Source organism: Monodon monoceros, unplaced genomic scaffold (genome assembly GCF_005190385.1).
Source record: "Monodon monoceros isolate NGI ecotype Baffin Bay Population unplaced genomic scaffold, NGI_Narwhal_1 Super_Scaffold_11, whole genome shotgun sequence".
In the NCBI taxonomy this organism is placed as follows: domain Eukaryota; kingdom Metazoa; phylum Chordata; class Mammalia; order Artiodactyla; family Monodontidae; genus Monodon; species Monodon monoceros.
Genome location: NW_021703767.1, coordinates 14,500,091 through 14,644,269, shown reverse-complemented (window position 1 = coordinate 14,644,269; position 144,179 = coordinate 14,500,091). Strand labels below are relative to the sequence as shown.

At 36.3% G+C, this 144,179-nt stretch overlaps 1 protein-coding gene across 1 annotated transcript; it reads right to left on the bottom strand.

The window, feature by feature from the left end:
* Positions 1–49,440: 49,440 nt before the first annotated feature.
* CLDN8 (claudin 8) lies at positions 49,441–51,543 on the bottom strand. Its single transcript, XM_029213591.1, has one exon. It carries the CDS (start codon positions 51,354–51,356, stop codon positions 50,679–50,681), a length of 678 nt encoding a protein of 225 aa, XP_029069424.1. The 5' UTR covers positions 51,357–51,543; the 3' UTR covers positions 49,441–50,678.
* Positions 51,544–144,179: the final 92,636 nt, after the last annotated feature.

Sequence of the window (144,179 nt, the reverse complement as noted above, 5' to 3'; positions counted from 1 at the left end):
GGGAAAGGAAATAGTTAATCAAGTCCAGGAAGCACAGAGAGTCCCATACAGGATAAATCCAAGGATAAATATGCCAAGACATGTATTAATCAAACTGTCAAAAATTAAATACAAAAAAAGCCCATTAAAAGCAGCAAGGGAAAAACAACAAATAACACACAAGGGAATCCCCATAAGGTTAACAGCTGATCTTTCAGCAGAAACTCTGCAAGCCAGAAGGGAGTGGCAGGACATATAGAAAGTGATGAAGAAGAAAAACCTGCAACCAAGATTACACTACCCAGCAATGATCTCATTCAGATTTGATGGAGAAATTAAAACCTTTACAGACAAGCAAAAGCTGAGAGAGTTCAGCACCACCAAACCAACTTTACAACAAATGCAAAAGGAACTTCTCTAGGCAAGAAACACAAGAGAAGGAAAAGACCTACAATAACGAACCCAAAACAATTTAGAAAATGGGAATAGGAACATACATATTAACAATTACTTTAAATGTAAGTGGACTAAATGCTCCCACCAAAAGACACAGAATGGCTGAATGGATACAAAAACAAGACCCATATATATGCTGTCTACAAGAGACCAACTTCAGACCTAGAGACACATACAGACTGAAAGTAAGGGGATGGAAAAAGTTATTCCGTGCAAATAGAACCCAAAAGAAAGCTGGACTAGCAATTCTCATATCAGACAAAATAGACTTTAAAATAAAGACTATTACAAGAGACAAAGAAGGACACTACATAATGATCAAGGGATCGATCCAAGAAGAAGATATAACAATTGTCAATATTTATGCACCCAACATAGGAGCACCTCAATACATAAGGCAAATACTAACAGCCATAAAAGGGGAAATTGACAGTAACACATTCATAGCAGGGCACTTTAACACCCCACTTTCATCAATGGACAGATCATCCAAAATGAAAATAAATAAGGAAACACAAGCTTTAAATGATACATTAAATAAGATGGACTTAATTGATATTTATAGGACACTCCACCCAAAAACAACAGAATACACATTTTTCTCAAGTGCTCATGGAACAGTCTCCAGGGTAGATCATATCTTGGGTCACAAAACAAGCCTTGGTAAATTTAAGAAAATTAAAATTGTATCAAGTATCTTTTCCGACCACAATGCCATGAGACTAGATATCAATTACAGGAAAAGATCTGTAAAAAATGCAAACACATGGAGGCTAAACAATACACTACTTAATAACCAAGTGATCACTGAAGAAATCAAAGAGGAAATAAAAAAAAACCTAGAAACAAATGACAATGGAGACACGATGACCCAAAACCTATGGGGTGCAGCAAAAACAGTTCTAAGAGGGAAGTTTATAGCAATACAAGCGCACCTTAAGAAATAGGAAAAGTCTCGAATAAACAACCTAACCTTGCATCTAAAGCAATTAGAGAAAGAATAACAACAACAACAAAAAAAACCAAAGTAAGCAGAAAGAAAGAAATCATAAAGATCAGATCAGAAATAAATGAAAAAGAAATGAAGGAAACGATAGCAAAGATCAATAAAACTAAAAGCTGGTTCTTTGAGAAGATAAACAAAATTGATAAACCATTAGCCAGACTCATCAAGAAGAAAAGGGAGAAGACTCAAATCAATAGAATTAGAAATGAAAAAGGAGAAGTACAACTGACACTGCAGAAATAAAAAAGATCATGAGAGGTTGCTACAAGCAACTATATGCCGATAAAATGGACAACCTGGAAGAAATGGACAAATTTTCAGAAATGCACAACCTGCCCAGACTGAATCAGGAAGAAATAGAAAATATGAACAGACCAACCACAAGCACTGAACTTGAAACTGTGACTAAAAATCTTCCAACAAACAAAAGCCCAGGACCAGATAGCTTCACAGGCGAATTCTATCAAACATTTAGAGAAGAGCTAACACGTATCCTTCTCAAACTCTTCCAAAATATAGCAGAGGGTGGAACACACCCAAACTCATTCTGTGAGGCCACCATTGCCTTGATACCAAAACCAGACAAGGATATCACAGAGAAAGAAAACTACAGGCCAATATCACTGATGAACATAGATGCAAAAATCCTCAACAAAATACTAGCAAACAGAATCCAACAGCACATTAAAAGGATCATACACCATGGTCAATGGGGTTTATTCCAGGAATGCAAGGATTCTTCAATATATGCAAATCAATCAATGTGATACACCATATTAAAAAATTGAAGGAGAAAAAATCTATGATCATCTCATTAGATGCAGAGAAAGCTTTCGACAAAATTCAACACCCATTTATGATAAAAACCCTCCGGAAAGTAGGCATAGAGGGAACTTTCCTCAACATAATAAAGGCCATATATGACAAACCCACAGCCAAAATCGTCCTCAATGGTGAAAAACTGAAAGCATTTCCACTAAGATCAGGAACAAGACAACGTTGCCCACTCTCACCACTCCTATTCAACATAGTTTTGGAAATTTTAGCCACAGCAATCAGAGAAGAAAAGGAAATAAAAGGAATCCAAATCAGAAAAGAAGAAGTAAAGCTGTCACTGTTTGCAGATGACATGATACTATACATAGAGAATCCTAAAGATGCTACCAGAAAACTACTAGAGCTAATCAATGAATTCGGTAAAGTTGCAGGATACAAAATTAATGCACAGAAATCTCTGGCATTCCTATACACTAATGATGAAAAATCTGAAAGTGAAATCAAGAAAACCCTCCCATTTACCATTGCAACAAAAAGAATATAATATCTAGGAATAAACCTACCTAAGGAGACAAAAGAACTGTATGTAGAAAATTATAAGACACTGATGAAAGAAATTAAAGATGATACAAATAGATGGAGAGATATACCATGTTCTTGGATTGGAGGAACCAACATTGTGAAAATGACTCTACTACCCAAAGCAATCTACAGATTCAATGCAATCCTTATCAAACTACCACTGGCATTTTTCACAGAACTAGAACAAAAAATTTCACAATTTATATGGAAACACAAAAGACCCTGAATAGCCAAAACAATCTTGAGAAAAAAAACGGAGCAGGAGGAATCAGGCTCCCTGACTTCAGACTATACTAAAAAGCTACAGTAATCAAGACAGTATTGTACTGGCACAAAAACAGAAAGATAGATCAATGGAACAGGATAGAAAGCCCAGAGATAAACCCACGCACATATGGGCACCTTATCTTTGATAAAGGAGGCAGGAATATACAATGGAGAAAGGACAGACTCTTCAATAAGTGGTGCTGGGAAAACTGGACAGGTACATGTAAACGTATGAGATTAGATCACTCCCTAAAACCATACACAAAAATAAGCTCAAAGTGGATTAAAGACCTTAATGTAAGTGCAGAAACTATCAAACTCTTAGAGGAAAACATAGGCAGAATACTCTATGACATAAATCACAACAAGATCCTTTTTGACCCACCTCCTAGAGAAATGGAAATAAAAAAAAAATAAACAAATGGGACCTAATGAAACTTCAAACCTTTTACACAGCAAAGGAAACCATAAACAAGAGCAAAAGACAACCCTCAGAATGGGAGAAAATATGAAAATGAAGCAACAGACAAAGGATTAATTTCCAAAATTTACAAAGAGCTCATGTAGCTCAATAACAGAAAAACAAACAACCCCATCCAAAAATGGGCAGAAGATCTAAATATACATTTCTCCAAAGAAGATATACAGACTGCTAACAAATACATGAAAGAATGCTCAACATCTTTAATCATTAGAGAAATTCAAATCAAAGCTACAGTGAGATATCATCTCACACCAGTCAGAATGGCCATGATAACAAAAATTTAGAAACAATAAATGCTGGAGAGGGTGTGGAGAAAAGGGAACACTCTTGCACTGCTGGTGGGAATGTGAATTGGTACAGTCACTATGGAGTACAGTAGAGAGGCTCCTTAAAAAACTACAAATAGAACTACCATATGACCCAGCAATCCCACTACTGGGCATATACCCTGAGAAAACCATAATTCAAAAATAGTCATGTACCAAAATGTTCATTGCAGCTCTATTTACAATAGCCCGGACATGGAAACAGCCTAAGTGCCCACCATCGGATGAATGGATAAAGAAGATGTGGCACATATATACAATGGAATATTACTCAACCATAACAAGAAACGAAATTGAGCTAGTTGTAATGAGGTGGATAGACCTAGAGTCTGTCATACAGAGTGAAGTAAGTCAGAAAGAGAAAGACAAATACTATATGCTAACACCTATATATGGAATTTAAGAAAAGAAAAAATGTCATGAAGAACCTAGGGGTAAGAAAGGAATAAAGACACAGAGCTACTAGAAAACAGACTTGAGGATATGGGGAGGGGGAAGGGTGAGCTGTGACAAAGCGAGAGAGAGGCATGGACATATATACACTACCAAACATAAGGTAGATAGCTAGTGGGAAGCAGCCGCATAGCACAGGGAGATCAGCTGTGTGCTTTGTGACCGCCTGGATGGGTCGGATAGGGAGGGTGGGAGGGAGGGAGTCGCAAGAGGGAAGAGATATGGGAACATATATATATGTATATGTATATGTATAACTGATTCACTTTTTTATAAAGCAGAAACTAACACACCATTGTAAAGCAATTATACCCCAATAAAGTTAAAACAAACAAACAAAAAAATATAGGATAGAAAAGAATTCATAAGAATTTTCATATGAATTGGGATTAAACCTGAAATTTAGTGCTATCCCTTTGTTAGTTTTCAAGTTTTCAAAGCAAGTAAATTTCAATTGAGGTGGTTTCAAAATCTAAGAGTCAAGTTGGCATTTTTGTTGGTCATATTCCTGCCATGGTTCAGACATGAGGTGGGGAGTAGGCTTAATTTGGGAAGTGTGAACTTTTCCTCTTTTTCTTTCACATTCTACTGCAAGGAATCCATTCCAAGGATGAAAACTATTTGAAAGCAGGCATACCAAGCATGCTCCTGGTGGGAGGCATTACAGTTTCCAAAAGGTCCTCCATTTTATTAAAATATAAGTCAAGAGATGATAGGTGGTCCAACACTATCCAGGTTTTAAAAACCCATTAATTTAATTAGAATATGTGAAAACTATTAAGTTTCCAAGAATGGTGGTCCATCTATGTATGTATGTATGTATGTATGTATCTATCATTTTGGCACGAACCCGTGTCCCCTGCATCAGCAGGCGGACTCTCAACCACTGCACCACCAGGGAAGCCCTATCTATTTATCATCTATCTATCATCTATCTATCCTTGCTGCTGATGTTGTTGCTTTCTTAGTACCATCCTAGACCAAATAAGAACTTCTTCTCTAAGAAGCATGAATCACTGAGGAAACAGATGACTTTGTAGTTCATAGTTTCCTAACACCAACTAAGGATGAAGAGTTTTCTCAGCCCTTTGTTTCAGGTTGTTGAGACACAAGTTTAACCATTCCCACCCTGAACGGATTTGCCAACACTACTCTGACTTATTACTTCTATTTCCTCTTCCTCATTCTACCTAATTTTTACTCCTGTCTTTATTTTGTCCTGGAATTTTCCAACTTCCAAATGTTTGATTTTTTATCAGACAGAACATCTGGTCTGTGTTACAGACAAACACAAGTAAGAGCATATGTTCACTTAGAATATGGAGGCACATCCTAAGTATAAGTATAATATGAGAAACATAAGTAATGCAGGAGCTTTAGTTTTTGTTTTGCTCTCACAGTCAAAGCCAATTGTCAACACCATCTTTACTTTCTCTCCTTTACATTTAAGGGGAGATATTGTTGTCTTCTCTAACTTTTCTGTGAATCTTATCCCATACTTCCTCAGGGACCCTTGGTCCATTGATCATGCCCTACTTTCATTGTACCTATGCCCTCTTTGTCTCTCTGAATTGTCCTTTAGAATACAAACATACTCAATTATCTTCCATATTAAAATTCCATCTTGTCAGATCTGTATTCCCTGCTATATATTCATATACATCTTTTGGTCCACCTTCACATTTTCCCCTTGCTAGAAATGTGACAGAATTCTGGGACATCCTAACTGCTATCTCCAAGGAACACTTCCATATTCTTGCTTAATCATGCTTTCTGTAAAGTTCAAAATAAACCACCATCTTCTAGATGAGGCAGTAAACAGCACATGCTTTGGAGAGAGGTTTGTGTCAGTCATGGCTTGATGGCTTAACCATCAAATTTGGGTATGTTTTGAACTGTTCAAAGTTGCCTGTTCTACAAAAGTAGGACAATAATGATACCAAACTCATAGGGCTTCTTTGAAGATGAAGTTTATGGAATATGTTCAAAGACCTGGCTTTGACAAGCACCCAGGAAATGTTTGCTGTAATGTTTGTTTCTTTTGCCTTTGTTATATCATCCTGCTTACTACTTCTCTACATGCTCATCCTCAGTCTTTTCATTCCATAGGTGCCCTGACCCAGGTTTGTTTTGTCTGGTTTTCTCAGGCTTCCATATATACCTCAATACTCTTTTCTCCCAGCACATGCTTTCTGGGGAGTTTCACCAAGGGCCATAGCTTCTGCTATGTCTTATTGGGCTATAAGTTTCTAATCTTTTATCTTCAGCCCAGGCCTCACTCTGTTTATCACCCAGGTTTCTTTGTTTCTCTCAGCCCTTCAGTCAATAGGAACCTGTGGAGCCTTATGCACCCAAATGCCTCTTCCAACTGCTAAGAGTGCCAACAGCAAAATGATCTCACCTGTCATCCACCTTCAGGTATTGCCTGAAAACAGCCATCTCACCCAAAGCATTCCCCATTCATGGGGACAGCCTATATCCAATGAATGACTGATTAATATAGGACTGTAAAGGTCTAGTCCACTAGTCCCAACTAGAGGTTAACTCTAAGGGGCCATCCCAGCTCCAGAGTTCACTGTGGGGCTAGCTTAGGCTTTCACTGAGTCTGTACTACAACTTGACTTCTTATTTCCAATTCTCTTCCTTCCCTTCTTTCCCTTAGGGGTTGATCCCAAGAGCACTTTATAAAACCCAATGCACACTCTAATCACCACCTCAGAGTCTGCTTCCCTGGGAGCCCAACTATTGATTGACACCTTATTATAATTCATTAAATATGTTTTCTGTTCTAACATCACTATGCCTTAGTTTGCCTTTCAACATTCCTACTTGAATCATTTCAATAATGTTTTACCTAGTCTCCTTGCCTCTGGTATTACTCTTATGTCACTCAACCTCCACTAGGGACCATAAAGACTTTGCTGAATCAAATTCTGACCACCCCACCACCTTGCTTAAATATTTTCATTAGTTCTCTATTTCCTCTAAGATAAAATCAAAATCCCTTAGCACAATACAAAAGAGCAATCCTTGGCTTGACTCCTGCCCAATTTTAACACATATCTTCTAAACATGACTCCATCCCATGTCGTCACAGAGCTTACACTTTGGTGACAGTAGTAAATATTAAACAAGCAATTGCAAGCACAAAAATATGTAATTACAAATTGAGATATAGCTATAGATAAAAAATATAGGGTATAGAAAACATAGGGTATAAAAAGAGTGTAAACAGATGAGACCTTAATTTTAATTACAAGGTGAAGAAAAGGCTCTCTGACAAAATGATATTTAAGACATAACCTGAAGCTTGAGTAGGAATTAGCCAGATCATCAGATGAAGAGTGGGTTAAAGAGCATTCTGGGCATGAGAGACTGTCTGGGTGAAGGCACTGAGGCCAAAGAGAGCTTGGAGCTAATGCAGCTGGAAGACCTTTAGCAAGAGGGAAATGACGGGCAGATGAGGACCTTGAGCAAGAGGGAAATGACGGGCAGATAAGGCTGCAAATATAGGCAAAGTCCAGATATGTAGGGCAAGTGAACCATTTTATAATCTTCTCAGAAGATCAAAGCAAAATCAGTTAAAGATTTTAAGCATCGAACTGACATGATCAAAACTGCATTAAAAAACATACTATTAAGGACCTACTGTATAGCACAGGAAACTCCACTCAATACTCTGTAATGGCCTATATGGAAAAGAATCTAAAAAAGAGTGGACATATGTATATGTATAACTGATTCATTTTGCTGTACACTTGAAACTAAAACAACATTGTAAATCAACTATACTCCAATAAAACTTTTTTTAAAAACATTGTTATTTGGTGGGAATAGACTAGAAAGGTATATAGTTGAACATGAAGAAATCAGTTAGAGGGTTACTGCAATAATCCAAATGAGAGATGATGGAAGTTAAGTTAGAAGTATCAATAATGCAATGTAGAGGACAGGATGGATTGTGCTATGTATAGGAGTTATAACTGACAAGGGTGAGTGATGGACTAGAGGTGGGGAAATGTGTAAGAGATGACTGTCAAATCATTGATATGAGCACCATTGTACTCAGGGATGCATGTACTGAGGTGTGAGACACTGAAGAATCGGCGACCTTGTAGAAACAGGTCAAGAGTTAAGTTTCAGATGTGAAGTTGAGTAACCTGTGAGCCATCCCAGTAAAGAACATAGGAAATCAGATTTTGTGGAGCTCATAGCAATAGTCTGGACTGTACATATATGTAAGAATCCACAACCTCCATCCTGTGCACAAATTGTCTATGATTAGATCACCATCAGTGAGAGGAATCTGACAGTACCGACTGCTGACTTACTCTATCTTCATGTTCTCTTGAGACTTGTTCTGAGGTCTTAGAAAATCTAACTTAGGTTGAGAGGCTTTTGCAAAAATATGTCTGAGTTTTACTTGCAGCATCAGCTTCAAGTAAATAGGAGTGGAGGTAGAACATCAGAATGAAAGAATTAGGATTCACAAAGCATCCTCATTTTGCCTTATTTTTCTCCCCCTTCAAGAGTTTCACTCCTTAAAATGTTCAGATATTCTGCTAACTTACTGTATTCTATTTTGAAAGTTACTGTTATGCCCTGCTTCTTGTCCAGTTCAAGTTTTAACAAGTACTAGTGAATGGAAAAACTTTGAATGGAATGCCTGTTAGATTGATTTGAAATTGTATGTAAGTAAATGTATGAATACACATGCATATACAGAATTTTTTTATTCTTTTATTGACTTTAATATATGCTATCCCCTCTACATAAAGAGCTTTCCCAATTCCCCTCACCCATGTCAACACATACACATTGCCCACTTGAGGATTATTCATTCTCCTTTAGATTTTGATCCAAATTTTGTCACAAGAGAAACTTCTGAATTATCAGAGTATATTACACTCCAATTCCACCCCCATCTCTGCCATTGTTTTAGTCTTTTATAATAATATGCATTTTTCTCCATAACATTTTTCACTAGTTCTAAATAAATATACATTTTTACTTATGTTCACTTAAGTCTGTTTCCCATCTAGAGTATAGATTCTATGCGAACAGAGACCATCTATTTTGTTAACCACTAGAATCACACTGCATAGCAGAGAGGCTGACCCAGAGTCGGGCAGTAGTAAACTGCCCAGGAAATATTGTTTGAATTAATAATGAATTAATTAATAAATACAATGCTTCATTTAGTTAGGTCATCCACTAATTTAAGGATCAGCGTTTAATTATATCTTCCTAAATTATAAATTCACAGTTTGAATACTTTTCTACAGAGTTAAAGACTGGATTTATGTAATGAAATATACTACATAACAATTTAAACATCTCATTTGTTAAAAAAAATAGTGTTCTATTCCAGGAATACATTTGGGGGTAATCTAAAATCCAACTAAGTTAAGTTTAATACCACCAACTAGTCAATCAAATTTATCCTATTATCTTGCATTATTACTCAAATTCCAACTGTTTTAAGGCTACTTACATGCCAATATTTCAAATGGACTTTTCTGTGAAACCAATCAGGTAAATTAGAGTCCACTCTAATGCAAACCTGTGTTAAATGTATGTCTTTTTGCTTCTGCACACAGTTGAGTATATGCTATAAAAATCCTTGAATTTATCTTCCTCCTTCCCTTTTCCTTCTCTCCTTCCTTTTTTCAGTCTCATAGGGCAGCAGAAATAATTGAAGAAGACTTGTAAAAAAGGAAAATAAAACAAGAATCCTTGTGATTAATTAAAAGCAAATGGAATTTTGGGGGACAGGGTACAACAAAAATAGGAAATAGAAGATAAAAATGACATGAAGTTTGTCCACAACATATGTTCCCCGTTTGCTAAGCATTGGCCTTGAATTTGCACTTAAGCCTTTTAGCAGTAATGCAGAGTGTCCAGGCAATAAAAACAAATACATTTCTTCAGGAGTTGCATAACTCTTCTTACTTATGACACCAGAAAGAAATCTCTTTCACTGTGGAATAAAATGAACAACATCCCTGCAGTAAGTATAGTAGACATATTTGACCAAGTGTTCTTCTTCTACAGGAGTCTAAATAAGGTGGCTCAGGTCTTGGAGCTATGGTTCTCAGCCCTGACTTTACATTAGAATCACCTGTAGGAGCTTTGAAACAATATCAGCAAATTGGGTCCCACCACAGACCCATTAAACCAGAATCAGGGGGTACGGCCCTAGTGTCAGCACTTTTGTTTTTGTTGTATTTTGCTATAGTTGCATCACTATTTTGAAAGCACCCCCTGTGATACTAATATGCAGGCTGGGATCAGAAGCACTGCTTTCTAGTTTCTATTCCAGTGGTTCTTGTTTTCGTTTTTTTGGGATTTTTTGTGGTACGCGGGCCTCTCACTGTTGTGGCCCCTCCCGCTGCGGAGCACAGGCTCTGGACACGCAGGCCCAGTGGCCATAGCTCATGGGCCTAGCCGCTCCGTGACATGTGGGACCCTCCTGGACTAGGGCATGAACCTGTGTCCCCTGCATCGGCAGGCGGACTCTCAACCACTGCACCACCAGGGAAGCCCTTGTTTTTGTTTTTTAATTCCAATCATATAAGGGAACTTATTAACCATATCAAGTCCCACATCCAACCAACTAAATCAAAATAGCTCAAGATGGGAGCCAGATATCAGTATTTTTTAAGTGTCTTAGGTGATTTTAGTATGCAGCTAAGACAGAGTCACTGATCTATATGAATGAATGGGTTGTATACCCTCAAGGTAATTTTACATTAATATTAATTCTTTCAGTAGAGCTTTTGGGACTTGAGAGTGAGTTTGAGGTTATACTCCTTGACAAGAACCTGCAGTGTAAATATTTTACATTGCTGGTTAAACTCAGTCTTATGTGAGTAGGTGGTGAACAGCTTTGAAATAAAAATGATGAATGTTTTGCTCTTATCTCTCTGCAATTAGGCAATGTTATTTCTTAAAAACAGGGTAAGGGCATGACATTTACCAATTATAATTGAAAACTCCTCAAGTGGAGTATTAGCACAGTTCTTCTAACTGTAAATTATGTTCAAATACCTTTGAAAAATAAGTTAAAATTTTTATATTATAATACTGTACTACTTCAATTATGTTCAGACATAAATGTGGTACAAACTTTTATGCTTATAGTTCTTACAAGAAGCATGAAACCAAAATAAATTAACAAATTAATTACAAGCAAGACTGAACAATTGGTAAACTTTAAATTATCATTACTTTTATACAGTAGATAATATTAAATTTTGAAACTAAATTCTGGATGTTAGAAATACTAGCAGAAAGCTACACTTCCATAATTTGTCCTCCACTTGTCATTTTTTGTCAGATTTTGAATGTGATGCACCATTACTTGAAACATTCATTTATCATTATCATTTTTTAATTTTAACAATAAAATTATTCTTAATCTGATTAAATATTTTAATAAGTCAAAACACTTGAAAGCATGCCCCTAAGTAAAATATGGCAAATTAAAATGTACTGTTCTTTACTGCCTATTTATATCTATGGTTACTAATGAGCTACACAAAGATCAGATCTGCTTATTATGTTTGATCCAAATATGAAAAAATTTCATCAGGTTCTTTCTTTCATTTGATTTTGCCTGAATGTCTCTGCATATTGTAAGGCTCAATATCCCACTAATTGGCTTTTTGACTACATGTGCACAGTGTACCAGGACCACATTTGACCTTCATTTTGAAAATTATTCCAGTGTAAAATGTCATTTTCATGAAGGCAAATCAATGTCTCTACCACGTGATTTAAAAAACTAAAACCTAGTGTTGAATTTCTTTACACTGAAAATTATCACTGCAAAAAATCCTATATCTGTAAAAATAGTAAAAATAATTCAACCAGTAACTGTATTACTGACCAAATATTCTTACTTTAAAATTTGGACAAGTCAACCTGAAAGAAGTCAGATGCACCTCAAGCACATTACATATTTAACATTTTCAATTAGGTAATCATTTGGGTCAATCACTTCGGTCAGTCATAATTGCAGTTGTCATCTAGATAATCCATCATAACTAAAAACTCTCATTGAGCAGATGTGTCTGCAAATATTTTGGATACCCTCAGGTTCACATGGGTACCAGTTTAAACAATACCAAAGGACCTTTCTAACCCTTGGTTTCCTCTTTTGTATAAATGGGTTAAATGGCATATTAACAAAAATTGGTTAATGTTAAATATAGTAAATAAATTTTCCATATACTAATTTTATAATCAAAAATTGATCAAAATGTATCCATTCAATAATTAATTTTATGACTTTTTTGAGATAAACTTAGTCCATTTTGTCATATTTTATATATAGTTTAGTTTTTTTAAGTAATTTTAAATTTAGAAAAAAATTGAGAATCTAACACAGGGAGTTTTCATACTTCTTACCCAGTTTCATCTGTTACTAACATCATTCACTGGTATGGGATGTTGGTCACAATTAATAAACCAATACTTATACATTATTAGCAACTAAAGTTCATAGTTTATTCAGAGTTTCTTAGTTTTTAGCTATTATTCTTGTTCTGTTCCAAGATCCCATCCAGCATACCACATTACCTTTGGTTGTGATGTTTCCTTAGATCCCTTTTGGCCATGACAGTTTCTCAGACTTTCATTGTATATGATGACTTTAAAAAAATTGAGGAGTACTGTTCAGTTATTTTATAGCAGGGGTCCCCACCCCCTCCCCCATGGACCAGTAGCGGTCCATGGCCTATTAGGAACCGGGCCACATAGCAGGAGGTGAGCGGCGGGCGAGTGAGCGAAGCTCCATCTCATTTACAGCTGCTCCCCATTGCTCGCACTACCGCCTGAGCTCCGCCTGCTGTCAGATCAGCAGTGGCATTATAATCTCATAGGAGCGTGAGCCCTACTGTGAACTGAACACATGAGGGATCTAGACTGCGTGCTCCTTATGAGAATCTAATGCCTGATGATCTGAGGTGGAGCTGAGGCTGTGATGCTAGCACTGGGGAGCGGCTGCAAATACAGATTATCATTAGCAGAGAGGTTTGACTGCACAGAGACCATAATAAATCAGTTGCTTACAGACTCATATCAAAACCCCATCAGTGAGTGGCAAGTGACAAGCTACATCTGGTGGCAGGCTTTATAGTGTCAGGTGAGTTGCTATACTTCAATTGTACAGCTGCATCTGGTGGCAGGCTTTAAGTCAGAATCTGACATTTATCTTAGTCCACATGTGGCTTGCCCATTATTTTATTCACCACTTCCATCCGTGCCTCTTTCCCACACTATGCACTTTTCTCAGTCACAGCTTTGGTAAGCCCGCAAGCTAATCCTAGACAAAATGAGTAAAAAACAAACGTTGCTGGAGAGCTTCTTTGAAAACCGGAAAAGACCCAATGATGAGACAGCAGAAGACTCTAATACTGCCAACAAAAAGAAAGCTGCATTTAAAAGAAAATACTAAGAGTCCTACTTAAATTACCGATTCATTACAACAGGTGATTCACATTCTCCAAGCCAGCTTTGTATAATTTATGGCGACCGGCTATCTAAGAAAGCCATGAAACCTTCAAAACTGCTTTTTCACATAGAGACCAAGCACCCTGCAGCAAAAGACAAGCCTTTGGAGTATTTCAAAAGAAATAAACATGAACACAAAGAACAGAAGCAATTATTGAAGGCCACCACTTTATCAAATGCGTCCGTACTGAGAGCATCGTTCTTAGTGGCTAACCTCATTGCTAAAGCTAAGAAGCCCTTTACTATTGCCGGCTGCTAAGGACATTTGTCATGAACTTTTAGGAGAGGTTGCAATTCAAAAGGTGGCACGTGTTTCTCTTTTGGCTAGCACCATAACTAGACGAATTGATGAAACAGCAGAGGGTATTGAGGCACAATACCTAGAGAAGATTGATGAGTCACCGTGGTACACAATCCAGGTTGATGAGTCTACCAATGTTGACAACAAGGCAACAATGCTTGTTTTCATGCAATATATTTTTCAGGAGCATGTGCTTGAGGATAAGTTATGTGGCACTTTTGTTGCCAGCCAACACCACAGCTGCAGAACTATTCAAGTCTTTGAATGATTACATATCAAGAAAACCGAACTGGTCATTTTGTGTCAGTATATGCACAGATGGAGAGGCTGCCATGACTGGACAGATTTCTGCTTTCACTACTCGAGTCAAAGAGGTCGCTTCTGAATGTGAGTCTATGCACTGTGTCATCCATAGAGAAATGCTGGCTAGCCAAAAAATGTTACCTGAACTTAGCAACATTTTGCAGAATGTGATTAAAATTATCATACACATTAAAGTACATGCCCTTAACTCACGTCTGTTTGCACAGCTCTGTGCAGAGATGGATGCAGAGCACACGTCTTCTCTTATACACAGAAGTGAGATGGCTTTTTAAAGGGAGTTATGAGAGCCACTCCAGAGATTTCTTTTAGAAAAACAGTCATCACTGGCAGCTCATTTCAGTGACACAGAATGGGTAGCAAAACTTGCTTACTTGTGTGACATATTCAACCAGCTCAACGAACAAAATCTGTCACTTCAGGGGAGAACGACAACTGTGTTCAAGTCAGCAGAGAAAGTGGCTGCATTCAAAGCCAAACTGGAATTATGGGGGCAATCAGTGAACACTGGAATTTTTGACATGTTTCAAACATTAGCAGAGACTTTGAAAGAGACTGAGCCAGGGCCCTGTTTCTCCCAGCTGGTGCATGATCACCTATCTCAGCTTTCAAAAAAGTTTGAGCATTACTTCCCAACCACAAAAGACCCCTGAGCTGGGAAGGAATGGGCTCATGACCTGTTTATGAATAAGCCAGGTGAATCAACTTTGTCTGTGCTAGAAGAGGATCAACTGCTTGAGATCGCAAATGACGTTGGTCTTAAAAAGTATGCTTGAGACAACTTCAAATCTCCATACGTTCTGGATTAAAGTCAAGGCTGAATATCCTGAGATGGCCACAAAAACACTAAGCCTGCTTCTGTTTCCAACATCCTATATTATGGTTTTGTTTGCTGCCTGCCTTTTTTGATTTTACTTATTCTTTGCTTTGACGTACAAGTTTCATATAATGCTGATGTACCACAGTCAAATCAGTTAATATTTTCCATCATGCTTTTATTGAATTCCTCAGTACACTTTTCTATAAACTATTCTACTTCTCAAGAAGATTCTTATTTTTTACAAGAAAATTTTAATGCTTTAATTATTAAATAAATATATGATGTGAGATAAGAAATTCATTCTAATTCTTTTTTTCATATTTTTAGCCAGTTATAACTACACCTCTACACCTTTTATTGTTTTCTCCTTTTTTTTTTTTTTGTAACATGTTGCCATTATCACAGACTGTAGTAAGGAGAATAGTGGTCTTCCAAAGATGTCCATAAGTTTAGTTACATGAAAAAGAAGAATTAAGCTTGCAGATGAACTTAGATGATGGCAGATAACATTTTTTTGACTTGTGTGTTCCAGTTTTTATTTTTATTTAATTTTTTTAATTGGAGTATAATTGCTTTACAATATTGTGTTAGTTTCTGCTGTACAATGAAGTGAATCAGCTATATGTATACATATATCCCCTCCCTCTTTGACCATAGCACAGGGAGCTCAGTTCAGTGCTCTGTGATGACCTAGATGGGTGGGATACAGATAATTTTAAGATAGGGGGATTATCCTGGATCACATGAATAGGTCCAAGGTAGTCAAGAGGGTCCTCAAATACTGGAAGCAGAAGAAAAAGCTCCAGAGAGAAGGCAGTATGTGAAGAATAGCCAGACGTTGGTTTTCAAGATGGAGAGTGGAGGTCATATGCTAGGGAGTTCAGCCAGCCTCTAGGAACTGGAAAAATAAAAGAAACAGATTCTCCCCAGAGCCTCTAGAAAGACCTAGCCCTGCCAACACCTTGATGTTGTCCACTGGGACCTGTTTTGGACCTCTGACCTCCAGAACTGTAAGATAATAGATTTGTGATGTGTAAAACTCTGTTTGTGGTAATTTATTACAGCAGCAATGGGAAATGAATACACGTGTATATCATTTCCTAATGCTTGAAGCACCCAGCACCCTGGAACTCTACACTTCTTCATTTGCATGCTCACTCTTGGTGACCTCATCCAGACTGTGGCTTTAAAATAATTTGCAAATTTGTGTCTCCAGTTGCTGTCACTTCCTTGAACTTGGACTCATCTATCTAGCAACCTATTAAACATTTCTCCACATTGGGGTCCAATAGATATCTCAAACATAATTTGTTCAGAGCCAAACTCTTGATTACCCAAACTTTCCCAAATTATTCCTTCCCTGTCTCAGTAAATGCAAACTCTGCAGCCCAGTTTCTCAGACCAAAAAAGTTGAAGGTAACCATAAACTCACCTCTTTGTTTCACATCCGGCATATAATTCATTAGCAATTCTTAATGCTCTATCTTCAAATCCCAAGTCTAACTATTTCTCAACTCCTCTACCACAAATGTCATGGTCCAATCGACCAAACTACTGATGCTGCTTTCAAATTATTCTCACTGCTGTGGTTTTCCCTGTTACTCTTTATTTTTCACAGATTGTGTTTCCTCCTTCTTTGTGAGGCTTTCTATCACACTTAGAATAAAATTCAGCATCCCTATCATATTTAGTACCTAGTTAGTTCTTTGACTTAATCTCCCAAAAGTTTGGCCCCAAAGTCCTCCATGCTCTACCTTCAGATATGTGTGGGGTTCCCTGTCTGTTTTTTTTTAAGATCTCTGCTTAAACGTTATTTATTAAAAGAAGACTTCTCTGACCAGAGACCACCCTACCTAAATTGGAGATCCTTTATGACTGTCACTTTACTCTCTTTCATGTTTTTTAAATCACTTATCAGTACCAGACATTATATAACAAATCTATGAGTTGATTTTTAAAATTGTTTTTCTGCCTATTCTAGGGAAAATCTAAGAGAACAAGGACATATTCTGTTTTATAACTAATATATCTCCGATATTTAGACCACTTCCTGGAACATAGTATGGGTTCAGCAAATATTTATTTTTAATTTATTGAAAACATACTTAAATTGTTTCTGGACTTTCTATTCTGCCTCTTGGATCTCTACAGTTTAATTTGCTACAGGTCTATTTATATTCTTTGTCTTCTTTTGTAATTAGGATGAATTTCTCTTTAGTCTGTTTTCACGTTAATAACATAACATTTTAATTATTGCGATTTTCTTTAAAAAACTTTAAAAATCTCCTGTTTTCTACTTCTTAAATACTTTTGGATTTTTTCCAGATGAACTTTAAAATAGTTTTGTTAAATTAACAACACAAAAGACCATATTGGATTATGAAAGCATTTATGTAAATGGTATTATTACATGGAAAATGACCAACAGTTTCCAATATTAAAGATTCATATCAGTTTCCTAATTTATAACCCTAAGTAATTACTGTGTGTAGCTTACATTTGGGGTGTTTTGATTTTGTTAATTTTATTCCTAATTTTATATTTGTTGCTATTATGATTTAGGTCTTTTATCCATTATAATATTTAACTGTAAAATAAGAAAATTATTAATTTTATACACTTATTTTGTCACCAGCCAAATTCTTGAATTATCCGCTTAGTTCTAATAGTTATCTGCATTTTACAGATAAGGAAATGAAGAAACTAGCGACAGTGAACAATGTTCAGCATCTGAATTCAAGTTCTGATGTGTCTCAGTTCAGATTCTATGCTTCAAAAGCCTCTCCCCCCATTGGACTGTTTGCTTCTGGCCTTCAGGGACTATGTCATTTTGAAATTGTTCCATTCTCTCCCCAGAAAATCTATTATAATACAAAACAGTGGTTCTCAATCAGAGGTTATTCTTCCCCATGGGACATTTGACAATATATGGAGATATTATTTCCTATGTAATCTATTCATTACTTATCATCATTGGCTCAAAATTACCCTATGGGGTTGACATCATCTTCAATTCCATCTTTCAGAAGAGAATACTGAGCATGACACACTAAGGTGCAGTGTCATCCAGCTAATAGGTAAAGCCAAGATTCAGCCTCAAGCAGTGTGGCCTCAGAGCCACATCTGATTACCATATGCCAGCTTAAATTTGTTGCATTTTGTTCAATCCAAGTTAAGGACTTCTTTAACCTTAAAAATGTATGAATTGGGACTTCCCTGGTGGACCAGTGGGTAAGACTTCTCGCTCCCAATGCAGGGGGCCCGGGTTCAAACCCTAGTCAGGGAACTAGATCCCACATCCATGCCATAACTAAGTCCACATGCCGCAACAAAGACCCGGTGCAGACTAAGTAAATAAATAAATAATTTTTAAAAAAAGTATGAATTTATCTTACAAAAACAAATTAAAAATCAGTAACAATTGACACTAATTAATTTAATTAGTTAGTTAATTAACTAATTTAATTGAAGAGAGATGGAAAATCGTCAGTTTCTTCCATAGCTTTTGGGGGGGATGGTTTGTGGGTTTTTTTAAACATCTTTATGGGAGTATAATTGCTTTACAATGGTGTGTTAGTTTCTGCCTTATAACAAAGTGATCAGCTCTATGTATACATATATCCCCATATCTCCTCCCTCTTGTGTCTCCCTCCCATCCTCCCTATCCCACCCCTCTAGGTGGTAGCAAAGCACCCAGCTTATCTCCCTGTGCTATGCGGCTGCTTCCTACTAGCAATCTATTTTACATTTGGTAGTGTATATACGTCAATGCTACTCTCTCACTTCGTCCCAGCTTACCCTTCCCTCTCCCCATGTCCCCAAGTCCATTCTCTATGTCTGCGTCTTTATTCCTGTTCTGCTGCTAGGTTCTTCATAACCTTTTTTTTTTTTTTTTTGATTCCATATATATGTGTTAGCATATGGTATTTGTTTTTCTCTTTCTGATTTACTTTACTCTGTATGACAGACTCTAGGTCTATCTACATCACTACAAATAACTCAATTTCATTTCTTTTTATGACTGAGTAATATTCCATTGTATATATGTGCCACATCTTCTTTATCCATTCATCTGTTGATGGACACTTAGGTTGCTTCCATCTCCTGGCTATTGTAAATAGAGCTGCAATGAATGTTGTGGTACATGACTCTTTTTGAATTATGGTTTTCTCAGGGTATATGGCCAGTAGTGGGATTGCTGGGTCATATGGTAGTTCTATTTTTATTTTTTTTACGGAACCTCCAAACTGTTCCCCATAGTGGCTGTATCAATTTACATTCCCACCAACAGTGCAAGAGGGTTCCCTTTTCTCCACACCCTCTCCAGCATTTATTGTTTGTGGATTTTTTGATGATGGCCATTCTGAGTGGTGTGAGGTAATACCTCATTGTAGTTTTGATTTGCATTTCTCTAATGATTAGTTATGTTGAGCACTGTTTCATGTGTTTGTTGGCTATCTGTATATCTTCTTTGGAGAAATGTCTATAGTTAATTTGACAGTTAATGTTTCACTGTGAAAGATGAGAATATAAAACCAAGTCTCTCTACCATTCAAGTTCAGTGCTTGCTCCTGAACTTTTTTATGGGAATCATAAAAGCTGATGGTGGGGACACTTGAAGCTTTAGGTAATACTATCCAACTATATATTAAGGTAACAAATATTTTGTATTGTTCAGTGGTTAAGAAAAAAGAGCAGACACACCTTCTTCTAGCAGAGAAAATCCATAGGAAGACATGATTCCTAAAACCTTTTATAATGTCACAGGACAGAGAAATTTTAATAAGAGGACAGATAATTGTACCCTGGTCTGGGAACAAAGGCTTCATACACATTATCTAACTTTACAACATTCCCAAGAGAGAGGGAAGGAGCAGGTGTTACATTTGCACCTGGTTGTGGGAAATGTGAGAATATAGAGCAGCTCAGTGACTTGGCCAAAGGCATTCTGTAAATCAGTAACAAAGAGAAAAATAGTTTTAGTTTCCTCTGCTTTTGAGCACTCTTCTTTGAACTAATGTTTCTTTTGTGGGAATATTTGTAGAATGCTTTGCAATTCTAACTCATATTTTCAAGAGTTTTGTTATGCAAGTATTATGCTTCTGTAATGGCTCAAATTAAGTAAATGTAATTAATAAATATGTATCAGTTATCAGCAGTTTATCCACCAGTTTTCAAATGCCCTGCCTTCAAGGAACTTACCATCTATTTAAAGAAACAAGACTAGTGGTGCATATTTAAAAGACCAACTGATTGATACTAACAAGAAAAAAAAAGTTAATATGAACTGAGATACCTCTTCAATCTTGTAATTGATGTGAATTTATTCATCACAACAACCCAGTGAGATAGTTGCCAACTTTATTCACTTTTCACAAATGAGAATAGAGAAACACAGACAGGGTAGATGAAGTGCCCAGGGACATAGCAGGCATCTGAGATAGAAACGCAGACAAGGAGATTACAGAGCACACACTCTTGATCACTTCACTGTATATACAAACTTTAAAAGTTGTCAAATGCTGGAGAAATGAGAGGATAATAGTCATTGAAATCACTGGGAATGCTCCTGAAGATATATTGTTCAAACTGACCCTTTAAAAATGGGTAAATATGCCTCAATCAGTGGTCCTGAAATGGGGAAATACAAGCTTAGGAATATTTTGATAATGTGTTTTTGGGGAAGTGGAATTTGGTTGCTGCAGTGATGAGGAACTTCATTAGCATTTAATAAGTGGAGGTCTGCTAGTCCTCTTGTACAAGCAAGACTTAAAATACAGTAAATCCTTCACAAAGTACACTGCATCTCATGCAGCTTTCTAATGATCTTTTGGTTGGTGACTGAAAACCCCGTGTATGATTATGAACATAAAACTCTATTTTATATTTAAACACAAAGTAATTTTTTTAATGCACAGCGAAAATCCAGGACTGAAGTAAAGAGGGACGGTTGACTTTTGTCTTGTTTGGAACTTATACTAAAATTTATTCATCATTTTAAAAATCACGGCATTCATGGCAATCAGTCGTGGAATTTGAGTCACAAATCTAACATCTGTACCAATGTCTCTAACATCCATATTGTCAGTGAGTCTACATATAAAAGCAAGCAACTGACCAATTTCTTTTTCTTTTAGTGTAGCTGTTCCTATTTGACTACATAATGAAATATGTGTTATTTTAAATAAATTATTCTCATTTAAAGTTTCCCTCATGTTATAGTAGGACATGATGTTTCCAAATGACTATTTTATATTATCTGTGACTTTCATTCCACATTATTCCATAGAACATTACCAAATATTTTATATTAAAGGGAGCTTCAGGTCTGATAGAATGGGGATGCCGTAATTTAGATAAATAGATGAAACATGGCATAGAGAGTAGGTCAGTTTCATTGATTCATTATTTCAACATATTTTCTGAACAACTAATATATGTCAGACCACTCTACTGTGCACTAGTCATGGGAGACTGGACAAGAATGGTAAAGCCCCTACCCTCATAGACTTTGCATTTGTGATAAAAAAAATAAAATGATCCACTACCTAGAAGTAAGGCAAAATAAAAACTGCATGTCCTTTCAATGCCATGAAACCAATACCATTGCTTAACAGAGTCAATCAAATCGTGTTTAATTCTTTAGGGGATTGTACCTATGTCTTACTTGGCATTTATTATTAGTTAGGGCTGAAATTTTGTGATGTTACATGCTAATTTACAGATTTTTTCCTGTAGAGAGGTAAATAATTTCCGGACAGTAAAAGATAACATTTGTCCTCATGTTTCCTTTCTCTTAGGACACTGAAGAGGCTTGTTTTTGACTTAGCAAATTTATTTCAATATATCTTTCCTTAAATGCTCCTGCAACCAGCCCTCCTAACCTAGTAGTTCTCATTAATGAGTAAATACACCTTTGAAACATGTTCATTTCTATATTGATGTAAGGGTGATATTTTTAACTTATTGAAATTTTCTTTTTATACATTTTAGTAAGAATCATATAGTAAAGGAATAAGGTTGGGATAAACATCAGAGGGCCTAAGAAGTAAAGAGTTTAGATTTTTTGAGATCGCAAACTGAGGCCAATTATAAGTTTCTTAAGCAGGTTACTTACTTGACAAGAAAGGTATTAAAATGATCATAAAATCTGAGAAATATGTTTTTATTTTTATTCAATATAAGTCAAGGATTATTTAATTTCAATTAGAGAATCTTCTTGTGCTATTAAGCATAGGATATCAATTTAGCACTTCAATTGATACTCAGCAATTTCTGCTGATACTGGAGACTAATACCCTATAATTTCCTCATAAAAAAATCTAAAATGCTTGAAAGAAAAACGTCATTTTATTTAACATCTAGTTTTTGAGAAAATAGGGGAAATATTTTGAGATTAAGAACTAAGCGGAAATTTAATTTTGAGAAACTAGCAATGTAGGCAGCTGAGAATGCCCGTAGGAAATCTACCATCCCTAGTGGCCTAGAACTGCAGTGTGGGGGTGGGGGGGTGGGGGTAGTGCACAGGGCCTGGGCAAAATCCTGGATTCAGGTTAGACATCCTAGAATAAGGGTAACATTCTCAAAGAACAACAATTTAAGGAGAAAGATTAAATTAGAAAGAATTTCCACCAGTAAGTCCAAAAACAAAGGAAATTTGCTTGTCTCAGATTAGAATTTCAAAAGTAAATTGAGATATTGTAGCTGTGTAAAAGTGCCTAACAAAAACAGTGTAACTTTCCTCTGAAGGAGTCCTCAATGAATTCCCACAGATATCCCCCAAACAGGACTCACAATCACAAATCTCAAAATACACAAGGAAATGTCATAATATGTGAGAACTTGCAGAAGGTAAAAACAGCAGAATCAGACCTCCAAAAATTTGAGATTATCGGGAACAGAATATGAAATAAAAAATATATATATGAGATAAAATGTAGACTCAAAGCAAATTTCAAGAAAATAAAAATAACTGATAAATGGGTATTACAAGAGATTAAAAAGAGTTAGATCTTTAGAATATAAATTTAAAAAATTATTGATATGTAACAAAGAAAAAGAGTTGGGGAATGCAAAAGGAAGTTTGAGTGCTGTGGAAGATAAATTCAAAGTAAGTTTAACTGGACTTACATTTAAATGGAGATAATATATAGAATGAAGGAGACCAAAATCAGAAATAGTGGTTGAGAATTTTCCAGAAAGTCAGATTCTGAAATCAGAATTAGCAAATTGCCAGACTTAGGAAGCACTTTTAATTCCAGTCCGATAAATAAAAAGTTATCCTTCTAGTTGTATTGTGATAAATTGCAGAACACCAGTGACAAAAGAGAAAAATGTTCTTGTGAGTTGAGAAAAAAATGACAACTTACAAGGAAACAATAATTAGCATGATAACTATTTTTTCTTTTCCCTTTTTATTTTTTTTATTTTTCCAGCTTTAATGAAGTATGATTGACAAATAAAAATTGTAAATATGTAAGGTATAAAATGTGATGTTTTGAAATACGTATACATTATGAAATGATTGCATAATCAAGCTAATTAACATATCCGTCACCTTAGTTATCATTTTTTGGTTTGTGTAATGAGAATACTTGATATCTATTCTCCTTGCAAATTTCAAGTATAAAATTTGTTATTAACTATAGTCACCATGCTGTACGTTAGTCTCTAGAATTTATTCATCTTATAACTATAACTTATTCTCTCTGACCAGCATCTCCCCATTTTTCAATCTCCTGCACACCTTCCTAGTAACCACCATTCTGTTCTCTTTTACTATTAGTGCAGGGTTTTTAGATTCCACATATAAGTGAGATCATACAATATTTGTCTTTCTGTGTCTGACTTATTTCACTTAGCATGATAACCTCCAAGTTGTCTTAAATGTCAGGATTTCTTTAAGACTGAACAGTATTTCATCATGTATTATATCACATTCATATATATAATATATCACATTTTCTTTATCAGTTCAACTACCTACAGACACTTGGGTTGTTTCCACATCCTGATTAATACAGATAATGCTGCAATGATCATGGGAGTACAAATATTTCTTTAAGATAGTGACTTTATTTCCTTTGGATATATACCCAAAAGTGGGGCTGCTAGATCATAAGGTAGTTCTATTTTTACTTTTTTGAGGAACTTCCATACTGTTTTTCATAATCAGTGCACTGATTTACATTCCCACCAATAAAGTACAAGGGTTCCCTTTTCTTCACACCCTTGCCAGCAGTTACCTTTTGTCTTTTTGAAAATAACCATTCTAACAAATGTGAGATGAAATCTCACTGCAGTTTTCATTTTCATTTCCCTTATGATTAGTGATGTTGAGCATCTTTTCAGGAGAGAAGTACCTTCACTGGTCAGCCTGGCAAGGGACCTGTGGCTCTCTCAGACTTTTTCTGTGCATGCACCTGCTTCACATCTCCCGTTTCCTCTGGAGGGGGAATTCTCAAAACTGTACTTTCTTTTGGTCCTACAAAGCCAGGCTAGGTGTTGAGAGCCTCCAGTTTATTTTCTCTAGGGGAGTGCCCTGAAATGCTCAAGTTTGTGTACCTTCTCCCAATTCTGCAGAGCTGGACCTGCTTTATGTATGTGCTCCCAAACCTCCTACAAATGCTCACACTCACTTCTGTGGGGACTTGTGTAGGGAACCAGTGACTAGTGGGTGCATGAAGCATGTGGAGCATTGAGGGATGCCTGTGGGCCAGCTGTGGAGTGTGGGGGTCTGCTGGTGCTGCATCTCAAGTAGCTCATGGGAAGGCTTCCTAATGGAGTCCACAAAACTGTTAGTAGAATCTACACCCTTTGATGTGTTCTGAGCCCTGGTTGCCGTGCTCCCAGCCTCTTCCAGCCACTCAGCCATGCCAATCACCTCAGTATACCAGGTAGGGTGAGATAGAAATGGGTCTCCTGGTCAGTATCCCACATGTCTGGGGAAGCCAGGCATTCACTCACTACACTTCCACTTTCCCCTGTAGGAGAAATCACAGGTCGAGAGCTTCTCTCTTGGCCCTGAGATGTCCTCTTTGGGGCAAGGGTCATGTGGGAGAATTTAAACTGTTCTTCTTACCCTCTGCAGTGTGTTTATTCAGTGTGCTGGAGCTTCTCAGCTATACTCCTGGACTCCTACAAAGATGCTCTCATCCATGGGTGTTTGTCAAAATCAGTGCTTTGTGGGGGGATGATGATAGAAAATTCCTATTCTGCCATCTTCTGACCTGATAGCTACCTTTTCAATAGCAACAATAAAGCTAGAAGACAGTGCAATCATATCTTTAATATTAGGGAGAGATTTTGCATGTAAGGGCAAAATTTAATACCCAACTTAAATTTAAAACACGATAAGCTCAATAAGAATATATTGAATTAATTTTATTTTGAAACTAACATCAATATAAAGTGTGATGAGGGGTTTAACAGATATCTAATGTGTTATCTGTTCATTCCTCTGTTATAATATCTAAGGTATTATTAAATAATGCTCCCAAAAGATTATACCTAAATTTACCAGGCATACAAAATTACATCTTACAGTCACCTAAGAAAGTAGAGTCTAGTCTTAAGGCAATTCAAGTTTTGTCCTTTTAAAACAACAGGAGGGCATTATTCCTACAGGCAATTCTGTGTTATGCCTAGAAAATAGCAGAGAGCAACATAAATCAGCTGTGCTTTTTCATATAAAAAATTTTCATATAATTAGATAAATGTAATAATTTGAGAAATGTACAATATTGCATAGAAACACACACACATAAAACCTGAGAGAATTTCTGATTACAAAAGCTTTCACCATACTCAATATTTTATTTATTTATTTATTTTAATAACCATTTTTTAAATTGAATATAGTTAATTTACAGTGTTGTGTCAGCGTTAGGTATACAACAAAGTGAGTCAGCTATACACACACATATATATTCTTTTTCAGATACTTAATATTTTTGATGTGCCAATTGGGATAAGTAAAAATGGCTGAGGGTGGGCTGGTGGGATAAAAAATAAATAAATAGGGCTTCCCTGGTGGCGCAGTGGTTGAGAGTCTGCCTGCTGATGCAGGGGACACGGGTTTGTACCCCGGTCCAGGAAGATCCCACATGCCACAGAGCGGCTGGGCCCGTGAGCCATGGTCGCTGAGCCTGTGCATCCAGAGCCTGTGCTCCGCAGCAGGAGAGGCCACAGCCGTGAGAGGCCCACGTACCGCAAATAAATTAAATCCCTACAAAAATCTCAATGAGGTTTTTGCTTAAAAAAAAAAAAAATTGCTATTGCTCTTTTTATTGTGCTTAACGTGGTGATCCACACAAGGAAAAAACCTTCAAAATTCAATCAAGTGGTGAACTCTAGAGTACAGTATTTTCTAAAGAATATCCAAAACCATTAGCCATAATTTTTTTTTTAATGAAAATCTTAGCTGACTATAAATTTACTAATCAGTGATTTGGGGGAGAAAATATGTAAACACTGTGAATACTTTTTATATTAATCATAACTCTTGCCCAGATGATGTGAAGGGTTATAAAATAAGCTATTTAGGTTCACTAAAATCTTATGAATTGAGTGTGCATAAGTGGTTGCACTGAACCATGTTCTGCTCCACCCTGGGTGCTCTGCTGGTATTAAACATGTGTTTGTAAATAGAAGGGCTAAGAGCTTACGCAATTGCTCAGATATATAACCCATGGATTCAGGGTAATTTCACACTTTACTTCTTCCTTATAATTGAGTATCTAGCAATTAAAGAGCATTTAAAAGTACATGAAAATACAGTGCTCTCTGGTGCATATCAAATGTGAATTCAGAAGCCAGATTATGAAATTATTATTTTTCTTTTTTTAACATCTTTATTGCAGTATAATTGCTTTACAATGGTGTGTTAGTTTCTGCTTTATAACAAAGTGAATCAGCTATACATATACATATATCCTCATATCTCCCCCCTCTTGCATCTCCCTCCCACCCTCCCTATCCCACACCTCTACGTGGTCACAAAGCACCGAGCTGATCTCCCTGTGCTATGCGGCTACTTCCCACTAGCTATCTATTTTACATTTGGTAGTATATATTAGTCAATGTCACTCTCCCACTTCGTCCCATCTTACCCGTCCCTCTCCTCGTGTCCTCAAGTCCATTCTCAACATCTGCAACTTTATTCCTGTCCTGCCCCTAGGTTCTTCAGAACCATTTTTTTTCTTTTTTTAGATTATATATATATATATATATGTGTTAGAAAATGGTATTTGTTTTTCTCTTTCTTATTTGACTCTGTATGAAAGACTCTAGGTCCATCCACCTCATTACAAAACACTCAACTTCATTTCTTTTTATGGCTGAGTAATATTCCATTGTATATATGTGCCACATCTTCTTTATCCATTCATCTGTCGATGGACACTTAGATTGCTTTCATATCCTGGTTATTGTAAATAGAGCTGCAATGAACATTGTGGCACATGACTCCTTTTGAATTATGGTTTTCTCAGGGTATATGCCCAGTAGTGGGATTGCTGGGTCTTATGGTAGTTCTATTTTTAGATTTTTAAGGAACCTTCATACTGTTCTCCGTAATGGCTGCATCAATTTACATTCCCACCAACAGTGCAAGAGGGTTCCCTTTTCTCCACACCCTCTCCAGCATTTACTGTTTGTAGATTTCTTGATGATGGCCATTCTGACTGGTGTGAGATGATACCTCGCTGTAGTTTTGATTTGTATTTCTCTAATGATTAGTGATGTTGAGAATCCTTTCGTGTGTTTTTTGGCAATCTGGATATCTTCTTTGGAGAAATGTCTATTTAGGTCTTCTGCCCATTTCTGGATTGGGTCGTTTGTTTTTTTTGATATTGAGCTGCATATGCTGCTTGTATATTTTGGAGATTAATCATTTGTCAGGTGCTTCATTTGCAAATATTTTCTCCCATTCTGAGGGCTATCTTTTCATCTTGTTTATGGTTTCCTTGGCTGTGCAAAAGCTTTTAAGTCTCATTAGGTCCCATTTGTTTATTTTTCTTCTTATTTCCATTTCTCTAAGAGGTGGGTCAAAAAGGATCTTGCTGTGATTTATGTCATAAAGTGTTCTGCCTATGTTGTCCTCTAACGGTTTTAGACTGTCTGGCCTTACATTTACATCTTTAATCCATTTTGAGTTTATTTTTGTGTATGGTGTTAGGGAGTGTTCTAATTTCATTCTTTTACATGTAGCTGTCCAGTTTTCCCAGCACCACTTATTGAAAAGGCTCTCTTTTCTCCATTGTATATTCTTGCCTCCTTTATCAAAGAAAAGGTGACCAAGTGTGCAGGGGTTTATCTCTGGGCTTTCAATCCTGTTCCATTGCTCTATATTTCTGTTTTTGTGCCAGTACCATACTGTCTTGATTACTGCAGCTTTGTAGTATAGTCTGAAGTCCAGGAGCCTCATTCCTCCAACTCCACTTTTCTTTCTCAAGATTACTTTGGCTATTCGGTGTCTTTTGTGTTTCCATACAAATTGTGAGATTTTTTGTTCTAGTTCAGTGAAAACTGTCATTGGTAGTTTGACAGGGATTGCATTGAATCTGTAGATTGTTTTGGGGAGTATAGTCATTTTCACAATGTTGATTCTTCCAATCCAAGAACATGGTATATCTCTCCATCTGTTTGTATCATCTTTAATTTCTTTCGTCAGGGTCTTCTATTTTTCTGCATACAGGTCTTTTGTCCCCACAGGTAGATTTATTCCTAGGTATTTTATTCCTTTTGTTGCCATGTAAATGGGAATGTTTCCTTAATTTCTGTTTCAGATTGTTCATCATTAGTGTATAGGAATGCAAGAGATTACTGTGCAATAATTTTGTATCCTGCTACTTTACAAAATTCATTGATTAGCTCTAGTAGTTTTCTGGTAGCATCTTTAGGATTCTCTATGTATAGTATCATGTCATCTGCAAACAGTGACAGCTTTACCTCTTCTTTTCTTATTTGGATTACTTTTATTTCTTTTTCTTCTCTGATTGTTGTGGCTAAAACTTACAAAACTATGTTGAATAATAGTGGTGAGAGTGGACAACCTTGTCTTGTTCCTTTTCTTAGAGGAAATGGTTTCAGTTTTTCACCATTGAGAATGATGTTGGCTGTGGGTTTTTAATATATGGCCTTAATTACGTTGAGGTAAGTTCCCTCTATGCCTACTTTCTGGAGGGTTTTTACCATAAATTGGTGATGAATTTTGTCAAAAGCTTTTTCTGCATCTTTTGAGATGATCATATGGTTTTTTTCCTTCAGTTTGTTAATATGGCGTATCACATTGATTGATTTGCATATATTGAAGATTCCTTGAATTCCTGAGATAAATCCCACTTGAGCATGGTGTATGATCCTTTTATTGTGCTGTTGGATTCTGTTTGCTATCATTTTGTTGAGGATTTTTGCATCTATATTCATCAGTGATGTTGGTCTGTAGTTTTCTTTCTTTGTGAAACCTTTGTCTGGTTTTGTTATCAAGGTGATATTGGCCTCATAGAATGAATTTGGGAGTGTGCCTCCCTCTGCTATATTTTGGAGGTAGGAGTTCTATATTTTGAGGAGGATAGGTGTTAGCTCTTCTCTAAATGTTTGATAGAATTCTCCTTTGAAGCCATCTGGTCCTCGGATTTTTCGTTGGAAGATTTTTATCACAGTCTCAATTTCAGTGCTTGTGATTGATCTGTTTATATTTTCTATTTCTTCCTGGTTCAGTCTCGGAATGTTGTGCTTTTCTAAGAATTTGTCCATTTCTTCCAGGTTGTTCATTTGATTGGCACCTAGTTGCTTGTAGTAATCTCTCATGATCCTTTGTATTTATGCAGTGTCAGTTGTTACTTCTTTTTCATTTCTAATTCTATTGATTTAAGTTTTTTCCCTTTTTCTCTTGATGAGTCTGGCTAATGGTTTATCAATTTTGTTTATCTTCTCAAATTACCAGCTGTTAGTTTTATTGATCTTTGCTATCATTTCCTTCATTTCTTTTTCATTTATTTCTGATCTTCTTTATGATTTCTTTCCTTCTGCTAACTTTGTTTTTTTTTTTATTCTTCTTTCTCTGATTGCTTTAGGTGTAGGGTTAGGTTGTTTATTTGAGATGTTTCTTGTTTCTTGAGGTAGGACTGTATTGCTGTAAACTTCCCTCTTAGAACTGCTTTTGCTGCATCCCATAGGTTTTGGGTCATCGTGTTATCATTGTCATTTGTTTCTAGGTAGAATTTTATTTCGTTTTTGATTTCTTCAGTGATCTCTTGATTATTTATTAGTGTATTGTTTAGCCTCCTTGTATTTGAATTTTTTCCATATTTTTACCTGTAATTGATATATAGTCTCATAGCATTGTGGTCAGAAAGGATACTTGATATGATATTAGTTTGCTTAAGTTTACCAAAACTTGATTTGTGACACAATATATCATCTACCCTGTAGAATGTTCCATAAGAACTTGAGAAGAAAGTGTATTCTGTTGTTTTTGCATGGAATGTCCTATAAATATCAATTAAGTCCATCTTGTTTAATGTATCATTGAAGGCTTGTGTTTCCTTATTTATTTTCATTTTGGATGATCTGTCGATTGGTGAAAGTGGGGTATTAAAGTACCCTACTTTGATTGTGTTACAGTCAATTTTCTCTTTTATGGCTGCTAGCATTTACCTTATGTATTGTTGTGTTCCTATGTTGGGTGCATAAGTATTTACAATTGTTATATCTTCTTCTTGGATTGATCCCTTGATCATTATGTAGTGTCCTTCTTTGCCTCTTGTAATAGTCTTTATTTTAAAGTCTATTCTGTCTGATATGAGAATTGCTACTCCAACTTTCTTTTGATTTCTATTTGCATGGAATATCAGTTTCCATCCCCTCAGTTTCATTCTGTATGTTTCCCTAGGTCTTAAGTGGGTCTCTTGTAGACAGCATATATATTGATCTTCTTTTTTCATCCATTCAGCCAGTCTATGTTTTTTGGTTGGAGCATTTAATCCATTTACATTTAAGGTAATTATCGATATGTATGTTCCTATTACCATTTTCTTAATTGTTTTGGGTTTGTTTATGTAAGTCTTTTCCTTCTCTTGTGTTTCCTGCCTAGAGAAGGTCCTTTAGCATTTGTTGTAAAGCTGGTTTGGTGCTGCTGAATTTTCTTAGCTTTTGCTTGTCTGTAAAGGTTTCAATTTGCCCATTGAATCTGAATGAGATCCTTGCTGGGTAGAGTAATCTTGGTTGTAGGTTTTTCTCCTTCATCACTTTAAATATGTCCTGCCAGTCCCTTCTGGCTTGCAGAGTTTCTGCTGAAAGATCAGCTCTTAACCTTATGGAGATTCCCTTGTATATTATTTGCTGCTTTTCCCTCGCTGTTTTTAATATTTTTTCCTTGTATTTAACTTTTGATAGTTTGATTAATATCTGTCTTAGCATGTTTCTCCTTGGATTTATCCTGTATGGGACTCTCTGTGCTTCTTGGACTCAAGTAACTATTTCCTTTCCCATATTAGGGGAGTTTTCAAGTTTAATCTCTTCAAATATTTTCTCAGTCTCTTTCTCTTCTTCTTCTGGGACCCCTATAAGTCAAATGTTGGTGCATTTAATATTGTCCCAGAGGTCTCTGAGACTGTCGTCAATTCTTTTCATTCTTTTTTCTTTATTCTGCTCTGCAGTAGTTATTTCCACTATTTCATCTTCCAGGTCACTTACCTGCTCTTCTGCCTCAGTTATTCTGTTATTGATTTCTTCTATAGAATTTTTAATTTCATTTATTGTGTTGTTCATCATTGTTTTTTGCTCTTTAGTACTTCTAGATCCTTGTTAAATGTTACTTGTATTTTCTCCATTCTATTTCCAAGATTTTGGATCATTTTTAGTATCATTACTCTGATTTTTTTCAGGTACACTGCCTATTTCCTCTTCATTTGTTTGGTCTTATGGGTTTTTACCTTGGTCCTTCATCTGTTATGTGTTTCTCAGTCTTCTCATTTTGCTTAACTTACTGTGTTTGGGGTCTCTTTTTGCAGACTGCAGGTTCATAGTTCCCATTGTTTTTGGTGTCTGCTCCCAGTGGCTAATGTTGATTCACTGGGTTGTATAGGCTTCCTGGTGGAGGGGACTGGTTCCTGTGTTCTGGTGGATAAGTTTGGATCTTGTCTTTCTGGTGGGCAGGACCATGTCCAATAGCATGTTTTGGAGTGTCTGTGTCTTTATTCTCTTGTTAGGCAGCCTCTCTGCTAATGGGTGGGGTTGTGTTCCTGTCTTGCTAGTTGTTTGGCATAGTGTGTCCAGCACTGTAGCTTGCTAGTCATTGAGTGGAGCTGGGTCTTAGTGTTGAGATGGAGATTTCTGGGAGAGTTTTCGCCGTTTGCTATTATGTGGAGCCAGAAGGTTTCTGGTGGACCAATGTCCACCTGTCCAGAGCACCAAAACCCTGTCAGCCACACAACTCAGAAGAAAAGGGAGAAAAAAAAAAGAAAGAAAGAAAGAAAAAACAAAACAAAATAAAATAAAAAGTGATTGAAATAAAAACTGAAAAAAATTATTAAAAATTTAAGAAGTAATAAAAGGAGAAAAAATGAAAAAGAAAGAGAGAAACCAAAACATAAAACGAATCCACCAAAGATAACAAGCACTAAAACGTATACTAAAAAACCCCACAAAAATCAAAAAACAAAATGGACACACAGGATCCTAGGACAAATGGTGAAAGCAAAGCTATACAGACAAAATCACACCAAGAAGCATACACATACACACTCACAAAAAGAGAAAAAGGAAAAAAAATATATATATATATATACAAAAACAAGAAAGAGAACAACCAAATCAATAAATAAATCTACCCATGATAATAAACTCTAAATACTAAACTAAGATAAACATAAAACCAGAAACAAATTAGACACAGAAAGCACACTCTAATCTACAGTTGCTCCCAAAGTCCACTGCCTCAATTTTGGGATGATTCATTGTCTATTCAGGTATTCCACAGATGCAGAGTACATCAAGTTGATTGTGGAGATTTAATCTCCTCCTCCTGAGGCTGCTGGGAAAGATTTCCCTTTCTCTTCTTTGTTCGTACAGCTCCTGCGGTTCAGTTTTGGATTGGCCCCACTTCTGTGTGTAGGTCACCCAAGAGCTTCTGTTATTCACTCAGACAGGATGCGGTTAAAGGAGCACCTGATTAGGGGCCTCTGGTTGACTCAGGCCATGGGGAGGGAGGGATTTGGAACGTGGAGCGAGCCTCCAGCGGCAGAAGCCAGTGTGACGTTGCACCAGCCTGGGGTGCACCGTGTTCTCCCCGGGAAGTTGTCCCTGGATCACGGGACCCTGGCAGTGGCAGGCTGCACAGGCTCTCGGGAGGGGATGTGAGGATAGTAACCTGTGCTCACACACAGGCTTCTTGGTGGCTGCAGCAGCAGCCTTAGTGTCTGATGCCCATCTCTGGGGTCCATGCTGGTAGCTGCAGTTTTCGCCCATCTCTGGAACTCGTTTAGGTGACATTCTGAATCCCCTCTCCTCGTGCACCCCGAGACAATGGTCTCTTGCCTCTTAGGCAGTTCCAGACTTTTTCCCAGACTCCCTCCTGGCTAGCTGTGGCTCACTAGCCCCTTCAGGCTGTTTTCACACAGCCAACCCCAGTCCTCTCCCTGGGATCTGACCTCCAAAGCCCGAGCATCAGCTCCCAGCCCCCACCTGTCCTGGCAGGTGAGCAGACAAGCCTCTCAGGCTGGTGAGTGCTGGTCAGCACCAATCCTCTATGAGGGAATCTCTCCGCTTTGCCCTCTGCACCCCAGTTGTTGCGTTCTCCTCTGTGGCTCCAGTGCTTCTCCCGTCACCACCACCCCCGTCTCTGCCAGTGAAGGGGCTTCCTAGTGTGTGGAAACTTTTCCTCCTTCACAGCACCCTCCCCGAGGTGCAGGTCTAGTCCCTATTCTTCGTCTCTGTTTTTTTCTTTTGCCCTACCCAGGTACGTGGGGAAGTTCTTGCCTTTTGGGAAGTCTGAAGTCTGCTGCCAGCTTTCAGTAGGTGTTCTGTAGGAGATGTTCTACATGTAGATGTATTTCTGATGTATTTGTGGGGAAGAAGGTGATCTCCGCATCTTACTCCTCCACCATCTTGATGGTCTCTCCTATGAAATTATTTTTGACTGTGAGTAAATGAGCCCAACATGAAAAATAATTGGAGACTGACTGAAGGTCTTCTGAGTTCTAAAAATTCACTCCACAAAAAGCCCTTGAGCATTATTTAATAAAGTTAAGTACTATGTGGGTAATAATAGCAATCAATAATTGATCTCCCTAACATTGAAGGTAAAAGTCTTTTATGTTGTTTTTGTTTATTTTTTACAATAACAAAGTATATCTTGATAAAACATTATTATCCAATAAACTTAAGAAGGAAAAAAGAAAAAAATGATAATATTATGATTAAAAAATATTCAAAGTTGGTTTCTTGAGATTTTCAAGGATAAACATGTACCATTTTTCCTCATTACATGCAGCCACTAATCCCAGACTTTGGAGACTCATGTTGTTTTGGTGTTTCATAGTCTAGTTCTCCAGACACATCTCCTCCATGGCTTGCCCTTTACTGCAACCATGACTTACCACAAGAGACCTGAAAAGAAAAAATGGATAAGATTTAGATGAAAATAAGTTAGGCAAAGCCTAGTATACATCCTTTTTTTCTCCACCTAATACTCTATCATGAACATTTATGTCATTACACATTGATGTCCACCTCATCATATTTATAATGGTGCTGTATTCCATTGTATGAATGAGCATAAGAATAATTTAAACATAATTTACGTTATCTACTGATTAAATGTCTTTTTTTTTAACTTACAATAAAGGATAAAGGAAGGCATTTTGTAAACTCTCTGTTTGAAGAAAATTATATTTTCTAGAAATTACACTTGGCTCTATGTAACACATACTCTATTAATGTTGCTTAAACAAGTAAGATGTTTATTATTCTCTCATAAAGACAAAGGGTAGAGTTTGGCAGCTCAGGGCTGGCACAGCTGCTCTGATAATTCCTGGAGGATGGAGGCTCTGTCTAGCTTCCTCCTCACAGCAACCCAGCAGGTGGCACTTGTTCCCAAAGTCCCAGAATGGCTGTGTCACCTCCAGGCAAAAGGGTGAAATGTGCAAAGGAGCAAAGACCCAAGCTCCTGAGTCTGTCTCTATCAGAAGAAAACAAAACTTTTTCTGAAGCCTGACCTAGAATGCTCCCACTTAGTCTCACTGGCCAGATATAGGTTCCATGACAAAACTAGGTCAAGGACGTGTTGGTAGAGGCGTGTTTTAAAAAAGCAGATTTCTACCCTAAACAAAATTGAGACTCTCTTAGCAAAGAAGGAAAAATAGATTCTGGGCATGCAACTCTTAGTATCTATTGCAGAAATATACACATAAGAGTTACATCTTATTCACCAGTTGATTAAGTGCCCAGTGATGTCTTAGGTCTGATCTTGTTACAGCTGTTATGTCTCTAAACAAAATTACTGTTACATATAACTTGTAGTTTAGGTCTATCTATTTGTCAAATATTTTAAATTAGAATTATATGAACATTTCCCATATGTAATAGGAGAGGAGAATGGAGAGAAACATCTATTTCTTATTCCTTTAACAACAGCCAGGCAACATTCTGCCCAAGATTTCTTAGCAAAATAGTTAATTCAGCTTCCTTGTGCTAAAAAGACAAAGGCCTAATTTATGATAATGGTGAAAGTTTCCTTAACTATATCATAAAACAGCTGAGGTTATCCTATTGCTTTGCCAAGGAAGAGTTCAATTCCTGATTACATGTTATGTCATTCATCTTTACAATAGACATATCTCCTGTGCTTCCAATGGCACTGTTTTTCACTCCATCTCAGCCACTCACTTTCATGGTACTCAACCTGCATATTATCATCATATGTGAAAAATGTAAGGAAATACTGATGACTGGGCTCCATCCCCAGAGACATTAATTTAATTCAGCTTTGATTTAAACTCCCCAGGCAATTCTAATGTACAGCCCCAGAGAAGAACAGCCTAGACATTTTTATTCTCATTAACTCCACTCCCTCCATAGCTTAAACTCAAACTTCTCACTCTCTGACCTTCATCATCTCCCTATACTATACAGTAACGTTTTTGACCCCACTGAAATCTACAATTGATTGATTCACCACATTTTCAATACCTCTAACTTTCACCATGTCCACACTTCCTCCCTAAAGCACCTTAGATTCCCTTGCATACACCCTCACTTTCTAACCCCAATTTTCTCTGTTTTACTCTTCTGGCAAAACCTCAGCTTTGATTAAATCCAACTCTCCATGGACTCTGTAGTAAATCCAGGAGGCTAAATATGCCTGAAGAAAAAAATTAAAAGAGACAATCCACTGCTGCAAACTTCAGGCAGGTTCTTATTTCTGCCATACAATCATATTACTCTTTTCTAGTCTATTATTTGTCTATTATTTTCCCACATTCCCGAAGGACTATTGTTTACTTTTCATCAACATCTCTCCTCACTTCTCTAATTTTAGCTGATAGCATTGATTTTAGCTTCAGTGAGTGAAAAAAATGGAGGAAATTCTTCTGCCACTGAATCTATCAACTGATTGCAGCTGAATTTTATTCTAAGCCTGCTCCTATTAATGAAATCCTGTCTACGTCCATCCCCCATGTATCAGATCCTATTTGATATCTCAAACATATAGGTTGAAAGTCATCACTCCAGATGTTGGCCATCTCTTTCCTGCATTATCATCTTCCCCTCTCGATTGTATCATTCCCAATAGGACTGTATTAGTTTCTTATTGCTATTATTACAAAGTACGACACATTCAGTGGCTTAAAAGAATACCAATTTATTATCTTACAGTGTTAGGGACCAGAATTCCAAAATAGATTTGCAGAGCTGTAGAGACTCTAGGGAAGAATTCCTTTTTTTTTTTTTTTTTTTTCTTCCTATTCCACCTAGAATAGCTGCCTAGAGGCTACCTGCATTCTTAGCTCATGGATCTTTTTCTATCTTCAAGTACATAATGTAGCATCCTTGTATCTCAATCTCTTTCTCTTTGTCTCTGTCTCTCTGTCTCTGTCTCTCTCTCCTCCACTTGCAGCACTTCTCCTTCTCTGGCCCTCATGCCTCCCTCTTTCCCTTATATGGACTCCTGTAATTGCACTGGATCTGCCTGTGTAATAATTACATTGGTTCCATGTGTATAATGGGACATCATCTCCCGCATCACAAGATCCTTAATCAGATCTGCAAAATCCTTTTTTTTGCCATGTAAAGTGACATATTTCAAAGGCCTTGGAGATTAGGACACAGACATTTTAGGTGGGCCGTTATTCTGCTTACCATAAATATTCAAACCGACTGCAATACAACCAAATTTTAAAAAAGAAAGAGAAAAACACAACTTTCTCCTGACCACACAATCCCTTCCTACTGCTGTTTCTCACCTCTTTTTTTAAACTAAAAATCGACTCGAGAGTTTCCCCTTCTTGCTACCTTTAATTTATCCCCTCCCATTCTCTTTTCAAACATTTTATTTTATCCTTCACAACTCCCATAAAATATATTCTAAAAGTCACTGGTAATGTTCACATAGTTAAATCCATCATCAGTTCTTAGTTCTCAACCTACTTAACTGATCAGATTTGTCCTAGCTGACAACTTCCTTATTCTTGCAGTGCTTTGTTAGTGTAAGAGGTGCCACTTTCTCTACTGGTTCTTTTCCTATCTCTCTGGTCACCTTTACTCGTTCTCCTTTGTGAGATTTTCCTCATTCCCTCAATTTCTAAACACCACAGTGTTCCAGAGTGACCCTATGGATGGTTTTAATTCTTATATGCTGACAGCACCCAAATATTTTATCCTCAATCTGGCGCTCTCCATAATTTCCCTTGAAAAATCTTATAGGCATCTCAAATTCAGCACTACTAGAACCACATTACCAGTTGCTACAAACAACCACCCCAAACTTCTTATCCCATTCTCAATGGTAACTCTCCTTCTGAGTTCATGAATCCAAAAACCTTGTTTTTTGTTTTAATTTTTATTGGAGTATAGTTGCTTTACAATGTTGTGTTAGTTTCTACCATACAGCAAAGTGAATCAGCTACACATATACATATATCCCCTCTTTTTTGGATTTCCTTGCCAGTTAGGTCACCACAGAGCACTGAGTAGAATTCCCTGTGCTATACAGTGGGTTCTCATTAGTTATCTATTTTATACACAGTATCATTAGTGTATATATGTCAATCCCAATCTCCCAATTCATCCCCCACCTTTGATATCCATACATTTGTCTTCTAAGTCTGTGTCTCTATTTCTGCCTTGTAAATACGATTGTCTATACCAGTTTTTTCAGATTGCACATATATGGGTTAATGTACAATATTTGTTTTTCTATTTCTGACTTAGTTCACCATGTATGACAGTCTGTAGGTCCGTCCACGTCACTACAAATGACCCAATTTTGTTCCTTTCTATGGCTGAGTAATATTCCATTGTATATATGTACCACATCTTCTTTATCCATTCCTCTTGATGCAACTATGCTACAATAAAAATTTTTAAGAAAAAAGGAAGAGATGCACAGAATTGGCTCAGGAAACCTAGTATAATCTGGCTCAAAATACCGCTATAACTGCTATCCAAGACTTGTTGTTTCATTCCCAACTATGATTTTTGTTGCCATGACTATATATGTATTTAAAATATATAGCATGCTTTAACTTATTTCAAACATGGCATAAATTGTATCAACATTTTACAAGTTTATTAAACTCAACATTGTTTTTGAGATTTATAGCTCTACTTTGCTTATTTAAACTGCAATGTAATATTCCATTGGGGGATACATTACCTTGCATTTTGCTAATTGAGTAAGACTAAGCCTCTTTTCTTGTTTCTTGGCCACTTTGATTTCTTCTGTGAATTTCTGGCTCATACCTATTGCCCATTTTTCTGTCAAGATGTTTCTTTTTCTTATGGTTGTGTAGGAGTTCTTGAAGAATTCTGCCTGGAGATCTTTGTGGATTATGTGAGTTGTAATCCTTCCTTAGTATAAGACTTGTCTTTTAACTTTAATTATGGGTTCTTTGAAAAGAAGTTGTAAAATTCATAAGTTTGACTACTCTAAGTAAATATAACTTTTATAGTATGTGAAAAAAAACCCAAAAAACAAAAACCTGGGTTTTTATCCTCATGTTCTCCTTTTATTTCACCTTTCAGATTCTATTTATCAACACATCTGTCAGTTTTGCCTTCAAACGTACCCAGAAACAAATGACTTTTCCCCACCTCCACCACTATCCAAACCATGTCATCTTCTGTCTACACTACGGCAATCTGCTCTCCCAGCTTCTACCCTCATTCCCTGCAGTTACTTCAACACTACAGCCAGGATAATCCTTGAAAACAAAGTCAGATCCTGTCATTTCTCTGATTAATGCTCCAAAGGCATCACTTCTTACTCTGAGTAAGAGCTTACTATAGCTCACTACCTCTACGAACTCATACCTGGCCACTCTCTCCCTTGCCTCTATTGCCAAGTGAAGATGAAAATGAGAATTAGTCAAACTGCATGAGCAGCTTCCCCTTCCAGGTTGAAAAAGGGGAAGCTGCTCTCTCCTCTCCCCTCTGCACAGCGATGCCTCTTTCTGGATATCCACATGGCTCAGACCCACACTTTCTTTAGGTCTTTGCTCAAAAAGTCTTGCCTGACCACTCAAAATAAAGTAAATGCTCTCCCTGACAGGTGCTCCTATTCCTTGATTCTGATTTATTTTTCTCAATAGTTCTCCCAACTTGTTATATTCTATATGTGGAAATAAGTGAAGACTAACCAAAGGAGAAAAGCAAAGTCTAATTATTCAGAGCTTGCTTGTGTTTTGACAGAGACTCAAAGGCAGGCAGAGGAGAAGGAAAGCTTTATAGTGGGAAAAGGGAAGTCTTCAGGTGTGTCCAGAGGGAGGGTTGTTGGCAAGGGGAAAGCAGAGGTAGGCTCACTAGAAGTGGGACATCCTATGTGATCGGTTAGTTTGGTTTTCTCTGGTTGGTCTTAAGTTGGAAGCAGGGACAAAAATTAGGGAAGCTGTCAGTTATTAATCAAATCCTGATCATTTGGGGCCAATTGTTAAAGAAGTTATTGTTTAGCTTCCCGAATTAGTACTAGAGGTAGTAGTTTGACTCCCTACAATTCTGATTTACAGTAGGCTGGCTTCCACAACTATTTATCATAGATTAAGGAGATGGTTTCTTGGGCGGGTTGCTGCAGGTTGTGGGTCAGAGTTCTATTTTTATATATGGCTTGGCCATTGTCATTTGTATACTCATTTTCTGATATATTTGTCTTTATAGATGTCCATTTTCTGTTTCTCTCCACTAAAATGTAAGGTTGGTGATTTATTATATGAGTGACTGGGATTGCTGTTTATGAATTTCCTAATCCCCAGTGTCTTATACATAGTACAAGCTCAATAAATATTTGCTGAATGAATAAATAAAAATAGGGCAGATATGATCTTACCTATTTTCATGAAATGTTAAATGAAGGATAAGTCACATCAGGGAGAAAATGGAGACTGAATTATTTAAAGTAATTTCAGAAGCCGAGATTCAGCAAATACTCTCTCCTCTATTTTGTTTGTATAGATACATTATCTCTTGCTTGTAAATGACTTGGAAATGACCTTTAAAACTACTGAGTATGGAAAAGGAGTTTAATACAGGAATTAGTTATATAATTGCTCAAAGCTACTCAGTTGGCTGGAGAAAACGTTGGAATCCTGGCTTCCTGGATGAGGTTCTGGTCGTCTACATTGGGCCTGATAGATTTTTTGGTGAAAGGCCTTTTGATTTAGTCTTGATTTATAAAAACCCTCTCCATGTGAATAATGCTATCTGTGTTCTAAGTCAAAACTGTTTTTATGTCACAGCTGATTTGAAATTTACAAGAATAGATGGGACCAAGATAGTACCTGAGTACACCTGTTTCTAAGATAAGAAGAAAGAGAAACAGAGAGAGAGAGAGAGAGAGAGAGAGAAAGAAAGAAAGAAAGAAAGAAAGAAAGAAGGAAGGAAAGTTAGTTTTCATCTGAGTCTCCTCATTATTAATGTGATATTTTCTTCTCAGCACTTATTGTGCAGTGAACTGGGGCAAGCATTCTGTGAAAGTATTTCCATTAGAAGTCAGTAGAATATGAAGTAGTATATTGAAGACAAGTATCCACAGACTTGATAAAACCACTGGCACTTACATCAATTAGTGATAATCTACTTTTAAAAGATCCAGGATCAATGAAGCAGAATAAATTGCCCAGAAACAGATAGTGAGATATGTATGCATTTACTACTTGATAAATAATGCATCAGCAAACTATAGAGAATGGATTATTTAACAAATGGGACTGAAAAATTAGCTACTTGGGAAATTAAAAGTTTATATTTGCCTGTTGCATGCTAAAAAGAAAAAGTGAATTCTCTCTATGGAATAAGGATGGCTTAAAAGGGTAAATGAAAAACAAAGTCAAAGGGCAAAATGAAATTAAAAAAAAAAAAACCATTGTGTTGTTATTTAAGGGTAGAAATCAAACATACAATGTATAGTTGTTTAACTGATTTTTTTTTAATTTGGATATTTCCAAAATCCTTTAGTTAAATTTAAAATATAAAACTTTTTTCAAGCTAAATCATTAATTTTTCCATTTTTTTCTCATATTTTTATTATTTTCCTCAGAATTTAATGATCTTTTCTCATCCCTTTCCTCGACAGTCCTGTTTTGATTTTTCTGCCAAGTTATCAACTATCTACTGTTTTTTATATACTTCTATCCTTAAAATATGCTTTTATAAGTTTATTAATTTTTCTCACTATGAAAATATTTGCTCATTAAAAAATGGAAGCACAGAAAATTTTTTTAAAGAAAACAGTAATCACACAGAAGTTTACAGTTTAACCATTTTATTTTCTCTCCAGCCATTTCCTTTTATTTGGGTGTGGTTTCATCTGTTTGTGTGTATGTATGTAAGAAGGAGAGAGAGATAGAGAAACTATTAATCAGGGTTATGGTGAATAAGGAATTCTTTAACTGTTTTTATTCTATTTTCATAACAATATTTAGGTCATTAAGGATTCCTCAACAGCAGGAAGACATACAACTGAGTGAACAGATACACTAACATTTAACCTTTCTCTGTGGGACACTTAGAATGTTTCCAAATTTTCACCATTATAAGTAGTTCTCAAATGAACACAACTTTACAAAACATTTGGGGACATCTCTGATTATTACTAAGCATACATTTCTAGATTATGGAAATTTTTGTCATCTGTCTTTTTTCTTATCTTGGCCTGTGTTGGGGAAATATAATTAAAAACAAAATCTTCCAACCCAGAAAACCTGTCCACAAAGGTAGCAGAGAAAGAAAATAGTTTCATTATCGAATAAGCATTAAACCATAATGTGACATGCATCACAGGCAATCTGCTAAGTGACTGCAAAGACAGAAAGAAATCTTACCTTTCTGTAGAGCCACAAAGACACCACCAAGTGCATACATATTTTCAGGATAAATATTTAAGAATCTTTCAAGTAAAAGGATTTGAGAGTGCCTTCGTCACACATAGTTCATCCTCAATTTACCTGGTAATTAGGGTGACCATCTACGTTAGCTAATTTTCTTTATCCAGAGGAGAAACAAGATTCTCACATCTTTATGGCAGGAGGCTGTTTTGCAACATGGAACAAGATACCCACTAAAGTTAGGCTCCTTTTTGCTGACAGAAACTGGAAGATAGTGATGTTTACATTTCAAAGACAGGGCACCTAGGTCCTAGAGAAAAACATTCTTGGTTCATAGAGCTGACAAAAAGCTCTCTAGTTTTTTAAAGAATTTATATACCTTCCGAAAGAGGAGAAAACACAAGTTTTCTAAAATAAAACTCTAAGGTAAAGGAGAGGAGAGAAAATTTCTTCCTTTATTTTCAACAGGGAGAATTAAAGCTCATATTTAATTTGTATTTTTCCTTGCACCAGCTTTTGTTTAATAAAAAAGTCAAATTCTTTTTATTTCATTTTAAATACAAAACACGTCTTTTAAACTATGCCTTAGTTTCAAGAAGTAAGTCCATTGGAAAGAAACATTTCTCTTCAAGTTCTTTAAACCCCACCTTTTGCCTAGAGTGGATTAAAGATGGCTCCAGAGGCAGGACAGGAATAAAGACGCAGACACAGACGAAGAGAATGGACTTGAGGACACGGGGAGGGGGAAGGGTAAGCTGGGAGGAAGTGAGAGAGTGGCATGGACATATATACACTACCAAACGTAAAATAGATAGCTAGTGGGAAGCAGCCGCATAGCACAGGGAGATCAGCTCGGTGCTTTGTGACCACCTAGAGGAGTGGGATAGGGAGGGTGGGAGGGAGATGCAAGAGGGAAGAGATATGGGGATATATATATATATGTATAAGTGATTCACTTTGTTATAAAGCAGAAACTAACACACCACTGTAAAGTAATTATACTCCATTAAAGATGTTAAAAAAAAAAAAAAAAAAGATGGTTCCAGATTATTTGATGCTCCTCCCAGGGACATCAAATATCTTTGACCAATTACAAATGGTAGAAAAGATGCCAGACCTCCTAAAAGGATTGGTGTTTTTCCACTTGGTTCCTTAGAGCCCTCAGCCACCAGGCTAGATGTCTGACTATCTTGTTAGAAAGACACGAAGAAGACCACATGTACGGGTAGAGGAGCCCATCTGAATCCACATTTCCAGATGTCATTGCCAAGGGTGAGGCAGAGAGCAGAGATGTTGTTGACTCTAGACCCCAGCTACCAGCTGAAGTCAGTGCCCCAGGCCACCTGAGTGCTATCTGATTTCCTAACCCACAAAGTCATGATATATAAAATGGTTGTTTTTTTAAGTCACCAAGTTTGGGGATAGTTTGTTTCACATCAAGAAATTACCAGATTTCTGAGCTCAGTGCAGAATATTTTTTCTCTCTTCATTCTTCTTTGATAAAAGTAAAAGCATTGTATCAAGATTCAGTGTTAGATCACAGTTGGGCTGTAAGTATGGGTGTCTTACTTTCCCTCAGAGGGTTTTTCACCTTTAAAGTTGGAGGGCAGTTTTATTTCTAAAACATTTCTATAATTTAACATCTAATAAATAACAGTTCCTTCTTCAAAGAGGACCTTTGTATTGCTATGGAGAAATATCTACCCACATCTCCACTTTCAAAAACAAAAAGAATGTGTGTGAAATCTGGCCCAATTCAGAAAAAAATAGAGGGAGAAAGATTATTCACTTATGATGCTTGCACAACTACATTCTTACTAGGTTGCATACAAAAAAACAAAGAAAAAATAGTCTTCAACCTTGGGCTTCATTCCTTCCCACCACCCCTCCCACATATCAATTGAAAAATGCAGAAGTAACCCATGAAAGAAGCAACCCTGAGCTACAAAGTTAATGATTTTTGAGGCTAGTGGCTAATAAGGAGGGTGGGGTATCAGGAGAAAAAACAGTTAAGAAAGAGCTGGGTATATGGATGGACTATTTTTTGTTTGTTTATTTTACTTTGTTTTGCTGACTGTATTAATACAGTTTATCCTTTAAAAATTAAAAATAAACAAGAAAAGCGAATTTTTTTTTAACCCATTGGTAAGAAAGGTTGTATACATTCTTTCGTGAATTAGGACAATGCTCAATTCTGTTTTTTGTTTGTTTATTTGCTTTGTTTTTCTTTTTATAAAAGATTCTGTTTCCCATATTTTCATATAAATTTCTTGGAATTTGGAAAGGAGTCAGGAAAAGGGGTGTGGGGCAGAGAGAAGACTTACAATTGAAGGTGATTTGAGGGACAAGGAGGAAGCCCATAAACCTCTTTGTCTATCAAAGACCAAGTGTCCTTCCCGGAATGGAGAAGCAGGGTCAGTTGGTATACATCTATCTCACAGCTGGACTGGGCTGCACTGAGCTGGGGCTGGCACAGGGATGGTGATTGCTTGCAGCTAGAGGTGGTGGCCAGGATAAGCAGTGTCAAGGGATCAACCACACCTGACAATAAAAGAAGACAAGGGCATTGCAGATGAGCAAGGTCTGTAGGGAAGAATTCCTGGATGGCAAAGACATGACATGGAATCTGACAAGGCTAGAATGTGGACACTATGGACCCTGTGGCAGAAGATGAAAAGAAACAAGAAGTCTGAGGCTAGATTTTTAGATGTTCTTTGTTTTGTTTTGTTTCCCATGCTGAATATGTTGAACTTATCCGCAGGACTGGGAAAGCAGCAGTTTAGAACTTGAGGATCAACCTTGACATATTTGTAGTGGTTTCCTGGACATTGATGTTGAGAAGAGTTCCAGAAGATGGCAACTGGAAACCTTCAAACCCTCCTCTCAGTTCTTGTCCAAACAATTCCTTCTGTCTACTGCAAGAGTCATGGCCGACCAAGGCTCCTCTCCTTTCCAACTTCTCCTTCTTGCGGTCTCTTTAATGATTCATTGCTTCCGTATTTCCTCCAGATCAGCCATATGAGTGACACAGCTGCTGGATCTTGGGCTAGCCACAAAATGTCTTTCTTTCTCATTAAGAGGGAAATGTAGTTTTTGTTTGAAAAAGACTTATTGGATTATGGTCTTTGCTCTCTCATTTTCTTTAATTATTAATCCACCATCATCTAGCTTCTAGGTTTGTGGTTGAAATATTTGCCAGAAGTAGTATGTTTTTCTTGTTTTGGCTGTTAGGTAATTTCTTATGATTGGCGAAACCTTGCATACTTTCTTTTTGAGCTTGGAATTTAAGACTTTAATAGTTTTTTTTTTTTTTTAGTTTTCTCAGGCCCTCAATGAGTCTTTGTATAAGTTTGAGACTTCTTTTTTTTTTACCATCAACCTTTTTTTTTTTTTTTTTCTTTAAGTGATTGCCACTGCTTTCATCTATTTTTTATTCCTCTCTCTGAATTTGCCCCTTAGGTCCTTGAACTTGTTCTCCAAGTTCTTTATATTTTTCCTTATGAGTTACATCTTTTTCTCCTTAACTTTTTCTGTGATTGCTCTGTGTTTGGAGCTTTTCTTCTACTTGATCTTCCAAACCTCCAGTTTTTCCCACAGCACTGACCTCCCTCAAGGCTTCCTTCCCTGCAGACTTTTTAAATGTGAAAGTTCTGTTATTTCAGGAAAAAGAAGCTCTTTAATTCTATGATTCAACCTCCCTTTGGCTCTTACAGCTAGAGTTTGTTTGTGTAAGACATCTCTCTTTCCCAGGAGATCATTTCCTCAAAGATCCTCTGCCAGTTGTGGGCACTCAGTTTACACTTCCTTTTTCTGTTTATTGAGTCCCATTTGGTATTAAGTGATTCTAGGATCTCTTTTCTTGTGGAAGTTAAGTTGTTGTAATTAGCAATAGCCCACCGTAGGGTGACAGGGATTCTCATTGTTGGCTGGTGATCTAATGACCTGAAAGTTGCTGTCTCTCTCCTGGGGCCCTGGGATGTACCCTCTCTGCCTCCCTCTCTCTCTCTCTCTCTCTCTCTCTCTCTCTCAATATCCTCACTCTTAGTGACAGTTCTCTCTGAGGCCCCAGGACAAGCAAGAAGATACCCTGTACTTGAGTCTCCCACAGTTTTGCTGGCCCTTATTATCCACCTTGAGACTACACAGGTGTACAAATGCCACCCTCCTTCAAAGACTATTTATGAAGCAGGTAAGGCCCACATTTCTCTTCCTGCCTGTCTCACCCCAGCACAGGGCTTTGGGCCTAGCCTTGGGCCTCTGCACCAGGAATCTCTTGCTTCTCACGACTCTCAGAATTGAACACAGTACTGCTCTTTCCTTCTGGAATCTGGCAGGGCCTGAAGGTTTGCATAAAGCTGGTCTCTTTGCTTTGCCTGTTGGCTGGGTCCCAGCTACTGCTCTGCTTTGCACAGTGGGAGGTGGGATCAGAGTGGGGAGGAAGGGCTTGCAGGGATATTGTTCCAGCAGCTCTTGGAGGCCTTCTCAGGGAAAGGAAGAAGGCCTGGTGAATTTGAAATATGATATGAGTCTAAAAAATAGAATATATTCCAAGGAAAAAGTTAATGGATATCAGGAACTGAGAATCAGTAAATTCTGTAGAAGTTGGGAGGGAGGAGAGAGAGGAGCTTAGGGGTAGCAAAGACTGATGATGAGGTCCACCCTGGGACTCAGGGGGAAAGGGTGCTGGGACCAGTGAGTCATAGGGAGGCTTGGAGCTGGGACAGTGAGATGACATTTATTGTGCAGAAAGTTAACTCTGGGAGAGATGTCTCTGGACAATATTACAGTAGGAAGAGTACAGCCTCTTGGATTAGGGGATATATATATATATATATATATATATATATCATCTTTGATACTCAGTATTCTCATGATTTCTTAAGTAATTCATAGAATTCTTAGAGGATTGATGTGGTAAGAAAAGAAAAGGCCAAGCACCTGGGAGGCTTGCAATGAAGGCTACATTTCTTGCTCTTGTCTCTGGTTAGACTGAAAATTCTTTGAGAACAAAAACTGTCTTGGCCATCCCCATATCCCTAGCACTTCAGGTAATGCAGCTTAATACCAATTTTTGCAGTGTGGGAGGGGGTCATTTTGGATACAGATTCAGCAGAAGTGGTTCAGGGTAGGGGCTGCAGGTGGTACAGTATGAAAGAGGAAAAAGTCCACCTGTAAGCTGAGGGCATAAAACTATACCCCCCACCTCCCTGTGTTCTTTTTGTCACACCACATTTTTTCTCCATAAGACTAGAATATCAAACATCCTTTCTGCACATAATTTGACACCAGTCAAACCATTTCCTTATACCAGTGCATATTTTTCAGGATATTAAAGAAGACATTTGGCATATGAATTATTCTAGTTTTGGACATCCATTTTATAATTGTTATCATACTCGTTATACACTGATGTTACTGTATGATAAAGTTTGCCATGAAGATTATAAGACAGATTTTCCTTCTTGTCTCTTATCATCTTCTAAGGCATTTGGATTTACCTTACAGGCAATGGAGCATTCCTACAAGGATTATGGGCAGAACGTGATGGCGTCTGACTTGCATTCTAGAAAGAACTGAGCTAGGAACATGGAGGATAGCTGGAGGAAGGCGTAACACAAGTCTAGAGGGTAGGAAAGAGAGATGTTAGTAAGGTGGAAAGTTGGAGAAAGATTTCAGAGATACTCAAAAGGTGATGCCACAGAAAACTAGCAATGTTAGAATTCTGCTTTAGGGAAAAGAAGATGAAAAGAATAAACTGAGTTTGGGATATTCAGGAGAGCTTTCTAAGTAAAAAGGATGTTTGATTAAAGGCTGGTGCTTAGAAGATTGGACTTTTTTTTTTTCCCCAAAATGTTTAGTTAGTTTTCCTTTATTTTTGCTCTTATGAATGTTTTGACCCAAAACTGCCTAAGGTAAATTAGTATTAGGCTATTGGAAAATCACCAGTCTCAGAAAAACACTAAAAGTTTTCACAACTAACGGTAGTTAAGCGAGTCATTTTCACATACAAAAATCAGTTTGTAAACTAGACATTGCTGAAGAAAATCTACTTGCCCTGAAGAAAAAGAGCATGGACTGTGAAATCAGACAGTCCTTATTTTTTCTCCTGACTCTATTGGGTAATCAGTAAACTGTTCTGAGGGGCCCTCATTGAACTAATCATATCAATCTCATAAAAGATTTAATGATATAATTCATATAAAGAAGTAGAGGTCCTAGTATATAATCCATGTCCCTAAGACATTACCCACTGTTATTAATTAACACTACTTCTCAGAGGTAGAAACATATTTAGCTATAGAAATTTTTTACATAAATGGCTATTACAAACATAATATTTATAGGATATAGATTTTTGGGGGTAACTTATAGCATTATCTTAATAAATTACAAATATCTGCATCAAATATTAGTATGGGAATCCAATCATTGTAAGGTTGTTAAATGATATATGATACTTTATATTCTCAAAAATTAATGCTGAATCTATCTTTATCTTTAAAATGTGACTTTGATAGTCTTTTTTCAAAACTGCAAAGATGAAAATATCAAGTTTTTAAACTCTACAAGTTAACAAAATAGAAAAAGTGGAGAATAATGAAAGACTATAAACTTAATATAAAAAGGCACAATTTATTAATACAAAAGACATAAAGCAGGTAACATACATAGTCATTTAAGGTAGAAAAATGTAGATACAAACTTTCAAATCCGTTAACTGTTGGATCAAATTTGGGGAAAACACAAGATAGAGTAATTCTATACCTTAGTAAAGTTGAACAAAATTAAAAATTAAAAATTTTATCTTTGAAGGACTTAAATGACAATTTTGACTGAAGTATCCACATAGGAGAAGATACAGTTCACAAGGGACAGCTCAGTTTTGTTTTTTAGTAAGCAAATAAAGACATATTATTTTTCTCTTCTGTTATTTACATTAATGAAAACCCAAAGTCTGTATACAAATAGTTATTAAAATATTCATATACATATATGATTTCTTGTCAAAATGTATCCTTCTCCAGCCACAAAAACTTAAAAAGAGGAAAAAAATTTTTCACCTTCCTGAAGTCTTTAATGTTTCTAAGACTATAGTTTTATCTTTCTTCTCAGTATAGCTCTGGAAAAGCAGTTTGAATGCAAAGCCCCTTGACAAAATAGCTCCCTTTTAAAAGCTGTTCATTTAATATACAAGAAAAGGAAGGCCTCTGGGGAATGAGGATAAAGGAGTTAGGATTTCTAACTCCTGGGCTGAAAAATAGGATCTCAAAAAACCATTTAGTTCCCTTTACACTGCTGATTAAAGCCTTCATTTTAACCTTCATTATAAATCAAGTGCATTCATCACTAAGCTGTTTTTAAACAATTAATATTAACCTTCTTCAATCTTATCCCTGGTTCCCCTGAAAAGCAATAGTTGAATTCTATTTATTCAGTGTAATGAATCAGTGTTTCATTTAAAATAGAACGATATAAGCCTGTCTCTATTTATGCGACATAAAAACGTCACTCTCATCTATATGCATAACGCTATGCCATAAAGAAATCACAGTTGTAAAATAATCGTCTTTAACAATGTCATTTTGAAGTAACTGATAAAAGGAGAAAACAGCACGAACCATTTTAGAAAACAAATGACTGCACTTTCTAGAACAATCAGAGCAATGTGTATAATATCTCATTTGGCTGAAATCGCTTATAGAATCACGAAGAGCTGGTGCACGGTTCCTGTAATTGATAGCAGGCAGTTAAGAACAGCAAATCAGCGTTTTTGGGGGGTTCCATTTTTAGAAAATAGTGGATATTTTTGTCATCTGCATGGCTTTATAGCTAGTTTAAAAATATACACAACTACACATACTGACTTTTGGAGTACACACTCGGTGACTTCTTTTCCATGTGATAGCTTTTCTGGGTCGCTCGGTGGGAAGGTATGGAATATCTGTAGCTACCGCTTTTTTCATTGCAACAAGAAACACAACAGAACAGTGCCCCTCCAGCGATCAGCACCAGTGCCGTGGTCCAGCCTATGTAGAGGGCTTCTCCCAGCTCACGTTTTTGGGCAATATCCACTATTGGGTTGTAGAAGTCTCTGATGATGGAATTGGCAACCCAGCTCACAGGGATGAGCACCACAAGGCCAGTGACAATGAAGACTGCTCCAGCCGTTAGCAGGATGTAACCCTTCACCTTCTCATCGTCCCCGGTGCATCTGGTGCACTTCATGCCAAGGACTGCCGTCATGAAAGCCAGGAAGGACAGCACAGAGGCAGCACACATCAGTCCTCTGGATGCCTGTAGGTCCGGAGAGAGAGCCAGCAGGGAATCGTAGATTTTGCACTGCATTCTGATATTAGCGTGCCTCATGCAATTCATCCACAGTCCTTCCCAGAGGTTTTCAAAAACCACAATGTTGCTTCCAATGAAGGCAGACACTCTCCACTGAGGCATGATGGTGACAGCCACTGTCCCCACCATTCCAACACCACCAAGCACCAGTCCAGCGATTTGCAGGGCATAGGTAGCCATTCTCCTCCAGGATGGATTTTATCTGACAGGACTCCTGAGCCGGTAGGGCTACTCTGAAGCAAGTTTCTCTGAGTCCCAGGGGAGAAGAGTTTTCCTGTAGTAATGAACTCAGAACTCAGTGGTTTTTCAAATAAGAGCTGCTGTGCTACTTCTAACCAGATTAAATGCAGTGTTGGCTGGCTGAGGTGCCCACTCACCCTCACTCCACTGACTACCGCAGGTAAACTTACAAATCAGGTGGGGCAACTTTCTCAGCCAGTAAGAGGGGGATGGTAACTCAGGTGTGTCTAAGCCTGCAAGAGATACTTTGGAACTGCTAGACCTGCACATAAACATTCTTTGTACTTCTCATTTGTCCAAGAAGACAGCAGTATATTTACCTGGAGGCACAATTAGGAATGCTTGCACGATCATCAAGAAATGCATCAATCCCTTGAGATATGAAAGCTGCAACTTGTACTGGCAATGCGGAAACTTTTAGTAAGAGCTGCTGTGACCAAGACACAAAATAAAATCTCTGCCTAAGAACTTTGCTAGGACTGTCACAGTGCCAAAGTGGAAGGAGAGCAGAGGATTGATAGATTGCTCATACCTGAGAAACCACATTCTTTGGGACACATATGATCCAAGTGGTTGATATTTGTCTACAACTTCAAAGCAAGCTTGACTGTAGTGAAATCAGGGAACAGATCATGCCAAAGGACAAAATAAGGCTCAAGTAATTAAATATACAACGTCGTCCTCCTCCACGGCACCGAACACATGTTGTTTTCTTTTGAGCCAGGGAGCCTACTCATTAGTATTTTCCTGATAATCTTGATTTCTAAGGAAAAAAAAAAAATTGCAGAAACAAGAAACAAGAATCCATGCGATTTTCTTCTGGTTTCTTCTTCTGGATTCTTATGTAGCAAGCACTCACAATAGCAATTAAATGATGCAATGGCTTACAGGCTGCTAGCTTATTCTGTGGCTCTATCTTTACTACTCTGTCTTCCTAGACCCAAGCAACTAGAATTCTACAGATGGTGCAAGCATCCTAAGTCTATACAAATGGCGGATATTTCTAAATAAATATTTACAGGACAAGATGACTATGTTCATCGAATCAACTAAATTTGTCAATTAAACTTGTCTTTAATACCATGTCTGCAGGAGGAGGTAGAAACCCCTAATGTAATGCATTTTCAACGGTCTCATCTCAAAATAATAACGATGACAACAGTGGAGCTAGAATATACATGTTGATCTGGGAAAACTCCACTAGCGATTTTCTTCTGGAGGGCACCTTGAATGTACTGTCCTGTCTTTCCATACTTCAAACGCTAATTTCCTTTCATTTTTGCATCATAAAAATGATCTTTTATTTACAATTTTACTTCTTCTCTGCTTCCTTGTACTATCTTAAATCTGAGTATGGAAGAAAGCATCCCCTGCTCACTTGTTAAGCTTTGAAAACTTAATGGTCCAAAACATCTTAGTGGTTTACAGAGGTTAAAACAAAAGTACTTTGAAGGAGGGGAAGAAAAAGATGCCAAAATAAACTGTCTTCTAAAAAAAAAAAAAAAAGTAGGAATGTCTGGTAGGCCCAGTTGTTATTATTTTATTAGACTGGACACGTTGAAATTAAGAAAAAAATAAAAGCTGATATTTACAGTAATTTTCCTCATGTGTTGGCCTCATTTAAGGATGAACCTAGAGCATATCCCTTTTGCTAACAGAAAATATCTAGCATTTTCTCCCTCAGGTTTGTATCAGTTACAGACTTGTGGTGGAGGGGGAAATAAGTTAACCTTGGAAAAGTAATCTGTAATCCATAAAAAGAGAGTTGAAATCAAAACAGCAGACTATTATTATTTTTATCCTGAATTGCCAACCTGGGCAAAGGGAATGACTTGACAGAATTGGAAAATGAAAAAGGAATGACATAACTGGTTGAGATAATGACAAACTAAAACAATATATATATATGTATATTATATATATATATACACACACATATATACACATATATGTGTGTATATATGTGTATATATATTTACATTTGTAGGGAAGCAAATCAAAATCTCTAAATTCATGTGACTTGTTTTTAAGGAGTCCGTTTGAATATTGCAGAATATCTACATAAAAACAGGAAAACTTGTGATAGAAATAGGTATCTACATATTTGAGAGCCTCAGCCTTCACCTAGGAGCTGCCTCCTAGGTGTGGATTGATGTACCCGTTGCCTTCATGCACTATCAAACCTCTCTTCCTTGAAGCATTAAGCTTTATTTACCAAGACCTTATTTCACACAAAAATATTTCCCCCATTTCAAAAATATTGGTACTTTACTCCTGAAATTTTCTTAGCCAAAAGATTACGATCAGAATGAGAAATCAACCTTGGGTTCGCATTAGAATAATTATAGAGTTAGCTGTCCTATCAGGAACTAGCCCAGGGCCTTCAGGCAGGTTTCTTATCACACAGCGATCCAGTTATCCCCATGATATTCTGAAATAACTGTGCCCTAAAGGTCAGAGGAAATGAGAAAGACAGGGAAAAATGGCAATACTAAGTTTTCTAGGGACAGAAAGCCCTAAATTCAGAGCTTAAAAAGTCAAGTTCACTGTTTACTGACTTTTCCGTAATACTATGTCCCTGAGGTGATTAACTTGTCTACAAAATTCAGATAGCAATAATGCTTAGAGAATTAGCTGATTAATAACATTTTTTAATCTTCTTTAATTTAGAACTACAGAGCAACTTACAGAGATTGTTCTATCATTTGTATTCCATTTTTAGGAAGAACCAAAATATTAACAAGAACCCAAGAAAGAAAAGCATGCCCATGTTGACCCACTATGCTCCCCTTGTCTCTAGAGATCTCCCTTTTGTCTACATTATCAAAAGCATGATTTAAGTTTGGCAATTAAATTTACTAAATTAAATTTAGTCCTGACAGCTACATAACACATGCAAATGCTTCTTCTTTATAAATGATAGCACACAATGTCACTGTCAGACTGCCCTTGTTTTTGTCATCCTTACTGTTACAGCAGTTAATCTTTAACCAACAACTCTTTAGTCTGGGGTTACTATTAGTTCTCATCACTACTTGAAATAATCTTTGTTTCTGCTCATCAAGCCATTGCCAATTTCTACTGTTTTCTGAATTTTTTCTTGTATTTATATTTTTTAAAGATTTTTATTTATTTATTTTAATTTTTATTGGAGTATAGTTGATTTACACTATTGTGTTAGCTTCTGCTGTACAACAAAGTGAATCAGTTATATACATGAATATATCCACTCTTTTTTAGATTATTTTCCCATATAGGTCATTCTTTTTTCTCTGTTGTGTTGAGAGCTTTCAACCTGTGTTTATTTTTAATTATTTTTCACGTTAATTAACTGTACTTGGCTGACCATCTTGTCCTGGGAAAAAGAAGATTACATATCAATAGGTCTCTTTGTTTGCTGTTCCCAAAATAATCTTGGGCATTGCCACATGTTCTTGAACTATCATCCTATTTGTCTTTGTGATGTTCTCTGCTCTCAAAGTTCTGTAGCCATTAGCAGTTCTCTGTATTCACCACCTCTCTACGGTTTATATTTGCTCTGCTTAAAAATGAACTCCTTTCTATATAATAATTGCTGTGTCTTAGTTCAGGCTGCTTTAACAAAATACAATAGACTGTGTGGCTTAAACAACAGACATTAATTTTTCACAGTTCTGAAGTCTAGGAAGTCTGAGATCAGGGGGCCAGATTGTGGAGTTCTGGTGAGAGCCCTCTTTGTGCTTTGCAGTTGGCCATCTTCTTGCTGTGCCTTCTCATGGCAGAGAGAGTGAGAGAGCTCTATTCTCTTTCCCTTCTTATAAGGGCACTAATCCTATGATGAGGACCCTACTCTCATGACCTCATCAAACCTAATTACCTCCCAAAGCCCCCACCTCTAAATACCATCACAATGAGGATTAGGGTTCAATATATGAATTTGTGGGGGGACACAAACCTGCAGTCGCTAACATCTAGCTACTAACAAATCCAAGCAATTAAGTTCACGTAATTCTGAAAAGTCTTTTCTTCTTGTCTCAGGAGTCCTTTTTGTTCCAAGGTAATAAAAAAAATAGAGTGAACATAAATAAAAAATACACAATGGGAATAATGATTATTGAAATGATTTTGTCTTTCTCCTACTTTTCATTGCATTTTTAAAAAATTAAAATCTGGGCTTCCCTGGTGGCGCAGTGGTTGAGAGTCCGCCTGCCGATGCAGGGGACACGGGTTCGTGCCCTGGTCCGGGAAGATCCCACATGCTGCGGAGCGGCTGGGCCCATGAGCCATGGCCGCTGAGCCTGCGCATCCGGAGCCTGTGCTCTACAACGGGAGAGGTCACAACAGTGAGACGCCCGTGTACCGCAAAGAATAAATAAATAAATAATAAAATAAAATAAAATCTGACTTGCGGTGAATTCTGACATATTTGGGGAGATAGGTCCACATGTTTTGTTGCATGTAGTGTATGTGATAATCCCACTAAAGGACAGGAAATTCAGGGAGATCTTTTTTTTTCTTTTTTTAAATTAAGCTATATACTGTGGGAATTCTTTTCACTAAATTAATGAGCAATCTCTATAGACTAATTGACATGAAACATCCTCCTTCTAATGATTTGTGAAAATTTCTTTTAAAGCTGCTGAAATTTCCTAGTAATAACAATAGTTACAGAGTATTAAATTATCCCTATGTCACAGGTTACTTACATGCACTACATCTTATATTTAAAACCTCCCTATGAAGTAAGGGTTATTAGCCTCCTTTTATAATTGAATAAATTGAAACTCAATAGAGACTGTGCCTTTTCTAAGGTCACACAGCTTTTGCTTGCTGAATCCATAGAAATAGAACCTAAATTCAGACCTAAATTCCGTGTTTTTTTCCTGTATTGTCTACAATCTCCTGAAGGAAATTAGAGAAAGGAAATCTCTTATATAAACACATATGATCAAAGTTAATGAAAAACAAAATTTGTTCAACACATTTTTTTTCCATGTAGTGCATTATTGAGAACTATTTGCATGGTCAAGCTTTGTGATTTCTTTTTTTTTTTTTCAAATATCTGATTCATTGATATTTGAAATATATATCTTTTGATACTCTATTCAGAGAAGTTTCTCCTGGGGAAGACACACCACAGTTATTCCTTGTTTAGAGTTTCAGAGAGTTCCCCACTCAGAAATCATTATAGGGCACACCTTCGTATCCATCTCTCATTATCATCTTCATCTTGATAGTTTCTTAACTACAGACTAGGTCGTGGTACTTAATGATCTAACCATTGCTGGACACATATTTGGCTAAAATGAGAATTAAACAATTTTAGTGCAATGAAGTGAAGACCTTCATGTATCAGCACCCTCAGCTTATTGTAATACAGGAAAACTTTCTTTTGTGTTTTACGGGACTTGGTGATCAACAGAGGTAGGACATGATACTTTTATTAGTTCACTAAAATTGTTCTTTTCAGTGACTCAGGAGCAACTTTTCTGTCTTTGACAAAAAGCCAAAATGAAAAACATTTGTAAGTTGCGTAAAACTGCATTCCACATGGTTATTTTCGGAATTGCTTGAAAACAATTTTCTTAAACTTTTCATCTCATGTCACAGTTATTTTTATTGAAACGTAAAGAATGATGTGCACCTTTGAACAAGGAAAACAAAGCGGCCACGACAGAATTTATTTATTTATTTGGCTGCACCGTGTCTTAGTTGCGGCACGCGGGATCTTGGTTGAGCACATGGGATCTTTGTTGAGGCATGCAGGCTCTGCATTGCAGCATGCGGGCTTCTCTCTAATTGTGGCATGCGGGTTTTTCTCTTCTCTAGTTGTGGCGTGCAGGCTCCAGGGCACGTGGGCTCTGTAGTTGTGGTGCGTGGGTTCCAGAGCGTGTGGGCTCTGTAGTTTGTGGCACGCAGGCTCTCTAGTTGTGGTGCGTGGGCTTAGTTGCCCCGTGGCATGTGGGATCTTAGTTTCCTGACCAGGGATCGAACCTACGTCCCCTGCATTGTACAGTGGATTCCCACGGGACCACCAGGGAAGTCTCCATGACAGAATTTAGAAACAAAATCATCATCTCCCTTAAGAGAGGAGACAAATTTCTGGCCAAGTGGAGACATTCATTGGGACCAGAAATGGTAACATCTGATAATGAACATCTGATAATGAATAGGGCCAAAAAAGAACATTTCTCATAATTTAATTTTGAATCCACAGCAATTCACATCAAGTTTAACTCAGGTTAACTACAAAAAGGAAAAGAAAAGACAAAGCATGTAAGATAATACCTTCAATATGATTACATATGCTTAACATAATATATTCTTTAAAATATTATGTAATACTATTATGCTAATAAGAACTCTTCGATAAATAATAAGTTATATTAACGATTAAGATTATTAAACTATATAATATATTAATTAATTATATGATTTGACCCTTCCTACTACCTTATTAGAACAGTACTATTATTATATCAGTTTTATTAAGGAAACTCAGACTTAACGAAGTTTAAATAAATGGCCCAAAGTCCCACAACTAACTAGTAGAAAGGCCAATGTAGGAACTCAAGTCTGTCAGAGGTCTGAGGCCGTGCTCTTGAGCCAGTATGTCCTAACAGACCTGCCTCCAAATCAGACTCATTGCTTGCATCATTTTATAGTTTTATGTCTTGCTGTTCTCTGGAATAATGCTCTGCACATTGTGGGTTTTCAATAGCATTTGAAGCAGGGTGGAGAGTAGTAATAAGTTGCCTCCTTTCCCTACAGCAAGAGCCATTGTTCAATATGAGAACCATAAGATGAAAATTTATCATTGAAAAGGCCACACACATGGAAAACACACAAACACACGCGTCCTTATGAGCAAACAGTGAATATGGGAGCCTAAGAAATGACTTTCTCTTGTAAAGTTGGAGTTAACAGGATCGGGTAACGTAATTAACCAGGCAAATAGAGCTAGGCCTGTTACTGGTTAATTTACAAAACAATTAACCTTCCACTTAAAATTCAAATTAAGATTCTGTCTGCCTTAGGCAACCAGTGTTTGCAAATTTTGATAGGGTTAGACATTAACTGTTTTACTTAAAACCAACTTCAGACCACACTGGGTAAGAATATTATTGGAACAAGCAGTGCATGGTATTCTTGAGCCTTAGCTATTAAAAGAAAAAGAAAATATGGCAATATATTACAACATGCTGGACTTCCTAATATCTTTTCAATGAGAATATGAGAAAAATTAAAAGCTGTACAACTTCTATCTCAAATAGATAGAGAATTTGTAATTTTTGCAAAATTTTCAAAATGATGACTCATGAAATATCTTCTGAACATTTCCAACCATCCAACAAATATACTATGTACAAGACACCATGATAGACACTGAGGATCAAGAAATAAATCATAATCTCTGCTTTTTATAGTTTTATATTTGCAGAGCAGTGAGGGGGCAGTGGGAAAAAGAAATGCTGGGTCAATTACAATTGTCATAATAAACCAAGTCTTTAAAAATGATATTAATAACATCTGTTCACGATTATACAGCTTTAAAAATGCCAGATTTGTTTGTTCCAGAATGATAAACAAAAGCACATCCTTTGGTCTTTTAGGTATAGGTCCATTTCAGGGAGTTGCAAGAACACTACCAAATGTTGCTTTTGAGGACCTTTTGATAGAGTGGCTGTGTGTTTTTCTACTCTTATGGTGTTATTGCAATACTGCAGCCTCTGGTCTCCTGAAGAGCAGGAGCCTTGCCCTGCTGTACATTCCCAAATTTCACCCAGCACTCAGACCACGAAAGACACTAGATAATTTAGTGCTGACTTGAGTCAGGGTCAGGAGTTTGGTGTTGATCTGGTCAGTAGATCTCGCCTTGTTCATGGTAAGGCACTCTACCAATGATCCAAACCATTTTTTTGACTTTGAAAAGGCACACCATTAACTGCACAAGCAGGTAGGGAGAACAGCCTGTCTTCACTCCACGCAAAAGCAGCTCCAAGGCATTTGGGGCCTTTAAATGAAATCAAACAACCCCTGAAAAGCACCTCCAGGAGACTGTAAACATTCAGCAGAGGCAAGTCAACTGTCCGGGGTAGTTACACAACTTCCTGGCTCATTCACCCTGCTATTTCTTGTTCTTATCTTCCCTTTTCTCTGACCCTTGCTCCTTTAGGATCTTCTTAAGGATTCCTTCTCCAGGGACTTGTATGTGACTACTGAACTGGCTTCTGGAAGGCTCTCTCAGACAGTTTCAGCTAGCCCTCTGGTCTCTCATACTCCTGAACATTCCACCTCTTTCCTTTGTTACTCAACTGGTTGGTCCTGCCCTGTCAGGCTTCCTTCCAAGTTAAGAGCTTGGAACAGGGAAGAGTGTCTTTGTATACAAGAGCAGGATGGAAAATAGATCCAAAGCAGGTGTGAGTGATCCTCTGCGCACCTCATGCTATAGCTGAGGATTCATTCAAAAGACCCATGAAAGACAGAAGCCATCTCTGTTCTACCTACCCTTGTAGCAAAGTATTGCATAGTGCCTGGCACATAAAAAAAACTCTCCATATTTATTTAATATCACACAGATAGTGCTGAAATCTCTATACCCCAGTTTTTGCTATCTCCTTGGTGACTCTGGGTAACTAGGACACTCTGGCCAAGAAAACTGCCTATTGCTCATGTATGCATTGGTTTATTTTTATTATTGTTTGTTTTTCCCAATAGAATGTAAATGCTATGGGAAAAGTGACTTTGTCTTGTCCCCTGATCTTATATCCAACCACTAGACATTACCTGGTTCATAGTAAGAGCTCAGGAAATATTTGCAATAAATGAATAGTAGCATTTCAGAAAAAAACTCTAAGCACATAGAATTTTGTTAATCTCCTACATGTAAGTTACATCACTTTGTCAGACATTTTCAGGTCAATACCTAAGCAGAGAAGAATCTAAAATACTACTCAGCTCTGGCTCTATCAGCCTTTCACTACACAGTTAGCTCTACCCTTTAAGAGGTGAAAATAACATCCCAGTCGGCCCATGTATTTTGCTTCAGCATTCATCAAGTTTGAGTATTTTCAGCAAAAGACTTCCATTTTCTTATTTGTTCTACCTCCCTTCTCTTTTCTCAGTACACAGATCCCCATTTTTTGGTAGTGCTTACTATTATTAATCGAATACTCTTTCAGTTATCTTGGCAAATATTGGTAAATTGGGAATCTAGGTTACCATTTTTGTTAAATATATAATTATAATATACTGGAAAATTATCACTTATTATTCTCTAAATATACTAAAATAATAGAAAAAAGATATAGAATGTTAGGAAGTTAAAAATAATAGAGTACTTATATATTTTTTAACTTTAGAAAGAGCCTGTATGTATATTTCATGCATTTTCTCAAATGGAAAAAGCAAAATTTATTCCCTTCCCTACTATTTAGGAGTGGTTCTGATGTCTCAGGAACTTTACTTTACTTTGCCCACCTTCAAACTGGAATTCTTATGAGTCAATGTTGTTGCGGGAAGGGGCTTCATTTAGGAGTAATAAGCTACTTCAGTAGTAATCTCAATTGCATCAGCCTGCCTTCATCAATTTGCCTTGTTGTGATTTACTCTGAACTCAGAACGGGAAGGGAAAGAACTTCCACTACAAATGAGTGTATGATCAGTCCATAAGTGAGCTATTACTGGGGACTTCTTTGGCTTCCAATGAACAGACTAACTTAGCTATAAAACTTGAAACAGTGATTTTGTTTGAAAATAATTAGAAATGTGCATGGATTACTGTTTAAGTGTGTGTGTTTCCCTTATTTTTCAGTCGAAATTTGTCTCAAATTTTACACTGTTTTGAGCAAAGATTTTTAGAATTAGCGAAACAAAAAAACTTTTAAAGTATGCTTTTGGTACCTCAAATTGTGGACAGTTGTTCTCCTGGGGATTGTAACATAGGAGTGCTTATATGTGTATGAGTGGGGTTATAAAGGAAAGACTTTCAGATTCTGTAGATTCTATGTTGTTTGAATTCTGTACATGAGAATATGTCCACGTAGTACAAAATAATAAATAAATAAAGTTTTTCATGTAACATTTATCTAAATATAAATATGGTTCTTATGGTTCCCTTGAGATTCAGATTCCATTTAAATAACATGTATTGATCATCTAACACATGCTAGAAACATTACATATACTATTGTAATTGAATTAGTCTATTCTTTAATTTGGAGATAGTAAACCCCCTTTGGCATTTAAAAAAAAAAAAAAATCCCTGGTGGTACAAGTTTCATAAAGGAAGGGGCATTCTCCTTACAAAGCAATTCACAGCTGACTCTCTGGGGTTGTGATGGGAACACCCAGAGTAGAAGAGAATAGACTTACAGTGAATTGACTTATTCAGTGAATACACTTATTCCTACAGTGAAAAGATCGGAAGAAAAAGGCAGCAGTCCAACTGGATTTTGACATCCCCAAGCTTTACTCTCACAGACCATTTTCTCACTTTACATCTTTTTTTTTTTTTTTTTTTTCCATATGTGGTCCTCTCACTGTTGTGGCCTCTCCCGTTGCGGAGCACAGGCTCTGGACGCAGGCTCAGCAGCCATGGCTCATGGGCCCAGCCACTCCGCGGCGTGTGGGATCTTCCCGGACCGGGGCACGAACCCGCGTCCCCTGCATCGGCAGGCGGACTCTCAACCACTGCGCCACCAGGGAAGCCCTCACTTTACATCTTGACACATGTAACTCATCTACCTATTTGCCATGTTCTGTGGCCACACTCTACCAACCTTCACTCTAGGTTTGAAATCCCAATTACAATGATTGCTTTGTGTCAGGCACTGGTCACCATGGAAAATGTTAAATCAGTCAACAAAGTTCAATTCAGGAAAACCTCTCAAGTCCATTTTCCATCTAAGGAGAAAATTTCCTGCTATAAACAGTCCCAGTAATTAACAGCTTGACTCAAATGTCATTTTAAGTCCTTCATTTGTTTATCCCCTCATTAATTCATCAAATATTGATTACCCAGTGACTACAAGACCGATGTTGCTCTAAGAACTGAAGATTAACTAGGCACAAGGCACAGTCCCTGCCTCAAGGAACTTATGGGCTAATTAGGAGAGAACACTTGCTGCAAACATGACTCCCATTTGGAACCACCATTTCCGTTGATTGTAATATCATAGGATTTATGACATAGTGTCCCAAACACAAATGCCTGCTGGGACCAGGATGGGGACCAAAAAAAATAATAAAAAAATGAAGCAGGGCAGGTAAGGACAGTGCATGCTCCCCTAATGCAGCAAAAGCTGCTCAAATCCAACTGATGTTCGCCACAAGGGAGTGCACCCTTGTGTTATGAGAACTTTCCATTCTTAACAAGAAGACAGAAATCTGGGCTTTTAAATGAAATTCTCCAATTTTTAACATTGCCAAAAGTGTGATTGCTGAACAAAACATGTGGAACAACTTTGGTACAATGTTTGTCAGTTTCTAACCATGGTTTCAAGACACCGTGACCTCCAGGTATCAATTGCCATCAAGAAAGCTGACCTCACCCATGTTTCAGTTTCTTTGTCAACACCAGGAGTGCAGAAACTGCTGGCTGCCTCCGTGGAATGTTTTAAGAATTACTGGCCCTGTGAAGGACTTAGATCTCCTTAGATAAAAGTACTATACAAATAAACATTGTGATCACCAGTATTATGTTTCACCCTGAAGAGTTGCACTAGTTGTCCCAAACTATGGTAATTCAGTTCTGCATGTTGCACAAACATAGTAGAGGAGAAAGTACTTAGAGCTGTTTAGTATCCACCTCTAGATTTTCCCTTGAATAACACACATTTTTTTTTCCTTTTTGTAAACTACCAAGAGCATTTGAAAGGCTCCAAAGGAAAATATAAATCTGCTTTCAAAATCAGTCTTTGGGGTTTCCCTGGTGGTGCAGTGGTTAAGAATCCACCTGCCAATGCAGGGGACACGAGTTCAAGCCCTAGTCTGGGAAGATTCCACATGCCGTGGAGCAACTAAGCCTGTGCGCCACAACTACTGAGCCCTTGTGCCACAACTACTGAAGCCCATGTGCCACAACTACTGAAGGCCACACGCCTAGAGCCCGTGCTCTGCAACAAGAGAAGCCACCACAGTAAGAAGCCTGCGCACAGCAATGAAGAGTAGCCCCTGGTCGCCTCAACTAGAAAAAGCCTGCACACAGCCACGAAGACCTCACGCAGCCAAAAATAAATAAATAAATAAATAAATAAATAAAATTAATTTAAAAAAATCAGTCTTCATCTTAAATGGTAAGCTCAATAATTTACGAGCTGCTCATATTATTTGTTCCCATGTTAAAGAAACTGTGAGGACTGGAAGTGCTATTAAAATATCAGAAAAGAAGAGTGGCTGGTATGTGCCCAAATTCTCTTACAGAACACAAGATACCAAGCTTTTCCATGCCCAAAAGGGCACTGGTTAGCCTGGTGGAGAGATGAGTGGAGGAAAACCCTTCTGCTAATCTTTCCTTTGCTTAACAATCCCTGAAACAAAGAGGAGAATATAGCAAAGGATGCTTCTGTAGATTCATTATTTCCCTAAGAGAAATTCTGTTTTGATAGCATTGTTGGTCAGACAAAACCAATATTTACCTGTGCCAATGTATTGCATGCTTGCCTTGTTTCTCTGGTTTTACTGGTGCTTAGGAAACAGAGGCCAATGTCCCATGTTGGTTAGCCTGGTATCTTGAGATATGCTCATTCCTCAGGTTCATCTTCATTGTGCGCCTTTGAATATTGCATAACAGCCCATGACAGAGACATATTCCAAAGAGATCCAGATTGCCTAGTGTTGAATAAGAAAAAATTAGCATATGTTGGATAAATGATGCAATTTAATCAGATTCATCATTCAGTGATTTTTTGAAAGTGTTCTCTCAATTATTATGTATGAGGGCAATAAATTAATCTAGATCTCCTTTCCCCCAAGAAATGTTGATAGACAGGTTTGGGTAAAATCTGGCTAATAGCACATCTGGCTCCAAGGGGTTGCTGAAGCCTCTGCCTTGATAAAACAATTTTGTCCATCACCCAAGTTGTACTATAAGTGTAAATAGAAGATGTTAGCTCTTGGGCTAGACAAACACAGGCTCCCGAAGCATTTCAATTAAGATCACTGTATAGGGGACTCCCCTGGTGGCACAGTGGATAAGACTCCACATTCCCAATGCAGGGGGCCCAGGCTCGATCCCTGGTCAGGGAACTAGATCCCACATGCATGTCACAACTAAGAGTTCACATGCCACAAATAAGGAGCCAGAAAGCCACAACTAAAGAGCCCACAAGCTGCAACTAAGGAGCCCTCCTACTGCAGCTAAGAAGCCTGCCTGCTGCAACTAAGACCTGACATAACCAAAAAAAAAAATCACTGTGTAACACTGCTTCCCAATAATATACCAAATTGAGAAATAAAGGCTCTTCTGCAAGCTAAATAAATAATAAACCTTGGGAAGATATTGGTCCTATAAGAATATATACGGCTACTTTTACCTTATTATAAAATTATATTAGATGTTAATAACCCATAAAAAAACCTCAGCTAGGCACGAAAGAAAAAAGAAAGAAAAGAAACAGAAACAGAAAATCAAGCTCTTCTAGTGTCATGTGCTTAAGGTATAAAATACCCAGTCTTGGAAGTGATTTAAGAACTATTTTTAAACATTGATATCAAGGTATGAAAATTAAGATAATTCAAAATTCACATGGAAAATTTGAAGCAGAGCAAATAGAAAGAAATATCTTCTGTTTTTTCCTATAATAATACTGCATAATATGGTAAGATTGCTATATACAATAATGGGCTTAGGATCTGATGTATTCCAAATAGCGTTATTCTCACAGGACTGATTTATTTCACAGTACCCATTCAGTCATGATGACCATTAAAGAACAATATGAACTCACAGATAAAATAGTACATTGGGATTCAACAGGCTGAGCTTCATATACTCATCCCTGACTTTCTTAGCAGTGTTGGAAAAGTAATGAAGAATTACATTTTCATTCCCAAAACACAGACCTATTGGGTTAAAAGTTCATTAAAATACGAGGTATCCTTAAAAAAATACTCTCATTATTCTTAAAAAAAAAGACAAGAAGATTATTAAAGTACATGACAATTAATATTCAAATTTATGTTTCCTCTGTAAAATTGCACCTTGGATAACACCTTGATTTGTATCCATTGCTGTGGGTGTAGAATTTATTAGTCTCAGCTCTAGGGAAAAAGGCTGCTGCCTACTGAAAAACAGTGGTGTCTTCCTGGAGCCCAAGGGCATTTCCTTAAGAAAGTCTACTGCTATTGTGGCCATTCATGTTTCTAAATGATATGAAATGAAAACTGAGATGCCATGGTCTTCTCTCTAGTACTTAAATAAACAAAGAAAGGGCCATACATATATGAGGCTGAGTAGCAAATGTGTTTTGTGTAGGGAGGGTCAAGTCAACTGTAGAGTGGGGGTGAAGGGTATGGGGGGATCAGTAAAATATAGCACTTATCATTATTGAAACCTATGATTTGCCAGGTGTTTTAAAAGGAATATAGTATTAATCCTGTGCCATACCTCCAAGATAGATATTATTCTCTTCACTGTCCAGGTTAAGGAACTGAGTCTCACAGAGATTAAGAGCAATACATGGCAGAGTTGGAACACCATCTTGAGTCTTTCTTCCTCCAAAGTCCATAATCTGTCTACTTCACCATGCTTGGTCTTCAATCCTTGTTCATTATAAAAAAGCAACCTACATGGAAATTCTTTTTAAGGAATATAATACATTCAACTAACTCACTACCTAAGGATTAAGAATAAAATAATAAAATTATTTTCGATAATATTTAAAAATCTCTAAAATGTATTTGTCTTAGAGTTTTTAGAGTTTTAGATTATAGTCAGATTTGGAAGAAAGAAAGTTAAAAAAAAATCTGTTGGTAAAGTAAAATACTAAAAAGATGTAAACATTGAGAGAAATGGGCAGAAAATGAGAGACTCTGACAATGGAGATCACAAAAATATAGACAAAAGAGAGGAAGTGAGACAGAGGTAGAGGGAAGAGAACAGGGAGGCATACATAGACCTGAAGAAGGCAGGTATGGAGTTGACCCAACACCTTCCAGCCATGCTCTGCATGTCTCCCTGTACTGAAGAGGCTGGAGAATGAAAAGTTATTTTTTACATATTCCTTTTCAGGTAATTCTGGATGCTACTTAGGCTCCAAAAATTAGATAAACTTCTGTGAAACTCGTTTGGGCTTTGAGTTAAACACAAAAAGAGAGTGGATGGTTGCAGCATATCCACCTTGTTGGCATTGATAGTGACAGGGGAGATATATTTCTGTGGTGGTGACTAGTTAACATGGAAAGAAGCTTCCAGATGCTTTAAGTTTTACATCATGGCAAGAGCGGCTTCTCCCTTGGTGGCTCAGATTTGCTTTGCGGCTCTGGGGATCATTCCTAAACTCCTAGGCTAAAGTCTATTTGTTCACTCTTCCAGCCAAATCTATGAGCTGTCTATCTCTTTGGAAATACTCCCCTCTAGATTCTAACTAGAGGGGATTTATGAGTGCCAATCATGAATTCTGAGTGTTGTTGAACGGGGCTGTGAGCTTGTTTTCCACTCAGTTTTGAAATGTTGACAGATTAATTTCTGTTCACAGGGCTCTTTAACCTTTAAAATTTCAGTTGGTCCACTTTAAACATGATAATGCTTTGGGCTTCCCTGGTGGTGCAGTGGTTAAGAATCCGCTTGCCAATGCAGGGAACATGGGTTCGATCCCTGGTCTGGGAAGATCCCACATGCCACGGAGCAACTAATCCTATGTGCCACAACTACTGAGCCTGCGCTCTAGAGCCCGCGAGCCACAACTACTGAGCCCGCATGTCACAACTACTGAAGCCCACGCACCTAGAGGCCGTGCTCCACAACAAGAGAAGCCACTGCAATGAGAAGCCCGCGCGCCGCAGCAAAGAGTAGCTCCTGCTTGCCGCAACTAGAGAAAGCCCGCACGCAGCAACAAAGACCCAACCCAGCCAAAAATAAATAAATAAAAATAAATAAATTTATTAAAAAAATAACATGATAATGCTCATACCCTGTTAGTGGAAAAATTCATTAGGATCCATCAGTGAGATTCACACGTTAGTCACATAAAATCAAGTCAGTGTGCCAAAGATTCCTGATTCCTGGTGGACATTTAAACATGTTTAATAGCCTTAATTTTGTTTTTAAAGATCAATTACAAAATCAACTGGTGGTTTTACTGGGAATAGAGTATCAGAAAGGGGCATGATTGAGAATAGAATGCCAATTTAAATGCAGAGTCAGTTAAGATATGTGGGAAAAAGCTAAGTGCAATCAGAGGCAGAAACAATGAGTTTCTGCCAGTGATGGAGGAAAGAAGAATGACTTTCACCAATATGTCAAGAAATAGAGCTACTCAAGAGGAAATAGGAATAGGTCCATAATAAATTACTGGATAAAATGAATACAGCATGTGAGACATATATATATATATATATATATATATATATATATGTATATACAAAGTAATAACTACAGGTCCATTAAAAGAAAAATAAACAAAGAAAGCTAAGAAATGCACTGAGATTGACTGACTGAGCAGAGCTGTTCTCTCCAAGTGAGATAGAAAAGGAGGATTTTGAGCAAATGTTCATACAGACACTCAAATGCCTCAAGGTATTGTCAGCATGTTCTTCCCTCATGCATTGTCCTTAAAAAAAAAAATTAGTATTTACGTGTCCCAAGTCACAGGTTTCTTAGAGGAAGTGACAATTGCAGGAGCTCAGTTACTTCATGAAAGGGAATCCAAGTAGATCTCAAATGGAAAAAATCAAAATCATGCTGAAGCCACTACATTTTTTTGCATCTATAACGTGATAATGGCTTCTGATATGGAAGAGGATTTACCTCTGGGAACATTAAACAGTAACAGAATGAGCAAAAGCAAAATTCCACCCTTGGACTGTTACAGAGATTTCCTGTAAAAGTCAGTAGGCCTGGAAAGGGGGTTAATAGGTCATAGAATTTGGCTTTATGGCTTTTTTGGTATGTGAATACATTTAGTTGGAGAGAAAGACTGCTGGTTGGGGGGGAGGGTGAGGAATGAGGAAGGGAACATGCTGTTTGCAAAAGGGCACACCTCTCAGCTTAGGACTTCTCATGACTATGTGGCTTTTCCCGAAGCTATTTTCTTGGGCACAATCTTAATTAATGCTACCCTTGTGTAAACCAAACAGTATTATGCGCAGTATGATCTAACACAAAAATTTAACTCACTTTTCCCAAGAAGATTGTTAATCACGTGATGTTTAAGTTGTCATCTCTCTGTGCAAAAGGGTTATTCTCATTTCCAAGCAGGAAGGAGATTTTCCTAGCAAAGGGACTTCAACCATCTTAGCGCCTTTCTCCCTAATGGGAAACAGATGCATATTGATTCCTGAAGAGAATGTTGAGCAGTAGGTCCAGTTAGGAATGCCATGTAGCAATCCATGGACAACGGCAAAGTTTTTCAGAGATATCAGAAGGGAGAATCGTTTTCCATCTTTATCCCCTAATTAATAAAGACTTGAGCAAACATATAAACCAAGACCAAAATTTAGGAATAAGTGTCCCAAGGGATAGTGATAGAAACCCCTAAGTGATTAAGTGAAGCAAGAACAATGTAAAATTCAGCATAAGGAAGGTTTGTTTAATTACATTAACTATGGATTTTTGCTAGACCCTTAGAAAGAAGGAACTGCAGAAGAATTCCATGTTCTTCTAGGTATCCTTTATGGAGCTGTATTCTATATAAATACGTAAACTATATACAGGTTTTATTGCAGCAGGAATACAGTAAACCACCATCTGACTGGGATGGGCAATAGAGTTCAGGCTCTATGCCATCATGGTCTTGAACTTTGCCCATATCTTTGCGGCAAGTCCAATCTTTGTCTGTTGAGTTATCTCTATTTGCTTTCTAGAAAATAAATGTGTTTTCCTCTAAAATACTCTAAATGTAGGCTGGGAGTGTACAATTTCGTAGTTCCATCATTGTAATCTAAACTATGTTTCTACTATATCTTGTTAAATCTGATGGGTCAAGTTTCTCCCTGGAATCCCCAGTCTTTTTTGATTATGAGAATAACACTTAATTATCTTTTAGAAGAAGAGTATTTTTTAACTTAGGCTTTGCAAAAATGTTATTTGTTACTCAAAAACAAATGCCATTTTACTATTACACTATTACTACGGTTTATGGTCAACAGCTAGTGTTTATTAAGAACTTATTTTGTGCTGATCACTATAGGCCATTGTGTACATTATCATTGCTGATCAACAGACCTCCAGTTGGTATTTTTTATTATTATCCCCATTTACATATGAGGAAACTGAAACCTAGTGAATTTAAGCAACTTGCTTATGGCTACGCTGCTTGTAAAAGTTGCACATGGATTTGAACCCAGCAAATCACCCTTTATGGCCTACTTAGTTCTTCCAGAGGAGGCGATAACTTACAAGTAATTCAGAGGCATTCTTGTTTAATAAACGACTGATATCCTTAACCACACTTTCACATTTTAACAGATAGATATATAGACGTCATTTCACACAGATATATTTTAGGCTTAAAGAGGAACATAAATATCCCATTTCATCCTCATAACTTCTATTAGGGTAGATATGGTAGGTTTTATCATCTAAAATTAATGAAGGGGGAATTGAAACTGAAAGATATTGTATAATTTGCTTCAAATCACACAGCCAATAATTGACAAAGTTTTTATCTTCTAACCTTAGATTTATTTTTTTCCAACATACATGGTTCACCCAAAGTGTAGTCTGCCTGTCAAATTATGTTCACCTACCTTAATCCCAAAGTGCTAACCTCGAAAGAGATTTTTAAATCATGAAACACTTTAGAATAATTAGCTAGTATGTATAAACTAGTGAGCACTAACCACCTGCGGGAAGGAGTTTGAGACATTTGTCTTAAAAAAGGAAATGATCAAGTCATTTATTATCAATTTGGCCCCTATGATGACAGGAGAATTTAAAAAACAGAATGTTTCAAATGTTTATTCAAGTCACAAAGATTGATCTGTGTACATTCCATCGCATTTGTCAAGAGAGATTATGACCTGACTTTTGCAAATCAGTGTCATTGATAAAATGGAAGAAGAAATCAATATGAAAACTATTCTTCATGTTTATGCCATCAAACATCAAAAGTTCATGGTTTTACCTTTCCAAATAAGCTTGCAAATGTGGCTAGAAGTCCAAGGTGGTATGTTGGGGGTGAACATGGGGAGGAGACAGGATATTTGTGTGCTGGGAAATGACAGGGAGTATCTTCCGGAATTGTCAGCTTTCTCCGAGACTTGGGAAAAATCAAATTAAGTGACTTAACTAATGATTTCAAATACCAGTTAATATATTGCAACAAATAGATGACATGATAGAAAATGAAAAATATTCCATTAATTAAAACATATTAACACATGAGATTTTTAAGAGATTTCATGACAGCAACTGAGGGCTTACATATGAATTCATCTTCAGTCTTTCAAAGGCATGACTTTGTGTTTTTATATTATCACTAGAGAAGCTGAGAAGCACTGATTTAGGGGGAAAAGGAGGACAATTTAAAGTAGAATATTGAGCTTTGTGCGTGTGTGTGTGTGTTTGTGTATGTGTGTGTGTTTGTGTGTGTGTGTGTGTGTGTGTGTGTGTGTGCTTTCCTAAAGAAGTTGGTGGAGCAGGGCATGGAAATTGCAGGGAGACTAATAATGTTCTCAGGTAGAAACATTTTGATGTTGCAGCGCCCTCTGAGACCCATGTTTGTAGGACTTCCAATAACTTCAAACTGTTTTGCCTTTTTAGCTAATATTATAAGAATCTGAAGACACTGCATTTAAACGTGGAAGGAAAAAAAAAAATGCTCACCAATGATTTATTTATGAAGTTCAGATTTTCAGAACCCAACTAGTCAGAGCAGGTGGCAAATAGAAGCTTTGCTCATTTCACACTGCTCAACATCCAAAGCTCAGTGAAGTCATGGCTTTTGAAAAGCGGCACAATTATTTTGTGGACTCAAAGCCTCAACTCCAGAAAAGACTGACAGTCTCTAATGCATACACACCTAAAAGCATGTCTGAATTACGAAGAATCTGTGCCACTCTATTTCTAAAGACACCAAGCAGAGAGCCAGTTTTGACCAACTAGATGACAAGTACCATAGAATATTTGGGATATATAAATAAAGTACAAAATTCTCCTGAAACTTAAGACAATGTTTTCTCCCCAGGTAGCTGCATAAGAGTGTGAACTAAGAATGCCACCTGCCATGTTAGTAAACAAAGGAGGTTGCAGCCATCAAGCCACCACATTACAGCCACCTCTCAAGGTGAGCCCTGAGGCAACTCACGATGGAAACAAAGAATGCCTGCCATCTAGCAGTCAACTGCTGCAGCCACCCCAGGGTGCACCCTGAGGAGACTCAGGATGAGAAAGCACAGGATACTGGCCACAGATAGCTGAGGTGCACATCAAAGGAATTATTTCAATGAGCCCAGACATGCATCTTCCCATACATAGAAAAGTGCTAATTTCATTAACTTGAGACTACAGGTTTTCTTTTACTAACAGTAACTTTTGGACATTTTGACTACCTGCTTTTGTGGCAAAAACTCCTATATATCCTAGCTTTCCCTTCTTCTTTGGAGCAGTCTCTCAGAAGTATCTGAGATGCTGTGTCCCAGGATTAAGTCCTCAGGTTTGTCCATCTAATAAAAAATAACTGTCAACTTTTAGGGTGTGCATTTTGACAAGAGCACAGTAACTTTTATGAAACTGCTGGTCTGGAAAATGAGAATCTCTGCCAGTGATGTACCCTTCAGCTGAAGTGATCTAGACCCTGGCTGAATGCACCTCAAGGTGCTCCATAATGACTCCAGTAAATATGAGTAGAATCTCTGACATGATCAGTAAATAAAAGTGAGTAAACGGGGTTTCCAAGTTTTTATATAAATGAAGATGACTGTAGATTTGTTTTGAGGCTGACAATACTTTTAATTTTTAAAATCTCTAACTGACCAAATAAAAAGGTAGTTACATGATCTATACAAACAAGATTTTCTGATCATGTGACTCACAGCTGACCTTAACATAGCTACTTTTTCATTTGTGCCCTGACGCTGTCTCTGCCAAGAATATAAGAACTAAATTATGAAGCCCCTATTGCATGGCAAACACTTTCCCAAAAACACTTTTGTTCAACTAATTACCACATCTATACTGAAAGGTAAACAGTATAATTTTCACTTGAAAGGTGAGAAAACTGAGACTAAGGTTAAGTAGCCTAAGTTAAAACTGTAGGAAAGAGGTGATTTCAATAGTCTTTTGACTCCTAATTCAGAGTCGTCTTTTTCTGTGTCTCTTCAATGAAATGGAACTCAAATCTATGCTACTTAAAATACGAGTTCAGGAACAAATCTCTCTCGTTCACAGTCCAGCATCACTTTGTTCAATTAAAACTGCAACTAATAGTTGTATTTAGTATATCATTTTGTACAACACCTACTATATGAGTGCTTAATAAATGCACCTGGTTATAAAAATTTATCATATGAAAGTATAAAATACATAGTTTATGCATTATTTTATGTAAATTATAAGGTTTGAAATATCCTCACATACAAATACCTAGCAGCTAACTGTTGGTGCTTACATATTCTCTCGAACGAGGGAAAATGAGATGTTGCTATGAAGAAATTTTCACAGATGATTGCATACTATTTGAGTGAACTAATGCTTATTTTCTGTGCTCCCAATTAAGCATAATTTATCAAAGCTCCCTTAACTACAAAGATAAATACTGAAACTAACTTCCTTAATTATAACTAGCTGATTCTAAAAAAATCTTAAGTTACGTGCATATGCATACGTCTTTATTTAATACATATAAAATTTGTGCCAAGGAGTGTACGCTTATTATCTCTCTTGTTGCAGCTAATGAAACAATAATAACAATAATAATAATAAATGTATATAGTCAGAAGGGAGATGTTAGTTCTGAAAGAACATTTTTCAAGATCACATACTAAACATGTGTTCAGAAAATAGCTTCAGAGAAAATATAATGGTGGTTAAATATTCATAATCTCTTCCTGTCTACTCTAATTCCTTTCATTTTTTTCTGTAATTAAGTAGTGATGTTTACCCTGCTTAATTATTACAAAGCTTTTACTAAATGGAAGCACTTACTTTTAAGCCACGTTAAGAAGAGGTATTTTCATACTTACAATGTATTATGTAACAAATCATTAAATGTATTTTATTCCTCACCCTATTTTTTGTTCAGAATAGTAATTCATTTTTCAAACTATAACCTATAAAGATGACTTTGAAGGAAAGAAAACCTAAAGGAAAATTTCGAATTAAAGATTGTTATAAAAATTAATATATGTATTTTGTTTAAGTAGAATCATCAAATTTGTTATAGAATACTGTAATGTCAGTAGGAGGCACTCTCAGTGTTTAAATGCTTGATAGGTATCCTACTAAGAGTTTATTCATTTGCTTTATTCTCTTAACTGCTACCTCAGAGAAGACAAATTCATATTTTCCTTTGAGTGATTCTAGAGTCACTGATTGGCAAAAATGTGCAAATTCACAGTTTTTTACACATTCATTTATAACATCTCTTAACCCTACTAGATCCTTCCAAATATGGAAAAGTATATACATATTACCTTATGTAAATAATTTTAAACTAAAACAAGTAGACTTCAACAGTGAATATCTTAATTACGATTTTCAACTTGCTACACTTGTCCTCAACAAGTAGACTATTGCATTCGATAGAAGTATAGCGAACATTTATTGTCCTTTGTACTTTGAGGTAAAATTAAAAGTATATAAGTAAATAAACAACATTTACTTACTTATTGAACTCATCCTTGCTCAAAAATATGCTGTTTGCTGGCCTATTTAAAATACCATACTTCTTTGGGTAACCCCAAATATTTGCTTGTAAGTAAACCTATAAATCTGGGATGGAAAATACGTCTCATCGTGGTGGCACTTTTTCTTTCTATACTCATAGTTTATTGACTTGAGTCACTGATTTGACTTACTGACCCCAGATTTGGCCTTAGAATTCTTTTCAAAATAATTCTCTGAGCAGCAGTTGCTATTGTGTTCTAAAATCTAATTGCCATCACTGATCTAAACTGCCCAAAGCTAAGATGGCTGAGACCTGCCTTTCACAGATAGCAAGGCCAACCACAGGATAAGTTACAGGAAGTGCCTGAGTCATGCTCTTTGACGAGGAGCCCTTGCAGACTGTGGAGCAAGACTCAGCGGATACCAAATGAGGAATTAATTGGGGTATGCCCAAGAGTTCCAGAGGTTAGCCCTGAAATGCAAATTGAATTATATTTAATGAAGAAATAAAGCGATTTATTTGTTAGTCTTAACACTGCCCTCAGCATCCTCAACATCGCCATCCCTACAATTGGTACCAGTATTTCTGGTCATAATACTGGTACCAGTATTTCTGGTCATAATTGTTGTTTATGTAAAAAAGCCTATTCTCTTTTTAGCATACTTATCATTTTGCATTCGTGAATTATCAAAAATATTACAAAGGAATAGCTATCAGTTACCTCTACTTATTTGGATGGTTTTTATTTTTAACCTATGTCTAGTCTGATCTATTTCCTCATATTTGTATTTTAGAAGATATTGTGCTTAGTGTACAGAGAATCACAACTCTCACCTCCCAGGGTTAAAGGATCCATCTGTTCACAGAAAGTTCAAACGCAGGGCGGGGACTGGCCCATGGAGACTAAACCAATCTTAAGGAACAGTGTGTTTATAAGTTTAGGTCACCTGGTCCAGTTTCCTTTGCCATATTTAAGCATACTAAAACCAAATAAAGAAGAAGTCAAGAGCATTGATCCATTTTTATTTAATAGTTGCTAAAAATTAAGTTAGCCAAGTTATGCTTCTATCAGCTTGTTTCCAGAGCCCATTATGATAAATCACATCTTTAAAGTCATAAATTACACTCTGAAGTTGTATAAGAAGTAAAGTAGGATAGTTGGATTCTAAACATGATTCTAACTTATAATCTATGACTATTTGACTTGGTTTCTCATAATATTCACTTTAAAAATTAAAATAAAAATTCAGTTTGCCCCTTGATAAAACATTTCATTTTGAAGGATTAAGGGTATATGGACATCATTTCATGAGCGAGGGCACTTTGTTTTTCTACTTAATACTGAAGTCTCCCACAAGAATCTCTCTTTTTTTCCTTTTTTAAGCCAGGTACTTAATGATGTCCTCTTAATTATTTATCCTTGTCAATTCATATCAAAACAACATAGCTTCAAGGATTTTTCCTTGATTTGAGAGCATGATTAAATAGAGTCAATTCATAAGCCACCAGCCTGTTGAGCGGCCTTTCACATCCTGACACCTAATTCATGTCAAACAACTGCTTCTGATCTGGAATGTGGTTTTGGTGCATTGAATCAACCAACTTTGCTCAAGGGAAACAAATGAACAAGGTTACTGAAAAATGCATCAGCCTTCTGGTCCTTTGCATGGGTGTGTTTTTCTGAGCACATTCATTTTGCCAGGTCAGAGGCCAAGTTTAATAACTGGGTGTTGTGGAAAGAGCATACATCTGAAAAATAAGCCTGAGCTCTTGCCTTATTTCTCATTTAATAAAAATGTACTATGTTCCAAAAAGCTCTGTCTGGATTGAGCACTGATGGCACAAGGTGACCTGGAGGAAACACATGAGCATCCACTTAGTGTTTCAAATGAGATTATTTTATTTCCTTTATTCTCTCAGTAAACCTATGATGTAATGGGATGCCCTGGTTTGCACTGGATCCCAGTTATACTGACATTTTAATGTCTAGCAGTGGGAAAATTGCCTTTTTAAATTTACTAGGATGGGAGTCGTGTTTTAAATATTAAAAATGTTTTCCTGAAAGTGGAGTCTTTCTTTTTTTTGTTGTTTTTTCTTTTCTTTTCTTTTTTTTTTGTGGTACGTGGGCCTCTCACTGTTGTGGTCTCTCCCGTTGCGGAGCACAGGTTCTAGACTCGAAAGCTCAGCGGCCATGGCTCAGGGGCCCAGCCGCTCCGTGGCATGTGGGATCTTCCTAGACCGGGGCACAAACCCGTGTCCCCTGCATCAGCAAGCAGACTCTCAACCACTGCACCACCAGGGAAGCCCAAAAGTGGAGTCTTGAATTTACCTTTGAGAGTAGACTGCTCCTTTGTTTTGGAGGGGGGAGGAGGCAATAAAACTTTAATGGGAATTTAAGTTTAAGTAAAAACTCTATTGTGAAGTTGACATTCCAGAAACAAAGGAGTGAAACTGCTCAGCATAATGATGAGTTATCTTTTTAACGCACGAGGTTGTGTTTTCCAACATTGTGTTTCTTCTGTGGAAAACCATTTTGTTTATGTCGACAGTGTTGAAGATCTAACTTGGAATAGAAGATGAATGCTCAGGGTGAACCTCTGTGGGAAGGAGAACTGGAAGATTCCTGGAGGGCAGGGCATGTGGATTCTGGGACCTGCTATTTTGTTTATTGCTTTGCGATTCCTATGTGATATCCAAACACACACACACACACACACACACACACACACACACACACACACTGTTCTTAGTTGTTTAGAGGTGATATGAAATACTGCATATGTCTGTACTTAGAGGTGTGTGTGTATGTGTGAGTACTATGGGCCTGCTTCTTTTTGAAGGAAGTTGACTAGAGATTATGGAGGTATCCTTAAGAAAAGCTGAACTCCATTCTGAAGCTACCCAAGGAGGGAGAGATATTTGGTATGCACTAGAAGTTCTAGAGTCCAGTAGGGCTCCCAGATCATGAAAATGTAGGCTTGAAAGAGGTATATGACTGCCTAAAGCTTTATGAAGCCTTATAAATATAGAAATTAAGTTTTAGAGGCAAGAACATAACTAGTAAGTGACACAGAAATAGTGTTCTTATTTCAAATCCCAATTGTTAGTTCTGATTTGGGTTATGATGGGCTAGCTTGCAGTAGAACAATCTTCCCTTTAAAAACAACTTGATCAGCTGGGTTAAGAAAAAAAAAAAATCGGTTTGAAGATATCTGAGAGCTACCGCGAGGCAGCCAGGACTTGATTGGCCGATATTCCAGAGAGAAGACGTCTTCATTAGAGTGAGCCAAATATTCTACATCGTGCTTCCCTCAAGATATTTGTCAGTTCATAAGAGGGGTGGAAAGGCTGAGAAGTACAAGTTGAAGCTAGTACTAAAAGGTGAAAATACTGAGTAGAGCTTTTGATAGTCTTTGGGATTGGAGAATCCAAATGGTATTCACTGGACAATTACATTGCAAAAATGTAGTAGGCCATTCTCTCATATGAATTTAGGTGTAAAAATGTTAAACCAAATATTAACAAATTAAATTTTGCAATGTTTTAAAAAGATAACATATCATAGACAAAATGTGTTTATTCTAGAAAGAAAAATATTGTTTAACATTAAAAAATAATCCCCTAAATTATCCATATGCAGAAAAAAAAAGAGGCAGTCTAGGATATTCTCAATAGATATGGTAAAAGCATGCTACTAGACTCAGTCTTCATTTATAAACAAACATTGTAAACTGAAATAAAAAGGGATTTTCTTAATTTGATAGAGTGTATCTACAAAAAATAGCTACAACAAACCTTTTGTTCAGTAATGACATATAGAAATCCTTCTCCCTCAAGACTGAGAATGGATCAAAGAAGTTAGAGTCAGCTCTACTATTTAATTTTGTACTTGAGGTCCTATCCACAACAATAATTCAAGGAGAAAAAAATGTATGAGAATTGAGCAGAAATAAATAACACAAACTTTATTCAAAGTAATATGACTATATGCATAGGTAATCCAAAAATCCTATAGATAAACTATTGCAATTAATATACATGAACTCAGCAAGGTCACTGAATACAATGAATACAAAGTCAATGTATTTCTTTATACCAGAAATAGTTTTAAAAAAATTATATACAAAAATAGAGTTTACAGTTGCATTTAAACAAATATCTGGCTATAAATTAAATTAAAGAAGATTTGAATAAATGGAGGTGTTCACTACATGTGTTAATTGGAAGATGCAACACTTTAAAAAGCCAATTCTTCCTAAATGATTTATAGATACAGTACCATCTCAATCAAAATCTCATCAATATTTTTAAAGAAATTACCAAGCTGATTCTAAAATTTGTAATGGAAATGGAAAAGGCAAAAACAAGATAAGACAGCATAAAGAAGAACCAAGCCACAGAACTTACAAAATAAGATACCAATACCTTTTAAAGAGTTAGAGTACTTAGAGTAGTGTGGGCATTGTTGCAAAGGTAGATTAAACTGACCAGTGGAAAAGTAGAAACTCCAGAAATAGACTTGCATATGTGGACATTTGATTTATGACAAATATTTTACTGTAGAGTAGTGGAGAAAGAATAATCTTTCAGTAAATTGTTAATACAATTGGATATTCATAAGGAAAAAAATTGGAACTTGACTGCCAACAGCACACAATGCACGAAAGTAAAGCACAGATATGCTCTAGGTTTAGGTGCAGAAGTTAAAACATTAAAACTTCTAGAATACAAGAGGCAGAATACATTCATGACTTTAGAGGTAAGCAACAATTAAGTAGATCCGAGTAAGCACTAACATCAAGAAAGGAAATGAAAAATGGACCATATTATAAATAAGAACTCAAAAAAATACTAGTAAATTGGTGAAAATACAAACCTCAGAGCATAGCAGAAGGTATTTGCAATATATTCAAAAGCGTATGTGAAATATATGTATATATGATATAGTGGGAGATAATTTGAAGAATCCGAAATTTTTTTTAAAATTTTTATTGTAGTATAGTTGATTTACAATGTTGTGTTAGTTTCAGGTGTACAGCAAAGTGAATCAGTTATACATATACATATATTCACTCTGTTTTAGATTCTTTTCCCATATAGGCCATTACAGAATATTGAGTAGAGTTCCCTGTGCTATACAGTAGGTCCTTATTAGTTATCTATTTTTAATTTTTATTGGGGTATGGTTGTTTTAAAATGTTGTGTTAGTTTCTACTGTACAGTGAAGTGGAGTTCCCTGTGCTATACAGCGGGCTCTCATTAGTTATCTATTTTATGCATACTGGTGTGTATATGTCAGTCCCAATTTCCCATTTCATCCCACCCTCCCCTTTACCCCCTTGGTGTCCATACATTTGTTCTCTACATCTGTGTCTCTATTTCTGCCTTGCAAACTGGTTCATCTGTACCACTTTTGTAGATTCCATATATATGGGTTAATACATAATATTTGTTTTTCTCTTTCTGACTTACTTCCCTCAGTATGACAGTCTCTAGGTCCATCCACATCTCTACAGATGACCCAATTTCATTCCTTTTTATGGCTGAGTAATATTCCATTGTATATATGTATCACATCTTTATCCATTTGTCTGTCGATGGACATTTAGGTTGCTTCCATGACATGGCTAAGGTAAATAGTGCTGCAATGAACATTGGGGTGCATGTGTCTTTTTGAATTATGATTTTCATAGGGTGTATGCCCAGTAGTGGGATTGCTGGGTCATATGTTAGTTCTATTTTTAGTTTTTTAAGGAACCTCCATAATGTTCTGCATAGTGGCTGTATCAATTTACATTCCCACCAACGGTGCAGGAGGGTTCCCTTTTCTCCATACCCTCTCCAGCATTTATTGTTTGTAGATTTTCTGATGATACCCATTCTAACTGGTGTGAGGTGATACCTCATTGTACTTTTGATTTGCATTTCTCTAATAATTAGTGATGCTGAGCAGCTTTTCATGTGCTTCTTGGCCATCTGTATGTCTTCTCTGGAGAAATGTCTATTTTGGACTTCTGCCCATTTTTGGACTGGGTTGTTTGGTTTTTTTGATGTTGAGCTGCATGAGCTGTTTATATATTTTGGAGATTAATCCTTTGTCCGCTGATTCTTTTGCAAATATTTTCTTGCATTCTGAGGGTTGTCTTTTTTGTCTTGTTTATAGTTTCCTTTACTGTGCAAAAGCTTTTAAATTTCATTAGGTCCCATTTGTTTAATTTTGTTTTTATTTCCATTACTCTAGGGGGTGGGTCATAAAAGATCTTGCTGTGACTTATGTTAAAGAGAAGAATCAGCAAACTCTTGAATAGACACTTTGCAAAAGAGAATGTATAAAATGGCCAATATACATAAGAAAAAGCTACTCAACCTTGTTAATGTGCGCAGAAATGCAAAGTAAAAATCATACACTTATACCAGCTCATGCATACACAGAAGGATGACTAAAATTAAAAGAAGAAAATCAAGTATTGCTGAGCATGTTATGTGGACAAGTAGAACTTTCATATACTGCTGAGCATGTATAAGTTAACACTGCGAAAGCATATTGCAGTATCTACTAAAGCATGCCTGATATCTCAGAAATTCTACTCATAAGTGTATACCACACAGAGATGTGGATGTATATGCACCTAAAGGTTTGTACAGTAATGTTCATAACAGCACTATTTGCCATAGTCAAAAAATTAAAACAATGTAAATGCCCACAAAACTAGAAACACAAATAAATTTGTTGTACAATCAGTGGTATATTATTCAGCAATGAAAAATCAAACCAGATGCATGAATCTTGCAAACATAATTTTGAGCAAAAGATAGTTAGACATCGAAGACTACATATTTTATATAAAGCTCAAAAATAGGCAAAACTAATTCATGGGAAAAGTCAGGGCTGTGTTGCCTTTGAGAAGAAGAGGTGGTTAGTGACTGGGGGAGTCTCTGGGCTGCTAACAATGTCCTGTTTGCTAATACAAGTGCTGGTTACACAAGTGTGTTCATTTTTTGAAGATTCATCAATCTGCAAAGTTAAGATTTTTCACTTTTCTCTTTCTATATAGTGCTTAAGTAAAGATATTTACTAAAAAAAAAATTAAACCACAATGTGGTGAGTACTATAATGCCTTCCAAGAAGAGGGCAGTCAATACATTCTTGTCAAATGCAAACCTACACAAGGAACACAGACACACTGGGTCTTGTGGGATTAACTCTGCACTAAGGTGTCTGGGAGACACTCAGCTAATGCCTTAGATAGGACTGTGGCAGGGATAAATAGGTATTTTCCAGGCTCAAAGGGAAAAGGACTGTAAATGAAAAGAACAGCATGCACTAAGAAATTTTCCAGGGCTAAAAACTCTGAAAATGTAGCAACTTTCTGCAAATGCTGAATTAATTGCTAAAGTTTTGCTACTTGAAGTCCTTTATTCCATTTGACCAGACTATGAAAGAGAAATGCAGCGAAAGAATATATGCTCTTCATGGGGCTGATTACCCATTTCCTCCCTCCCACTGCTTACCTATTAGGCATGTGGCTACTCATTAGCCCCAGCTAGAGGGCTCCGGAAAAGAAAGGGGGGAAAGTCAAATAAGTTAATTAGGCAGCCACGGGCCAGAGGTTTAGCAGGAGAAGAGGGTTGAAACTAATGGCTAAAATGAGACTGTTATATTTAATGAAACTTAGTGTTGGCTTCCTTATGACTATATGGAGAACTGAGAATCCACTTTAATTTGCTTTTTAATAGTGTCCCACCTGATACAAGCTCTTTTGCACTTAATGCAATGACTAAAAGTTTTAATGTACAGAAGATTCTCAGGAAAATAGCAGCCATTTAACCTTTCAGTATTGATTCTCTGAATAAACACAAAATATGAAAACAAAAACTACTTTAAGAAGTCCATTTTTTAACAACCAACTCTGTGCTGTTACAAAAGGGCAATGGAAAAACGACAGGTGCTTTCTGGGATGTCATTTGCAAATGACATTACAGTATTTTTTAAACTAAATGTTACTTATTTTTATTTTCAAATTATGGGACAGATAACAGTTTCAAAATAACAATATCTTCACTCATTAGAATTGTTCACTGGATCATTCAACTTTAAGCAATGCCTTCCAGAATAGAGAAGATTTCATTAGATTGGAATATGGTTCAAGGATACCCCAAAATATATTTACTACATTTGAAAGTAAATTTATTGGCAAGAGACTTACTCAGCACTGTATATTTTATTTTAATAAATTCTTCAGAAAACAACCATATGATTAAATAGTGCACTTCTCATGCCAACTTGGTCTGCTAACTCATCTTCAGTGAATGTACTTTTCACTAACCATTTGGGGCCTCTGGCATGTTGGAACCCCCATATGAATAGGTAAAAAATGGTGAAATGGTTAAACAGCAACTTTCCAATGAGGCACAGTTGGGAAATATTCACAATAGAGAGGTGGCAGAGGAGGGACGAGAGGGTGTATGAGTGAGCTAAGAGAGAGTAACAACAGAGAAAATAGCACCATTAAATAGAAGCCCTCCATTTCTAGAATCTAACAATATCTGTAAAAAGCCTATAGGAAAAAGTCATATTGTTGTTGACACATTTGCAAAGCATGCACAAAAGCAGACAGTATCCATATGAATCTATGAAGTAGTAAATTGTCATAGTAATATGATGTTTATGTATGGCTGATGGGAACTCTGAAGTCAGAGGTTTAAGCATATTATGACTTAGACCTGAGTCTGAAATATCATTCAGTCTCTGAACCTAGGAGGTTACTGGTTTACTTTGATTTGTTACCAGCAAGTTTCCAAGTGTTCTGTAGAGCTTATCAATGGATGGTCATAAAAAAGTGAGGCAATGATTTGCTTAATTATTTCTTTCAAAATGAATTTTCAGATATGGGATGCACAGTTAATGAACACTACTATTATCTAGGTATGGAGCTATTTGATCTAACAGAGCAATCATTACACTGATTTCTAACTTAGTAGTAAGAACAGAGTGGCACTGGGAGAACGCATTGTATATATCTCATCTGTAATTGCTCCAGTGATGCTATGCTTCCAAAACTACTTTATTATTGCATTACAGATAGGAAGGGTGTAGCTTTAGTTGACCTGTTCTCAAGTGATCCACTCTAGCTGCATTTGTCAAGGTTCTCCAGAGAAACGGCCAGCAGTAGATAGTATAGATATAATCTATATATAGATATATAGAGATAACTTTCTTTTGAGGAATTGGTGGCTTACATGATAGTGGGGGCTGGCAAGTTCAAAATCTACAGAACAGGCCGGCAAGCTGGAGACCCAGGGAAAAGTTGATGCTGCAGCTCAAGTCTGAAAACAGTCTGGATGAAGAATTTCCTCTTCCTCAGGAGACCTTGGTCCTTCTCTCTTCAGGTCTTCAACTGATTGGATGAGGCCCACCCACATTAAGGAGAGTAATCTGCTTAGTCAAAGTCCACTGATTGAAATGTTAATCTCATCTAAAACGTATGTTCACAGAGACATTTAGACTGGTGTTTGACCAAATAACTGGGTACCATGGCCTAGCCAAGTTGACACATAAAATTCACCATCACAGTAGCATTCATCCTTCTCAGTAAGAAGAATCTGATTTGGTCAGATATCATTTTCCAATATGGAGCACTGCACTGGGAAAAGTATTTTTCCCAGTTTTTTTTAAAGTGTTAGAGGCTGTTGGCATCTTTCTCACTCAGTATATATTATTTATCTTTGATTCTTGCACTGAGCCCTGTTACCTTTGATTGTGGGCAAAGAATTAGGTATGGTTTTACTAGATGCTCATGAATCATGACCAATCATGCAGAGAGAACTGCTGAAGGCTGCTTTTCTTAGAAATGCTCCAAGTAAGGCAGACACCTAGAGTTCCAGCAATTCCTCTTCATCATACACCTAAAATATGTGTGTTGATTTACAGGCTATCAGCAATGCATATGCTCTAAAGAGAAATTTGGGATATTATCACTCCCCTTTAAAGGTCCTTATTTCTCTCCTAGGTATACAATGACGTTCCACATTGTTTTAATTTTCATTTATTTGAAAACAAGTGAAAAAAATCTCTGCAAGTGTTTGTATCCTTTTCACCTTGAGCAAATTTTTTATTCATGTGATTTATCCATTCATCTGTTGAAATCTCACAGTTTTCCTTATACATTGGAGTAAGCTTTTTATGTAGTGAAGATATTAACCTCTTTATGCCTTTAGTATATCAAATATAAGCATTTCATGTTTAGATATTTTCCTTTTATTTTAGTAATATTTGTTTTAATCACATGGATATATAAAATTGCTTATTTTCAAATCTATCACTTTTTCTTGAATGATTTCTTCTGTTATTTCAAAACATTCCTTTACACATCTAATAAATATTCTCTTTAAATTTTGGTTACTGTGAGCATACTTAGAAAAAATTAAGTTTTAAGACCATCTTTGGTCTATTTTAGAGAATGGTATCTAGTATGGATCTAACAGCTTTTTTTTTCTCCAGTTACTTCAAGGCAGTTTACTAAATACGTTTTTTAGTATATTTTTGTAAAAATTTATTTTTAAAAATGTATACTTATATGCATGTACAAATATAAGTATATATGTGTGTATGTGTGGGTGTCTATCAACTTACATATATGTATATATAGATAGATATGTACTATAATCTACCTATATCTATTTGTCTATCTGTATATTGAGAAAAAGAGAGAAGGAAAGATATTTCTAGTTGTCTACTCAACGCCAATATTCAGGATGTATGTTAAGGTTGGAAGCATACTAATTTTTAAACGTATGCAATTCCTATTTTGTTCTGGGAAACAATATGTTTAGTTATAAATAGTCATCTCTCCATATTTCCTTGCAATAAGAATAGAAATGTCACCAAGTTCTGGCCAGCAAGATGTAAATAGAAGGCAAGGGATAGGGAACCTGAAACTGCTATTTAAAAGGGACTGTACTTGGCTGGCATCTCTCTGGCTGTTTAACCTTCTCCTTTTCCCCTTCATCCTGTCTAGAATACAGATCGGGTATCTGGAGGTAGAATTGCTTTTCCTAGAGCAGTAGGAAAGCCACACATTGAAGTTGGTGGAACAGAAAGCTGGAAGCACCTGAGTTTTTAATGATATCTTGAAGCAGTTGTACCAGCTCTGGCTTGCCTATCTCTCTTCCATCCTTGGGATGTGAGGTGTTAACTGCTAGTTCAAACTGAAGTCATTTTTCTGTTATCTGTAGCTGAATGCAGGCCTAATGAATGCATTTAGCTCTATTTAGGATTTGTAGAGCTTTCTCTATACTGAAAGTGACAAGTTAGTCATGCTTCTAAAACTTAATCAGTTTTGTTTTTAAAACTACCATAAAATAATATAATATTTTATAAAGATGCTTTAGTTTTAAAGATAAAGGGGATTTAAATAAAACCATGCATAATTTAAAGCCTGATATAGAAAATTTATTGACCCAAACAATGGGCCTATAGTATGATTAAGCTATGGCCTTGACACAAAGAGTTCATGTTCTAGTGGGTTAAACAAGCATGTATGAATAATTAAGATGACCTCTGAGAAGTGTAGTAGATGTAAGTTTCCCAAGTTCAGCACAAGGTTTCCTCAAAATCTGTTTTTCTGTATTTCTTGTTTCATTATAGGCAGACCATTAACTCATCCAAGATTCATATTTCAGAGTCTTCTTTCTTCCTTTCTTTCACAATCGATCCAATTTCTAGACTGCTCTGATTTGTGTCTGTCTCCATTTATAATACCAGAGTTTGTATGCGGCAAACCATAAGGTTTACTGCACCACCCTAAAGCTGGTTTGCCTACCATTTGTCTTTCTCTACTCCTTTCTATTTTTGTGCCTGCTACCAAAGTCATCTTTCTAAAAGTTTTTGATGATGTCATTTTTCAGCTTAAAAATATTTTTAAGTTTCACATCATCTACCAGATACAACCTAACTCTTTAACATGGCCAGTCAGACCCATCACCCAACCTGTGTACCCATCTTACAAGTTCCAGCCACCAAGGACAGCTGGAAGTTTTCTGAAAGTGTCTTGTTCTTTCTGGCCCTCTCCCTATGCCACAGAAAGCCTTCTATTCCTTTCTCTGTATAAATTATAACTTCCCAACTACTCAAGATAACATGCTTTGTGAAAGCTTTCCTTGTCTTCCCTGTTGATGTTAGTTGCTCTGCGTTCTCCTGGCTCACAGGGTTTCCTTCCTATATTCCCTCCCTCTCTCCCTCTCTAGCCATTCTCTTACGCATCCTCCTTCTTCCCTCTCTCTCTGCTTGCCCGTTCCATTCTTTCTTTCTTGCTTCCTTTCTTTCTTTTTCTCCCCTCTCATTTCTTTAATTATGTTTACTCACTATACTGTAATATTTGCTATTATATTTGTACTTCCAAAAAGTCTGTATTACCTGCAGCAGGAGACTCTGTGTTACAAGGGTGCTTTTCTACTGCAGAGTATAGGATCTAATTTCATAACATAAGGAATTACTGTTAAAAGCCTCTTAAAGCCTCCATAAAATATTATTATTATTAAGAATAGTAATAAGTAATATCTATAGTAACATCATCATGTGACAGGCTTTATGTATAAGTAACTATTCAATAGGCATTGGTTTGAGTGTATACACTCATTTGAGTGTTGAATCTGTGTAAATTAAATGCATATATGTGGTAACTCAACTGTATTCTATTTCCTTTATTGTTGAAAACGTGATTAAAATTTATTCTTTAATTTTCCTGAAAATGAGTTTAGTGCACAAAATTAGGGTACATCAAATAAAGCTATTCAGGCCTCACCAGCATTTCCCTAATACGTCCCCACCTCCAACGGCTCAAAACCAGGCCTAGATCTCCACATTGTGAACATCTGAAAATTGTGCCCTTTCTAATCTCTGGGTAATCACAATGGGACAGAAAGCCTTCTCCTTTTTAGTTATCAGCTCCTTCATCCCCACTATGCAGCTTCATACAGGCCTTGATCAAACAATAGATTTTTTCTGCCCACAGTATCCTGGATCTAACTCGTGGAAACAGAAACACTTGCTTATGAGCTATTTTCAGAGCTGTCCCGCTCAAACTCAGAAGGCTAATAACTGCCCCTTGTGGTAAAATGTATACACCTTTAGGAAAGCAAAGGCTTGGCTACCTTCCTGAGGAGGTGAAAAATAACTTTTCATTCCTTCCTAAAGAGATCATGGTCACAAAAACAAAGTATAATGCAGTTTCTCAGTAGGTCACCCTGATATTTTAACCTTTATTTTACTCTCTCTGTTCTATATTTCAACTTTAAATTATGAATCGGTTATTCTGATTACCTGCTCAAACAGCTCTTGGGCCAAGCCATTCAGCTGGAACAGGTTTAGTAGCAAATATGCTTGGGGAAAGGGCAATTCTAAAGGCATGTCGGACAGATTGGGCACCAAACTTTATGATCAAAGCCTTTTTTTCCTGAATCACAAACTCCCAAGTGATATGGAATTAAAAGGTATGGACGAAAAGTTAATTAGGTGTTTCCAATAAAGTCCAAGCTGCGTTCAGGGTCCTGCCATCTAAAACTTCCAGGGACCACATGAAACATCTTTTAAACAGCGTCTATCTTCCCTTCTCAGGTGATGAATTAGTTGGGAACAGTGTACTGTCAAGTAGCGGTTCTCAACCAGAGTCATTTGGCAATGGCTAGAGACATTTTTTAAAATTTATTTTATTGAAAGATAGTTGGAGACATTTTTTTTATTTTCATATCTTGCATGGGGTAAGGGGTTGCTAGAGTCCCTGGTATCTAGTCGGCAGAGGCCAGGACAGTTGCTAAGCATCTTACAACACACAGGAAATACCCTCCCAAAAACAAATGAGTGAGTCAGAAATACCATTAATTCCAGGGTTGAGAGAACTTGGTAGAGAGGATCAGAGGTCCTGGAGTCAATCAGACTTGCTTCATATCTTAAATCTGCTATTAGATTCTCTAAAGCCTAAGAGTCTTCACATATAAAAGAATAATGACTTCTTATCTTAGAGTAGTGTGATAGCTAAACAAGATAATCCATACAAAGCCCTTATCATGCTGTTCCCAGAATAAGCATTCAATATATGTTATTATCATCCCTATTTTTATTACAATTTTCAATGCAAGAGGAATAAGAGCTTTTCAAGTTAAAATGAGAGAAAAATATATTTAGGAATGCTAATAAATATATAAGTTCTATACACAATAAGTTTGTATATAATTATAACCATCCTGCATGAGAAGCGAGATCTTTTTTGCATTGCCACTCATGGGTACAATTATTTGCTTCAGAACTCTCACAATGGAAAATAGTCTCCCAAGTACTTCTTTCTTTGTTTCTTTTTTTTTAACATATGGCTATTTATTTATTTATTTTAATTTTTTATTGGAGTATAGTTGCTTTACAATGTTGTATTAGTTTCTGCTGTACAGCAAAGTGAATCTGTTATACATGTACATATATCCACTCATTTCTAAGTTATATTAAAGTAGTGGCTCAATGTATTTGAAAACTAGTCACTTTAAAGTAGGTACCCAGTATCAGCAAATATTGTTTCTCTTTGGGTCAAGAGTCAGTATTCTTTCTTTTTTTTTTTCCCTTTTCCATTTTTTTAAATCTTATTAATTTTTTAAATAGATCTTTATTGGACTATAACTGGTTCACAATACTGTGTTAGTTTCTGTTGCACAAAAAAGTGAAGCAGCCATATGCATACACAATGTCCCCATATCCCATCTCTCATGAGTCTCTCTCCCATCCTCCCTATCCCATCCCTCTAGGTGATCGCAAAGCACTGGCCAATTCCCCTGTGCTATGCTGCTGCTTCCCACCAGCCAACTATTTTACTTACATTCAGTAGTGAATTATGTCGATGCTACTCTCACGTGGCCCCAGCTTCGCCTTCCCACCCCATGTCCACAAGTCCATTTCCTATGTCTACCTCTTTATTCCTGCCCTGCAAGTAGGTTCATCAGTACCATTTTTTTTTTTTTTAAGATTCCATATATATGCGTTAGCATACGGTAATTGTTTTTCTCTTTCTGACTTAACTTCACTCTGTATGACAGACTTTAGGTCCATCTGCCTCACTACAAATAACTCAGTTTGGTTTCTTTTTATGGCTGAGTAATATTCCATTGTATATATGTGTCACATCTTCTTTATCCATTCACCTGTTGATGGACATTCAGGTTGGTTCCATGTCCTGGCTGGTGTAAATAGTGTTGCACTGAACATTGTGGTACATGCCTCTTTTTGAATTATGGTTTTCTCAGGGTATATGCCCAGTAGTGGGATTGCTGGGTCATATGGTAATTATATTTTTAGTTATTTTAAGGAACACCACATTAACAAATTAAGGAATAAAAACCATATGATCATCTCAATAGATGCAGAGAAAGCTTTTGACAAAATTCAACATCGATTTACGATAAAAATTCTCCAGAATACAGGCATAAAGGGAATCCACCTCAACATAATAAAGGCCATATATGACAAACCTACGGCAAGCATCATACTTAATGGTGAAAAACTGAAAGCATTTCCACTAATATCAGGAACAAGACAAGGATGTCCACTCTTGCCACTCTTATTCAACATAGTTTTGGAAGTCCTAGCCACAGCAATCAGAGAAGAAAAAGAAATAAAAGGAATACAAATTGTAAAAGAAGAAGTAAAACTGTCACTGTTTGCAGATGACATGACACTATACATAGAAAATCCTAAAGATGCCACCAGAAAACTACTAGAACTAATCAATGAATTTGGTAAGGTTGCAGGATACAAAATTAATGTACAGAAATCTGTGGTATTCCTATACACCAACAACAAAATATCAGAAAGAGAAATTAAGGAAACACTTCCATTTACCACTGCAACAAAAATAATAAAATACCTAGGAATAAACCTGCCTAAGGAGGTGAAAGACATGTACTCAGAAAACTATAAAACACTGATGAAAGAAATCAAAGATAACATAAACAGATGGAGAAATATACCATGTTCTTGGATTGGAAAAATCAATATTGTGAAAATGACTATACTACCCAAAGCAATCTACAAATTCAGTGCAATCTCTATCAAACTACCAATGGCATTCTTCACAGAATTAGAACAAAAAATCTCACGATTCGTATGAAAACACAAAAGACCTTAATAGCCAAAGCAATCTTTTTTTTTTTTTTTTGCAGTACATGGGTCTCTCACTGTTGTGGCCTCTCCCATTGTGGAGCACAGGCTCCAGGCGTGCAGGCTCAGCGGCCATGGCTCATGCCCAGCCACTCCACGGCATGTGGGATCTTCCTGGACTGGGACACGAACCCGTGTCCCCTGCATCAGCAGGCAGACTCTCAACCACTGCCCCACCAGGGAAGCCCCAAAGCAATCTTGAGAAAGAAAAATGGAGTTGGAGGAATCAGCCTCCCTGACTTCAAACTATACCAAAAAACTACAGTATCAAGACAGTATGGTACTGGTGCAAAACAGAAATATATATCAATGGTACAGGATAGAATGTCCAGAGATAAACCCACACACATATGGTTACCTAATTTATCACAAAGGAGGCAAGAACATACAGTGGAGAAATGACAGCCTCTTCAATAAGTGGTGCTGGGAAAACTGGACAGCTACACATAAAAGAATTAAATTAGAGCACTACCTAACAACATACAATAAAATAAACTCCAAATGGATTAAAGACTTAAATATAAGACCAGACACTATAAAACTCTTAGAGGAAAACATAGGAAAAACACTCTTTGACATAAACCACAGCAAGATCTTTTTTGACCCACCTCCTAGCGTAACAGAAGTAAAAACAAAAATAAACAAATGGGACTTAACTAAACTTAAGAGTTAGTATTTTTGAAGCCATTTGGAACAACTTTCTCCATTGCCACAGTAGACATTGTCTCTTTTAAGGTATCTTATGTCTGTGCCAAGCTTATAATCCTTAGGTACTCATCAGGGGCTAAGGGTCCTTTCCTCAATACTGGCCCGTCTTTTGTCAAGGGCACCCAGGCATATCACAAAGCCTATCAAGAAGTAGTTCCTTTAATGTCTTTTTTTTTCCTAGTCCTCATTTCTTACAAGAAACTTCTTATGTGCTTTAAAGAAAGTTTCTCTTCATAGTAAGAAAAAATCACTCAGACAGAGTTCTGTGTCTACACCTGTTTAAAAAAAATCTCTCTCCTCTGGAACTTCATTCTAATAAAAACTTCCAAATAAAACAATAACTCTAGAGATAATGTTTGATTAAACATAATAATTTACATTCTCAATAACCAAAGAACTTTATATTTTCACTACGAACTACTAATAAGGTATTAGAAACTTGCTTTGTGTTTGTATAGCTAAAATTCTTATTCTGGTGATTTATAGAATACAAAGGCACAAGCTGTCCTTAAAGCATATTACAGTGTCTGTGTCTGAGGATAGAAAATAGATTACTGTATCTCTCCTCTCTCTCTACCCTTCCCCAACTCCACCCAATGTCAGAATCTGATTAGCTAGAAGATCTTATTGGGTACAGCATTCATTTAAAACACACTCATATAGATTTTGTGCGCTGTATTCACTGTTGACAGGGTGGCAGCAATATCCTACTTCATATTAGTTTATAACTCCTGCAGGTGGAAGTCATGGATCAGATAATTCTTCATTGGAATGAGCCTTGTAGATCAAAGAACACTGAATTAGAATGTGTCTTGTAGGCTACTGAGTTCTAAATTTAGATATAAGGAAAGTGAAGGGAAAGAAATGAGGTGACATAAACAGGCCCCACAGCAAGGTGGTGATAAGTTGATAACTCCATCCCAAGTCTAGGGCCCAAGCAGAGAGAAGACAGGTATGACTAACTGAGGAAACACACACACACACACACACACACACACACACACACACACAAAAGGAAAGAAAGAAAAAAAAGAAAACTATACTATAAACTGGCTTACTTAAGAAAGAGGTCTAATACACACTACTATATATAAAATAGATAAATAACAAGGTCCTACTGTATAACACAGGGAACTATAGTCAATATATTATAATAACTGATATTGGAAGAAATCTACAAAAGAATATCTATCTATCTATGAAACTGAATCACTTTTCTTTATACCTGAAACATTGTAAACCAACTATAGTTCAATAAAAAAAAAAAAGAGGTCTAAGATATGGACCTTGAACAAAGAAGTATAGAGACTGAATCACAAACACATACCTTCTGGGTTATTGACCTAAGTACTGACTTGCTCATTTAAGTTTAAAGAAAGGCCTTAACGGTTATATCCTCTACTCTCTGTCATCCAGTGGTTGGATGTTCTCTACTACATGAAGAAAGAAGATTCAGCCACTATTTTGAATCACTCTGGGAAAAATACATTTGGTCAAATATCTAAAAGTCACCACCACCCCACCTTCTATCTGCTGGTGGAGTTTTCATTTTCAAATGACCTCTTCCCCAGATCTAGTAGATTAATTAGAGATGTTTTCAATATGTAATATAAATACAGAAACTGATCAAAGGTGCTAGAAAGAAAAACAGGACATGCATTTACCTAGTGAATATGCTTAAATATATTTTTATGTAAAAGTGGCAAGTTTCCATTTATTTTCTGCAGTTGTCATCTTCACAAGATTTAGTTGTGTCAATAATGTTTAAGCAGCATTCTATTTCTCTGTTGTCTTAAGTCATAAATACAATTTACAAATATTTTATGTAGAGTTATGCATTAAATGCCCATCAATTTCAAGAACATAAATAATTATTTGTTTTAGTTTTTAGAAGGTAACATTGGAAAATATAATTCTCTATCCTCTGATATAATTGGGGATCTTATGTTTTAAAATACTAAAACAGTATATATATATGTATATGTATATATATACTATACATATAATACAATGTATATATAGTATGTATGTACATATATATGTGTGTGTATATAATACACACACATATATACATAGTACATTGACTGGCTTCCTAGTCTTTTCCCCTCCTAAGTTCAAGTTCTTTCTTAATTAACTAATAGTTTGCAACAATTTGACATTCATTATTCAGAGAGTGGTGGTCAAGTGGCCTGCTTGATTGGTTTAGCTTTGGGGTGCAAGGCTGGGAAAAAGATCTATGAGAATAATGAATTATCTGTTACCACTTTACTGTGGTGAGGGGCAAGAATGGGGAATATTTTTTTAAAATTTTAAGTATTCAGATGATTACAAATAAATGGTAAATATAAATAAATGGTTTAAAGTCATCTTCTTAAAACCAAGTATCTTGCTTGCCTGAAAGAAAATATTTCCAGGTTCATGTCATCTGAGTAAAGCAGATTTTTGACACATAGTGATAAGCAAATTATTCTTAAGTCTGTCCAAATGTGCCATTGAATCATACTTGCTCAGGCATAAATTGTTTTTTTCACCATGAGTTAAAAAGTCAAATGTGGAAATTGATGGCAGGTTTCTAACATAAAGAGCTTATGTAGAGCTAAGATTTTTGGAAAGAGATATAAAAGTATGTGGTTAATTTATTTCATTTACAGGTAGTATTCACTGTTTTAAAGCAACTGAGACTCTCCCATTCTTCAATATTCCTTACTAATTGCACCTGTCATGGCTGAATGAATACTGGTCTTCCTATTGCTTTGGTATCTTGCCCTGATCATATCTCTAAACATTACTAGTATATCCAGTAGAACCCAATGGAGAGAGTTCCCATATCCTAAATAACTAAGTCCTCAACTATACTTTATTGCTGAGGAATATATGAAGGCAGCACAAAAAAAATAATAAAATAAGTTAAACTCCAAACTCACATTTAGAATCCTTATGGCCTAGATTGTTGACTGAATCCCCAGATGCTATGAGAACTCCTCTGACCTAGGTCAGCCTGGTATAAACAACCCAGAGAACAGGTAGACACCCAAGTCTTCTTAGGTCCCTTTTCTCTAAGTCTTCATTCTATCCTTGGTCTATGAAACTTCATCACGCAGCCACTGAAAAGAATATGACATTAAGCAATTAATTTCAACTTCCTCTTTTATAAAATTGTGATCGTGGTACAAACCTCATAGGATTATCTTGTGGAATTAATTAGATATTAAATAAGATATGACAGCATACAGTACTTAATTTATGGTGGTTCTAGTATTTGCCATAAGCAGATGTTTACTAAGTATTTATCTCTTTATTTATTTTAATTTTAGTTACCTAAATTTTCTAACTTGGATTAACATTTTTCTCTTTTTCACCCCAGTACTTTTAGTCCAGTTCCTTTACCACAGCATGTATCACTTTCTTTTATTGGAATAATCTATACAAGTGTCTTGATCTTTCTAATTCTGACTCAGAATACATATATTTGGCCCATATCTGATTTAGTTATATATCCTGATAATACTTTTAGATGTGCTTTGAAGATAGTGCAAATTCAAAAAAAGTTTGAAAATTTAATCTCTAATGAAATTTTCTTATTTCTATGTTTGTTACTTAGTCTTTCTAGTTAAAGATTAAATTTGATGATAACTGTCACAACTCATCAACAAGTATTTTTGAAGGTGCAAAATACAGATATTGGTTACTATGAAGATTAAACAAGTGAAAAAAATAATCCCTAATCTCAAGGATGTTTTAGTAGTGATGGGGATTGAGGGCCTGCAAAGAATGAGAACGTAAGGCAGAATGACATAAAGTGCAGATAAAAACCCAGGCAAAAGTAACTACTCATTTTTAAATGCTTAATCTGCCTTGGACATTCAGTTTCTAACTCTTATAGGAACACTTCCTGGGATATTATTAACTATATTTTACATTAAACAAAAATGAAAGCAAAACCAAAAACAAACAAAAAACACCTAAAGCTTAAAGAGGTTAGGGAATATGCTGAAACTCACATCAGTAACAGGACCAGTATTTTGACCTGGATATTTCTCATTTCAATGCCTCCATAACCACCCATTGTCTTTTTGATAAGGGAGCATATAGAAAGAATTTATTCTGATTGTCTTTGGACAGATATGTCCAACAGATGGCATTTAAAAGATGCCATTGAAATAACTTGGAGTGAGGGCAAGTAGAAAGGAAAAACCATTCTGAAAAAGCTCCACGAATACAAAGAGCGGAAAGATGTGACAATGGAAGATATGCTTTCATGATCTTCTAACTTGTTTTCTATTTTAGTTCAAATTCTAGACACCTCACAAAAACTCTCAAGGACTTTCTAACAGTGATACGTAGGGAAAAGACAGTATATTCTATAAGATTCTTAGGAAAGGACCATGACGCAGGGCAAAGAATTCCTGAAAGGTTCATACCCCCCAAATAAGTGGTTTTCTGTGCTTTGTGTAGAATAAAACATGCATGCCAGTTGGCTCAGGCTGCTCCTAGAAAGCCAAGATCAGATCCAAATAATCTTTTTGCCTCTATAGACTCTTGTGCAAGGTAGATCCTTAACAGATACATGTACATGTATCCACTCTTTTTTAGATTCTTTTCCCATATAGGTCATTACAGAGTATTGAGTAGAGTTCCCTGTGCTATACAGTAGGTTCTTATTGGTGATCTATTTTACATATAGTAATATGTATATCTCAATCCTAATCTCCCAATTTATCCTTCCTTTCCCATTCCCCCCTGGTAACCATAAGTTTCTTTTCTACATCTGTAACTCTATTTCTGTTTTGTAAATAAGTTCATTTGTACCATTTAAAAGACAAATAAAACAAAGGTGAAAAAAGAAATTGTATCTTACAAAGGCAAATTAAATAGACTTATTTAACAACTAAAAAAAAAACACAGAAGTTTGACTTTTGCCTCTATTATTTTTATGTCTATATTGAACTAACAGAATGACCATACTACTGTTTTCTTATTGTCTACTGTGACCATTAGGTGTCATAGGTAGAGAGGATCTGAAATATATTATCGGTTATATATCCTTTTTCTTGTTCACCTCACATACTACTGGGTCTGATACAACGTGTACATATCATATATATATATATATATATATATATATATATATATATATACATATAAAACAAATACTTGTTAATTGAATAAACAAAGAGCCAGGGACAGATGAAAGTAAGGCTTTGAGATGTCAAGAAGAAGCTGTCTAAAGCAAATTTATTTTCCTGAATTCCAAAGTGAGCATGCAAACAACAAATAATTTCTCATGTTTTGCAGACTCAGGTATAATCTGAGCATTACTGGGCATATAGAGTAAGTCTCCTCATTTCCCTGCTCTGCATCTGATGCTCACCTACTTCTTCCATCTTCCAATTATTCCTTTGCAATTGTGCTTAAGACACAACCATGAAAAACTTATAGGTACGTTATGGAATTATTTATTGAGTTTTAAGAAGATAATTCTACCCTATTAGGTTTTGCAGTGAAAACTTGAGAGTCTATAGTCTCTTTAAAAGGCAAGTAATTTAGCAAGGAAAAGACTGATCAATCCCCTTCCTGTCATTTGACAGGAAAAAAACTTTGAATAATTTATTACCAAAGTTTCATAGCAGTATAACAATACACAGATTAAATAAATGGCTTTTTGTAGCTATAGTTGCCCTTCTCATTAGAAATAAGTAACCAAGAACTTTTAAACCTGGCCTAAAACTAGTGTTGTCCCAGATACTTTAACTTCTTAAATAAAGTTAGGTGTCTACTGGCTCTGCTTTAGACACTCTGTCTTAGGTATTGAACACAGGCAGAGGGGGAAAAGTATTATTAGCGATTAAATGACCCCAGAGATCTCAGGCAATGAAGATCTAGGATAGCCAGAATATAGGAAGCATTTTGAGATGTTAGATTTTGGGTCAGGTATGTCAATGAAGACACTGTCCACTTTAGGACACGATACATAATAGTCTATCTGCTCTGCTTACTGCATGTGCTTAGTAAAGATAGAGGGATAAAAAGTTGAGTGGGTGAATGAATTAAATTTTAGATGATAGGTTTTTCTTCAGAAAGATCACCATCATGGCAGTTCTACATAGATTTAACACAGAATAACATGATTCACAACTTCTTTCAGGTTTTATTTAATACTTTATAAGAATGGTGTTAGAATTCCTATTCACAATTTGAACATTTAGGAGACTATTGTTTTTTAAAGATCACATTCCTGGGGCCTTGGGCAGAATGTGACCTATTTGCACAATCAGTGGAAACTTGCAGTGGCTTAAGGAAATTTCTTAATGAAATCAACTCCCTCATCAACTAAAAGTCTAAAAGGAGAATTAACAGATCAACTTAAGTTCAATTCCATGGACAGATAGAATTTTTATTTAAAATTATTCCTTAAAGTGTTTTTATTATATAAATAGTTCAAGAAGGCATTTGCACTGAAATAAATTCACACACACTGATAAAGACAGATAAATTAATATCTCTACCTTCCCATCTCCCACTTCAAATCCCTCACTTCCCAGAAATAAACAGTCTTCCGGTTTGCTGTGTATCCTTCCAGAAAAATTTCTATTCATTTTCATATATTTATGAAGATTTTAAAAATTATAAATATTTGGGGTTTTCTTCTCTACCTCCTCCTTTTTCACATGCAATGTGTATTGTTTACGCTTTTCTACCACTTTTTAAAAATTAACAGTATCTCCTGAAGACCATTCCTTGTCAATATGCATGGACCTCACACATTCTCATCATGGAGGTCTGTTATTGTATAGTATGGCTATATTTTAAATTAATTAGTTTATGTCTTTATTCTTTTATGGAGCAGTGGGTTGACAAATTATCTTTTCTAGTTTATGGTATACTATCATCGGTCTCTGCAACCCCTCCCTAGCTGAGTTTTGATGTATCTTCCTCCTGTCCTGATTTCCGAGAATGTACTGGGCTAGTGTTGCTGGATCTTTTCTGTCATGGGGGAAGTGATGATTCTTCCAGGACATTTAGAAATAAGAACAGTGAACGCATAAATCAATGTCCCCTGACCTTTCCCTCTCTCTATTTTTGGCACCAAAAATTCTGCTCTAAGTTTACATTTTCCTACTTATGGACAGAATCATCTTATTCCGCTGGTGTTTCTCAGAGTTTCTACATAACTTCCTCAATGGCATCCCCACCCTTTTATTTTCCCAGTTACATCCCCATGGTTGGTTTTGAGAGAGTTAACAACACATATTTGTTATCTATCTTCTCTCATCTTGCTATCTTAATTTCACCATCAATGATAAATTAGCTGACTTATTATTTGCCTAAAAGGCACTGTTGAATGAAAATCCTTAAAAATGTATTCTGTAAACATGTTCTTATATTCATCAATAGTAGTAATAATAATAATAATAATAATAATAGCTAACATTTATTAAGTGGCTACTTTATGTCTGCTACATTTATAAACTCTTTAAGACATATGTATTGACTCATTAAGCCTTTTCAACCATTCAATGGAGTGTATATGATTGTAATCCCTGTTTTATAGATAAAGAAATTTACCACTAAGAGGCTAAATGAATTGCCAATGGCCATATGGTAGAAGAATTGCAATCCAAGCCCAGACAGTTCAGTTCCAGAGACCATGCTTTAACCATTACTCTATACTACACCAAGGTGTAAGGGCTCTGATCCAAAGGGTCTGAATTTTCAAAATTTTAACAGCTAATGTCAAATTGCCCTTAAAATGGCTCTCTATAAATTTAGCTCCCAGTAAAACCTAACAAGTGGTACTTTTAGTCTTTTATTTTTGTCTATCCAATTTAGAAAAAAAGTGTTCAAGATTTAAAATTTGTGTTTCTGCTGGCAAATATTCAGCTATTCAAATATATTGAATTCTCTAGAGCATTAGCCTGAATTGTTGAAAGTTTGACTTGAAAGGGAATATAGAGATATACTCTAGTCTCTTCTTAATGAGAAACCTGAGTGTCTGAGAGTTTATATGACTTCCATCAATTCCCACTGAGAGTTGGTTACAAGGTTTGAGGGGAGCTCAGATGTTCTGTCTCTCTTTTTTTATTCTATTTCTGCTAATTCGCACTGCCTGCTATAACAGCTTCCCTTGGTAATCACACTTACTTATAGGATCCCATGTTAATTACCATATAGCTGTACCAAGATACTACACTAGGCTTCCAATATTGTACTAAAGCACAAAGAAGACACCTGGAAGGCAGGTTCTAGGATAATAGTACTGTTTTCTAACCTTTAGTGCAATCTTCCTAAAGCATAAAATACTAAGAGAATGGAGAATGGAGGACACCCCTATACATAGAATAAGCCCACATGTTTCTGGCTATCCCTTAAATGTGTTTAACATTTGTATATGTTACAGACTCCATGATTACAAAATCAGTCATAGATTATCTGTAGCATTAACGACAGAGAAGATTCATAAATCTGTGGAACTGGAATGGATGTCTGAATTTATTTAGGGTTAGGCTTATAACTCCATATGACAGATGAGTGTTTGAGGTCTAGAGATGTCAAATGACTTGTCAAAAGTTACACTGCTAGTTATTATCAGACCACGATTTGAATTTAAGTTTTCTAATTATAAATTTCCATCCAACTAAAATTACTCCCTTCAGCTCACTCAACGAAGGTTTATTAAAGTATTATTCATTGCCAAACATTGACCTAGGCATTGAAGATTTGATAGCAATGAAGCCCCTCAACTCATTCAGATGTGGTCAATGTCTCCACAGAATTGATTATCTAGTGGGATAAGGCGATGTGGAAAATGACTTTCACTCAGCTCTTGGTGTTTACTTCTGTGTTGCAGGAGTTCCTTTAAGGTAACACTCTTGGCCTCCCTTTGCCCATCAGGCAGGTAGAGGGAGATTTTCTCATCTGATTGGTGAGTTTAGATAGGAATCTGGCATGCCTTGTTTAGTACTTTCTCTCCTTTCTGTCAGGGAACTTATGTTCTTCTCTGCTCCTCTCCTAGATGTAATGAAACCACCAGTTCATTCACTGCTTATTTCTGGAATGAATATTAGGATGCCACTTACCTTCAGATAGAAGCCCCCTTCTCCAAGAGTAATTATTTTAGTAGTAAAAGTGGTAGTTTACTCTCATTTGCTGACCCTTTTTTCTTAGTTTTCTATTGGTTCAGAAGTTGCTAATGAAAAGGGATGCTATATTTTTGGTCATAGTTAAACCCAAACAAATAAATTCAGATCAATTTCCATGACATCAAAAGTCTGAGGCCCTATCAAAACATGTAGGAGAGGTTCAGAAGATATGGAAGTTGCACTTATAACTAATTTTAGGTCATTCGATTGCTGACTATGATTTGTTTGTTTTTAATAATGGGCCAGCCTTGCATTAGAATCAGTCCTCTTTTACATTAAAATAGCATTATTCATTAGAGAGGAATTTTTTAATAGTATACATCTATCCTGAAACTCACCGAAGAAATTCTTTGCTGACATAGGTATGAGGTGCTGATCCAGAGCATGAGCCTTTGCAGCAGAGTTACAGCAAAGGCCTAAAGTATTTTCTTCTTTAGGAAGAAAAACAAAATCTTCTGCCAGACATACACTATTACATGCACTTATGATTTTATAGATGAAATCTAAAATGACTTATATACGGGATAGACACAGAGGTCACGTAGACAAGTGTCAGTAGACAGAGTCAGTCTGTGATGATTACAAAGCTCTGTTCCCTGTCAAGTTCTGCCAATATTGGGTACTAGAGGGCAACTGGAAAGCTGGAGGAGGAAAAGGCATGCTTCTTCCTGATTTGGTTTTCTGTTCCTGTTAACATCACCCTGGCAATGGTAATTGTTCCAAGTCTCCCTGTTGTACCCCACCTCCCCGTTCCTCCAGAGAGACAAGCACTGCTGAGCAGCAGTGCTCCCTCCTCAGAGGTCTCGTTCCCAACTCCACAAGGCTCTCCAAGCTCCACCAGGGACTAGTGCCCCCTTCAGAGGTCTGAGTCTCACTCACCTGGATCTACTAAGCTCTAACAACTACAACTTCTCTTGGTCCCCCAGTGCTACGTCAGGAGCTGCTTGCTCTTGTTACTTACCCTGTCAGCTTGACATTTCTCTTTGCCTTTTCTGTCCTCTAATACTTGTTTAACCACTTCCCTTTATTAAATTGGCATGGTTTCTGCTTTTCTGCATGGACCCCAAGCTGCTGCCAAAATGCCAGTCTCACCTTGTACATTCAGGACAAGTTGAACACCCAAAGGGTCAAACCTCAACCTTTCTAGGTCCACAGTTTTGGAAGATGAAAATAAATTCAATACCCAAGTAAAATCTAGAACATGTCAGCTTTCCCCTTCATGGGATCAGTTAATCCTGTGAACAGAGTGGTGCTTGGTATCACTTCTAGAAGGAAAATGCTTAAAAAACCACTTGACAAGCATACCCACCACACGATGTTTGTATCTGCAAGCAGAGCCAGGGAAAAAAGCAGAGATCTCAGTAACTGACGTAGTTGCAGAGAGATTAGCTTACAGTAATCATGCAGTCTTAAAAATTGTTTCTCAGATACATTATTTTACAACTAATATTGCCTCCAGAGATGAATAAATCGAGAGAGAGAGAGAGAGAGAGAGAGAGGAAAAACCCTACAGTCAGCTCATCAAATCTACAGGTTCCATATCCATGGATTCAATCAACAAAGGACTGAAAATATTAAAAAAAAAAAAAATCCAGAAAGTTCCAAAAACCAAAACTTGAATTTGTCTCTTTCCAGCAACTGAGAACTACTCTTACATAGCATTTATATTGCATTTACAACTCACTTCATAGCATTTACTTTGTAATAGTAAGCTATATATAGTAAATTATTATAAGCAATCAAGAGATGATTTAAAGTATACAGGAAGAAGTTCATAGATTATATGCAAATACTATTCCATTTTATATAAGGGACTTCAGCATTCTTGGATTTTGGTATCCACAGGGGTCCTGGAACCAAACCCTTGGAGATACTGAGGAATGATTGTACTTGGTCCTGCTTTACATGGAAATATCATGACTTGGAGTGATTTTAGCAACCAAAACTACGCAGGAGTTTTAGAACCTAAGTAAAAATTCCTCACATTGCTTTTTATTGTGTAAAAGATTGCATTATGGGAAGGTAATCTACTCCTGGAGTCTTCCTCTGCTATTTTCCCCTATCTGCCCCTGCAATCAGGTTATATTCTGGTGCCCAGTTACAATAAATGTTTCATTTTTGGAATTCCTTGAGTTTCTAGGTAAGATGATTACATCGATCAGCATGCCCATCTTTTCTTTGTATTTTCCTTTTATTTTTTGCTTTTAAAGGTAAACAGATGATATCTCTGGATCTTCACATGAGGAAAGAATGTATGAATTAGTAATCCTTTTCACCAACTGTTGGAAGCAGTCCAGATCCCAGCCCAAGTGAACCCGAGTTAATATGTTGCTTGAAAAAATATGTCAGACTTTTGTTATTTTACTCTTTTAAAAGGTTAATAATTTGTAGAGATTAAATGACCAACATTAGCTTGTACCTTATTATTACCTTATTATAACATTAATGTCTTCAGTTGTGAAATACAATCCATCAGACATCAGGGGCTGGTGTCCAGTGAAAAGTTTAACAAGCTGGCCTGAGGGCCAGGCAGGTTTTACCTGTGTACTTAGGTGTACATGTTTTACAGGAGGGGTGGAGTCTCTGAGTTAAAATGACTGCAGTTTGCAGCTTCTTCTCAGAAAATTAACTCAGAGGAAATTCAGATCTCTTTTGGGCACTTCTTTTTTTTTTTTTCTTCCCTTCAAACATACACTAGCATTAGTCAAAATGCAGTGTCTTGAGGAAATATGTAAGTTAGGTATAAAGATTTTATTACTAACTCTTGGCAATTTAATAATCAGGGTGTACCAGAGCTAAGTGCATCTCTTGTGATTAAATGGCTTATGGCCACATGTAATTAAAAGCTGCCTGTATCATTAGAAGGTACTGGCTGGGCTTGGGTGGATCTCAGTAAGCACTTTGGGAGGGGAACATAGGGAATGAAGGCATAGTCAAACACCATAAAATATTTTAACACAGGTTTTATCTAGAATGTTTGAATTACCCTATTTTAGAGGTGTAAGGGCATATTAAACTCAACCTTCTCATTTTACTGGTTAGGGAAATTGGAGTCCAGAGAGAATATGTGTTTATATTAGTCACACAATTATATGGTGGCAAAATCAGGAGTACAGAATGGTCTTCTGATTCCACAGTGAGTTCCCTTGTATGATCATGCACTACTACCTTTGTTCCTAACCATCTGTCTGCCCTTGCTTCAGTGACAGGCCACACTGTAATTATTCCCACAAACATGCATACTTTCCCAGAGGTCACCAGATAACCATCCAAATGGCCTTTAGGTTTAGCTTGTTTATCTGTTTGTTGTTAAATTTTTATTTTATGTTGGAGCATAGTTGATTAACAATGTTGTGTTAGTTTCAAGTGTACAGCGAAGTGAGTCAGTTTATACATATACATTATCTATTCTTTTTCAATTTTCCATTTAGGTTATTACAGAATATTGAGCAGAGTTTCCTGTGCTATATGGTAGGACCTTGTTGGTTATCTATTTTAAATATAGTAGTATGCACTCTAGTTTCCATACAGGAGAGTTGAAGGACTATTCACTTAAAAAATTCATTGGTTTTGCATATTAAAGACATGGGCATAAGTGGCTTTGCTAGAATTGTTTTTTGGTTCCATGTTCTCTTGAAGGATGGTAAAATGGTTAGAGGCCTCTAAGGAATGAGACACAAGGAGAGACCTCCATGTGATCAGACACAGATGTTTTAAAATCAACACATTGCCTTTAAAAGTCTTGTTCGTTGATATTCCCTCCTATTTGGGGAGTGATCACAAAAAGCATGATCTTAGCAACTTATTTGAGAACATGTTGCATTGACATTTCTAACATTTCTTACAAGAAAATAATGGATATTACAAATATCTGCAAGTTTTCAGGTATAGAATAAATTTACTAAACAGGTCTTGATGGCATGAAATGTTGTTCTGCAACCACTGGAAACAAGAGATCTTCAGGGCTTGGGGCTCTGGAGTTGAGGTACGCTTATGCTCTTGATAGAACATGGATTACATTGGAATCAAAAGAATGAAATAGTATCCTGTATTTAGATTAGAGATGAAGGATTAGGGCTGCTTTTGTGTCTGGTTTAATTGTCATCACTTAAAAATCCTAAATCACCTAAAATCCTTGTTTCAGTGTGTGCTTCCCGGGAGTACTTCTCCCAGGAACTGTGTATTTGAGTTTCCCTTCCATCGTTTACCTGTGGTTGAGGCTTCGCCTTCACTACGCTTTTACATTCAGGTTGTTTAGAAGCTTTTCAGACTAATGAGTTCATGCTTCTTCAGGAATAAACAGAAGCAACTTCCTTAAAGCCACCACAACTCTTTCTGTCAAATAGACCTGTCAGACCAGGTCAGCGGAATACTGGTGTTTTTATATTATGTTTTTATTAATATTTTATAACAGCACTAGATTTTACCTGAAAGCAACAAGAAATGTATGCCTCAGGCTGGATTGTACTGTTATGTTTAACTCTCCATTACCTATATTTCAAGAGAGACAAGAAAAAAAGGAAAAAAATATTCTAGCTAAATTCTTTCTATCAAGTTTTCTAAGTTATGGAGACGCCATATTTATTTTTATTATCATGTCCAAGTGTTAGACAGATAATTAAAGCAGAGCAAGTGGTAAATACGTATTTTCAAAAGCACTAGAATTATGACTTCAAGATATATACGCAAGTTTAAGAACCATGATACAAAGAAATATATGTATATCTACATACACATAACAAGCACACATATTTATTCACAATTACTCATAAAGTTGACATAGTTATTGCCTTTATCTAGTTCCAGGATAATTGTTAAAGAAGCCATTGGTTTTAGTAGAAAATCAAACTTTATTTGGGACCCACATTTATAAATTTGCAGAAGATGGATTTCTGGGAGTCAGATGTTGTCCACCATGGCAAGGAGGCCCAGAGCAGGAGGAGACTGGTTTCCAGTTTGAGGGCCTCTCTAGTTTATTGGGATGCCCAAGTTAATGGTTCTCATATTGGGGTAGGAAGTTTTTTTTTATTTTGGGGGGGAAGAAAGGATTATACTATCCTCTTCCATTTCCTTCTCTTTCTTTCCCTATTCTTTCCCATTTCTTCTTTTTTCCACCATCCCCCCCACCATTTCTATCCCACCCCTCTCGCTCTCCCTCCTTCTCTCTCTCTCTCTTCTCTACTGCCTCCTCTCTAATCCTCCCTCCTCTCTCCGTCCCTGTCTCCCTCACCCTCTTCTTTCATTGTTGATGGAGGTAATATATGCTGTGCTCCAAGCCAGAAATAAGAGCTTTATTGACTCAAGCTAAGTCTTCTTTTTTTTTATTATGTAATTTGAAATGATCATTTTTTTCAAAAATATTTATTTATTTATTTATTTATTTATTTATTTATTTATTTATTTATGGCTATGTTGGGTCTTAGTTGCAGCATGGGGGATCTTTCATCCTTCATTGCAGTGCACGATCTTCTTTCTAGTTGCAGCGGTCAGGTTCTCTAGTTGTGGCATGCAGGTTCCAGAGCACATGGACTCCATAGTTGCAGCACGTGGGCTTAGTTGCCCCATGGCACATGGCACGTGGGGTCTTAGTTCCCTGACCAGGGATCAAACCCACGTCCTCTGCATTTGAAGGCGGATTCTTAACAACTGGACCACCAGGGAAGTCCTAAGTTAAGTCTTTTTCTTCAAAAAAATTGTTTATTCTCAGCCTACAGTATTATTTCCCTCAAATTTATACAAGATCAGGAGCACAAGTTCTAAGTTCTATATGGTTCTAATCAAAGATTTTACTTCTGTCTGGGATCAAAGTTTGAAATATTTTTCCTCTGTAGGTATAACACCATTTGATTCATTTCCATATACTGTCTCACTCTGTGTTGCAGAATGTAGATTCTATACAGAAAATAGCCTGTAGTGTTGGTGAATTTGAGCATCTCTTTCCTTCTTAACATGATAATGTTGCTGCCATTTGTTGTGCACCATTCCCAGGCACTGTGTCAGGGCATTTTATATACTATCTCACTTAATTTTCAGAAAGGCCCTCATTTCATAGGGGCTCAAAGGATTAAAGAGCAGCTTAAGCTACACAACTTCTGAGTGGCAGATTCAGGATTAAAATTCAAGTTCTTCTGCAAATCACTCTGCTACACTCATGATATGTGAATCATGATGCCACATACAATAAAAAGCACTTAGTATCTCTCTTTGAGTCTGTAGGCTGAAAAGTGACTCATGATTCACATAGCACCCAGTTCTTGTAGTACAAAGAAGAGATACAATGTGTTCCCTGATCCAAGAGAACAGAGTTCAAAAACGTCTACTGCTTATTAAAGATGACTGAGAACACATGCAGATTGATAAGAAAGAGCAGATTATGTGTTAGTATAATTTGTAATCCCCTATTCTCAGTGCCCACACCCCAGATGAGAAATGTTTCATAGTAAAAAGTAATGATGACAATAGTAATTATTTTTATCATAATTACTTTTGAAAGAAAGGATTCTGGACTTAAAATCTTTATTCTTTCTTTCTGAAAAGAATAATTCTGGATTTAGAATATTCTTTAGATAAAGAAACTTTAACATCATTCTTTTAAATAACAGTATCTAAATGTAAATTTGGAAGTCACATATATATTTGTTAATTAAGAGAATTAGTTGTTTTTTGAATTTTTGAAATTTATCTTTTTTATTTTTTTATAAAGCAGGTTCTTATTAGTTATCCATTTTATACATATTAGTGTATACATGTCAATCCCAATCTCCCAATTCATCACACCACCACCACCACCACCCCGCCACTTTCCCCCCTTGGTGTCGATACGTTTGTTATCTACATCTGTGTCTCTATTTCTGCCCTGCAAATTAGTTTGTATTTTTGAATAATATTCCCTTTAAGTGAGAATATTATGTGAGAACCTGGAATGAGGACAGTCAACAACAGTATCATTTACAGTTTTCAGGACTCCAGACAACAAGGCACAGAAAACAAATGTATGATCTGAGCTTCTGTTTTCTTTTGATCTGTCAGTGACCTGACTATAGATCCACAGCTCTGTGATTTACTAAATCTCAACTGTCAGTCACATTAAAATAACAGACAAAAAGAACAAGCACAGGGAGTGTAGAGAGTAGTTGAAGAAATAATTTCATTAGGTCTGAGACAACATCTGATCAAGGATTCTTTCCTTCTGATTCTCTTCTGAAGTGAATCTCAGAACTGTGATTTCAACAGGCACTGGTGTAGGTGGAAATTTTAGCATGGAGAGTACATGCTGTTGCTTATGAATAATTATAGAGTTACATGGTTTTGAAATAGTCTTTCGTGATATTTGGGAATGACAATATCGTTAATTGAACTGTCAGGTGAGCCCGCTATTCATCAAGGGCCTCCTGGAAGATCCGATCCATTTTCCTAAAGTGAATTATGGGTAGCACACTAACTGTATACTGAGAACCCTGATAGGCATTTTGACCAGAACTGAAAGAAAAAGACACAATTAAGAAACTCAGTGGACAAATTTTAAAAATCTATCAATGTTTGCACTGGGCTTAGAAATTATGGAGATTTATTTCTTATCCATCAGAAAATAAGATACATGAGAGAAGGATTCCAAACAATACTGGATAAAAATTATAATTTTAAGATAGCAGACAGAAACAAACATGAAGATCATACAGTTATGAATATAGCATACTTTGATAGCATACCAATTGTAGTAGCTTTATTAACTCATCAAAACTTTATTATAAATTGTTAGTCATCTAAATATAAACTTTTAAGAATATGAATTAAAACAGAAACTTTAATCGGCCTTTAAGTAGATTGTGTGTTAAGTAAATTTCAGGGTAGAATTTTGTTTGGTTTATAGCCCTTAGAATAGTAGATGTACATGTGAATTTGTTGTATTCCTTTCTCTGCTTTGTATAAAGGAAGGAGATAAGATAAGCGTAAAGACTTGAATGCTTTTATTTAGATTGGTAAAATTTTTACAGCTGTATAAAGTCATATTCTAAATCTATAACTAATTTTTTAATAAAAAATAAATGGTCTCCTTTTATTTGAGAGGCAGAAAGTGTTGGTCAGCTATGCAGTGAAAAGTATGGGAAAAGAAGTGATTCATTTGATATTTATAAGTACAAATATAAAAAGACCACTGCTGGGTTCTACAAATTAGCTGCCATTGGAGTTATGGACACAGTGCATAATTTATTAATCATATTTTGTGGCTAACTGAAATTGAAAAGGGCAGACATATATGAATCTTCACATTCTTATTTTTTTTAATTTTTTTTTTTTTTTTGGCTGAGTTAGGTCTTCGTTGCTGTGTGCGGGCTTTCTCTAGTTGCAGCGAGCAGAGGCTACTCTTCGTTGCGGTGTGCCGGCTTCTCATTGCAGTGGCTTCTCTTGTTGCGGAGCACGGGCTCTAGGCACGCAGGCTTCAGTAGTTGTGGCACATGGGCTCAGTAGTTGTGGCTCGCAGGCTCTAGAGTGCAGGCTCAGTAGTTGAGGTGCACGGGCTTAGTTGCTCTGCGGCATGTGGGATCCTCCCAGACCAGGGCTCGAACGCTTGTCCCCTGCATTGGCAGGTGGATTCTTAACCACTGTGCCACCAGGGAAGCCCGAATCTTCACATTCTATGACGTTCTAGAAGGCAGTGTGCTACAGAGGACTGATGCCTGTTTCACTTTGCTATTCAACATTTTTATTGAGTAGCAGCATAGAAGAGGTTTTTGATTATACAAGTCAGAGGGTGGGACCCACTTTATTTCTCAGTACTGTTGTTTTATTTTGCTTTTAATTTTTTAAATTACTTAGGGAATCAAAGCAGAACTGTTTAGTCGAAAAATCACGCTGAGAATCACCAACTACCATTCCTAAAACTCCTGTAAGCCTAGCACAACTTAGATTGTGTTTTTCTAGCATTTTTATTCTATTCATACATATATAGATTGATAACATGGAGAAATGTTTGTTGATACATGTGTTTTATACGTGAAATATGTCACACTTTATGTGGACCTATTAAGTAGAAAAGTACAGAGGTTTCTCATTTGCCCCCTAACCACCCCGCACACACTCATGCTTTATTTTTAATGCCTTTATGAGATCTATATCAGGACCTTTTGACTTTGCTGTAGTCCATATTCACAAATCTTTTATAACTATTGCTTATTTGTTTATCTTTAATTAAGGGAGTCTTTCTTATCCAATATGTTTAATCTAATTTTCTCTATTTTCTCCCAATTTTTTCTCATGGGGGAGCTTATGTTTGCTTTACTTGGGGCAAAGTAAACTATACCTTTTTTTCAAATTTATCTCTTACCCCCATTCTATTTTTCCCCTCTCATTGCATTCTCATATCCTAGTCTCCTCACAGTTCAGGCATTATTCCAATGCCAGTTCTTCCACCAAATATTCTTTCCTTCTTCCATTTAGAGTCCTTCCTCTGATTTATTTTATATTGTACTTAAAATAGTTGAGGCAGTATTATGTTTGTTTCAGTATATGACTTCTCTGAATAGTTCTTGAGAGCAGGATCTATAAATCTTGATATCCCCAAAGAGCCTCATTCAATACCTCAAAGAATAGGTTTTCTATTAAAGTTTGTAAAGAGAAAGAATATGTGCTTAGTCTAGACAACTGAATACTCAGCTGGGACATAGTAATTATTTTCAAATACTTGAACACCTGTCCTATGTTAAAGGAGTTAAACTGGCCTTACATGGTTAATGGATGGTTGCTAAGGACAATTAGATTTTTCTCAATATAAAGAAGACATTTTCAACAAATAGAATTCTCTGAAAGTAGAATGAACTCACAAAGGAGTGATTTGACTGTCCCCAAACATGTTTGCACAGGAGCAATACATTAATATTCTTTCTATAAGTCTTTTCTATACATAGTAGGCCTCCTGAATGAATAAATAAAATGGTAGCCCCATTCGTACACTTCATGAGTTTTAATCTTATTCATTGACTATTGATATTGATGATCCTTCCTCATCTTTCCACTCTCCAGTTAACACCCATCTCCAGGGGCCATTTTATTTGACTTTAAATATAATTTGCTTTTTATATACAAAAAAGTCTTAGGATGGATTTTTTTCTCTTTGTCACCGAAATGGATGATTTTATTTTCAATTTTTAGAAAGCTTTTTAGGAGTTAAATCATTTCGCAGAGTTCAAGATTAAATTTATTCCAAAGTCCAAATCTTATCAACAAAATTAAATACACATATTTTCAGGGAAGTATACATACATTTAATATTTTAGATAATTTTTGTTAAATTGATTTATTTTACAATTTCTCCCCAAATTTCCCTGTGTAAATATCAATCACAGACACTCTAAGAGAAATACCGCTTAATGTGTTAAAAATAGAACAATGCAAAACAAATAAAAGTACTGGGAATTCATAGGCTATTTTCTTTATATTTTTAATTAAGCTACAAACTAAGCAGCAGGAAACTACTGCTTCAAAAATATTATGTATTTTTCCCAGAACACTGACAAAACTTTAGTGAATATGAAATAAAGCAAAATGAAAATCATTATTTCCCAATAGAAATTTACTTATTAACTATGTACCAAGACTGTTTTGGCACTCATCTGTCGATCAGTGGTAAACAAGAGATCATGTGTCTATTGGCTTCTGCAGCATGGTTGTCAAAATGTTAATGAGAATCCACATAAAACAAAGAACCTGGACTTTTCCACTCTTTTGACTACTGCAAAATATTGCAGGACTTGATCCTAAACTCTAAAATAAGCTGAATACTTTGTCTCCACACTGTTGCTCAAAAGAGAGGGTAAGGCATTTAACTATTAAGAGAAAGAATTGCTTCCCCCAAATATGTGCTATCCTCTTAACTGTGCCAGGCCATGTACTGGTGACAACTTCTCATCTGTTTGGGAAATTCCATCTGTAAGACTCACAGAAATCCCAGTGACACTCAACAAGGCCAAAAATGAACTTGTTCCCAGGGGTCAGTGGTTGCTAAGTAACCAAGCCTTCCATGAGATCTCTTTCTTAAAGAGTTTCTACAATATGTAATATCAAAGGATGCCAGTTTCTCAAGATAGTACCTTCCTGATTGACTAAAATTACACATTATACATTCCATTGTCTCTATTGTGAAACCCAGCTGCTGTCAGATGTATAATATTTTTCTACATTTCTGCCCAAACAAGTTTTACTTATTCCTGATTTGCTTTTTTTTCTTCACATGGACTTCATTCCTCTGTTGAAGAATATAGTTATTTTTAGTCTATGCCCACAAAAAGGAATGGTTATGCTTAAAATTTTTATTTGAATAACGTGTATAGTTCTTATAGGCACTGTCCATATTAAATAACACTTTTCACTCCTTATGGTGAAGGCTGAAGGAAATTTTTTTAAAGAGTTTAATTTAAACTAAAGAACTGGCATTTTGTTCTTAAAAATACAAACTATAATTCACACTTACAGCCTCCATTGAACTGGAAACGGCAATGCATTTATTAACAGTGAGGAGTTCAGACAGGGGTCAGTACCAGCTTCTTCAGGTAGGATAAGCTATAGGGTTAGTTTTTAAAATACATTGTCTTCACAGAAGACAATTTGATTTCCCTTCCTTTTCTCTGCTTCTCAGCTAGATTTTTAAAATGGACACCAATTTAAAGTGACGGTAGTCTCCAATTTTTTTTTAATCTGAGTTTTCTCAGAGTTCCTCTCAGTATTTATTCAATAAACGGATGAATTTATTGTATGAATAACTTTTTATGAAACAGTGTTTGTGAAGTGTGTCCCAGGTGAATAAGGTCAGAATCAGGGAGCCATATTTTAAGCAAATTGCTCAGCTCTAGACTGTTCTGGAGTTTTGCACAGAAATTTTCAGTCCTGAGGCAGGCATATAGGAACTAAAATACATAAGGCAGTTGATGGCCTCCATATAAATGCTGGAGAGGGGGTAGAGAAAAAGGAAACCTCTGTACTGTTGGAGGGAATGTAAATTGGAGTGGCCACTACTGAGAACAGCATAGAGGTTCCTTAAAACACTAAAAGTAGAGTTACCAGATGATCGAACAATCTCAGTCCTGGGCATATATCTGGAGAAAATTCTAATTTGAAAAGATACATTCACCCCAATATTCACAGAAGCACTATTTACAATAACCGAGACATGGAAGCAACCTAAATGTCCATTGATGGATGAATGGATAAAGAAGATGTGGTTTATATATACAATGGGATATTACTCAGTAATAAAAAAAATGAAATAATGCCACTTGCAGCAACATGGATGGACCTAGTGATTATCATACTAAGTGAAGTAAGCCAGACAGAGAAAGACAAATATCATGATATCACTTAGGTGTGGGATCTAAAAAAGATGCAAATTAATTTATTTACAAAACAGAAATAAACCCACAGACATAGAAAACAAATTTATCATTACCAAAGTGGAAGGGGTGGGAGGGATAAACTAGGAGTTTGGGATTAACATATATACACTATTACATATAAAATAAGTAAACAACAAGGACCTCCTGCTGTACAGCACAGGGAACTATACTCAATATCTTGTAATAACCTATAATGGAAAAGAATCTGAAAAAGAATATGTAAAAAAAATAAAGTCTTCTCGGCCTGAAACAATACACCAGGCAGTTGGTGGCCAGCTTTCCACGAAATTACTGGCTTCAAGTGATATATAGAAGAGTCTAGGCATTGATGAAGGTGTATTGCTGCATCTCTTTATCATATCATGGTTACCTCTAGTCCTATTTTAGGATTTCTTATAGCAAATTTGAGGGAAAACAAACAAAAAACAGAATGAGTAGTCAGCCAGTTGTAAAGCCCACATACTCCCTTTCCAACTTTGCATTAAATGGCAGAGTATTTTTAATTAATATCATTCACTCTAGTGTGAAGTCTAGAACATCGCATAGTATAATCAGTATTCATAGCATGAGAGTTTACAGCATATTTAAATTTATTTTGGTACAATAATATTCTAAACAATCAAACACTGAGGTTTGCAAAGGCAGAGTTAGCTCAAATCTTCTCATTTGCTTTTATGTTTTACTTTCTTATCCACTCATCACACTGATAGATAACCATCACTCTCTATTCACCCACCACCTTCTGTGAATGATGTCTCTACAGAACTTTCTCCTGCTTTCGTCTCCATCTTGGCAAGAGATGGAGCAGACAACATCAGTAACACAGCAAATATCAAGTTCATATCAGCGGTTGTTTTTAGCAGAAAGTAAGGACCATTGTTATTTGGGTGACATTGTCCTCTGAAGGCTTTGGAGAAGCCTATGCATTACTCTGTTTTTACTTAACTACTAAATAATCTTTCCTTCCATTAATTCCCCTATTTGTAAATATTTTCTATGTGTGGCAAGCTGAATAAAACACAATGCCCACTTCCTAACCACCAGAACCTGTTAATATTACCTAATATGACAAAAGAGATTTTGTAGATGTGGTTAAGCTGAGTGTCTTGAGATGGATTGTCTGGGTGAGCCTGATGTGATCACAGGAGTCCTTATAAGAAGGAGGCAGTATATTAGAGAGAGAGAAAGCAATGTGATGACAGGAGCTGGAGTGATTCTGCCATTAGAGAGGGAATGCCAGCAAATTCTAGAAGCTGGAAGGAGCAGGAGATTGATTTTCTTCCAGAGACTTTAGGAGGAATCAGCCCTGTTGATGCCTTGACTTTAGTTCAGTGAAACTGATTTTGGACTTCTGGCCTCCAGAATTGTAAGAGAATATTATGTCAGAAAAATACAGGTACCGGGTTGGCCAGGAAGTTCATTTGGGTTTTTCTGTAACATCTTACAGAAAAACTCGAACTTTTTGGCCAACCCAATAACTCTAATAGATAGTCTTTATGTAGTTTGAGGAGTTTGTGCTCTGTATCGAAGGCAAGTTTAAGATGCAAGGAATGAACTTTCTACCCATCAGACAATTCAGAGAAATTCCCATGCCTTCTGAAAAAGAAGAAACAAACTCCATTTATCTAATGAGGTAGCAGATTTTTTACAACTCATTAAAAAAGAGTAATGGAACTGTTTCCCAATTTTTCCAAGGTTAAAAATCCTTTACGGTAAACACAGAAGATCAAAGAAAGCTAAATTTTCCAGTAAATAGCCTTTAAACAAAATAATGGAGGTCACTTTCTAGCCTTTCAGGTCGTGATAAAATTTTATCTCCATTTTCCCCACCATATATATATGTAACTGTGTTCTAATTCCACTTGCCGGAGCATTGTTAAATGATGCAAAAGTGATCCCGTGATCTGAAAAAACAAAATGTATGCAAATCCATACTTACATAGCAATTAAATTGTAAATATTGAGTCAAATTATTCTTAAATTTAGCAGTGGTAAACTAAAATGGTTTAACCCAGCTACATTTACATTGTTGGCTTCATAAATCTGAACGGTAGATGAACAAAATTTTAAAAAATAAGAAACAGGAGTAAGGGAAGATAAAGCATTTTGAGTTTTTTTTTTTTGCTTTCAAGAGTCTTGAAACATATTTAGTAGACAACACTAATACATATGGAAAAGAGGATGGGAGACAGAATACTGCCAAGTGTTCAATGTGTGGTCCAGATAGTTATATTTTCTTTTCTTTTTATTTCTTTATTGAAGTATAGTAGATTTAGAATATCATGTTAGTTTCAGGTGTACAGCAAAGTGACTCAGTTATACATACATATGCATATATATCCTTTTTCAGATTCTTTTTCATTATAGGTTATTACAGATATTGAATACAGTTTCTGTGCTATACAGTACATCCTTGTTTCTTACCTATTTTATATACAGTAGTGTGTATTTGTTAATCCCATACTCCTAATTTATCCCTCCTTCCCACCTTTCCCCTTTGGTAACCAAAATTTCATTTTCTATGTCTGTAAGTCTGTTTTTGTTTTGTAAATAAGTTCATTTGTATTATTTTTTAGATTCCACATATAAGTGATACCATATGGTATTTGTCTTTTTATTTCTGCCTTACTTCACTTAACATGATAGTCCCTAGGTCCATCCAAGTTGCTGCAAATGACAATATTTCATTCTTTTTATGGCTGAGTAATATTTCGTTATACATATACGTATATGTATATATATATATATATATATATATATATATATATAATTCAATATAGAGGAATTGAATAAGTTGAAGATATGTCCTACCATCTACATGGGAAGTAAGACTCCTAGAGAGAACAAAAGTGTATATAAAATTAAAATCAATCAGCCCAAAGAGAAGGATGCGCTGTGAGGCAGAAGAGAAATGTGTTTTTTTTTTTTTAATATTTTTTAACTTTTTTTGTTTTTTGGCTGCACTGGGTCTTCATTGTTGCAGTGAGTGAGGGCTACTCTCATTGTGGTGCACAGGCTTTTCATTGTGGTGGCTTCTCTTTTTGTGGAACACGGGCTCTAGGTGCACAGGCTTCAGTAGCTGCAGCACATGGACCCAGTAGTTGTGGCACATGGGCTCTGTAGTTGTGGCTCAGGGGCTCTAGAGCACAGGCTCAGTAGTTGCAGTGCACAGGCTTAGTTGCCCCGTGGCATGTGGGATCTTCCCAGGCCAGGGATAAAACCTGTGTCCCCTGCATTGGCATGTGGATTCCTAACCACTGGACCATCAGAGAAGTCCAAGAAATGGTTTTATTTGCAGTTTAGATTTGGCAGTTCTAGAGTTGAAGATCATAGTCACCAAGTTATTGATAACTTCCAAGTGGCTTCCAGATTAGTCATTACTTAAACAAAGAAGACTATAGGTAATATGGAAGATAAAGAGAAGTCTTTGGAATCCAACTTAAGTGGGTCTTTGAGCAGAGAGCTGCCCTGATTGAGTTTTCCTATCTGTAAATATAGGGAGAATAATATTTTTATAGGTATGCTCATAGGAGATTATCGAATAGCTAGTGGTGTGTTGGCACATTGAAGGGGATCAGCATGGCGATATGAGAAGTTGCTTGTCGGAAGAACCCGTTCCCACTGAGTACATGAAAGAACTGAATTAATTAGTTACATACGTACATGAAAGAGGGAAATAAGTTCAAAGTAATAGTGATGTTCTCCATGCAAGGATCCGTGAAGGGGTGGGAGGAAGTATTTCTTAAGTTTGATTCAAGTGGAAAAAACAATCCTGCACTTTCCATTGTTCAGAACTAAAATTTATGTAAGTCATTTGTGATTAATCTCATAAGGTAGGGTGGACATTGTGACTTGCTGTGTTCACTGATATATTAGAGGACATACCTAGACTTGGTGTGTGTGTGTCTCTTGCTATCTTCCCCTGCCTCTACTAGTAATATTCCAGATAATGAAGATTCTCCACTCCTGGATCCCAAAATGAGAATGATTTGGAACTTGAACAAGGAATAAGTTTGACAGTTGACAAAAACTGTAGAGATAAGAACTGATGGGGAAACAACCAGCTGCTCTGCAGGGCCTGGAGACACAGTAAGTAATGGAAGGGTAGCACGAAGTTTTATAAGTTGTGGGCACACAGCTAGATGGTTGGTAGCTGGAAGGTTTACCACATGTGTCTGGGAAGTTGTCCAGAAGCCAGGTTCTGTTTTGGTTGGGCAAGCCAAGAGCATCACCACAGTTCACACCAGTAGAGTAGAGGGTAGTGGACAAGGTAACAAGAATATAGCAATAACACCCAAGAGAGCAGGAGCTATAGTTTCCAGAACAGCAGTTGTTGGATGACATAGTAGAACCTGAAGTAAATATTTTAGATAAGCAGCAAAGAACAGCTTGTTTAAGTTGACATAAGTATATAAGACCAGATTGATTATATATTTTGGTGGATATGTATCCAGATTCTCCTCCTCCCCATATTTTTGATCAGTTTACATCATAAAATCTCATTAGTTCATTGTGCTGCCTATGAAGATGACTTCCCACCCATCCATAAAATAAGTCCAGTTTGTATCTTCTAAATATCTTCCATTTTAATCTTCCCCTGTTTCTCAGGCTTGAGAATGTATGATGCAATCACCTGTGCATTTTATCTTTGCTTCTGTTCCCACCCCTCAATAATGTGTGGTTAAATACAGTCGATTTGAATGGAAGTTTATTCTAGTCATTATCCACAAGGAACAACGTGGTCAGAAAGGCATAGTCTTCATCACTGAATAAGAGACTTAATGTTACAATACTTGGAGGAAGTGTTGATGTGCTAAACTAGTTCCTACATATCAAACTTACTGGATATGCCAGATGGAAAATCTCATACTATTCTCTGTTTTTAGTACTCAGTTGAGAATCTAATTGTGTGATGCTGTTCTCTGTATATTTGTCCTGACAGGTGATTTAATGTAAGCAACTTAGAATACATTTTAAAGAGTTCTACCCTGACCACTTGATATTTTTCATATTTAAAAGTTGGGTTTGATTTCCAAAGACTTGAGGAAATGTATGTAATATTTCTACATGGTAACATTGATGACATATACTTGCTTTTATTGTAAAAGTGGCATATATTTCTAATAGTGACATTAAACTAAAAGTATAAACATATCAAAAGCCATCAGCTTGTGCACTAGCATACCAGAATTGATAGATGTCTTTACCTGAGATAATTTACTGACACTTTGATCTTCAGGCAGTTAAAGTGAGCAAGAATTAAGAAAAATTATAATATCACATGAAGAAAGACGTCTGAAAAGTTCTTACTTGGACACCATGGAATGAATGATCGCTGTGCCTTATTTAGGATTGTCCCCCAAAGATATAAGTTAACCTTTACAGACATCTATATCCTGGAGTCAGTAGTCTAGCAGAACAAGAAATATCTCTTTTCAAGCTCTTTCACATATGGTCAAAGATGATGTTGGGAATGAAGGGAGGAGAGTAAAGATTCCAAGCGGCCACCTGGCATCTGAGAGTATCATTGATTATTATTTTGGTGGATGCTTTCCTATTGTACAACAGTCCCAGTTTCTTTGGGGAACATGGCTTGAGGGAGCCATGGTGACATCAGTTACCATGAAGTCACTTCCTCTCTGCAGAATCCTCTTTTCCCATCCATGCCCATTTTCCTAGTATTGTCCATTGATAAAAGGCTGATTGTTTATTTTTTATGAGGAAAGATATTGAAAAATTTTTATTGAGCTTTTCAAGTAAGAATGGGGAGATCTCATACAGCCATATAAGCATGCACAAAGGCAAGAAGGGAAAAAAAGAGCAAGGATGGTGGTGCAAGCACACTTACGATTTTTAAAAATATAATATTTATTTATTTTTAAACATCACAAAAAACATGATATTTGGTGCAGGTGGAATGTAAGGTTTCTCTCTTCTGAATTTCACATTTTTGTTTCAGGTAGTAGAAGAAAAACATAGTTGACATCTCACATGAGGAATTTTCAAAGTCAATGTACTACATTCTTCTGCAAAGAAAGTGTCATATCCCATTGGTGTGAGGCCTATTAATGGTAGAAAATAACAGAAGAGATTGGAATCTTCAAGAGTTGAGAGTTTGAGAATCTTCTTGACAATTTGCACATTTCCTCTAAGAACTTTAAACCCTCCAGATAAATAAAATACTCAAACTCTTATATGCTTCCAGAGGAGATTCCTTCTCTTACCTTGATAAGTCCCAATCAAAATATTTTGTTGTTGTTGTTTTTAGTTTTTTTGAATTCCTCATGTTTTAGTTTAAGATTCTCTTCACCTCTTTAGTACTTTGTAAAGTTCAAAAACAAATGATAGAGATTGGTTCAAGATGGCAGAGTAGAAGGATGTGCCCTCATTCCCTCTTGCTAGATCACCGAATCACAGCTAACTGCTGAATAATCATTGACAGGAAGACACTGGAACTCACCAGAAAAGATACCCCACATCCAAAGACAAAGAAGAAGCTGCAATGAGCCAGTATGAGGGGCACAATCAATAAAATCAAATCCTATAACTACTGGGTAGGTGACTCACAAACTGGAGAAAATTATACCACAGAAGCCCACACACTGGAGTGAAGGTTCTGAACCCCACATCAAGCTTCCCAAACTGGGGGTCTGGCAACGGGAGGAGGAATTCCCAGAGAATCAGACTTTGAAGTCTAGTGGGATTTGATTGCAGGACATTGACAGGACTAGAGGAAAGAGAGACTCCACTCTTGGAGGGCACACACAAAGCACTGTGTGCATCAGGACCCAGGGGCAAAGAGCAGTGACCACATAGGATACAGAACCAGACCTACTTGCTAGTGTTGGAGGGTCTTCTGCAGAGATGGGGGGTGGCTGTGGCTCACCATGGGGACAAGGACATTGGCAGCAGAATTTCCGGGAAGTACTCCTTGGCATGAGCCACCCCAGAGTCCATCATTAGCCCCACCAAAGAGCCTGTAGCCTCCAGTGCTGGGTCATCTCAGACCAAACAACCAACAGGGAAGGAGCTCAGACTTACCCATCAGCAGAAAAGCAGATTAAAGTTTTACTGAGCTGCCCACTAGAGCAGCACCCAGCTCTACTCACCACCAGTCCCTCCTATCAGGAAGCTTGCACAAGCCTCTTAGATAAGCTCAGCCACCTGAGGATAAACAGCAGAAGCAAGAAAAACTACAATCCTGCAGCTTGTGGAATAAAAACCACATTCACAGAAAGATAGACAAAATGAAAAGGCAGAGAACTATGTCTCAGATGAAGGTACAAGATAAAACCCCAGAAAAACAATTAAATGAAGTGGAGATAGGCAAACTTAAAGAAAAAGAATTCAGAATATTGATAGTGAAGATGATCAAGTAACTCGGAAAAAGAATGGAGACTAAGATCAAGAAGATGCAAGAAATATTTAACAAGACCCAGAAGAATTAAAGAACAAACACCTAGAAGAATTAAAGAACAAACAAACAGAGATGAACAATACAATAACTGAAATGAAAAATGCACTAGAAGGAATCAATAGCGGAATAACTGAGGCAGAAGAATGGATAAGTGACCTGGAAGACAGAATGGTGGAATTCACTGCTGCAGAACTAAATAAAGAAAAAGAATGAAAAGAAATGAAGACAGCCTAAGAGACCTCTGGGACAACATTAAATGCACCAACATTCACATTACAGGGATCCCAGAAGGATAAGAGAGAGAGAGAGAAAGGACCCAAGAAAATATTTGAAGAGATTATAGTTGAAAACTTCCCTAACATGGGATAGGAAATAGCCACCCAAGTCCAGGAAGTGCAGAGAGTCCCAGGCAGGATAAACCCAAGGAGAAGCACACCAAGACACATAGTAATCAAATTGACAAAAATCAAAGAAAAATTATTAAAAGCACCAAGGGAAAAATGATACAAGGGAACTCCCATAAGGTTAATAGCTGATTTCTCAGCAGAAACTCTACAAGCCAAACGGGAGTAGCATGATATATTTAAAGTGATAACAGGGAAGAACCTACAACCAAGATTATTGTACCTGGCAAGGATCTCATTCAGATTCAATGGAGAAATCAAAGCTTTACAGACAAGCAAAAGCTAAGAGAATTCAGCACCACAAAACCAGCTCTACAACAAATGCTAAAAGAACTTCTCTAAGTGAGAAACACAAGAGAAGAAAAGGATCTACACAAATAAACCCAAAACAATTAAAAAATGATAATAGGAACATACATATTAATAATTACCTTAAATGTGAATGGATTAAAGCTCCAAACAAAAGACACAGGCTCGCTGAATGGGTACAAAAACAAGACTCATATATATGCTGTCCACAAGAGACCCATTTCAGACCTAGGGACACATATGGACTGAAAGTGAGGGGATGGAAAATGATATTCCATGCAAATGGAAATCAAAAGAAAGCTGGAGTAGCAATAGTAATATCAGATAAAATAGACTTTAAAATAAAGAATGTTACAAGAGACAAGGAAGGACACTATATAATGATCAAGGGATCAATCCAAGAAGATATAACAATTATAAATATATATGTACCCAACAAAGGAGCACCTCAATACATAAGGCAAATGCTAACAGCTATAAAAGAGGAAATTGACAGTAACACAACAATAGTGGGAGACTTTAACATCTCACTTACACCAATGGACAGATCATCCAGACAGAAAATTAATAAGGAAACACAAGTTTTAAATGACACAATAGAACTGATAGATTTAATTGATATTTATAGATCATTCCATCTGAAAACAGCAGACTACAGTTTCTTCTCAAGTGCACATGGAACATTCTCCAGCATAGATCACATTTTGTGTCACGAATCAAACCTTGGTAAATTTAAGAAATTTGAAATCATATTAAGCATCTTTTCCAAACACAACACTATGAGATTAGAAATAAATTACAGGGAAAAAAACATAAAAAACACAAACACGTGGAGGCTTAACAATACATTACTAAATAAACAAGAGATCACTGAAGAAATCAAAGAGGAAATCAAAAATACCTAGAGACAAAGGGCAATGAAAACATGATGATCTAAAACCAGTGGGATGCAGGAAAAACAGTTATAAGAGGGAAGTTTATAGCAATACAATCCTACCTCAAGAAACAAGAAAAATCTCAAATAAACAATCTAACCTTACACCTAAAAGAACTAGAGAAAGAACAAACAAAACCCAAAGTTAGTAGAAGGAAAGAAATCACAAAGTTCAGAGAAGAAAAAAATGAAATAGAAACAAAGAAAACAATAGCAAATATCAATAAAACTAAAAGCTGTTTCTGTGAGAAGATATACAAAATTTATAAACCTTTAGGCAGACTCATCAAGAAAAAGAGAGAGAGGGCACAAATCAATAAAATTAGAAATGAAAAAAATGAAATGAAAATGAAAAAAATTAGAAATGAGAAGTTACAATGGACATCGCAAAAATACAAAGCATCATAAGAGACTACTACAATCAACTCTATGTCAATCAAATGGACAACCTGGAAGAAATGGACAAATTATTAGAAAGGTATAACCTTAAGACTGAACCAGAAAGAAATAAAAAAATATGGACAGACAAGTCACAAGTAATGAAATTGAAACTGTAATTAAAAATCTTCAAACAAACAAAAGCCCAGGACCAGATGGCTTTGCAGGTGAATTCTGTCAAACATTTAGAGAAGAGCTAACACCCATCCTTCTCAAACTCTTACAAAGAATTTCAGAGGAAGGAACACTCCCAAACTCATTCTACTAGGCTACAGTCACCCTGATACCAAAACCAGACACAGATACTACAAGAAAAGAAAATTATAGACTGATATCATTGATGAATTTAGATGCAAAAATCCTCAACAAAATACTAGCAAACAGAATGCAACAGCACATTAAAAGGATCATACACCATCATCAAGTGGGATATATCGCAGAGATGCAAGGATTCTTCAATATACAAAAATTAATCAATATGACACACCATATTAAAAAAATGAAGAATGAAAACCATATGATCATCTTAATAGATGCAGAAAAAGTCTCTGACAAAACTCAATACCCATATATAATAAAAACTTTCCAGAAAGTGGGCATAGAGAGAACCTACCTCAACATAATAAAGGCTATATATGACAAACCCACAGCATACATCATTCTCAGTGGTGAAAATCTGAAATCATTTCCTCTAAAATCCAGAACAAGACAAATGTGCCCACTCTCATCACTATTATTCATCATAGTTTTGGAAGTCCTAGCCATCAGAGAAGCAAAAGAAGTAAAAAGAATACAAACTGGAAAAGAAGAAGTAAAACTGACACTGTTTGCAGATGACATGATACTATACATAGAGAATCCTATAAAGATGCCACCAGAAAACTACTAGAGCTAATCAATGAATTTGGTAAAGTTGCAGGATACAAAATTAATGCACAGAAATATCTTGCATTCCTACACACTAACAATGAAAGATCAGAAAGAGGAATTAAGGAAACAATCCCATTCACCACTGCAACAAAAAGAATAAAATACCTAGGAATAAACCTACCTAGGAGGTAAAAGACCTATAGTCAGAAAACAATAAGACACTGATGAAAGAAATTAAAGATGACACAAATAGATGGAAAGATATACCATGTTCTTGGATTGGAAGAATCAATACTGTGAAAATGGCTACACTACCCAAAGCAATCTACAGATTCAAGGCAATCCCTATCTTTTTACCAATGGTATTTTTTTACAGAACTAGAACAAAAAATCTGAAAATTTGTATGGAGACACAAAAGACCCCGAATAGCCAAAGCAATATTGAGGGGAAAAAATGGAACTGGAAAAATCAGACTCCTTGACTTCAGGCTATACTACCAAGCTACAGTAATCAAGACAATATGGTACTGGCACAAAAACAGAAATATAGATCAATGGAGCAGGATAGAAAGCCCAGAGATAAACCCACACACCTATGGTCAACTAATCTATGACAAAGGAGGCAAGGATATACAATAGAGAAAAGACAGTCTCTTCAATAAATGGTACTGGGAAAACTGGACAGCTGCGTGTAAAAGAATGAAATTAGAGCAATCTCTAACACCATACATAAAAATAAACTAAAAATGGATTAAAGACCTAAACGTAAGACCAGACACTATAAAACTCTTAGAGGAAAACATAGGAAGAACACTCTTTGACATAAATCACAGCAAGATCTTTTTCAACCCACCTCCTAGTGTAATGGAAATAAAAACAAAAATAAACAAATGGGACCAAATGAAACTTAAAACCTTTTGCACAGCAAAGGAAACTATAAACAAGATTAAAAGACAACCCTCGGAATGGGAGAAAATATTTGCAAATGAATCAATGGACAAAGGATTAATCTCCAAAATATATAAACAGCTCATGCAGCTCAATATTAAAAAATCAAACAACCCAGTCAAAAATGGGCAGAAGACCTAAATAGACATTTCTTCAAAGAAGATATACAGATGGCCAAGAGGCATATGAAAAGCTGCTCAACATCACTAATTATTAGAGAAATGCATATCAAAACTACAATGAGGTATCACCTCACACCAGTCAGAATGGGCATCATCAGAAAATCTTCAAACAGCAAATGCTAGAGAGGGTGTGGAGAATAGGGAACCCTCTTGCGTTGTTGGTGGGAATGTAAATTGATACAGCCATTATGGAGAACAGTATAGATGTTCCTAAAAATCTAAAAATAGAATTACCACATGACCCAGCAATTCCACTACTAGGCATATACCCAGAGAAAACCATAATACAAAAAGACCCATTTTCCCCAATGTTCATTGCAGTACTATTTACAATAGCCAGGTCTTGGAAGCAACCTAAATGCCCATTGACAGACGAATGATCAAGAAGATGTGGTACATATACACAATGGAATATTACTCAGTCATAAAAAGGAGCTAAATTGGGTCATTTGTAGAGACATGGATGGACCTAGCAACTGTCATACAGAGTGAAGTAAGTCAGAAAGAGAAAAACAAATATTGTATATTAACATGTATATGTGGAATCTAGAAAAATGGTACAGATGAACCTGTTTGCAAGGCAGAAATAGAGACACAGATGTAAAGGACAAACGTATAGATACCAAGGGGGGAAAGTATGGGGTAGGGGTGGTGGTGTGATGAACTGAGAGATTGGGATTGACATATATACACTAATATGTATAAAAGAGATAACTAAGAAGAACCACCTGTATTAAAAAAAAAAGAAAAATTCAAAAAAAAAGAAAACGAATGATAACCAACTAGTCTGTAAAATCTTTTCCTCAGCATGTAGGCATGCTATGTATGACTTTTATAAAGAAAACAAAATCTTTCTTTTGGTCCATGGTGAAAATAGATTTCTCTTCATAGAACTTCTATTAAAATGTATCTGATAACTGGGACACCATTGAAGCTAGGCTAGTTATTGAGCTAAATATGATTTCATCAATAACCATCAGTAACTAAAATGTAAGTTAGATGCAGAACATGTAACTGAGAGAAGCCTGGAATCATCAATTATTTACCATATATTTATGCCAAACACAGGAGAGACCCAAAATACATACCTAGCTTACATGTGTCCTAATGCATTTTTTGTGATTCCATCTGTAATTCCTCCCAATACAGAGACTTTCTTTACGTTTATTATATGTCCATGTAGTTGCCTGGCTCAGTAGCCTGAGATAAAAACAAACACAAACAAAAACCTGCTGAGAAGTTATATATTTTGTTAGAGATGATTTCTTGAGGATATCACAAAATTAGCACAAAATAATAAGAATTACATCTGAGAGTTTGTGATCTTTCATTCTCACATAGTTTTGAGTTCAAATTTTGACTCTCTCACTTATTAGTAATGAGAGCTTAGGCAAGAAGTTTAATCTCACTGAAGCTATTGCTTCATCACTAAGACAGAGGTAAGACCTCTCAAGTTGTGAGAAAGATTAGGGTTAATATCGATAAAATGTCTGTCACTTGAAATGTAGAATAAATGATATATCTTTTTTTCTATAATTTTTCTTCGGGAACTGGTATACAGAAGACTTGAAATATTTGAAAATCAAGTAAATTATTATAAAATGGGACATAAATTCTAAAACATACAGATGTGAATTTGAATTTCAACTATTCCCTGAAGTAATTTAAAAGCATAATAATAATTTTGGTGCAGGAGAGTGGTGATGAGGATTAACGTGGTAATTTAAAGAAGTGACATATGTGGTAGTTTGCCTTACTCCTCATGCAATAGTAAATACTTATGTCAGCATTGATTGATCAAAATCAAGCCCTAATGCCTAGTTATAAACATCAAATACTTTTGGCAAAGGGTCATATTAGTGAGATATGGCAGTTTTAAGTTGAGATGAATCTTAAGTTATGATGAGTTTTAAGTTAAGAAAAACGAATTTAAAAAATTGTAATTTTATGAAATAGGTCTATAGTCCTCTAATCACAGTGCAAGTTAAAAACAATACAGAACACAAAAAGATTTGGTAAACTGAAGCAAGAGCATCAAATATCTGAATTCTGCAAAACAAAATTAATTTTTTCAGTTATAAGTTGGAACTTAGATATAATGTGGCAATAGGTGGGGATTTTCTTTTTCTACCCAAATTTATCTCAAATTAATCCTTGTTTCAGAGACTACTAGAAGATTTACCAATTATATTTTCCCCTCTTCTCCCTGGACACACGATTGTTTTGGATCTAACAGCCTTTCTTGTGGTTATATAAGGCCAAGGGACTGAGTTCTATGCATAGCTAAAATGGAATGCAACTCCTACGTCCATGTTGGAAGTCACATCCTAAAGAGTATGGTCTCTGTCAGCTAATTTCTAAATGACTGCATGAAGGAAGCCTTCCCTGATGACCTCTTCCCTTGCCCAGTATTGTTGGAAAAGCAAGGATGTGTTTAGATGATTACATATTTGGGGTCTTAGTTGTTACACCAAAAACCTACTCTAAATAATAGATTCCCTCTGAGGCTAAATTTACTATTACCTGAAGGATCCTAATATGAAACCCCAAATGTAGCCATATACTGCATTGACACTGTGAGAGTCACCAAGTCACATTGCTCCATATACTTTAGTATTTTTTCATAGATGCTTTTTAATGAATCATTTTTTTTTAACCTCTGGACAAGTCCAATATTCTCCATAATTAATCCAGAATAAAAAATTGTCAGTGTTGCATAAAACAGTTGACATAACCCAGAGGAATAACTAGACATAAAATAAGGTACATATAATAACACATGAAAAACATAATCTGTATGCCAAGCCATACTTTAATTAACAAGAAAATAGAGGAAATTCATTACATCCAGGTCAAGAACAACAACTTTTTTTTTTTAATGAAAGTAATTGATAAGAACTTCTAAAGCCAAGAAAAGTCTTGTTAAGGAAATTTAGTATAGAATCACAAGAGATAACATAACCCAAGTAGAATAAGAAGAACCATTGATATGAAGTTGAATGAGCTCTCAAAGATAGTAGGCATGAAGTGTTTCCAGCTATTCATGTTGATCTTTAATAAGGATGCTGACAGTCTATCAAGGAAGAGGAGTATCATTAAAATCACTGTATGTATAGTTTATGGGTCTGTAGTAGTCAGGCATGTATCTAAGAAGTTGGCATCTATAGGGCAGGTATCTCAGAGGTTGACAATCATAGGAAAGGTAGTTCCTGGATTGACAGCCATAGGTCAGGTAGGTCAGGAGTTGGAGGCCATAGGTCAGGTAGCTCAGTGCTTGAGAGCCAAAGGACTGGTAACTTAGAAGATGGCAGCTCAAATGTTGTCTACAAGATGCTGGCTGACAGGAACTGGAACCATGGGCTGTGATAGGAAGAAAGCTAGTTTCTTGATGGGATCTGAACACATCAGAAACAATTGGAGAACATCCAGGAGGGCTACAGGCACTGCTCTCCCAACTGGTTGGTAGGCAGGTCATGGGTTTGCCTCAAGGCTCATGGCAGTTGTCATGGAGTGTGTTGCTGCCCAGGCTGCTATGAGGAAAGGAGGGGGCATCTCCACAACTCACCTCAGTGGAGCAGAGAGCACTGCATGAGGTAACAGGAACATGGCAGAAATTCCCAAGGAAGTGAGAGCTGTAGTTTCTGGAGCACCAATTGTTGCGAGACATAGTGGAGTTAGAAGGTCAGGCCTTACTTAAATTGCAAAGAACATGTTGCTGAAGTGTGGTTGTTTGTTGGACCTATTGTTTATCTTGGCTGCTGGGTGTTTTTTCCTTCTATAGCCCATCCTCCTGCTCATATTTCAGAGCCATTTCTATGGAATCTCATTAGAGTATTTTTAAATATCTACCAAGCAGTCCTCCCACAAACTTATAAAATGTGTTTTACCTATATCACATCCTTCAGATTCCTTATCATTCCAAAATCAATCTGTCTTCCTTGCCCAATCTTTCTTGTAGTATAGGTCAATTGCTTCTTTAGAAATCATATTTGCTCATAAGTCTTGACAATCCCTTGAAGTTGCTGTTAAAACCCCACAAATGGAGCTGCATAATGGGGAAAAATCATTTGTGGCTGCTTTTTATCCATAAAATGAAAATATATACATCTAAATGCTTAATAAGATTAATAATGTATTTTTAGAAGTGATACATGTTGAAACTTCTTAATTTGGGAATTGAAACTTACTCTGCATTCTTTGGAGACACAACCTAATTTCAAAATCTAATTCATTTTTCTGAGAAACTTAGCATGAATGTCATTTCAGGTGTATCAGACCCAGTGAAGAATGGTGACCTGGGAAGCTTCGACTGTCTTTGTTAAGTTCCACACCTAAAGAGTCTATATGTCACTGTTCTTTCATTATCAAAAAACTGAAGGTGTTAACACACATATTTTTATGGTTGTTATACAAAAAAATAAGGACACATACCTCTTAGATGTTTAAGTGAATTTCAGCATATTACTGAACATATAGAGTGTTTATATTTGTAACCTCTTTCCATATTACTATTTTTCAGTGAATATCTTCCACATATATATAATTCATGTTTTTGAAATAATATTTTGGAAATAATTCATATTTTCTTATTATTTAACTAAGAAAGAGAATCTAACTTATGACTGAGTTGCTTTCTAAAGCTTTATTCATCTGTTGATTATTTGGAATCAGAATGTATTTATATGTGGAAAGATAATGGAAATTTTTAGACTAGTGTGCTAAAAAGAAAAATATTTCACTAATAATAAATAACTCAATCCAGACCACGTTATTCAGATAAGCAGACTTTTATGAGTTCCTTGAAGAGTTTCATTTAGGGAGACTACTTATATCATTGTGTCTCTGGAAACATGTTTTGGTGGGAAAATAATAGATCTTTTATAGAGTAGTATTCTTGCTCTGAGTTGTCAATATGGGGATTGTCATTCTGAATGGCAAAGTAACAAGAGCTGGCATGTGTAGACAGAGTGAATAGAGCCAGACTCGTGACTGACACTATCTAGTTGTAATAGTGTAGCATGTAACTTTCCTGAGCTTTACTTTTCTCAAATGCAAAATGGACCTATTAAACACTATCTCACTAGTATCTTTCAGAATTTAGTGGAAAAAAAAAAAAGGAGTATGTGAAAGGCTCCGAGCATTGTCCACCTCACACAACCTGAATGAAGTGGGTTTGAAGTTACTCTGACTGAGTCGTGAGGAACAGCAGTCATGGTCAAGGTGGATTTGACTGAGGCAACTTCTTAGATTGCTGACCAATGCTGGCTTTTTAAGTTACAGCTTGTGGAGAAGGCACACTTTTTCCCTAAGAAGAGAGGCATTCCTCAGTCAAGAACACACAAATAGCGGAACTTTCCTACTAGAAGCTATAAAATCTCTCATGGCTCATTTATGCGAATTTAGTAATTAGTTGAGTCATTTCCCCATTTACGACATGAAGAAACTTCCACTCTGGCATTGAGTACACAGTTACTCCTGGGTAGGTATATTCGAAGTCACATTTATATGGAATCCCTATAATATTGGTAGCATTATAAACACATTTTATGATCTTTGGATAAACTGAAAATGGAGTGAGTCAGGCTGTAATTGTCTTTGCTGAGTCAGGGGGTATCTGCCATAACTAACAGCATACTCCACCTTCCTTACGTTGATGTTTAAGGAATTTTTTTTTTTAAAGATAAGTCAACTGACCATTTAATCTATAAATGGGTACCACAAGAAACATATCTTTTCTAATTCTGGAACATGATATACTTTAATGATATGTGACCCTTAAGCCAGTTAAGTTCCCAGATACACACAAAAGTTTGAGTGTTTCCATAATGAATGCCACATCGTGGATTTATCCTTTAAATATATCAACAGCCAACAATAGAATTGTGCTGTTGGGTTATTGGATTGAGGATATTCTGAATTATTATTCTCCACCATCAAATACCCCTGGCACAGCTAACTGGACTTCATTGTAAATAAGGAATATCTTTTCTTTTTGTTATTCAGTTAGTGCACAAGTCTATATTTAGTGAGGTAAATAGTGCTGATTTATCTCCAATATAATATATTTACAAGTTCCTAATGTAGATAAAATGTCACAAGTAACAAAGAAATCAGAAATGTTGTTATCTCTCCTCTGAGGCCAAATCTAACATAATAAAACAAAACAAAAAAAAACCCTATTCATAATCTATTCAACTGCCTTCTAAAATGGATTTACGTACAAGGAAGTCAATTTGTTATTTTGAGCACATTGATTAGCCTAGATGTGTAAGTTTGGGAATAAGAGCCAGAGGGGGTGGAACTTGTTTTCACTGGAGATTAAAATTTTGTAGTTTTCAGGATCAATTCAAATAAGAATGAAATGGGGAAATGAGAGCAGAGGAGCTGGTATGGGAAGGGGATATGATATATATAATGTTAAATGACCCACCATTTGACCTACCTTCCCAGTAATATTATTCATTTATTTCTTTTGGAAAGTAGAGAAGGACTGTGTATAGTTTCTGGGTAGATAATTAGTGAACTAGTGACAACAGGAGCAGTAAGCAGCAGGACTACAATCCCCAGGGAATTGTAGAAATAGCAGGATGGTAGAGGATTTTCATAGGTTATGGAAATGGCAAGGATCAGAGTCAATTATAGCCACTTGTGAGAGATGACAAAATTCTGTACTTTACTATGGCTCTATCTGTATTTCATGTTATGAATTTGTAAAGGTAAGAGAGACCCCAATAAATCACCCTGTTTTTTTTCATTTTATTCAGTATTTTTTCTGTGTTTCTTTCTGGATAGTTTCTATTACCATGTCTTGAAATATATTAATGGTTTCTTTGATAGTGTCTAATCTGTTAATGTATTTTCTACCTCAGGTATTATAGTTTTTATCTCTGTTTTATTTCTATCTTTCATTTCTCTATTTAATAAGAACAATATTTCCTCTAGCTTCTGAAATATATGTAATACAGGTATACTAACCGTTTTAATGTCCTTGTCTAAAAATTCTAGCATCTGGATCATGTGTGGGTTAGTTATGACTGATCGATTTTTCTCCTTTACTATAGGTCTTATTTTCCTGCTTCTTTGAATGCCTGGTAATTTTTGATTGGGTACCAGATATTACGATTTCACTTTCTGTGAGTTGCATATTTTTGTATTATTATAAATACTCTTGAACTTTGTTCTGAGCCAGAGTTAAGTTATGTGGAAACAGTTTCATCTTTTTGGATCTTGCTTTTAATCACGTAGGGCTAAAGCATGCTTTAATCTAAGGCTACTTTTGCCCTAGCACCATGGGAAAATCCCCTGAGTTCTTTACCAGTTTTCTACTCTGTCTGGTATGAGGACAAACTATTCACAGCCCTCTGTGAGCTCTGAATATTTCTCCACCAGTTCTTTCAGGTGGAAGAGTTTGGCAATTTAGTGTAGTTTTCTCACATGCATGTACTGATGAGTAAGGTTCTGAGTAAGGCTTTGGTGGACCTGCTGCCGATCTCTGGAAATCTCTTTCTGTTCAACTCTCTCCTCTCTGTCATTCATTCTCTCCTCATGCACTTCTTTGCCTATCTTCCAATGTCCTGAAAATCCATGTTTCAAATATATTGCCCAGTATTATGATTACTTTAAGTGGAAGAATACATCCTGTCGCTGTTATCAAATCTTGGTTGGTAGCAAAAGTCCAAACTACCTCTTTTGAACCTCTGCTTTCATACAGATAAACATCTAATAAACACACTAAAAAAAATCAATTTACCTTCTTTTTGAATATATTTACATATAGATCTCATACTTTGTAACCTATTATAATGATATTCTTTTTTCTGTAAAAATCTTATTTATGTCTAACAATCACCATTCCTGTTTAATCTTAAGCCATTCTTTTCCCACATATGGTCATTTTGAGCATAAAGAACAATTTCTCAGCATACCTTTCATGAAAAAAAAAACAACAACTCAGGTTCCCCCTTTAGACTAAAGTCCTACTTCTTTAACTTTTATCCACGGAATGGAGATTATACACACATACACATACACATACACACACACACACACACACACACATATATATTCACCCTTAAGCAGTTTCTTTTCCTTTGTTTTTCAAGTAAAACAAGTAGCAATACTCTGTCAAGTGTCCCTTGAATATGAAAGGAATGTAGCTTTTCAGCTAACAAATATTTAATTCCCTGTTAATACAAAACAGAATGATATTGCCAGTGTAAGTATCTATATATGCATTATGTGATCATTTATGTTCTTGAAATTTTTTCTCTTCTGTTTCATAAGTTTCTATTTAATATATCAAACATGATATCATATCAGGCATCAAAAACTGGTAAGCAGTTATGATATAAGCATAAGTTTATTATTAGGAATACCTTGATGAAGCTTACCTAAGCAACACCTCTCTAAGACCAAATACCCAATGAGTCTGCAAAGTTAAAACATAACATGCTCAAGTTGAACATACATATCTCCCCCAAAGGTAATATACAAGATGCACCTGGTGCATTTTCTCATGCCAGGAAGTAAAATATTCTCAGAAACAAAGGTAAAAGCTAAACAATTATGAGGATATGTCAAAGAGACACAGGAGCCAACTGAAAGAACTCTTAATAATCAATACTGGAACAATTCAAACAACAAACTAAATAATATAATATTAGATTATATTCCAAAGTGTAAAATACATAGCCATGTGTCCCCACTGATATAAATAAATCATTATAAATAGGGAAGAGTTAAGAAATCTCCTATGTGGAAGGATTCCAAATAATGTATGTAAATGTTTCTCCCTTGAAGAAGTGGAGCATCACGTCCACTTAAGTAAGAACTACACACAGTGTCTTCCTTTCAAAGAGCACAGTTATGGATAAAGAGGGAAAACAAATACTTTACAGCAGAGCATCCTGACAAGCACTCCCTCGGCCAAGCAATCAAGGTTGATATCAATAATGATGTCATGTTGATTGTATGTACTCTCGATACGGAACTTTACTTCTGTGGTGTTTCTCCTTAAAACCCATAAACCCAGTCTAATCCTGAGAAAAATAGCAGGCAAATTCAAATTGAGGACATTCTACAACGTTCTGAGCAGTCCTCCTCAGAATTTCCAAAGGAATCAAAAACAAGAAAAAATTGAGAAACTGTCACAGCCAAGAGTAGCCTAAGGAGACATGATGACTAAATATAATGTGACATCCTGAATGGGAACCAGGAACATAAAAAGGATTTTAGGTAAAACTAAGGAAGTCTGAACAGAGTATGGATTTTAGGTCATAATGATAACTTCATTAATTGTGACAAATGCAAATACCATTGCAAGTTATTATTAAACTTGGCATGGGAAACTAGGTGTGGAGTATATAGAACTCTCTGTATCACCTTTATAACTTTTCTGTAAATCTAAAACAATTCTAAAATAAAATATCTATTTAAAATGCAAACTACAAGCTAAATTATTTACTACTCAAAAATTAAAGAGATTTTTTTATTTCATGTTTTCATCAGTTTATACCACAGGCTATTGGGATTTAACTTCTTTTGTCAAATAAGCTACTATTTAATAACTTACATTTTGGTACCATTCAGGTATCATTCTAAAACACTTTATCCTATTTATCTCTTTTAATTTTTGTAGCAGCTTTCTGAGGCAGGAAGATTTGATTTCCTCATAAAAAGATAAATTTAAAAATCTACTCAAGGGACTTCCTGGTGGTCCAGTGGTTAAGAATACACCTTCCAATGCAGGGAACGTGGGTTTGAGCCCTGGCTGGGGAATTAAGATCCCGCATTCCATGGGACAACTAACCCCATGCACTCTAGAGCCCGCGTGACGCAACTAGAGAGGCTGTGTGCCACAATGAAGATCTCACGTGCCAAAACTAAAGACCTGACACAGCCAGATAAATAAATCAATAAATAAAATATTTTTAAAACTCTACACAATGTATCCATGTCACAGAATTATTAAGAAGTGGAGCTGAGTCTATAAGCCAGCTCTTGTGACATCTCCCCCATCATGAAAATGTTTATTTTGGTTTCTTTTTCGTTTGATTATGGTCAAAGACAAAAAAAAAATATGTTACTATACCATTTTTGGATGCTAAATAACACCATTGTAGCCTGAAAAATCAATAATTATAATATACTTTCCTAAGTGAATCCCCCATATATAATCTACTGACCCTCTACTAATAAGAACAGGACAATTGATTATAGCTTTTCTTATAGTTTATTTCTCAGGAAATGAAGCAAATCCAATGGTCTCCATGGTGAAAATCCTTTTTATTAAGTTTCCAACATACCACCAGACAGTATCCAAGCAAAGAAGAATTTAACACTTGTGACAATTTAGTGGCTCTATTTGTGATGAATAGACAGTAGATGTAAATGCACCATTGGTAGATATATCTCAATGTCTTCATGAGTTCTGGGAGCTATTACTTCAAAAAAACACATGTTTTTCTGCTTTTTAGCTGATTATAGAAAACCAATACATTACTGGAAAGCCTAAGTGAGACTCTTGTGACATTATACTGTACCAACTCATGTGACTAATTTACCAGTACTACAGAAAAAACACTGAGAACAATTGAACCATTTATACACAATATGTTTACTCCTCTGTCAAATTGTATTTCTATTTAAACTCTCAGAGTGCACAGTTTTCAGTAATTGGTACGGTTAATATTTTTAAAATATCATTTTGAAAATAACTTTAGCATATTTTTCTCAGTTGCAGAATAGTTGATAGAATTCCAACACACACTGATTCACTATGAGGGACTTACCCATGCATATTACGCAACAATCACTGACCGCTCTTCCACACCTACACCGCTCCCACCATGTGTACTTAGCAGGTTTTATGTTTTTAGTTATAGTGGCTACTTGAAGACTCAACAACAAGATTGCACGAGTTTAATTACCTGACATCCTTGAGAGCCATGACAAGGTAGAATAAACTCCAAGTACTGTCCTCCTCACTGGTAGCCTGGGAGTCACCACTGGATGAGGTTTACTCCCTTCTAATCATATGCCCATGAGAGCCTCAGAATCAGGGCCTGAGAGTGGCTTTAATCAGAGTAGTTTATAAATAATAAAATTTAAAAAAACCAAAACCTTAGGGTACCAACATCCAGAAGGACCCAAAGAAAATATTACAACATGGTACTTGGCACAATTTTGAAATTTAATAAATACTTGCTTAATGAATCAATGAAGAAGTCAAAAATCACTCAGGTTACATTTGCCATTCTTTATCAAGTGGACAGAGCCCTCTCATTAATTAAAAATACCATAAATTCACTATAATAAACTAATGAATGTTAACAAAAGCCTTATTTATAGCAGCTGAAAAAACATATTTACTAGGAGTTAAAGCAACTCTTTTCTCACATGCTGGAAGACATGTGAACAAAAACCAAGTTAAAGACTGTGCTGTCCAGGAGCATCTTGAAATAATTAGTATAAAAAAGTATATCTAACTATCTATCTATCTATCTATCTATGTATCTATCAACTATCTCTACCTATTTTCCTATCTATCTGTCTTTGGAACATTTCTGTAAGAAGTGATAGATGGAGAGACCTTTTTAGCAAGAAATCCCAATCCTAATATTGATTGTCCTTAACCAAACTTACTGGAAGATAAATAATACCAGGTGCTCCAGAGTGGACACAAGCATCAGAAATTACCAGATCCATAAATCAGAGGTCTAAAGTGACTGGACAATAAGCCTAGTGGTTGAACACTGCTATGTACCTAGTCAATGACTGCAAAAACAGGAGTCATAGACCAAAGGAAAGCCACAACCAGACATACACTTGAAGGCCCAGAAGACAAAGAAGAGGTAGGTGAGGCAGTGGCAGCTGTTAAGCTTGGGCAATTTGGGCATTGGGTGTAGGTTGGTAGGTGGCCTGTACTGGACACACAGGAAGCAGCAGGAGCAAAGTCAGTTTCTGCAGGTCTAGAAACATGGCAGTCAGCAGAAAGGTATCAAGAGATTTCACAGGTGCTGGGCCCGCATTTGGCTGGTTGGCAGCTGGTTGGCTCACCACAGGGCTCTGGGCAGTAGTCCAGGAGCCAGGTTGACAGCTACTGATTAAGCAGAGGGCACCTCCACAGATCACTCTTCCAGAGCAGAGAACAACAGATAAGAAAAAAGGAGTATAGCAATGACTCCCAAAAGAGCAGGGTTATCATTTCCAGAGCGGCAGTTATTGAAAGACATGAAGTTAACAGACTGAGTTTCAGAAGAGTTATAGAAATTTTCTCAGATGTGATTGTCTCCTTCTAAGTAAATTTTCTATATACCCTACTGCTTTCCAGCAGTTCCATACACATACTCATTTCTTGTCTTGCTCAGATTTTTTACTTGATACCATTTTATTAGTAGTTGTTCAGATGCCAGTGAAAATACCCTCTAAACTTCTCATAAAGTTTTACTTGTATTTTCAAACACTCCTGTCCCAGATACCCTCATTCTGATTACTTCCAGCAAAGTGTGAGGGTTATAAATAGCTGACATGGAATTCCTTCTCCAGGATATGGTGCAAGAAGGGAGGGAGAACATAGTAAGTGTTCTTATTCATAAACTGTGGGTACAAACAACAAAGAATAAGCTAGTGTCTCCCAAAGCAAGAATGACTTCTCATCCTTGAAGTTTTCACAATTCTTGTTGTCAGCAAAATGAGAAAAATACACACAATGTGATGGAATTTTGTAAATTAAACTCTCTAAAATAAACTGTTGCACTTATTCTAAAATTATATCCAGATTATATCCACATGTAAATCCCCCCATTTAAAAAATCCTGACATGTAAAATTCAAATTAATTGGAATACTCACTGCCTGAGGTAAAGATTTTTCCAAAAACCTGAACGATTTTGCAAATATTTTCGTAGATCCCCATGACAACTGGTAAATTCACAAAGATTTGTCTGGAGGCTGCTCATCTTTCTGCTTTACTCCTGCGTGGGCTCAGTAGTTGTGGCTCGCAGGCTCTAGAGAGCAGGTTCAGTAGTTTTGGTGCACGGGGCTTAGTTGCTCTGCGGCATGTGGGATCTTCCCGGACCAGGGCTTGAACCCGTGTCCCCTGCATTGGCAGGTGGATTCTTAACCACTGCACCACCAGGGAAGTCCCCACACTATGTTTTAAAGGCTTTTGATACATGTTTCCAAATTCACACTTCTAATACAATGAATACCTGATTCACCAAAACCTCAGTACCATTGGAATTGCTATCATTATTTTTGCCAATTTGATATGGAAAATAACATTTTGTTATTAATCTAATATGCATTTTTAGATGACTGGTGAGATTTCCTATTTTTGTATATTTAATTATTTGTTCACCTTCCTGGTTTTTCGATCTTGATTGTTAACTTTACTATCATTTGTTAAGCATATTTCATAACATGAGATCTTATTCTAAGAACCCAGAAAAAAATAACCATCTAGAAAGGATAGTTCAGATTATTTATTGCCAAACAAAACTTTGCTTTGAAAATATGGTGAGTTTTTAGGGAAAAAATTAAAGCAGATCCTTGGACTTATCATTTAGAGGCTTATATTCAGAGAGTTGTAATTGGACCCAAGAACCTGATTTACCTTGCAGATGTCTCTACAAAGCCTGGTCATGGATCCACTGGACAAGAAAATCCCCTAGGCATCCACCAATTCTCAAAGTCGCTGATTAGCTGTGCTTACATAAAATAAAAACAATCTCATTGAATTCCAGAGGTTCTTAAGACAGATACTCTTTTCCATTAAAGAGTCCATTTCCAGTGAAAACTTTCATGCAACTTTCTGCAAATTTTGTCTTTTTCAGAAAGCACTCCCCAACACCAAATGCATATCAAATTTCTTTGACATTTGGTGGATAGTTTGCAGAGTAACACACCAGATTTAAGCTTTATTTGAGTTTTGCTTTCAGATGCCAAAGCATTCACGTGGTAACTAAACTTCCTGTTTAGACAGAGAAGATTCAGTAGTAAAGGCATCCAAGAAAATAAATTGTGGTCAGCACCTAGAATAGTGCCCTTCATATAATAACTACTCAAAGATATTTATTGAATACACGATGTTGAATTAATGCTTTTGGAGATACAATTTGAAGCAAAGATATGAAGTTGTATTTAATCAACATAGTTTCAGATTCTCTCCCTGGGCAACCTTTTTTTTTCCCTTTCAAGCCCTCCCTATCTTTGTCTTTCTTCTTTTCCACCCTCTCCCCACACCACTAGAAAGAAAACAGAAGCGCTGTGTGTACTGCACTGCTTCAACCTAATAATAAATAAAGTAATAGAGAATAGGGTTTTCTACAAGAAACAAGACGTCAAGTATGCTTTAAAATATAGCAGTCTTTTCACCCTGCAATCGAGAAAGTTCTGTAATCAATTCATAAATTTGTATTATAGATATATCTTGCAGGCCATCATCATCTCCAAAGATGCAGCTCGTGCTGACTTGACGATACCAGATATTTATCAACCAATAAGAATTCCATAAAGAAAATGGAAATTACGCTTCTGTTTTAATGGAGAATGAGGGCTCATCAATGCAACTGCTGTTAACACAAACAGGAACAGGCAATGTGTTATGTGTGAGCCACATAATATTTCTTTGTGTAGTCTTTCTTTTCTACTGTGTAGTTAGATCTGACAATGGTCTATTTATATTCGGAAACAAAGGTGGTTTGTACTCACATATAGAATTAAAAAAAAATAGAAAGGTAGAGAAGCAGCAAAATATTTTTTTGTGTCCTGTCAATTTGCCTCTGAAACCACTGACCTTAAGTGCCTAGATAAAGCTAAATTGTTCCTCTGAAGGTTCAATGCAAGATGCCTTATTAAGTAAACTCAATTTCTTTGTCATAGAAATAAAAGGATTTTAACAGTTTTCAATAAAGCTCTGGTTTGAATTCAGAAGAAAACCTAGTCTATGGTCAATTCTGCTCACTTAAATATATCCTATAGTGTAATCCTTATAACTCTTCCTTTAATTTCTGAATAATTGCCAAAAGATGCAAATATTCAAAGAATAAAATATATTATTTTGAGATTTTTTTCCCAGAGAATAGTAAAGTGTCTGGAGTTTAGATGAGAATGTAAGACAATAGTAGAGGAAATACAAAGCTAAGACACCTGTGATCTAGTACTCACTGTGAGTTAAGAAATTTTATAGGTTCATGTCTAAAAATGAGCTGATTAAAGTTGAAAAAATGCTTCAAAAATGATAACTGAAATGTGTACATATGGAAGTATGAGCTCCTATAATTTAATTTTCTATTGCTCTAAATTTTCATGTGGGCCTATTTCATAGGATCACTTGAATATAACAGTTTCTGTTCAAAAAATATGTTACGTTTTGCTAAGTAATTTGACATACACATTGTGATAGAACTGGTCAGCATGGCTGTAATTAAGAAAGCAAAACATCATGTGTTCAATATTGCATTCGTTCCCAGGTAAATTTTTAAATGCTTGGTGCTATCGTATGTCCTGCAATAAGGCATTAAATAATGATATGGTGTTTATTATTAAATTCACATTTAGATGAATTTACATAGGACTTTAAGAAATTTTCTGAGTTAAGATTAAATTTTTTGAGGGACCACAGAGTTTAATGATCCTAAGATTAGCTTAAATTACTATATAAAGTTTGTTTGGATTACTTTTCTAATACTGAAAAATTCTAGCATCTGATTGACAGATCTATATACCGAATGTCCAATTTGCAGCATTGCTTCTCTGGAGCCAAGTGAGGGACCTTTATCAAAGTGACATGTTTGACACTCTGCTGTCTATACAGAAGTGCTGTTCTTCATCCACCCTTGCTGGAATATGAACTTGGAAGATTTTGTGTAAGTTCATCCTACAGCTCTCACTGGCAGCATGTTTTACATGTGACACATTATGTAGGCTCCTTGTGGGCAGTGAACTGTCTTCTCACGACATCCTGGAGGCCCAGATGTCACGCAAAGGGCACTCACCCTCTTGGAAAAGGTCACTATTTTCCACAATATGAAAATGTTAGAGTATGCATAGGGCATGGATGCTTTCACCATCCACAGGATTTTTCTTAATTAATCCTATTTTAAAAGGCCATTGCTAGATACTTCAGAGTACAAATAACCTCACGTATTTTGTAAGTAGATCTTTAGTTTTCATTTTTAGATATTTCCCAGCACAAGCTAGATAAGTAGGAGGTAGAATAACCTGCTTTCCTCTCAATGTACAACCCGAAATTTGAGAATCTATATACACACCCAAAAAAAGAAAAATGATCATGGTGAATGTATTAGCAATAATGACATAAGAAATGACAAAAGAGTACATTAAAATATGCTGAGCAATTTTCTATACAAAAAAGTAATGCACACAGTAAAAAGGAACAGAAATATCCAAATAATTTGAGAGAAGAAAAGTCCTTAGACCTTGAAAAATGTCAAGCAAATATTTAATTGCCATCAGAAAATTTACAGAATTAAGACTGTTTTCTTTTAAATATTTGTTTTGAAGCTTACAATTAGGGTTACTTTCACATCACAGTATATACTTTTTGTGATTCATTAACCTTCAAAAGATGAGCAAGGTGTTTGTTAAGACATTGGTTTAGTAGCTTTCTACGGAAGGTCAATAACCACCATAGCTAAATTTGAAAGATACTGGACGTTGCAAGGGAAAAATAGCTACATTTCCTTACTTGGCTAGGAAGGGCACTTCCATATCTTGTACTATAATCTCAAATTTGCTATGCTTCTTGTTTCTATTGGTTTGAGAGTTACACACATTATATATTCTCTGTCACATAATAGCTACAAAGGAGCTATCTGAAAGTTCAAACTCTGCTGTTCTATTTTTATTCATCTGGTGAAACAAATGCATGAATAGAAGTAATAGATGATGTTAAAACATCTAGAGGACAATACTGTTGCTTATCCCTGCATGGCTGCTGACATTTCACAAAGCAAAAATTCTTACTGGACTTCCTGCTTCTCCTCCTCAGTGGTGTGTACCCTACAAAATCTTAGGTCAAAGCTAGAGTTACTCCAATGAAACATTAGATTAATGACTGATTAACAAATACTAATATTTATGGTTGCAAATTATTTTTAAAGATTGTCTTCCTGGACATGGAAGCAACCTAAATGTCCATTGAGAGATGAATGGATAAAGAAGATGTGGTACATATATACAAAGGAATATTACTTAGTCATAAAAAGAACGAAATAATGCCATTTGCAGCAACATGGATGGACCTTGAGACTGTCATACTGAGTGAAGTAAGTCAGACAGAGAAAGACAAATATAGGTTATTTATATGTGGAATCTAAAAAAATGGTACAAATAAACTTATTTACAAAACTGAAATAGAGTCACGGATGTAGAAAGTAAACTTATGGTTACCAAGAGGGAAAAGGGGAGGGATAAATTGGGAGATTGGGATTGACATATACACACTACTATATATAAAATAGATAACTAATAAGGACCTGCTATATAGCACAGGGAACTCTACTCAATACTCTGTAATGACCTGTATGGGAAAATAATCTAAAAATAGAGGATATATGTACCTGTATAACTGATGCACTTTGCTGTACAGCAGAAACTAACACAACATGGTAAATCAACTATACTCCAATAAAAATTAATTTTAAAAAAGGATCGTCTTGTGAGAGAATCAGTCTTTCTTATGTAATATAAAGAACTTTGAGTCTTACTGTCTCAGCAAGATGCTATGATTCATGATAAGTATGGATGAAATATTCATCTCTAATTGGATGCCCATCTGGCTGTGTTTACTCTGTTTTTGGAAAACAACAAAAGCTTGTTAAATACATTTTAAACATACCTGAGAGATTTGATGACCCTGTTGTTGGCATAAGTGTCTAATACATTGAATATATTGGTCAATTCTGGTACTACTCTCAAATCACCCACTACCCTCCATTCACACCAGCCTCCTGCTCTGAATACTCTCCAAGTTTGTGCTTTTGATCTTGTTCTCCCTGCCTAGAACACACCTGCTTCAGTTTATCATGGGATGCTCTCCTAAGCCTTCTAGTTACAATGCTGTGTCATTCTTTACAAGACAAAATGCCTCTGACCTTGCTGAAAGTAGCTGACCCCCCCCATTTATAATACCATTTCACTCCCTTTATCCTACCTTATACACTCTACTAGTATCATATCTTTATCAGTGTTTACTCTTATTTTCTGTTAGTCCCCCAGATAATGTGTAACCTCCATAAAGGAAGGGGTAGTATCTGTCTTGTTGTTTATCACTGCATCTCCATCACCCTTTACAGAAGTTGGCATGTAATAGAAATTCCTTATTACTTACTGAATGATTATGCACACTGAAATAACTTCAAATGATGCAAATTTATTAATCAAAATGATACACTGAAATACTGAGTTGTAAATCTGAAACAGTTATTTTATTTAAATAGATTTTTTCAATCATTTCAGGGACTATATATTAAAAAACAAAGCAAGAGACTGGTTTAATAATTTAAATGATGGAGGGAACAAGGATTAAGTAGTCATGCTACTGTGTACATTTCTTTTGGATCAATTAAGAATAAGGAAAATTAAAGAGATTATTTCTCCACTGTTCATCCTTTCTTTATGAGGAGCTGAGCTTCTGACGTATACAATTTCCTTCAGCTCTCTGATGGTTTCAGGAAAACTCACTGATTTTCAAGTTGTTCAATTTTTTCTTGTTTTAGACAGAAGTGATGACTTCTAAGCTCTTTACATGTTGGAGCTGAAACTGGAAGTCCATACATTCCTTAAGAGTCACCCCCATACGGCTCAATAACAAAAAAACAAACAACCCAATCCAAAAATGAGCAGAAGACCTAAATAGACTTTTCTCCAAAGAAGATATACAGACTGCCAACAAACACATGAAAGTATGCTCAATATCATAAATCATTAGAGAAATGCAAATCAAAACTACAATGAGATATCATCTCACACCAGTCAGAATGGTCATCATCAAAAAATCTAGAAACAATAAATGCTGGAGAGGGTGTGGAGAAAAGGGAACACTCTTGCACTGCTGGTGGGAATGTGAATTGGTACAGCCACTATGGAGAACAGTATGGAGGTTCCTTAAAAAACTACAAATAGAACTACCATATGACCCAGCAATCCCACTACTGGGCATATACCCTGAGAAAACCATAATTCAAAAAGAGTCATGTACAAAAATGCTCACTGCAGCTCTATTTACAGTAGCCAGGAGATGGAAGCAGCCTAAGTGTCCATCACCGGATGAATGGATAAAGAAGATGTGGCACATATATACAATGGAATATTACTCAGCCATAAAAAGAAACAAAATTGAGCTATTTGTAATGAAGTGGATAGACCTAGAGTCTGTCATACAGAGTGAAGTAAGTCAGAAAGAGAAAGACAAATACCATATGCTAACACGTATATATGGAATTTAAGAAAAAAAAATATCATGAAGAACCTTGGGGTAAGACAGGAATAAAGACACAGACCTACTAGAGAGTGGACTTGAGGATATGGGGGGGGAAGGGTAAGCTGTGACAAAGGGAGAGAGAGGCATGGACATATATACACTACCAAACGTAAGGTAGATAGTGGGAAGCAGCCGCATGGCACAGGGAGATCAGCTAGGTGCTTTGTGACCGCCTGGAGGGATGGGATAGGGAGGGTGGCAGGGAGGGAGACACAAGAGGGAAGAGATATGGGAACATATGTATATGTATAACTGAGTCACTTTGTTATAAAGCAGAAACCAACACACCATTGTAAAGCAATTATACTCCAATAAAGATGTAAAATAAAAAAAAGACTCACCCTCAATGGCTTCAC

Bases quoted from the DNA above. Each gene is read 5' to 3' on its own strand.
- CLDN8 (XM_029213591.1), bottom strand. From the start codon at position 51,356: ATGGCTACCTATGCCCTGCAAATCGCTGGACTGGTGCTTGGTGGTGTT.